General features: G+C 38.2%; 5 protein-coding genes across 9 annotated transcripts; 4 read left to right on the forward strand and 1 right to left on the reverse strand.

Annotated features, from left to right (window-relative positions):
* Nucleotides 1-5,678: 5,678 nt before the first annotated feature.
* Nucleotides 5,679-12,646, forward strand: LOC104106346 (DNA-(apurinic or apyrimidinic site) endonuclease). Its single transcript, XM_009614872.4, has 9 exons — nt 5,679-5,981; nt 6,730-6,822; nt 7,079-7,223; nt 8,515-8,716; nt 9,101-9,179; nt 10,021-10,082; nt 11,621-11,707; nt 11,865-11,968; nt 12,400-12,646. The coding sequence occupies exons 1-9, from the start codon at nt 5,745-5,747 to the stop codon at nt 12,468-12,470; spliced, it is 1,080 nt and encodes a 359-aa protein (XP_009613167.1). The 5' UTR covers nt 5,679-5,744; the 3' UTR covers nt 12,471-12,646.
* A 4,281-nt stretch (nt 12,647-16,927) lies between these two features.
* On the forward strand, nt 16,928-28,041 carry LOC104106347 (lysine-specific demethylase REF6). 2 transcript variants are annotated; one of them, XM_009614873.4, is made up of 7 exons: nt 16,928-17,992; nt 22,310-22,388; nt 22,887-22,954; nt 23,068-23,218; nt 24,467-25,149; nt 25,270-25,899; nt 26,484-28,041. In XM_009614873.4, the coding sequence occupies exons 1-7, from the start codon at nt 17,173-17,175 to the stop codon at nt 27,779-27,781; spliced, it is 3,729 nt and encodes a 1,242-aa protein (XP_009613168.1). In that variant the 5' UTR covers nt 16,928-17,172; the 3' UTR covers nt 27,782-28,041. The 2 variants fall into 2 exon arrangements, with proteins under 2 accessions (XP_009613168.1, XP_009613169.1); XM_009614874.4 differs by having other exon boundaries at nt 16,929-17,992; nt 26,487-28,041.
* A 6,432-nt stretch (nt 28,042-34,473) lies between these two features.
* Nucleotides 34,474-42,205, forward strand: LOC104106348 (zinc finger CCCH domain-containing protein 67). 4 transcript variants are annotated; one of them, XM_009614875.4, is made up of 6 exons: nt 34,474-35,187; nt 35,589-35,678; nt 40,153-40,272; nt 40,358-40,633; nt 41,175-41,447; nt 41,666-42,205. In XM_009614875.4, exons 1-6 carry the CDS (start codon nt 34,576-34,578, stop codon nt 41,846-41,848), a joined length of 1,554 nt encoding a protein of 517 aa, XP_009613170.1. In that variant the 5' UTR covers nt 34,474-34,575; the 3' UTR covers nt 41,849-42,205. The 4 variants fall into 4 exon arrangements, with proteins under 4 accessions (XP_009613170.1, XP_009613171.1, XP_009613172.1 ...); XM_009614876.4 differs by having other exon boundaries at nt 35,610-35,678; XM_009614877.4 differs by having other exon boundaries at nt 35,613-35,678.
* Nucleotides 42,206-42,872: 667 nt separating this feature from the next.
* Nucleotides 42,873-107,385, reverse strand: LOC104106350 (callose synthase 10). The gene is made up of 51 exons (XM_009614879.4): nt 106,873-107,385; nt 95,667-95,764; nt 91,926-92,089; nt 90,901-91,024; nt 90,697-90,807; nt 89,455-89,580; nt 88,949-89,038; nt 86,588-86,685; nt 86,394-86,511; nt 84,815-84,943; nt 83,731-83,807; nt 83,569-83,650; nt 82,675-82,767; nt 82,438-82,540; nt 82,218-82,341; nt 81,953-82,136; nt 81,823-81,875; nt 81,079-81,139; nt 80,871-80,952; nt 72,914-72,963; nt 72,178-72,264; nt 71,915-72,000; nt 71,679-71,706; nt 69,477-69,574; nt 69,280-69,361; nt 69,010-69,170; nt 68,773-68,893; nt 66,496-66,593; nt 66,314-66,404; nt 66,013-66,173; nt 65,809-65,918; nt 58,392-58,523; nt 58,221-58,289; nt 57,961-58,135; nt 55,041-55,158; nt 54,686-54,805; nt 50,821-50,936; nt 50,653-50,736; nt 49,073-49,185; nt 48,527-48,579; nt 48,271-48,447; nt 48,063-48,110; nt 47,250-47,408; nt 47,021-47,134; nt 46,851-46,939; nt 46,611-46,769; nt 45,698-45,800; nt 45,174-45,293; nt 44,236-44,286; nt 43,953-44,135; nt 42,873-43,347 (listed from the first exon to the last, which is right to left on the reverse strand). Exons 1-51 carry the CDS (start codon nt 107,078-107,080, stop codon nt 43,102-43,104), a joined length of 5,727 nt encoding a protein of 1,908 aa, XP_009613174.1. The 5' UTR covers nt 107,081-107,385; the 3' UTR covers nt 42,873-43,101.
* An 8,997-nt stretch (nt 107,386-116,382) lies between these two features.
* On the forward strand, nt 116,383-117,252 carry LOC138908319 (uncharacterized). The gene has a single exon (XM_070198977.1). It carries the CDS (start codon nt 116,383-116,385, stop codon nt 117,250-117,252), a length of 870 nt encoding a protein of 289 aa, XP_070055078.1.
* Nucleotides 117,253-144,179: the final 26,927 nt, after the last annotated feature.

Here is a 144,179-nt window from a genome sequence, read left to right on the forward strand (position 1 = left end):
GATTATTAAGGAGGCGGACATACCGCAAGTCCCAACCTTATCCTTTATAAAATCTCAGGCCTTAAACATGTGTAAAATTTAGGGAACCTTTCGGTACCACATATATATATATATATATATATATATATATATTTTAGGCCAAAACTGATATAACACATGACCCCGCAATCCATCCATTGATAGTGGACTCCCCCACTCGGCGCGAAGTCATAGGTCACAACGTCCGATGATCCACAATATTAACCTTCACAGCTCGTATAATTAAACCAGATGCCAAGGTCCGTTACCCCCTCCCCCTCCCCCCCCCCCACATGATTCACATGGTGATCTCTCAATACATCTGTATCTTCAATCGGAACCACACATTGAGGCAATGTTTGAGCATCTCTGGCTCCCTCATAGTCCATCCGCGACATCACAAACCATTGACACACAACTAATACCGAGTGCACAATGTCATATATGAGTGGATACAAAGTAATATGAGATATATGTTTCAAGCTAAATCAATGTCGCACGATAAGGAATGAAAGAAGTGGAATTATTCCTAAACTCTATAGCCTCTGGAAGATAAGTACAAACGTCTCCGTACCGATCCTTCAAACTCTACTAAGCTTGCTCGTGACTCGTGAGACCTAAGTAACTTAGTGCTCCGATACCAACTTGTCACGACCCGAAATTCCCACCTTCGGGACCGTGATGGCGCCTAACATTTCACTTGCTTGGCAAACCAACGTTAGAATAATATTAGCCATTTGAAAACATTTTTTTTTAAAAAAAATTAATTAATAACAAAGAAACAAATGCAGAAATAAAGTCTAAAATAAAGTGAATAATCCATAATAATAGCGATGTCTGAATACCATCCCAAAACTGGTGTCACAAGTGCATGAGCTTCTAGAATAATACAAACAAGGGTCTGAATAAAATAAAGCTTTCTGAAAGAAAGCACACAACTAAAATAAAGTAGAAGGGGACTTCAGAGCTGCGAACGCCATGCAACTATACCTCAAGTCTCCACTGGTAGCTGAACCCGAGCAAATCTACAGTACGCCGTTGGGACCAACTTCAAAATCTGCACAAGAAGTGCAGAGTGTAGTATAACCGACCCCATGTACTCTGTAAGTGCCGACCCTAACCTCGACGAAGTAGTGACGAGGCTAAGGCAGGTCACTTATATTAACTTGTAGGCAATAATAGTAATAACAAAAGTAATAGAAATAAAATATGTAACTCATTTCAACCGTTGAAACCAACTCGGCAGTCAAAACCAATTATTATTTCAATCAATTTCCGTTGCGGCGTGCAAACCGCTCCAATAATATAATTCTTCAATAAATTTTTGTCGCGGCGTGCAATCCGCTCCAACAATATAAACTTAAAATAAAATCCGTTGCGGCGTGCAATCCGATCCCCCCAATATATATTCATTTTTATTTCCGTTACGGCGTGCAACCCGCTCCAACAATATAAAATTAATAACTCTTGATTGTAATAAAAATACTCCAATAAATACCATATTCAATAAAAAATTATTAGGCAACAAAGCATACAATGATTACAATTTATTCAGGAAACAAGTAATGACAAGTAGCAATTAATTATGGAAAATCAGGGAGAAAATAGGCAATTTCATATTTAATATGATAAATGTCAAGTACCAATTAAGACACATAAATCAAATAAGCATGTAACAGTTATTGCATGAATTCAAGAATTAATAATTGATAAGGAATATGAGAGAAATAATTATTATAACAATTAATTCGTGTCTTAAAATAATTTATGATTTTTAAATAATTATGCAAATAATTAATTTGACAAAGTATATGTACTCGTCACCTTACCTATACATCGTTACACATGAAATTCACGTAGCAAATAATTCAAGGGTTCTATTCCCTCAAGTCAAGGTTAACCACGACATTTACCTCGCTTTGCAACCAAATTCAAGATTTCAATAAACCTTTGCCTCGCGAATTCGTGTCCGAAATCCTCAAATCTAGTCATAAATAATTCAATATACTCAATACAAATTGTAGAAATTAATTCCATATGGATTTATTAATTTTTCGGATTAAAATCTGAAATTCATCTAAAAAATCGATAGTGGGACCTACATCTCGAATCCCAAAAAAATTCACAAAATCCGAACAAGGTAGCTCTAGCAACCCTTTGATGCGATTTCAAGGTTTGATTCAAGGTAGAGTAGTGAAATCCTTAGTCCTTCATTTCCTCTCTCTAGAATCGCTCTCCCCTCTCTCTAAAACACCGGAAAATACCCAAAATATGAACCCCTAAACGAGTTAAATGAAATGGGGGTCGGGTTATAAAAACTCTTCAAATTTCAGACCGGGCTACAGACTAGGCTAGGCACGCTCTATAGCGAGCTACAGACCAGGCTTCGCGAGCTCTGTAGCGAGCTAAATACCAGGCTTCGCGAGGGATATAGCACGATCTAGCACGCTACAGACCTGGCTTCGTGAGGGATATAGCACAGTCTAGCGCGCTACAGACCTGGCTTCGCGAGGTCGAAATGATTCAACTCCTTAACGCACTATTCAACCCAATACGTCCGAAAATACAATACATTAGCCTATCTTGGCACCACGAGACCTTAAATTTGTTGGCCAAAGTTTACGGGGCATTACATTCTCCCCCGCTTAGGATCATTCGTCCTTGAATGATAATTAGAGTATGCCCCAAACACCTAACATAACACATCTCTTCTCTCACATATCTCAGACTCCCAAATTTGACTAACTCCCAAATTTTTTCAGAAATTTCGCCAGAGTTTCCTTTGTAACTGGGCCTATCCACCTGCCAGAGAATCCCATAAACCAATCCTAACAATACATACATAATCCAATCAGTGTAACACAACATGAAAGCAATACTAATAGTGGCACTATAAGCAATATATTACTAGAAAAAGAACGTCATTAACATCAACTATTCAGGTGATACATAACTCATAGCACGTAAGCTCTCAACATCTTCATAGAACACAAAAATGAACGTTTAAATTAAAGATGACATTTTTGGGTCATCACAAGTGACAATAAGATAAATGAGGATTTACTGAGATACCCCAAACAATATTTGTGTAGAGCATTATTTAAATATTGGAGTAAATGTGATTCTGTGGAGAACAACATGTGTGAGACTTTCAACAGTTGGATCTTGTCGGCTAGGCACAAGTCTATCATAACCATGTTAGAAGAGATTAGAGTGATGGTTATGGAGAAGATGACTACCATGAGAAAATTTGCAACAAGGTGAATTTTTTATGTATCTCATATGGCAATGTGGTACATAGAAGAACAATCTCAATATGCAGTTAGACTTGAATTTAAATGGAATGGGGACATTGGGTATGAGATACAACATGAGATATATAAACATATTGGTGACTTTGTCAAAGACAATGCACATGTAGATCATGGCAGCTCAAAGGAATATCGTGCTCCCATGCAATATGTGCAATGTTTTTAGGAGATTTGAGCATGTTGACTATGTTGTTCATTGGTACAGAAAAGAAACATACCTGAAGGCTTTCGGTTGTTACAAACAGCCATTAACCAACATGGAGATGTAGACATCAACTCAGAATCCCACTGTTAAGCCTTCTGTAATTACCAAGATGCCTGGTAGACCTAAGAAAAATAGAAGAAAAGCTCAAGATTAACCTAAAAAGAACTTTGGTTAGAGATCAAGGAAAGGGACAATAATGACATACTCTCATTGTAAGACAGTAGGCCATAACAAGAAGGGGTGTCCTATCCTGGTAAATGATCAGATATTGCATTCATATGTTTTGTGATTGTGACTTGTATTTTGTTTATTTGTTTAACTCATATTTTTTTTGGAAATTTCAGAAAGGACAAGGATCTGGAACTGCTGGTACCAGAAATGCTAATGCTACTCAAGGAACAACTAACCATCAACTGCTGCAAGTGGATCTGGAACTGGTGGTACATGCTGCTCAAGGAACAACTCAACCATCAACTGCTGCAAGTGGATCTAGAACTGCTGATACCAGAAATACTCAACCATCTCAGGCTGCTCAAGGACCAACTCAACCATCAGCTATTGCAAGTGGATCTAGAACTGTTGGTACCAGAAATACTCACCCATTAGTTGTTGCAAGTGCATATGTAAGTATTCATTTTTTTTTTTAGTTAAGTTGTAACTCACCCATCATTTTTTACATTATTAGATAGTACTTTATCCTATATCAGGATACTGAGAATATGAGATCAAGGACTTCTAAGGATATTCTATCTAGTGTTAGAGGAAGGCCAAAAGTTACTGGACTTCGAGGAAGACCAAGAACTGCTGGATTTGGTATCTTGTTTAGTGATTTGAATTTGGAGTTTTATTTAGAGATTAGTAGTTTGGGTGCTAATTTGACTTTCTATGCAGTGTGGATCAAGAGATAGGGTACTTTCTGCTCTTACAAAAACAATGAATGCTGGGAAGACCAATATTAATTTTGAATACAGTGCACCTGGACTAAGGTGGCAAGGAAGAAATGCAATAGCACAAAGACAACTTCAACAACAGTTGAGGAGACGACGAACTTAAGCAAGCCTTAGCCAATGTTAAGTCCATTCCTCAGCTCAACCAAACTAGTCTCCATGTCCCAACTTGAACCAATCTCAACAAAACATCAACCACTCTCAACCCGAATGATCTGCTTAATATTTTATTTTTGTGATAGCTTAAGTCTGTTAGTTGTAGAACTTAATTTGTAGGGTATCTATGGATGTTTAAGTATGGCTTTTATTTTAGCACAATATTTAAACTGTGTCTGCTACTAGACAACTTTCAGTAGCTAATTTTGTCAATCAAGATGGCTGATCGAACTTGGTTGTTTATATATGTCTGTTTGTTTATGTCAAATATTACTTTTAATTCCACAAAATTTTAACATACATTTTGTCATTTTCATTGTAGATAGGGTTATGAAGAAACATACAATATACATTAATAACTAACTAGATTAAGAAGGAAATCATAATGATTAGTGCTAATACAACAAGTGAAGTTACAATGATCTTCACCCTCTTCCCACATTGCAGTCGATCTCTCTCTCTAATTATTGATAACCGCCCTGAAATCACTTGTTTGTAGTGATCTGGAAGAGGTGGGTCAAACCACCTAAAAAATTGCAAGAATTGTTTCGACCATAATTTGAGCACCCATAAAACCTTCTTCCTGGATTTGTTGGCCTCCAAGTGATGCAAAACTTAACTTCAACTCCACAATGACAAAATATAGGACTTTTCATCATTTTTACAGTCTGGAAAACAAAAAAAATATAAATGGAGCTTCGAATTTTAGAAAATGAAGGAATGGAGCTTCATATTCTATATAATGGAGGAATAATATATTTTACAAGGAATGACTAAGAACCCACTTAAATATAATTCATTTTGCACTATTGGGCGTTGGGAACAGGCTGATTAGGACCAAATGACGCCACGTGGACATGATCAATGGTCAAATATGATTATTAATTAACAGAAAACGAGTTTAAATGTTCAAATAAAAAAGTGGCAAGACGCTTATTGAATTTCTAAATTTAATTGATTTGTAGCTCCCCGCGAACGTTTTTAGCCCGAAGGGCAGAACTGTCATTGCGAGCTCTCCTTTATAAGCACTCGTTCCTCTTCTAAGAAACGGGACAACAAGAATCAGAGTTCACTGCTCAGTGTCTCTCAAGAAGAGCACAACAAAAGATGAAAAGATTTTTCCAACCAATTGAAAAAGACGGGTCTTTCAAAAAGCCCACTCTTTCTTCTGTCAGCGAACAAACAACAGAAACGATTTCTGAGAGTGCTGCTGCTGAGAACAAGAAAGAGCCAACAAAATTCTTGACTTGGAATGCCAATAGCTTTCTTCTTCGTATCAAGAATAACTGGACCGAGTTCACCAAGTTCATTGAGAGTCTTGATCCTGATGTCATTGCCATACAGGTTCTACAATTTTGCCTTTATTTTTGTGCTGCTAAGTGTTTATTAATGTCTAATTGCTTTGCCATTGTGATTATCTATGTTGCGCTTGTCCATGAATCTTCATTTAGAAAAAAAAGGTATTTTATTTTTGGACAATTTATTGTTGATACACCAAGGAAGCCGAGAAATTTAGGATATTTTTTGTCATCAAGCTGGGTAAAGAGGGTGCTAATATACATAATAACATGGTAATAGTGAATAAGGTCGATTATAACTCAAAAATGTAAGATTATGCATATGATGAAAGAAAATTCTGTTAGTTAATGAGTTATTTCAATGCCTAATTTGCAATAAAACGGAATAATTCCTTTACCAAAAAGCAGTCCAACAGTGAAAAAACGATAGGAAAGATATTAGAGTAAGTGTTGCAAACTGGAAACAAGAGCTTGATGACCAAAGAAAAAAAACTTATATGATCTCAAACTGTGGGTATCTTCTTTTGACAGATTAAATGAAGTTACTAGTTGTGCTCTTATTTTGATTATTGCATCCTTGTTTCATGTTACAATACATATTTGTGGTTAAGGTTAGCTGCTGACCAGGTAGCTTCTTTTGTTTTCACTCTCTTTGTTTATTGCTTCTTCTCTTTTATTTATTGAGATATACATTTGAACCTTTGTTCTGAATTCGGTATTTGATTCTTGTAGGAAGTTATTTTGTATTATTTATAATTGGTAGGAATGCCAATCTAACCGCTTGTTGGTGGTAGGAAGTAAGAATGCCAGCAGCTGGTTCCAAAGGCGCACCTAAAAACCCAAGAGAGTTAAAAGATGATACCAGCTCTTCACGTGAAGAAAAACTGGTAACTGTTGGTGTTCATTTTAGTAAAGTAAATTGGATGCAGCACACATATCTCTTACACTATCTCAAATGGTCCTAAATTCGATGCTTATTTTTTGGTTTCCTTAAAAATTTCATTTCAACTTGTTTACTGTGACTTAGGTGGAAGACAGGATACCATTAGTCGATATTGAGAAAACTATTTGTCGTTCACTTCTTCTTGTGTGATAACAAGGTAATGGTACTTCTTCACTGGGTTTTATTTTCCCATCATGCAGGTGGTCACACGAGCCTTATCAAGTCCACCGTTTAAAAATTATAATGTTTGGTGGTCGCTTTCGGACTCAAAATATGCTGGAACTGCATTATTCATCAAAAAGTGTTTTCAACCAAAGAAGGTTTCCTTTTCACTTGATGCAACAGGTGCCCATTAGTAGATAATTATTTTTTGAAATGATTACTTTTTAAAATGGAAAATCATGATGAAGATTACAAAGCATTTTTAATTTTTACATTAAATACAATGAAACAGCTCTTGGTTCCCCAGGAGATTCACACAATGGTGAAGCTTTTTTTCTTTATGAAAAGAACCCTTTATAGTCCTGACAATTGAGTGGAAATTACCAGTGGAGGAGTAAAATAATTTATATCAATCAATTGCTGCTTAAATGAGATCGGCTTGCTAACTGTTGGTTAAAGAGGTTATTTTCTGGGATATTCTATCATATTCTGCGGAAGTCCTTCGGTCTATGATGTTCATCTGGTTTAGAGGAAAAAGAAAAGAAACTTGGAAGCACTAGCAATTTGTTTCTCTAGTTGGACAGTACTTTCAACCAGGCAATTTCAAGTCCACCTCTTTTCCTTGCTAAATTGGTGCGATGAGGATTACCCTTTTACTTTATTCAGTTTTCCTTTTTTCTAAACGAGCTGAAAATTATAGAGATTGAAATGTCTTTGGTTGCCTTCTGCTAAAGGTTGATGGCACTGTATTGTGCAGCTGCTTGATATGATTTTACCCATATAGCTAATAAAAAGATGTATGCTTATCCAGTGTAGGTCTCATTGGAATTTGCTTTAGAAGCCTGTTCCTAGTCGCCGCGCACATGGTGAACTTGGTAGCTTAAGTGGATCTTCAAAGAAATGAAAGGCATTATGTAATTAGGCATAATATTCATGTGCTTCGAGGACGTCTTTGCCAACTTCTTGCAATACTGTATTTGTGATAATAACTTTCTTTTTCATTGCCCCCCCCAACACACACACACACACGGAAAAAAAAAAAGAATCAAATAAATAATTACAATATTGCAGGTTAGTGACTGAGGTATCGTTGTTGTTGTAATTACAATAATTCAGGAGACACAAGTAACATTTTACTAGTAGGCTTTCTATATAGGATTATTATCATGTTTATGTCTGGAAATAGTACTTAAAAGTAAAGAAGATTTCGATCACTTTTTGCGTGTTACAAATCTGACATCTTAACTTATAATAAGCTCCAGTCTTGAAAATGTGTGGCCAACAGGAATCATGCAGCTATAAGCTAAATCTTTCAGTTATTTCTAAACATAGTGAGACACTTACAGCAATTTGACTTGTAGTGCTTCTCTCTCTGTCTCCCCCCTTGCCCCTTCTCTTCCCTATTTGCGATATAATGTGCTTGATCCAACTGGCTAAAGCCAATAATAAGCTTGACAAGTGTTTGTATTCTTAGGTTCTAAGCATGAACCAGATGGTCGAGTTATTTTGGCTGAATTTGAGACATTCCGAATATTAAACACATATGTGCCAAACAATGGGTGGAAAGAAGAGGAATCTTCATTTCAGAGGAGAAGAAAATGGGATAAAAGAATGCTCGAATTTGTTCTCGCAACTTCAGATAAACCCCTTATTTGGTGTGGTGATCTTAATGTAAGGTACAATTCTGTTTAGAATTTATATATTTTTAATTTAGTATGTGTTATTTATGTACTTGTCGTACTTGATTACATAATTCTTTTTCTTTTACCTTATTTTTTTCTTTTCCCATTCTTTTTTCCCTTTATTTTATCTTTGAAGAAGTGAGGATTGTTGGATTTGCTAACAAATTTCATCAATATTCTTATAGTCTTAGTCAAAAGGATGAGTTGTTTCTTGATGTTATATATCCACAAAGCTGTCAAGTTATAATGCTTCTGATCACTTGCAGTTTCATTACTTTTTTACTTTTTACTGTAAAAATGACACTAAATCATACTTCCATAATTTGTTCAGCAAATTTCTCTGATACTCATCCTTTTTCTTTAATGTCTCCCCTGCAGTCATGAAGATATTGATGTAAGTCATCCAGAATTTTTCAGTGCGGCCAAGCTCAATGGTTATATTCCACCAAATAAAGAGGTAAATGCTATCGTGACGTCAATATTTTCCTATTGTCAATCAACACTGTATATATTAATTAATGAATACTACAATGACTTCATCATTCTGGTGCTTCTATATCCCCTTTCCTCGCGAAGACTGACTAGAATTCTTTTTCTTTCCCACCGTTTGGTTGTAAATCCTTGCTCCTGAATTGTTAAGCTAGGCGCTTGAGAGAATCAGGTCAAAGGAACTCGGCAAAATGATCCCGTAACTTCGGGAGTAGGGGTGCTCTCACTAATAAACCCGATTATACCAATAATCCAGTTGTTGAATCAAGCCGGACCTGTAGTAATCTCTGGCAGGCAAAACATTTTCTGTAAAAACATTTACACTCAAGAAAAATGACTAGTTAAAAACCATTTGCTCTTCTCGGAAATATAATCAATAGAAGTTCCACTAAAATATAATTTCTTGTTTGTCTAGTATTTGATACGTATTTGATACTTTTCAGTTGTCTGTATAAAAAATATTACAACTAGAAATATAAGCTGTAATCTTCGGTATGAATAGCCCATGATTTTGGATGGATAGCATGTTTGCGAGATAGATGTCTTACTGAAAAAACAACAGACCCTCCAAAAGGGTTTTTCTATAAGAAGAAAAGCAATCTGATGGTGCTTGGCAACATGTACTTATGTTGTTGAATTTGCTTTCCTACTTTGCTGTTCCTCCTGTTATGCTAAATTTTACAGGGTATGTTGGAAACAGAATCCAGTAACTCCTGGATGAGATTGAAGCAGGACTTAGAAAATTTAAGTTGCATTCATCAGTCATCTTGTGCTTATGTCTAACATTCTGACTTTAACTTATCATACAGGATTGTGGTCAACCTGGATTTACCCTGTCTGAGAGGAGGAGGTTTGGTGCCATATTAAAAGAGTACGTAATTCAATTCATACTCCTGAATTGCTTAAAGAAGTCAGATATGATTGTGCCACATGAGTTAATGATTTGTTGTCAGTTATGATTGTTGTGATACAATCAATCCACTTATTCGATAATGGAAAGCGGTTATCACTCTTTAGGGATTATATATTCACTTTATGTTGGTATATTTGTAACACTGCAATACTATATCTGCTATTCTTTTTCTCCTCTTCGCTCTTTGCTAATGCTATACATCACTAATGCTTCTTTTAGTATTACCCGTGTAACAAATGTCACCATTCCATTAAGAAATATTTTGAAATTTTTCATCTTAGCTGAAATTAAGGTCAAGGGCATCAGATACCTTTAGATTGTTCACATTTCAAAACTATACAATTCAGGATTGGGGTGGGGGGGGGGGGGGACTGATGAATTTGGTGGAAGTCTATTAGGAAAAAGACAATAAGAAAAGAACATTACAGGAAAGAAACAAACTAATGCCTTTGAGGTTTCCGTTGGACCCAGTTGGACAGAATACAGAACTCCATTGCGCCACATTTTCCAATTTGTCGGAAGCTGCTATTTATTGGAATCATTTTCACCTGCCCCTTTCTCTTACTTTCATTTTTTTGTGCAAATTTTATAATACCCTCGCAATAGGAATTTGTGAACCATGTGCTGTACACTCTCTGTACGCCTATCTCCGGTTCATTTTTCGTTGAAGTTTGTAGAAAAAGTTGCAATAGGGATCTGCGAACCACTTAATATACTTTTTGAGGTTCTACCAGGAAGATGTTAAACAAAGAATGGTTTTGATAACAAATTAGGAGCCTATTGGATGCCTTGCAATAAATAACTTGCTGGAAAGAGTAATTTTATTACGTTAAGCAACATGGTGAGAATGAGTTCAGAAATTGGTGGAGCTTTGAGTTTTTGTAATTGAAAGAATATGCAAGCAAATTGAGTACTTTTTCCTTGGCAAGGAAGTAGATCTGGCTATATGGTCTAAAATCTCAATTTGTTCAGCTTTTATATTTAGAAGCAAGCGAATTAAGTACCCTGTCTTAGATAAGGAAGTCTGCATTAGCTCTCTGGTCACCCTTTGTTTTCCTTGTTGGTGTTCTTTGTGGCTCACCTTCCTCTGTCTATTGCAGATATTGAACTTTTAGATGTGTTGTTTACGAATTTATAATCTAACCGCTGATCTGAATCAAATTTAAATGATGGTTAGTGATAGAAGCATGTCTGAAGCTCTCATGATTGCATAATGTTGTTCAATATCTTGTGTCACTATGTGATGAAGCTGATGCAAGATTAATTCAGAAGAAGTGATCACTTGGGAAAAACTTAAACTTGTTGCAGAAGACAAAACCACTTGATAGTGAGAAATACGCTGAAGTAGATTATATGGAATTTGAACTCGTAAGATGCAGATATTTAGTCTCATGAATCTATTTCTTTCAAGTTAATCTTCCGTTGGATAAAAACTGTAGTGTATTGTCATTCCATTGACTGGTTGTGTACTGTTATCTGATATTCCTATTTCTCAGAGGAAAGCTAGTGGATGCATATAGATTTCTTCACAAGGACAAGGACATGGAATGTGGCTTCTCGTGGTCGGGAAATCCTGTTGGGAAGTAAGTTATTTTAGAGTACTGTACTTGTAAGTGATTTCCGTGGAAACATGCTCAAGTAAAAGGATTAGTTTGTTCTACCACTTCCTGTTATTTGTTCTTGCTTTTTGTCCGTTGTTGAGACTGATGGTCCTGATGATAATGTTATTGTTACTTGCAGGTATCGTGGGAAAAGGATGAGAATAGATTACTTTATTGTCTCTGAGAAATTGAAAGATAGGATCGTTTCATGCGAGATGCATGGACGAGGGATCGAATTGGATGGTAAGTTAATCTCAAAATGAACAATACATGAACCTAATGGCTACCAAGAAATTGCCAAAAAGAAGTTAATTTGTGACCTCAAAACATTTAATGTCCTATGATCGTCATAAGTATATCATTTAAGTAGATTTTACTTCTTCATGTTTAGGTCTAATCCAGAAACTGAAATGAATAGTAGGATCTCATCCTTCCTGCTCTAAACCAGTAGCTTTTGTTTGGAGTTTAACTTGTGCGATACATACCTATGATCTGGTAGGAATGGAATTTAAGACTCAATAACATCAGCGTCTTTAATGTATCAGAAACATGTATTAAAATCTTACGTGCAGCTCGCTTTATTGTCATAAACTGTGTTTTTTCTTCTTCATGCATGTTATTTTGCCGCGCTTTATCCTGAGTATCTAAAGGTTAATATCTTGTTCCAATGATAGGTTTCTATGGGAGTGACCATTGCCCGGTATCCCTTGAACTTTCTGAGGATGCAGATACCAAACGAGTTTGAAATGTTTATGTTTTAAGATCAAGTGCTCAGTACTATTTCATGCTTTACAGTACTTGCTGATCTAATTAGGCTAAATTGTGTGCCTTACATTAGGGCTATTAGGCTAATTGTTTCAGACCAATTGCTCACTTCTTGGTTTATGAACGAATGACGAGCTTCGGAGCACTATTGGTGAATGGTCTCCTTTAATTTTAGTGTGAAAATTTCTTAGTTTTCTTTTTTCTTCCAAATTTACACAGATTAAAAACTTTACAAAAGTTATTCTTAAATTGCAACTTTTATAATTAAAGATATTTTTAGAAAATGTCTGAAAAACGGTGGGGAGAAAACGTTTAAGTTTTTATTTATAATATCATTTAAAATGAAATAGAGAGCATTAGTTTCCTCTTGTTTCTTTTCCATTTCTCTTTTCCTGTGTGTGTCTTTTTTTCTCTTTTCTTTTCTTTTGGTAACACAAAATTCCTAGTTTTTATTCTCAGTTCTTTTCTTTTCTTTTCTTTTCTTTTCTGAGTCGTATCCTAGTTTAGTTAATTTATTCATTATTTTTATTTTATTCCAGTGGAGGTCCTAGTTATGATAAATTAATCAAGTGTAAGACACCACTGATGATTGGAGACAATATGTTAACCAAATTTTGATGACTAGACAACCTCATTATTGTCTTTTCTAGCTTTCTAACATAGACATATTTAACAAGTGATTTTGAGGGTAACCTTGTAACTAGTTTACAGTGTTTTGGGTCGCGTAGGAGTAAAGGGAAACAAATCAGATCAAAAGGGGTCAACTGCTAGTAAATTATCGTACTATGATAAATTCCATATGCCTTAACTTGAACAATCATTCAAGATTATCGTACTTGTATTAAAGTACTTGTATTAATGGCAGTTCGATACTCAAAGTATTCTGTATTCATATAGGGTCCGAGGAAGGCCGCACCCCAAGGGATATGATGTAGGCAAGGGTTAATTTCACTAATGGTCATTGGACTATTTTTCAATTTCACTAAAGTCATATAACTATTTTTTGTCACTTAAAAATAATTAAACTTTATCATTGTCACTTAAAAGTCATTTTGCCTCAAACCCCTACCATAAATATGACATGACATTAAATTTTATGATAAAAATCCAAAAATAAATGCCACATAAGCTAATATGGGTCATACCCATTTTAGATCCATTTATCCTTTAATGTGATTTGATCCATAATTCAAATGAGTTTTGATAAAAAAAAAAATATATTAATTCTACATTAGTTTAAAATGATTATCCTATACTACAAAGTTTTGTCTTTTCTGTCACAACACATTCATAATTATTCTATACTAAAATAATCTATGCTAGAAAATTCTTATCTTGTTTGTATGCCCCATCTGAGTCATCTTATAACTCTACTGAAGCTGAAATACTTTAAAATGACTCGGATGGGGCATACAAACAAAATAAGAATTTTCTAGCATAGATTATTTTAGTATAGAATAATTATGAATGACTCTGATGGAGCGTACAAATAAAATAAGAATTTTCTAGCATAGATTGTTTTAGTATAGAATAAATATGAATGTGCTGTGACAAAAAAAGGCAAAACTTTGTAGTATAGCATAATCATTTTAAACTAATGTGGAATTAATATTTCTTTTATCGAAACTCATTTGGATTATGGATCAAATCACATTAAAGGATAAATGGATCTAAAATGGGTATGACCCATATTAGCTTATGTGGCATTTATTTTTGGATTTTTATCACAAAATTTAATGCCATGTCATATTTATGGTAGGGGTTTGAGGCAAAATGACTTTTAAGTGACAATGATAAAGTTTAGTTACTTTTAAGTGACAAAAAATAGTTATACGACTTTAGTGAAATTGAAAGATAGTTCAATGACCATCAGTGAAATTAACACATGTAGGCAGCCTACTCTGCTGCAAGTAGGGATGTACATAGGTCGGATTTGTTCGAATTTTTTAATTACCAAACCAAATCAATTATATCGAGTTATTAAATCTAAAGACCAAACCAATAAAATTCGGGTTTTTTAAATCTCGGGTTTTCGGGTTGTTTCGATTTTTTTTTCATAAAGTCTTCATAGCACACAACATAGAATTTGTGCTCCAAATATTTCTTTAGTCCTAGTAAGGCAGAACTATATAAGATATTTTTTTAATAAAATAACATAAATGTGAGATGATTCATGGCATTGTACTAAAATATTCAACAATAAAGATAAGAAAATCGCATAAAATAAATATTATTAATAAGCCATAATGAAAACAAACATAATTTAAAATTACTAATAAGTTGCTAAAATAAGTACTATTATTTACATGACTAAACATTAAAAGAAAAATAAGTTATGCATTTTATCTAAACCATGGAAAAACTAAAAAATAGAAATCCAACACTATTTTCATTCATAGTACAATTGAATTGAATGTCTTTTATTCTCATTAGTATTGATTTGATTTTGGTTTAGCATTTATTTGAGTTACTAACATTTATGGATTATAAAACTTACTGGAACATCCAAAAATTATAAATCCAAGCTTGAAATAATACGTTAAAAAATAAAATTATGAAAAAACTTAAGAAATATTTATAAACTACACTATAATAAATATTTTCATGTATTAAATATATTTAAATTTTCTATACATATAATGTCGGGTTGGTTTGGTTTCGGTTTGACTTTTTTTAGTTAAAACCAAACCAAACCAAATATCGTTAGGGATTTTTTTCCAACACCAAACCAATCAAACCAAATTATAGTCGGGTTATTTTTTTCGGTTATTATCCGGTTAGTGCGGTTTGTCGGTTTCATTTGCACACCCCTAGCTGCAAGTATCAGCGGTTGATTCAATAGTTCGAACCTGTGACCTATAGGTTATATGGAGACAACTTTACCGTTGTTTTAAAGCTTTCATTCATTACCGTATTTGTATGGACAGTGAAAAAAAGAAGAAAAATTGATATTGTATAGTTGTTCTCAAAATAATAGCCGAAGAATGTATATATATATATATATATTTTGTATGTTATATACAAAAATTATATAAATTGTATATACTTTTTCGGCTACCAAATATAAATAGTTGCTATGGTGTGCTACAAGTGAAAAAAGCCCAAAAAAATCAAGAAAACAATTTACCCAAAGTTTCGTTTCTTTTTTGATTATTTTGGATGTGCACTTGAAGTAATTGGTTAAGATTGGCAAAAGTTCAGGCAACTCCAACTTGAATATCCAAAAGAAATCAAGTGAATAACAGAAGTGGAAATTTGATAGATTGTTATCACAATTTTCAGGTGATTTACTGCTTTTGACATGCCTGAAATGTTTAGACATTAATTCGTACTTCAAATCTCATTTAGTATTTAATTGGACAAACTAGACGTTTTTGGCGAAAATTTCCTCTGGAGGAGAATATATACATTGATTCAAAGAACCGATTAATTTGCTCTGCTGGCCACCAAAATAAGCATATAAGCTGAGGCCCACTTCTCCAATTAGTTTAAGTTATTTGTACTAACGAAGTAAAAATATTTACATAATCAAATAACTTAGGTAATTGCAAATAAGTTTATTCAATACCAGTAATATTAATTAACTAGAATAGATGATAAACAACTTACTATAATATGTTAAATTATATAAATAATGTAAAAAATTCATTACATTGTTATTGGTGTATAGAATTTAAATTGGTTATCTATTTGTTTGAGCAAGTGAGTTGACTGCATTAAGTGGTAGAGATGTTGCCATTTCAACTGAAACCAGGGCATCTTTGTCATGAAAGAATTATAGTTTATTTAAATTTTTATGATATGTAAACAAGATAATATAAGTAGACTTACGAAAAATATATATATATATATATATTCAGACTGAGTTTAAAAATGTTTCACCCTGCCAACTCAAAAGGTCGTGTTCAATTCCTAAAGTTTGACCTTTTAAAAGTTCCATGACGGAAGTTTATTTATACTGTTTGCCAACAAAATGTATTATTATGTAGTTATAATACAACAAAATTCAGTGAAAAAATCCTAGTGGAACCTCTCCTGTCTTTTCCCCCCAAAAATGTATAGTAAAACAAGCTTCTGTAAAAGGCAGTATGCCAGTTTGCCTCACTTACCATATTGTGGTTAGTTTGTGCCATAGTAGCATTTTTAAAAATTACACTCTAATCGACTGATTTAATTAGAAGACTCGATTCCATTTTGAAAATAAAAAAAATACTGATAAGAAGCTATTTAAGGAATAAATGAACCTAATTTGGATTAGTAAAATTAGGGTGTTATTTGGATATAAAATTAGTGATCTCTTAAAAAAAAATTACAGAAATTATGATCGGCAAAAGAGTGAATACAGTAAAAACAGGGTGTCATTTTCAAGAGTGAGCTCCAAACCCGGGTAAAACCCCACACATGTTTTACAACTCCCCTGCTCTGCCCATTTTCTATCCTCTGTTTTTCTTTTTCGGCACAAAGAACAGAGGACATAAACTAAAATACTCACTACTAACACACAGCTAACTGCTACTGTAAAAATTACTTCCTCTTCTGCTATAAATACCAAAGAGAGAAAAAATTAGAGAATAGAGAATCTCAACAGCTGTTTCTCTCTCCTCTCTCTTTTATCTCTCTTACCACAATGTTTCTATAGATCTTATATATGTGCTTTGAATATAGCAAAAAAAATTTGATTAATGGCAGAGGCAAGTGGTAACATAGAGGTATTTCCATGGCTAAAAACCCTACCAGTAGCACCAGAGTATCACCCAACCCTAGAAGAATTTCAAGATCCCATTGCTTACATTTTCAAGATCGAAAAGGAAGCTTCAAAGTATGGAATTTGCAAAATTGTACCCCCAGTACCTGCACCTCCCAAAAAGACCGCTCTTGCTTATCTAAACCGGTCACTTTCAGCTCGGTCCGGTTCAAATGGGGGTCCAACATTCACCACTAGGCAGCAGCAGATCGGGTTTTGCCCAAGGAAGCACCGACCCGTTAAGAAACCCGTTTGGCAGAGCGGAGAAAACTATACTGTTCAGGAATTTCAGGCTAAAGCTAAAGCCTTTGAGAAGAATTACTTGAAAAAGAATTTCAAGAAGGCTTTAACCTCACCCCTTGAAATTGAAACCCTTTTTTGGAAAGCCACTGTGGATAAACCCTTCTCGGTTGAGTATGCAAATGACATGCCGGGTTCTGCATTTGCCCCTAAGAAGGTGGGAAATGTAGTTACTACCTTGGCTGACACAGAGTGGAATATGAGAGGGGTGTCAAGGGCAAAAGGGTCATTACTCAAGTTCATGAAAGAGGAGATCCCAGGGGTAACTTCACCTATGGTGTATTTAGCCATGATGTTTAGTTGGTTTGCTTGGCATGTGGAGGATCATGACTTGCATAGCTTGAATTACCTGCATATGGGTGCCGGGAAGACGTGGTACGGTGTGCCCAGGGATGCAGCTGTGGCTTTTGAGGAGGTGATCAGGGTCCATGGTTATGCTGGAGAAACTAATCCTCTTGGTGAGTCTTACTATTGATATTGCTCAAGTGGTTTTGTCCTGTTTCCTGCTTAAATTATGGGAAACCAGCATAAGTCAGTACCCTTATTTTGTTTAGTTGTTTGCAAGCAGTGAATTGTGCAACATTGAACTAAATATGGGCCCCTCTATTATTCTATGAAGCAAACAGATATGCTCAACTCCGTCCCAAAAAAATTTAAAGCTCTGTGTTACACTGTTCAGGGATATTGTACAAGTATGTGTTTGTATGTTGTTGGATAATCACAGGTGTTGATATATATAATTTGCCTTTACCCAAGTGTAGTATTCTGCAATAGGTTTGATCACTTTGTTTCTTTTTTTAATGAAGGACCTCTGTTGATGTTAGATTAATTCTAGACTCTAGTTATATATTGATCTCCTTGTGATTTTGAAAATGAAGGGCAGCCTTGGAGCAATGGTAAAGTTGTCTCCGTGTGACTTATAGGTCACAGGTTCGAGCCGTAGAATCAGCCATTGATGCTTGCATCAGGGTAGGCTGCCTATATCATGCCTCCTTTAGGTGCATCCTTCCATGTATCCTGCGTGAACACAGGATACTTTGTCCACCAGGCTGCCCTTTTTCTTTGTGATTTCAGAAGTGGCTCATGGTTCTAAAATTGAGGAATATATAAAAATATGAGAAGCCTAACTTGAGTGAAAATTGGAACTTAGAGAGTTGGCGGCAGCTGGTATTAACCTGTACGTAACTCCTAGTGAATCACCCCACAAATGCTGATGGTGTACAGTTTTGAGACAGTGCTATGCTTTCTAAGGGAAATTACTGTAATCATTTTGAGAGGAAATTCTTGCCACTTGGAGCTTCTTGGTTGTCTGCATTAATGTAGTTGGGTCTCACTGATTTTGTCATTAACATGTGTAATAATGTGGTTGTTATTGTGATGTTGCATGTAAAGTAGAGCTGTCTTAGATGTATCTCTGCTTCAGACTGTGGAAATATGTTGGACTCTTTCATATTCTGGACATTTATCCCGCCAAATCTTCTGCTGTGTCTCTTTAGCTTGATGTTCTTGATATTTTGGCTTTGTTGGCATATATGGAACTGAGTCACATGGAAAATGGTTAAACTGTAAAGAGTCTCACAGTTACATGAATTAGGTAACAGTACCTACTAAAGATAACTACTTCAGGGCAGGAAGTTAAGGTGCTTAGAGGATTATGTCTCTTTAATGATACTTCTTCCTTGTTTGGTAGAAGTTAACCTGCCTTCTTTCCTCTATATTTTTCCTCATCCCATCTAATTCTTGATTTGACTTTTAAGTCATAGAACTTCATAGTTTAGTTACTGCACAAAGTGTCAATGCAATTCTAAAAAGTTGCAAAGTAGGAAATGAATTGCATGAAGTTTGAGAAGGGAGTATGCTACCTCTGACCTTTGAGCGAAACAACCGAGAGGCAGACAAGGCACTTTTAATCTCTAAGCTATATACACTGCAGAGGCGGAAGCACATTTTTTCTACCATCCCTGTTTTTTTGAAAACATATTTCTTGTCTTTTTAGAACACCTTAAAGAAAAAAAAATGTACGAGGAATTGGGGAAAAAAGGTGGAGAGAAGAAGTTATTCCGGCTGGCCAAGTTGAGAGAGAGGAAGGCTCGGGATTTGGACCAAGTGAGATGCATCAAGGACGAAGATGGTAGAGTATTGATGGAAGATGCCCAGATTAAGAGGAGATGACAGACTTACTTTCATAAACTTCTGAATGAAGAAGGGGATCGGGATATTGTGCTAGGCGAATTGGAGCATTCCGAGAGTCACCGTGACTTTGGGTATTGCAGGCGTATCGAGGTTGAGGAGGTCGTGGGAGCTATGCGTAAGATGAGTAGGGCCAGAGCGACCGGTCCAGACGAGATTCCGGTGGAATTTGGAAGTGTGTGGGGAGAGCAGGTTTGGAGTGGTTGACTAGGTTGTTTAATATTATTTTTAAGGGGAAGAGGATGCCGGATGAGTGGAGATGGAGTACGGTGGTTCCATTGTATAAGAACAAAGGTGATATCCAAAGTTGTAACAATTATAGGAGTATCAAATTACTGAGTCATACCATGAAAGTGTGGGAGATGGTGAGGATGACAGTGTCTGTATCCGACAACCAGTTCGGGTTCATGCCGGGTCGTTCGACTACAGAAGCTATACACCTTGTTAGAAGGTTGGTGGAACTATACAGAGGGAGGAAGACGGATCTGCACATGGTGTTTATTGACCTAGAGAAAGCGTATGACAAGGTTCCTAGAGAAATTCTTTGGAGATGCCTGGAGGCAAAAGATGTGTCGGTTCCCTACATTATGGCGATTAAGGACATGTATGATGGGGCTAAGACTCGGGTTAGGACAGTAGGAGGTGACCCTGAGCATTTTCCGGTTGTAATGGGGTTACACCAAGGTTCTGCGCTCAGTCCGTTCTTATTCGCCCTGGTGATGGACGCGTTAACAAACCATATTCAAGGGGATGTGCCATGGTGCATGCTATTCGCCGATGACATAGTTCTGATTGATGAGTCGCGAGTCGGTGTTAACGAGAGGCTGGAGGTTTGGAGACAGGCACTTGAGTCTAAGGGTTTCAAGCCGAGCAGGACGAAGACGGAATACCTGTAGTGTAAGTTCAGCGCTGAGCCAGGGGAAGTGGGCGTGGGTATGAGGCTTGATTCGCAGGTCATCCCGAGTAGAGGCAGCTTCAAGTACCTTGGTTCGGTTATCAAGGATAAGGGGAAGGGGAGATCGACGAGGATGTCACACACTGTATTGGGGTAGGATGGATGAAGTGGAGGTTAGCATCTGGAGTCTTGTGTGACAAGAGAGTGCCACCGATAATCAAAGGTAAGCTTTATAAAGCGGTGGTTAGACCGGCCATGATGTATGGGGTTGAGTGTTGGCCCGTTAAGAACTCACATATCCAGAAGATGAAAGTAGCAGAAATGAGGATGTTGCGGTGGATGTGCGGGCACACTAGGATAGATAAGATTAGGAATGATGATATTCGGGAGAAGGTGCATGTGGCTCCCATTGATGACAAGATGCGGGAAGCGAGGTTTAGATGGTTCGGACATGTTCAGAGGAGAAGCCCAAATGCTCCGGTACGGAGGTGTGAGCAGCTGATTGCGGAGGGCACGAGAAGAGGTAGAGGGCGGCCTAAGAAGTATTGGGGAGAGGTGATCAGGCAGGATATGGCGAGGCTTCAGATTTCTGAGGACATGACACTTGATAGGAAGATGTGGAGGTCGAGTATTAGGGTTGTAGGTTAGGAGGTAGTTGAGTCGTGTCTTACTTCGTACCATTGTGGGACTAGCAATTTAGGGTTTTTGTCTAAGATAGCTAGTGGCAATGTTGTGGCTTACTATTTCGCTTTTTAGTGCATGTCCTATTTACTAGCTATCGCTTTTGTTTTGCATCTTTCCTCTAGATTTCACGGTGTTCCTATTTTTCTTATGATTGTTGTGGCGATACTAATATTTACTAATATTGTCTCCCTTTGCTTTGCATCTTTCTTCTGGATTTCATGGTGTTCCTATTTATCCTATGAGTGTTGTTGTGATACTAATATTGTCTCCCTTTTTGTCCTTTTGTCTTTTTGTTTTTTTTGAGCCGAGGGTCTTTCGGAAACAGCCTCTCTACTCCTTCGGGGTAGGGGTAAGGTCTGCGTACACACTACCCTCTCCAGACCCCATTAGTGGGATTTTACTGGGTTGTTGTTATTGTTGTTGTTAAAGAAAAAAAAATACTTTATGTTATTTGTGTCCATGCCCTCAATTACTGTGGCTAAAGTTCTTGAGAGCTTTTGGCAAGATTGGGCTTCTGTGTGTTATGTTAAAGCTGACAACAAGTAATAAGATCCACTTTCTGTCTTTTTATCCCTTCTGGCATCAATTCATCCTTGTTGCTGCAAGCTTACAGAGATATGACATTTTTAGACTATACGCATAAGCTTTACAATGAATTACAACACATCATGAAGATATTCTGCTGTATATATGACTGTTTTCTTTACCCGTAATTATTTTAAAAAAAGAAGAGAATATACTCTGTATTCTGTTGTTTTCCAAGATAATATGTGCTAGTGGCCACCAAACTTTGGTCATATCGCTTCTCTTTTTTTATTCGTGTTGAAACTCTGGTCTTAATATCTGAAACCATTGCTTTCTCTCACTTTAATTGGCTGCATAGGGAAGATTGAGATTATTTTCTTTGACACTTGAATTTGATTACAGGCTTTGTTTTGAGCACAAACACATTTTTAACCAGTATACTCAGTGAGCTTGAACTCCATAATTTTGCATTTTCTTTCAGTTACCTTTGCTACACTTGGGGAGAAGACCACAGTCATGTCACCTGAAGTACTGCTTAGTGCTGGTATTCCATGCTGCAGGTGAAATACTGATGTTTGCATTCTCTGTTTGTGTTATTGGTGGGTCTACAAATTAAACTTGCTTGCATGACCTCTGGAGTTTTAATCGCTTCTTGTTTTTATACTTGGAGGATATATTTTGTAAGCTTTTAGGCTGAAGTGGATCATGCAGAGAACTAAAGTGGAATAAGAGGAAGGCAATTGTTGTCTTTTCTGCTGGAGAAGACATCTATCTGTGAACCCTTATAATAGAAAATCTTATAAAAAAAAAGACATCTATCAGTGAACCATTAATTGACCTGGTATTGGGGGAAATTGATCGATAGTATTTCAACCATGGAGGGGCTATAGCTGTGTTAGATTGACATATTAAGGATTGCTTTAAAGCCTTCTGATTGTTTTCACAGTAAATGTTATTAGATGAACCTAGAGACACATCGTTTCTGTGGTTAATGCATGATAATATACCTCTGGTGGCAACACACCATTTCTAGTCCTGACTATCCTATTTGAATTCAGGTTGGTGCAAAATGCCGGAGATTTTGTTATTACCTTTCCACGAGCCTATCACTCAGGGTTTAGTCACGGTAAGCAGTTTTTTGGTTAGATGTAATTATGTCTTTGGATCTATTTGTTGCTCAGTAATTGTTGAAGGAAGAAGAATGACAATTCTTGGGCTTTCTACAATTTTAAAATTTAGGATTTAATTGCGGGGAGGCTTCTAATATTGCTACTCCTGGGTGGTTGATAGTTGCAAAAGACGCTGCAATCCGTAGAGCATCAATTAATTGTCCTCCAATGGTGTCACATTTCCAGTTGCTTTATGATCTAGCACTTTCACTCTGTTCAAGGTTTGTTCTCTTGCTATAGGTAAATTTTTTTTTTTTTTTTACCATTCCTAGATTATTGAAATCTTAGGGTAAATTGTATTAGACTGCCTATTGAAAACGCAAAGAGAAAAACAGATTACTAGTATAAAGACATCCCATTTATCAAGCCTTTTGAAATACTCTATCGCCATATTTGAGAAGTCGTGGAGCTGAATTTTCCTTATTGCATCTGCTGTATAAGATGTATCAGTATATACAATACGATCTACACTTCAAGATGCAGGGAAGTATTATTCCTGTAAACTCATAGGATGTGTAGTGTCTGATAAACGAGCATTTCTTTTATCAATATAGTTCCATTCATTCATGCATCAAGTCTTTGCTGGAGATTGTTTGCTTAAGCACGTGGGTTCTAGCTACCTGAAGCCTGCTTTATCATCCCTTCTGTTTCCTCTCTCCATGATCTGTTTGCGAAGAAGGATGTTTCCTCCTGAATTCTGTACGAACTCAAAATTTCAATTGTAGTAGTTTCACTATGGATGTGTCTTGACTATTCTTGTTAAAATGTGTTTGACCTTTTAATGCTTGTTAGACCATCATGAAAGATTAGGAATTGATTGCAATATTTTATGGTTTTGACCTTTTATTTCCTTAGTTTTAACTGTGACATTGTATCGCCATGTTTATTCTATGAGACCATATATTAATTGTTCCTAACATCGGCAAGGAAATTGGACCCATGTAGCGAAGCTGACAAATACAGCTTTGATCATTCACTGATCCTTGTTTTCTGTTTTAGCAAATGACAGTGGTTAAGATCTTGAATAGCCAACACAGTGATAGTTTCAGGTTTTGTGCAGAAGTGACTGCATCTTAATTCTTACATTCAGATTCTTTCTGAAGTTACCAGATTTAAGCGTGTTCTCCCACTCTTAGTGGATTACATTTCTTGTGATTGCTGCTAGTTCTTTCTGTTGTATAATCTCCTATAGCTTGGAGGAGGGAACCATGAATAGACTGCATCCTTCCTGATAATTCATCTTTGTATATACGGTCTTAGATTGAAGTGGATAGATAGTAAATTGTGCATCCCTGCAACTGAAGAGTCACACAGACTGATTATATATCTTTGATTGAACTGCTTCTTTGCATGCTTGTATGGTGGGTTTAAAACTATTGAATATGGTTAACAATCTATTTAGAGCATCCTCTATGTTAGGTAATGGTCTCTCTGTTGGTTTCTTTAGCTTCTTTAATCTTCTACTGCAGAGTACCAAAGAACATTAGAATAGAACCAAGGAGTTCTCGCCTAAAGGACAAGAAGAAGAGTGAAGGAGATATGTTGGTCAAAGAACTGTTTGTTGAGGATTTGAACTGTAACAATTATCTTCTTCATATTCTTGGAGAAGGATCACCTGTTGTACTTCTCCCTCGACACTATTCAGGGATTTCTATTGGCTCCAATTCAGTAGCTGGGTCCCAGTTAAAGGTAAACTCCAGGTTCCCCAGCTTATCCAGTCCAGATCATGAGGTGAAGAGTAAAACAGATTCCGCATCTGATGCTCTAATGCTAGGCAGGAAACAGCGGATGAAACAATTGGCAAGTGTCTCTTTGGAGAAGGGAAAGCACTCGTCTTGGCATACTGGTAACAGACTTCCAGAATCTGGCAGAGATGAGGCTGAATCCTCTCCAGAGACCGAAAGGGAGAATCTGGACCCTGAAAGAGGAATGACTTACAGATGTGATACGCTGTCAGAGCATGGACTTTTTTCTTGTGTAACTTGTGGGATCCTATGTTATACGTGTGTGGCCATAATTCAACCAACAGAAGCAGCTGCCCATCACTTGATGTCATCTGATTATCGCAACTTCAATGACTGGACAGGAAATGTAGGTGGCGTAACTGCTAACAGTAGGGACGCAAATGCTGCAGAATCAGATTCCAGTTCAGGTATCCTCTTCATGAAATGATCTGTGCAATATGTAATGTTTTAAATTCTGTCTTTTTCTTTTTACTCGCATATTTGGTTTGCGGGGCAAGTTATAGTTGAACTTTATATGTTGATTGCAGGATGGTTAGTTAAAAGGGCTCCAGGTGGCTTGATTAATGTCCCGATAGAGTCATCTGATCGAATTCGGAAATTGAATAATGAAAGCGTAGGAGTGCTTTCAAGTACCAAAGCACGCAAAGAAACTTCTTCCCTCGGCCTGTTGGCTTTAAATTATGCTAATTCTTCAGACTCTGATGAAGATGAGGTTGAAGCAAATATTCCTGTTGAAGCTTGTGAAAGCAGACAAATGGATTTTGAGGATGAGGTTTCTCTACGAGTTATTGATCCTTATGCAAACCACAGACAAAGAAGAGCTGTATCTGGTGGTAGAAACTGTCAAAGTCTTGATAATTCCGTTCACTTGGAGAGTGGAAATCTCCCGTCGGGGGAGTCAAATACTTTGCCAGATAGGTCGAGGCATCAGCTAAGATCCCATCAAGTTGGTGCAAATTGTATCCCGTTTGCCCATAGAGGGGAAATAGCAAATAGCGATGGTGTTGCTCCATTTGATAATGGGCCTATGCAATTTACTTCAACATCTGATGAAGACTCTTTCAGAATACATGTATTCTGCCTCCAGCATGCTGTACAAGTAGAAGAACAGCTCCGACAAGTTGGTGGAGTACATATTTCTCTTCTTTGTCATCCAGGTGAGCTCTAAATTTTTTTTTTTCTTTTTTTTTTTTGGTACTCTTGCCGCGACAAGCTCTTACATGTCTTCTCTTCACTATTATTTAAAGCCCTCTTTCAATTGCTTTATCTCTTTCAAACTTTTTTTGATAAGGGTGTTGATCTAAAGCAAGGCTATCATAGTTCATTTAGGAGAAAAGCTTTGATCCTAGTTTCTTCATTTTAATTTAATCTCCATTGGAAGTTGCACCTGAGTGTTTACTTATTAATAGTAATCTGTTATATCAGATAACTGATTTGCATTAGCTTTTTCCGTCAAGATGTCAAAGATGAAGTGAAACTGCTACTATTCTCTAGGAAAGAAAAGGTTACAGATAAACTTTATTTTGGGTATTTAAGAAACATAAGAGAATATGTGATTTTATTGATGTTTTTTAAGTGGTATATCATTGTACACTGGCACGATAAAAGGTAAGATTGGAAGTTAAAACAGTTCTTTATGTACTCATGTAGCTATAGTGTTGGCGTCACCCAGTTATTCTGATCTTGTGGTTCAGTCACTTATGGTTCTTTTGCATACCCTTGACACATGTTGAAATATTAGCAGACTATCCCAAGCTAGAAGCTCAAGCTAAAAAAGTGGCTGAAGAGTTGGGGAGAGATCATTTCTGGAGAGAGATTTCATTCCGCGAGGCAACTAAAGAAGATGAGGAAATGATACAATCAGCTTTGGAAGTTGAAGAGGCCATACATGGCAATGGAGACTGGACTGTGAAATTAGACATCAACCTCTTCTACAGTGCCAACCTAAGCCGCTCTCCACTCTACAGTAAACAGATGCCTTGTAACTTCATTATCTACAATGCATTTGGACGTAGTTCTCCAGATGAAAAATCAGAGTATACTGGGACTGGCAGGGGGTCAGGGAAGCAGAGGAGAGCAGTTGTTGCTGGGAAATGGTGTGGGAAAGTTTGGATGTCTAGTCAGGTTCATCCTCTGCTTGCTGAGAGGAGGGATACTGATGAAGAACAACAACAGAACAACAATAGCATCTCTGCCCGGGTTAAGCCTGAGGTGAAGTCTGAGAGGCCATGTGAAATGACTCCGACTGTTAAAATTGTCGCCAGAACTGGTAAAAAGAGGAAGAGTAGAGTAGAAAATAAAAGGAATTCTAAATTACTAATAGCAGATGATTCTTCAGTTAGTAATGTCCCTCAGCAGCAACGAAAAACTAATCTTAGGAGTAAGAGGATTAAATATGAGACTCCTGAACCTAAAGAGGAGGATGTTGATAAGAAGAAGAGATTTGGCTCACCCATTAATGATGATCCGGATGGTGGGCCTAGCACCCGTCTGAGGAAAAGGATGCCAAAACCGAGCAAAGAGTCATTGGTTAAGCCCAAACCAGCTCCAATAAAGCAGCAGAATGAAAGCAAGAAAGCAGAGAAAGGTTCTAAGGTCAAAATCCCTTCCTCTAATAGCAATTCGAAGAAAGATCCAGTAATGAAGGCTAATACTAGTAAAAAGATGAAGGATAAGGAAGGAGAATATCATTGTGACTTGGAAGGGTGCAGTATGAGTTTTAGCACAAAGCAGGAGCTTTCATTGCATAAAAAGAACGTATGTCCAGTCGAAGGGTGCAAAAAGAAGTTCTTCTCACACAAGTATTTGGTACAGCATCGACGTGTTCATATGGACGACCGTCCTCTGAAATGCCCTTGGAAAGGCTGCAAGATGACGTTTAAGTGGGCATGGGCTCGAACGGAACACATAAGAGTTCATACAGGTGCACGTCCTTATGTTTGTACTGAGACCGGCTGTGGTCAGACATTTCGTTTTGTGTCAGATTTCAGTCGTCACAAGCGGAAGACAGGTCACATTTCGAAGAAGGGAAGAGGTTGACCAAAAACGGAAATTGTAATTTGACATGACTGATGGAACTGTTGTTCAATTAACAGACATAGGAGTAGGTCTAGAATCAAAGTCTCCTTTTGTAATTCTCTCTTGGAACCAGATAATTCTCCTCAATCAGGGGTACTTCATTGGTTCCATTCATTGATTTGAAGTAGTTCAATTGCTTCAATCTTGTAAGAATTATCTCCAAAATCAAGGAATTTAACATTTGAAATTGAAATCCGGAAGTGGATTCTTATTTTTTCCCATTTTCACTTGTTCAGTTGCTGCAGCATTGGACTCTTGTTATGTTCTTATTGTATGTGAGTTTACTCTGTGGTGTTACAAATAGAGGACTGTTTGGGTCACAACACAGTATGTATATGTATATGTTTATGTATATGTATGTGTTTAATGTATGTGTAAGTATATCGTATGTATATGTATACTCATATATATAACACTTAAAAAAAAAAAAAAATAAGCGGTGCAATATGTGCAAGAATGCTTTTCTTGCGGGTTACCTCTCTAAAAGTAGTTTTTCTTTTGGTATGACGGATAAGCAAAAATACTCGTGAGATAAAAATTTAGTACCGCCTTATCCTTGTTTGGTTACTAATCCCGGGATAAGTTTTGGCTAAGCTTCTGCAAGCTTTTTTTTCTTTTCAAAGTTGAAGTGTTGGCCAAGCTTTTAGAAGAAAAAAGTGTTTTTGAGTACGAAGCAAGAAAAAATAACTTTTTCTCGGAAGTACTTTTTTGAAAAGTATTTTTGAGAAAAGTATACTTAAAAATACGTTTTAAAAACTTGGCCAAATAGGAATTTTTGCTTAGAAGTGCTTTTCAAATTAATTAGTCAAACACAAACTGCTTTTCACCAAAAGTATTTTTAAGAAAATCACTTTTGAGAAAAAACACATCTCAAAATAAACTGATTTTAGAAGTTTGGCCAAACATGCTATAAAAATAATATTGGGATAACTTATACCCGCTAGATCATGGAATAGTAATCCCAGGATAAAGCAGTAAAATTGACAATCTCCGATTAATACAGTATATCAAACAGTCAATAAGAAATAATATCCGGATAGCTAATCTCAGCATAATTAATTCTAATATAATTTATTTCCAGCATAACTAATCCCAACAAAACTTTTTTTTTTTAAGATCCAAACGACCCCATAAAGTTGTTGAAGAATTTTTTTTCTTCGAGGAAATTTCATATCATGTGAAGAGTGCCACAAAACAACTTTTTGCACTTTGTGCTACTATCAAATCTCTTCTCATATTTCTATTCGTCTTGCTTCGAATGGTGGAATGCGGTCACTGATGCACCTAGGCCTAGGGGATGGATAGCATTGTAAAACTTTTTGTAGATTATATTATTATTGAAAATAAAATCCATTATTGTATTATGTCTTAATGTAATATTATGTTACTTCCGAAAAAATAGTTTTTTTTTGCTAGAGCTTCGAACTTTCTATCTAGGAAACTCCTAAAATTTATTTTAGATTCGCTATCGCTTTTTAGTTTAACTTGTATTAGTACCCGCGTGGATGCGCGGACACTAACCATGTCAAATATTTGAATTATTTGGATTATATGTAAATAATCTTAAAATTTAAATTTTTTCGATAAATATAGATAATCATTGGATATTAATTAAGCAACACTACATTAAAAAGATTAATCATTTCTCAAATCTCCTAGTTATAATTCTATTTTTTTTTGGTACAATTCTCGTCGGTGTCATTGGATCCTAAAAATAGTCAAGAAGCAAAATAATAACTTATATTTATGGCAAAACAATCAAAGGTTGAGACTATGAAGGACTCATTGGATATGACTTGACACTTTTACTACCACTTGAACTCTTATTTGGTGTGTTGATATCTTTCAAACAATATTTCTATTTTAAAATTTTAATTTCTAAAATTTTATTTTTCAATAATAATTCTTTTTATAATAATATAAGTAAAAATATTATCCTTAATTCAAAACTCATTTTAGTCGGCTATCTAAAAATTTTAAAAATTCTTTAGCCAGTGCATTTTTTTTTCAGTATGACTCCATTTTGATATTTGATATTAACCATGTTAAATATCTGAGTTATTTGAATTATATATAAATAACCTTAAAATTTAAACTTTCTAGATAATTATAGATAACCCTTATATATTAATTAAGAAACATTATATGAAAAAAGACAAATATTTTTTCAAATCTCGTAGTAACAATTTTATTTTTGCGTCATTCTCATTAGTGTCATTGGAACCTAAAAATTGCCACAAAGCGAAATAATAACTCGTATTTATGGCAAAGCACAAAGGTTGACACAATATGAATGATTCTTTGGTACTTTTACTATGACTTAAACTCTTATTTGGTATGTTGTTATCTTTTAAAAAATATTTATATTTTGAAATTCCACTTTCTAAAACTTTATATATATTTCAATAATGATTATCTTTATAATGATGTAAGTAAAGTATTATCCTTAATTTAAAATTTACTTTAAACAGTTATCTAAAAATTTAAATGATTCTTTAGTCAGTGAAACTTTATTTCAGTATGACTCCATTTTGAGTTTATCGATATCTCTAGCCACAGATATTAAATTTTGAATACCCTATATATACAGATTTTTTGTTCTTTGAATCATTAAATGTTAAATTAGTTGATTGTTATTATATAACATTGCATATATTATTTTAAAAATGCCAAGTAATTTTTTTTCGACACCATACTTAGCTTAACCTCAATGCAAACTACTCAAATTGCATTTAAATTCAGATTCGAATATCATATCAGTTTGTTAGTAATAGTGATTTTTTAATAATGACACATCATGTAAATTAAAAAAAATATTCTAAGATATCCTTATCTTATAATCTATGTATTTGAGTTGAAAAAAATATTTAAAATCAATGAGATCAGCTTCCAAATTTTGTATGCTCAACAAAGGTGAAATAGAAGAAGAAATTCGCTGTCATCTCTTATTTCTGGTTTCTAAATTTTTCATACATTTGTTTTCTATATTTATTTTCTTTTATCTTGTTTTTTATGTCTTTCTTTCTTTGTTTGCAAAAAGTTAATTTATTTCGCTATAAAAGGATGAGTTTTGATTGAAATTGTCTACATAAGAACTTTATTTATATTCTTAGTCTTTGGTTGAAATTCTTTCATATTTTTCATTTGGCCTTATCTAATCAACCTAAATAAGTGCAAACAAAAAAAAATAAAGGATGTGTAATTTTATATATAATTTATATATAATATAAGTATAATCGCGTGTTGTCGGTATATCATCTATGTATATTAGCTATAAAAAGTAAACAATAAATCTGGCCGGATATTTATGTAAATATTCCATAAGATTTCGGTTTCTTGATTTTATCCATGATATGACTTCTATTATAATAATTTTAAAAACTCTCTACTAAAATTCAAAAATATCTTATCTTTTTATTTTTAAAATTACATTATATTCTAAAAAATAATCCCATTTCAAAATAATTTGTTTGCATTTTTAAAAAAAATATCATGTCATGCCAATTTTTTTTAAACTATACTTTTTATTACACTTGAAAATCGCTATAGAAACTATCAATTATAAACCAATATCCCTCTTGTTGAACTTGAGAAAAAAAACTTTCACGTAATCTAATGATTCAAAACTAATATTCTTCAACGAAAAAAATATTATACCCTTGCAATGTTAGCTTGACTGCAGTTAAATGAAGAGGCCGTTTCAGCTTAAACCTTTCAATTCCTAAAAGGTGCTAAATTAAAATTAATGATAGCAATTGTATAGCCAAAGTTTTGTTATTTGTTTGATGTTCATTTATATAAATTGACTCTTCAAACAGACATTCTTCAAAAAGAAAAAAAAAACTTTTTTTTGAATATTTACTGATTTTTGTGTTGTTTCTTTCTCCACCATGTAAGTTTACTTCATTATATATGTAAATAAACTTTAATTCGATTTTTAAACCATTTTTTTGTTATCTGGATAAACATAGACGCGTACCTTATATATTACATTTATTTTAAAAGAAATTCGCTTTATTCAAATCTAGCTATAGTATTTTAAAGAACTATAATTATAGGGTTTTAAAAGTGAAAGGATTCTATAGTTATATGGAGTAGTTTTTTTTCTTTTTTGCCAGAGGCGAAATAGTATTTAAATAATTAAAAAAGATAACAACAGTTCCTAACATGATTGTATATGATCATTAACCGAATTAAGTATAATAACATGACAACAAAAGATAAATTTCTTTTTTATTTTAATTCAAATTTAAAAACTTTATCTATAAATTCAAAATTATCCTTTAATTCAAATTCATTTTATATATATACACACACACGCAATCTTGTATTTCTATTTGACTAACATAGTCAAATATAGAATAAAGTTACCATATACTATTAGCATTTATTAGCTTGCCACTGGCTTAACCACAATGCCAAATATATATGGTAACTTTATTCCTTTAATATATATATATATATATAGAATATATAGATTTGGTACAAAAAAGCTTTGGCGTGGGTGTGGTAAGATTTTACAAAGCAGCAGATAAGGAAGAGATTTAGACAACTTAAGCTATCACTTTGTTAAGTATCTTTCTTTTAGTGTTTGTAATATGCTAGCTACTATACAATAACAACAAGAAGAAGAAGTTGGTACTAATGGAAATTAAAATGTCCTACGGAACATTTCAATGGTGTGTAATATTTTGGAACCAAGTTAGTATTACTATAAGAATCCTGTTTCTCAAAAGAAAAATTATCACTTATTTGAGAAACTTAAAACTTATTGATTTTCATGTAAAATTTCATATTACTCTAATATAAAGATCGGTGTCGAGCATTAAAAATGATATCTTAAGTACCGATATACATAAATGTGTGTAACGATTGCAACGTTATCTTCGACATGGACATGGTGAAATTGAAATTTCCCTGAATAGTCGGAGTAAACCTTCTCAAAGAGAAATTTCTTTCAATCATTTGGTATCATTTAAGATGAGGAAATTCTAAAAAATGTTCTTAACTACTTATAATAGATGAAAAAGTATCTTTGACTTTTTATACGCGAGAAAAAATCCAAATGGTCCCAAATGGTAGGTGTACTTTGGTCTTTAATATACCAATGAACACGAATAATTACATTTTTTTTCCAGCAATATAAATAGTTTCTTTAGTATGCAGAATGAGGACAACATTTCTGAGCTACAGTAAACATGGAATAAGCAAACATAGAATAAAAAACTCTGGATGTCAATTGAGTAAAATTTTCGACAGAAGAAATTGGTCGCTAGCAAATGAAAATTTGACACGTCAAATAAGTCCAAGTATTAGACGTTTCATTGAATTTTACAAAATATATATAAAAAAAGTTCACTAAAAAAAGTCTTGTATTTTTTCCTCCTAACAAAAATATGGATAAGTGCAATATATATATCCGAAATTATTTTAACATACATTTGTACAAAATTCACGTGAGTGCAAAATAAGTTGAGCCGTCTCATTGAATCTTAGAATGTAAAAAAGGCTCAAACTTTTTAACCCAACGAAAAGAACAGTATAAGTGCAATGAATGAACGCTCAATTTCTTTTGACAAACTTCTGTACACACAATAAATGCGTTAAAGTTCTTCAATAAGGGATTGGTAAAGTGCTCATTAAACAAACACTTTACAATTACATCTTCTCATATTGTTACCTATATCTTTATTTAACTAATACCGTCACAAATATTTAAAGGATTCGAGATTTGACCTATATAAGTTTGAATATTAGCAATTGAATCGTGAATTTAATTTTTATATATATATTTAGTGATATTTTTAATATATATATATATATATATATATATATATATATATATAACAAAATTTCTTATTTGGAAGATATCAATTATTTTTATAATATTATATAATTATTTATAATCATTTAATAAATTTTTAATATATATATATATATATATATCACACAATAAAACTATATATAAAATGTATGAGCAATGTTGCTTGGTTCTGTTGAATTCGTAACTTAAAATCCATATCAGCCTGTATTTTAAAATTTAAACTCTAATAAAGTGGAGGAAAGATTAGAAGTGAAAGAACAAATTGCTATTATTACAAGTGAACAAAAATTAGAAGAGCTTTAAGACACTGAAAAATAGTTTTTTTAAATTAAAAAGCCAAACTCTTTTCTTTATCAAAAAATAAGAAAAGCCTATGTTCCTTTTTTCTTTTCTTCTTAAAAAGAACTTTTAATACTAGTATAGTAGCATTTATTTATGTAAGAAAATAGACGGTGGATTTTAACCGATAAATTCCAATGAGAAATATATATTAAAGTTAATAGGTACTCGGTATAATAAGTATATAATTCGAATATTCGTCGCCAAAATTTTTGTAATTAGAGTTAGTTAATACCTAACAATCGGAAATTAACAGTTACTTAGTATAATAATCAACATGCAATAAACTGTCTCGAACACCATCATCGTAACAAAAAAAACTATATGATTCAGGCATAAAATATTTTCTTTTAACATTTCTATTCCAACCATGCAAAAAGGAAATGTAAAAGGGAAAAAGAAGAAGAAAGAAAAGGAAAAAAGGTATAAAAAACTGAAAAAAGAAAACGAAAAGAGTATAAATGCGTGAAGTACTAATGGCAGTGGTCCCAATCGCTATTTATTTTGACTCATTGTCCCCTTCAGCACACATCACTTTACTGAATTTGCTCAAATTAGGGTTTTTACTGATTGAGATGTAGAGGAAACTACAATGGAAGAAGCAATTGAACAACAACAATTTCAAAATCAAAATCAATCCCCAAAACACACTCAAGAGGAGTTAGGGTTTGAGTCCCAAACTCCCCAAGCGTCGTTGTTACCTTCCGATCTCAATATCGAAAACCCTAATGAAAATCAACCAAACGAAAATGACGATGAGGATGAGATGGCGATGCAAATCATATGCGAAGAGCTTCGTGATCTGGTTTTGAACCAGGCCTTAGATAAAGAGAGAGAAAAAGAAGATCTTCACCACCTTGATCCTGAAGAAAATGGAAAAATCAATGAAAACGAGGTTGAAAATGTTGAAGGGAATGATGAGGGATGGGGAGATGTTGGCGAATATGGTGATTATCATTATGATGACGAAAATAGGAGCGGAAGTGTTAATGGGAATGACAATGAGAATGATGGGGAAAAAGAGAATGGCTATGAAGGGGATTCTAAGGAAGGAGGAGGGTTTAATGCAAATAATAGGATTAAGAGGAAGTGTAGTTACCCTTTAAGACCTGATGCTCAGGTTTGTCCTTATTTTATGAAAACAGGCGTGTGTAAATTTGGATCCAATTGCAAGTTTAATCACCCTTCCAGAAGAAAATACCAGGTAAATTTTTTGATGGATTCGGAGTTGATACTACTTTTTTTAAAAAAATATTTACAAGTAATTTGCTACGCTCATTCATTTTTTGGTTGATCGAGTGAATTTATTGATTGTTTGCAATTGTAAGGGGTATGGTGTGGATGAATCTTAGTGCCCGTGCATAATGGTATAATATATCTTTGTTGTTTTGGAGGTAGGAGTTAACTGATTGCTAGGTTTTACTATATTACTGACACTTGCTGATCAAAGTAATGCTTTTATGTTGACATTTTTGCTAATGAATGATTAGGATTGTAATTCATCGGTTTTAAGGAGGTTGCTTGAATCCTGGTGTGGTCTTTATTGCATTTGTTGTTTGTATATTTGGTTCTAAAGTAAAATTTTGCTGATGTTTACTATGTTAGCCTCTTTTGTCAATTCTTCAGCAGGGGACAAAGGAGAAGGGAAAGCAAAGGGAAGAAAGCCAGGAAAGGCCAGGGCAGATTGAATGCAAGGTTGTGGAATTTATCTTTGCTAGCAATCAGGCCAGAAAAGGCAAATCTTTGGTTATACTGTGCTTGCTCTTTTATGAATAATTTGATTTGATTGAGGGCACATACCATAAATTTAAACACTAGACCTGGGTAGTCGGCATGGTCCTGCTGTTACTTTTGATATTTGGCAGCATGACTTATATGACCTGTCCTGTCCATAGTTGAGTTAGTAAAATATTTTGGCTTAGATCAGCTATAGTGCATACCCCATGATTAGGGTTAACATATATAAATTCAAAGCCTCACTTTAATGATGCCAAATCTAGTTAAATTGTATAAGTGCAATGCAATTGCTTTAGATAACAATGTATATTACAGCACGAAATATTTAATTAATTAGCATTATGGTATCAAATGGAGAATGACTCTAGTGAAGTTCTCTCTGTTTGTTTATTAGAATTGATTCATAGCTTCTCCTTCTTTGTGGTTTCCTTTCCATTGTTTTGAAACTTGGTTAAAGTATTCAAGAACTTTTTTTGTGGCGAAAATGATGTAGCAACACATAAGAGGGGGATAATTTAACTTAACAAAAAGAGGGAGATAATATAGTGCAAGATGTATGGATGGTTGTATGTAATGGTTGAGGCATAGGAGTAATAACATGGGATCCGAACCTCGAATCCCAACTACTACACTCTTGTGAATCATTCTATTCTAGTTTTGGTGGGTATGCTTACACTACATGGATGTTTGTGGGTTTTAATGGGTTTCCCAAAGGATTAGTCGAGGTCCAGTTGATTTGGTCCAAACAACATTGTTATGCAAAAACAATCAAGGGGCACAATGCCATTAATCATAAAGGTTGAATACTTGCCATTTTATCCTTAATTCAATTAATTGGAAAACAAAGGAATCTGAGACCAATGTTCACTCAGTGAATATTTGGTGAGTGAAGATAAACATTGAAAGTTGACACATTTCTGATATTCAATTGTTTGGAAAAATGTTCCTTTGTGTTATCCAAGTTCCACTTCTTGTGGAATTCTATATTGATACTTGATAGGTTCTAGCAGAGTAATGAGATTAAAACATGGAGTTGCAAACAACTTCAGGGAGCTAGCTGGAATTGGAGAACAGAATGCCATGTCCAAGAGATTCCTTCCTCCTTTAAGCTACTTGAGAACTATTTAAGAATTTGGTCTAGAGAGGTGTTTGAAAGAGTTAAAAGTGAAGTTGAGGGAGTTGATGAACAGAATTGGAGAGTTAAAAAGAAAAGGAAGAGTTTGTAAGGAGAGAAGTAGAGGGGCAAGGAGAACTTGCTAATATGATGATTACTCAAGTGATCAGTTGCAGACAAGAATCAAGGGTGTTACTGTTGAAAAAGAAGATAATAACAGAATTCTTTCACCAGTTTGCTATTGTTGACTGGATGGTAAATTTGTGAATACAATGGGGGAGAGGGGTTTTTGGGGGGCGGGGGAAGGATAAGAGTTCAAAGGGGAGGTAGGAGGGGCTATTAAGGGAAGGATGATGTGGTTTGGAGGGAAAGATTACATGGGATTGATTTTAGTGACGTAGGAAGAGATGTGGTTGGGGACGAAGTTTTGGTCGAAGATTATGGGAGACTGTCAGGCAGTCATAAGTTGTGTGGGAGACAAAGCCTCATGTGGGGATGGCTTCACAACAACATTCTTTTATGTATTTTATAACAGAATGAATGGGAACATTGTCAATGAGCTAAACTAAATTATATCCTATCTACAAACTCGAGAGGAGTCTCAATGAGTCCATTATCGTGATCAATTGAAGAAGACCGATTGTCAAGGGTTCTAGACCTATGAGTCCGATGGAAGACTATTAAATGTGTGTAGTCCTCTATTCTGGTAAATATCCAGAAAGAAAGTCCAATGGAAGACTATAAGCATTTTCAAAGAAGGCACTTCCTTTAAACTTGAGGAAGTACTAGAGGTCAAGATATCTCATCTGAAAATGCCTTTCCCTTGTGATTGATTTTAGTACTAGTGTGGTTCACTTCCCGCTTCCGTTGTGTCATTAGCATCAACATGATCTTTTCATAACTTAGTAATGTCATGATCTTCTACTTAGTGTCATGCTATAGGGTGACTGACGATGTGATTATTAGCACTTGGGATAATTGACTTTGTTGGCTTCAAGGGGAGGTGTTGTGGTGTATGTTATTTGCGGATGATATAGTTATAATTGACGAGACTCGAGGCGGTGTTGACGACAGACCGGAGGTTTGGAGACAGACTCTTGAGTCTAAAGGTTTCAAGCTGAGCAGGACCAAGACGGAGTACTTGGAGTGCAAGTTAGTGAAGTTACCCAGGAAGCGGACATGGGTGTAAGGCTTGATACACAGGTCATCCCAAGGAGAAAAAGTTTTAAGTGCCTTGGATATGTAATACAAGTTAACCGGGAGATTGATGAGGATGTCACGCACCGTATCGGAGTAGGATGGATGAAGTGGAGGCTCGCTTTCGGTGCCTTGTGTGATAAGAATGTGCCGCTGAGACTTAAAGGTTAGTTCTACAAGGTAGTAGTTAGACGGACTATGATGTATGGAGCAGAGTGTTGGCCCGTCAAGAACTTTCATGTCCAGAAGATAAAAATAGCTGAGATGAGGATGTTAAGGTGGATGTGTGAGCATACCAGGTTAGATAAGATTAGGAATAAAGCTATTCGGGATAAGATGGGAGTGGCCTTGTGGAGGATAAGATGCGGGAGGCGAGGTTGAGATGGTTCGGGCATGTTAGAGGAGAAGCACAGAAGCCCCAGTTAGAAGGTGCGAGAGGTTAGCCTAAGTGGGTATCAGGAGGCATAGAGGCAGGCCTAAGAAGTCTTGGCAGAGGTGATTAGGCGGGATATGGAGTGGATGGAGCTGACTGAGGACATGACCCTAGATAGGAGGGTGTGAAGGCCGAAAATTAGGGTAGAAGACTAGTAGGTGGTCAGACGTTTCTCTGTCTTACTCAGTTAGCTTGCATTAGTGTTAGTATGATATCTTTTTATAGATTGCTATTACTATCTAGAGTTTAACTCCTTTCTTGGCTTCGATCTTATTTTTATCTTGTTATTCCTGCTTGTTATCATTACTTTTTTCATTCGTTCTCCAACCGAGGGTCTATCAGAAACCTCTCTGCCGGAAGGGGTAAGGCTGCGTACATCTTACCTTCCCCAGACCCCAGTTGTGGGAAATTACTTGATTTTTTGTTGTTGTTGTTGTTGGCTTCATTAGGTCGCGTTGACTTTGTTAGGTCAATGATTTTCTTGGCCAACAACTCGTCGAGAATTGTGGGATGTCAGAATTGCTAGTGAGTTAGTGGATTACATGATAACAATAATAACAACCCAGTAGAATCCCACTAGTGGGGTCTGGAGAGGGTAGAGTGTACGCAAACCTTACCCCTACTCCGGAGGGGTAGAGAGGCTACATGATATCAATAACTAGTAACAAAATCTACTTTAGCATAAATTTAAAAAGCAACATGTTGATTTCTACTTTTTGCCATCTGTAACTGCGTCTTTTAGTTGGAACGCTAAGAGGAAGATTCCTGCCTTTGTCCTTAGTTGGAGAGGTTTGTTATTCCCTTTTCTTTTGTTAGGGGAATTTGTTGATATTCTTTGTATTTTTAACCTCGCCTATTTCTCACTGCTAGTAGATATGGCCAGGGCAGTGAGCCGATTATGAAGTTTCTTTTGCTTTTGCTCAATACAGGAAAAAAAATTCTTATTTAAGTTTGCCAGAGTAGTGATTGCTTAAGTAGGTAATATTTAGGAATATCCAATCAAAGGTACTATATGGTGGAGTGAATGCTTCTTTTATGAGGAACATTTAAATTCCAACATTCAGATTGTAGTACTTTTGCTGAGCAATAATTGATACACGTAAAATCAAAAAATATTGCTCAATTCTTCTCTTTGCTGCAATTTTTTTAAGTGCAGGAACTTAATATTTCGTTCTATGCACTGTTCTTAAATTTCGTCTTGGCTATATCTTGAGATGGGAGTGAAACATGACTGTATATCTTTTTTTTGTATAAGGAAATGTGACCATATGTCATGTAGAAGCTACCAGTAAAACCTTGACTATCTAGATGTGTCTACATATGAAGCCTTTGCCTCATGATGTGATTGAAATTGACTTTTAATTGATGATTCATTGGTTAACAATAACGAGAAGAACTTTATCAAGAACAATGATGAGAACAGCTTTATCAGAAACAATGATGAGAACACTGGCTGTTAAAGTATTAAGTTGTTGGTATAATTATTCTTTTTCTTTGTTATTTTCTGAATGATATACTGCTTTAGTTATGACTTTTAAGCGTTGGTAATGTTGCTTTAAAGAATTGTCTTCATTTCTTTTTGTCGATTTTTAGTTGTGTAGTAAGTAATTAATGTTTGTGTACAATACCCGAATAACTTCGATCTTTTAATTACCTATGTCTTGCATTCCATTTTTTGTTCTGTGCAGTATTACCTGACATCAGGGGGTTGCAAGTATGGAAAAGCTTGTAAATTCAATCATAGTAGGGAAAAGGGTTCCATCTCACCTATTGCGGAGTTCAACTTTCTTGGCCTGCCTATTCGACCAGTATTACTTCTTTCCACTGTTTTAGAAGTTTGTGAATCTGAGAATTTTTCTCTTGAGGGATCATATATGCTAATCTACATTTCAGGGGGAGAAGGAGTGCCCTTACTATATGCGTACTGGCTCTTGCAAGTATGGGTCCAACTGTAGGTTTCATCATCCTGATCCTACCACTGTGGCTGGAGCTGATCGTTCTTCTGGATATAACAACGGTGGAGCTGTTCCCGTACAAGCTTCCTCCCATCCAGCTGCATCTTCTTGGTCTTCGCCAAGAGCATTGAATGACACAGCTCCTTACGTACCAATGATGTACCCGCCAACCCAAGGCATTCCTTCTCCAAATACCGAATGGAATGGGTATCAGGTAGTCCATAACGAAGCTTAATATCTGTTGTATGTTATTTATGATGCGTGCTCTGTTTTGTAAGGTTTTCTGCTTTTTGGTATACTATTGGTATGCGGGTGCTTGTTGGCCTTTAATAAAATTTTATTACCTTGTCAAAAAATGATGTGTTCTGAAAATTGGAGTTATCAGGTCGCTAGTGCATCTTAGTCCTTTTGACCTCCTTTTGGAGTCATCTGAAGCAGGTACTTCAATCCATGCTAGTAATAATATGGTTTTAATGTCTACTTATGTAGATAGAGATGGAAATTTACCGGTATATTTTAGCCTTATCATGTGAGAACTATACTTGTTTAAGTTTATATGTCATGGCACTCATAGGAAGTTGCTGGTTATTGGGCAGTATGATAAATGCTAAATAAAATAGATAAGTATACAGTACATTCTTAACTTTTGGGGTCTTCCGTATTGTTTATTAAGCTCTATGGCTTTGACTGCTGACTTTGTAGCAAGACACCTTTACTGCCTGCACTTACTTGTTTCTATGTTTTTGCTGATTGAGGCCCCGGTCTATCCGACAGCAGAGAAGAGACTACCTACTCCTCCAGCATTTGCTATGAACAATCCAGCAACCAAGACCAATTATTATCCACGGCCTCTACAGCCACTGCTGGTTGAAGAATATCCTGAACGTCCCGGTCAACTTGATTGCAGTTACTTCATTAAAACTGGAGACTGTAAATACAAATTTAACTGCAAATTTCACCATCCAAAGTCTCGAGTACCAAAAGCAAACTCAAGTATTCTTAATGAGAAGGGCCTGCCGCTAAGACCTGTACGTTTTTCTTCTGTCTGGATCTTAAACTTATTTAATGTTTCTTCTTAGAATTTTTAGCTTTTGACATTTAGGTCAATAACTTGCTCTATAAGTGATTCAATTACCTCCTAGTTGAGCTGTATGCTGTCTCTTATTTGTATATTGTGCATTACTCATTGTATGCTGCTTATACTTTGGTTTCTCATATGCTTTTTTATTTTAAAAAAAAATTATAGGATCAAACTGTCTGCTCATTCTACAGCCGTTATGGGATATGCAAGTTTGGCCCTGCTTGTAAGTTTGATCATCCAGAAAATTATGTTGGATCTGCTTCATCTACCGAGTGTGGCTTTGATCAGCCTCAGCAATCACAGATATCTCTAGGATGGCAAGGACGGGAACTGGATGTGGATCACTGATACAGCAGTATTTATAAGTAATTTTGGGATCCAGTTTCATCTAGAGTTTAGAATTCAAACCATATGTCAATGGTTGATCTTTTGAGACTTGAAACTCCATCAACATGAGTATAAGTTCTCTGATCTGCTTAAAGGACAGCACGATAATCTCTCATGTTTCAAGCGCAAGCAAAATAGGATACTGTAAATTATTTATAGGGCGTTTTGTTTTAGATTAAATGAAGATATTTGGGTACTGATGCTGCCTGCCTATTATAGCTATTACTAGGATGTTTGCGATTTCAACAAAGGGGATGATCGGGTTATTTAGCATGTTTTCCCCTTTGAATAGAGCAGATTTTCGTGTTGATTTTTTCAGATATCTTTTCCCTGGGAGCTACGTGCCCACAGGTTTCCTTTCTTTTCTCATTTTCCTCAAAATATTTAAGGAACTTTGAGAGTAGGATATTCTGGGCTAAAATATAATTGAAGCTCATTTCAAATTGTTTGAAAGTAAACGGGACATGTAATATTTACCAGCGTAGAGAATATTTCAAACTACTTATATATTTCGTAGATAATTATTTATTACTTTCCACAACAAAATAACAAGTAAATAACAAATGTTACCATCTGATTAGATTACACTTATTTATTCTGTGATCTTAATTTATTACGATTTATTTTCACTACATTAATCTCTTTTCACACTTATTATAATAAAGCTAAAATTGGAAAAAAGAATCAATTCTTTTATTTTTCTAAATTGACATGTTTAATACACGTATGGACATTATTAGCATTGAGTAACTTTCTGTATAGCTTTTCTATAATAATGTGAGCTGCTGACTATTAAAAACAACATACCCGGTATAATCCCACAGGTGAAGTCTAGGAAGGATAGGGCGTTACTGGATGCCCCGTCAGAATCCAAAAAAGGAGCAAAAATGCCATCATCCTCACCATGTGCAAAATAAATTCAGTTACCAGTCCACGACTAAAACCAGATCGACTTCCATAATCCAACAACTAAAACCAGCGGAAATGACGATCCATCTTCAGGTATAACATTTTCAAGGCTAAACGGCCAAAATGTCACATCAAAACTACAGATGGAACCTTCAGATGCCAAAGTAATATCTACACTAGTTAATGTACTGACAATTTTAGAGTACCCTAACTATGAAAGAATTAGACAAAAGGCATATGATACAATCTAAAATTTGCTGCTCAACTATACAAATTCTACATGGTTATAGAGCTTCTTATAAGAACTAGAACGCCGAGGGCTCAACATTTGCCTTGTTTCCAGCAAGAATGAGAGAGATCTCCAGACCACGACTGAATGCTTGGTTGAAGAGAATACGAGACTGGAAGGTAGAGACAAATGGGAACCACGATAATATTGCCACTGGAGCAAAGATAATGATGCCCATCCCAGCATCATACATTCTAGCAAATTCCTTTACAGATTCCCACAGACCCAAACTCCACACTACCCTCCTCCATGTGATTGCCAGCTGCAAGGAAAATTACAATTTGCAACTTTAGGAACAAAAAGAGAATCTGTAAATGTAAAACATACTCGCGTATTATCCTACAAAATAGTCACAATCACAAAGGATATGTTTAGTTTTACTTCCTCGCCAGTATACAAGAAATTTAGCATATAGAAAGATGGCAACACTTGAGATAAAAAAACGGAGAGTGGCGGGTAGGGGGTGGAACCAGGCATTGCAATGACTGAAATATGAATTCACGTATGATGCAACTGCCAAAAACTGAAATTACAACCTCCATGACATGCATATGCGAATATACACTAGGAAAAGTCTTAAAAAGGGCCATCAGATGCAACGAAAGACATGGTTTTACATTCCAAAAGTATGATAGTGGGAATTCCCAACTGCAGATATGAGTTCAAGCATGCTACAACAATTTTGACACAAACTATTCCGACCTGCCAATAGTAACTAAAGAAGATACTTTTTAACACCATACAGAAACAAATAAAGATAAGAAGGAATCCTCTCCGCAGTAAATTGTGCAAATAGTCGCAAGAAAATCAAAAAGCTTTTCAAACAGCACAAAGAATTCAAAAGCAACCATGAGCTAGCAAACTTACACAAAGGACGGCCCAACCAGTAGCAATAAAGGCGAGCACACTAGCAAACAAATCAGGAACAGAAAGGTCAGTAAGAGCCACAACAAGGCAAAGAGCTGCAACAAGTCCCAAAGCTGTAACTCCTTGAAAAAATCGCAGCATGAGATGGATGTTGGTGGACTTTTTAGGACTGAAGGTAAAGATCTGCAATTTGACAAACTCCAAGATTATTAAAAAACTAAGGGGGATTGCAGTTACATTAGACTCCATAAGTAAGCCAATAACATCAAAGACAGATGCATACCTTGAAAATCATAACAATTCCCACCAGTACAATCCAAGAAAAGCCATATATCTAGTAGAACAAAGGATTTCAATTAGTGTGGTCTTTAGAAGAGAACAAAATCAACACAACACATACAGTAGAACTCAACATCCAAACACAAAGTAACACCATAGCATCACTAAATCCGAGAACAATATTAAACATTCAAAAATTGGTAAAACTCGACGGAATGCTACATTCTCCTGTATCATAGTATTGTTTTCTCGCATCATATATCAGTCAAAAGCAGTATTCCTGCTGAAATATTTTGGCATATAAATTCAGTTTCTCAGGTCAGTTCTTACATCTTCTTTCACTGATATCAAGTTCTTTCACTTATTCATCAAACCGTTATAGAAAACTCGTTTATACGTTTCCCATCTATCTGACAAACTGAACAAGGAATTAGTAGAATACCTTCTGTTCTTCACTATCACTCATGAAATGTAAAAAATAGATGAAGAGAAAGTTAAAATTAAGAGAACGATTCCAAGCATGGTAGCTCCCATTACCTACTATTTCAATAGTCAGATAACCTAATACAAGTATTTATTCTTTGCCCCAAAGGAAACAAAAACAAAATGAAGTGATCCAGGAAACAAACAAATTTGACAAAGCCAATTGCACGCCCAAGCGCACACAACCTTTGGATTTTTCGCACCGAGACAATATACAAGTTCAATACTAGAATTACTTTTGCATAAGAAAGATCGTTTACCATGAACTATGTGCTTTATTTTCCAAGGCTATACACTGAATTTATTCACATAAAAAACAACAAAAGTAAGCCCAATTATAAGCAACATTCTGCTGTTAACATTAAGTAATACCTACTGTTGTGCTACAAAGAAATTGGCTCTTTCCACAAAAAGAATACTAATGTCCGTCTCACTATGCAAATAATGCAGAAAACATACCGCAAGAGAGGTGTCCTTTCCAGTCAAATGGAGTTTATAGACAATGCCATACTGGAAGACAAAAAATCTGAGACTCAATATTGTTTCTAGTATCCGTCCTCTCAAAGTCTGGATATGAATCTGCAATATAAAAATCTTAGTGTTAGAGCATTTTCCAGAACTCCCTTTCAGTTTCTTTTGGAATTTTTTTTTGGGTTTGGGGGGGGGGGGGTGTGTGTAATTTCTAGAGAAGATTTTTTTATTAAGCAGTTACATCTCCTAATTGAATGATTTAACTTCCTTGGAAATGATAAGGTGAACTAAAACTTCCTCATATTTTATTTTTAGGCAGAGGGACTACAGAGAAAGGCGAAGACGGAAAGGAATATCTAAACTTAAAAATGTCTAATGTCTGCATCAACAGATGAGACAAGTAAATAGGTGATACGGTTTAACTGGCCAGAATGCAATTTACAACGAAAAGAGAGCTCATGAAGTTATAACTTGAGTTACAAATCCACGTTTAAAAGGATATATAAAAAGACCTGTTCTTCATCCCACCAGGACTCCCAGCTGTCGTCTCCCTTGACACCTACTCCGCCCTTGTACAGCAGCCAGTTGGTCCAATCATCAAAGTCCTCAACAGTCCTGTAAAATCATGAAGTATTGAGGGAAGCATGGAATTTTTAGCAACTAACAGCATCGCAAATTGTGTTTTGAGGATGACATGTGAACAAAAGAATTCAGAAAGCAACGACGACAGCCATGATGTTTCAATGAATTACTGCCATAATTACATATTGGTCACTACTCCCTCATTCCGTTCTCTTTAATTTACTTGATATTATAGTCAATCCTAGAAATAAACTCTTTCCTAAAGTGAAAAGTACAAACAATCCCAAAAAATCAAATTACTAGATAATATTACTACTTTATCTTATTTTGAATATAACGTGACTCATCTTATTTTAATTTACCATCTTTTTACCAACTCAAATTTAATAATTCATTCCAGACTACCTTCACCAAAATTATGTAAAGAGCTAAATGGGTTAATCAGTACTACCCCACGGTGTGGGATAATAATGGGTATGTTGTTGTAGGTTTCCCAGCCGGTGTCCAGTACCCACATTGGGGCCCGATTAAATCCGGATTTACGCCGGAAAGTCCCACATTGGGAGTAAACGCTCCCTAACAAAGGCGACTCCATACCCAGGGACTCGAATCCGAGATCTCTGGTTAAGGATGAAGGAGTACTTACCACTCCATCACAACCCTTGTTGGTGAAGGGAGTATAACTATTATGATGCCAAAAACACCGCTCTTTTGACAGAAAGCAGATTGAAAAGTTACATGGTACAGTTAACATGGTGGTTGTGTAAAATGAATGCAGTGGAGAGCAATCATACAGAAGAAGTCTCCATAAAGAACAGTAAATACGAGAAACAGCAAACATACTTTTGCCATTCAAATCCAGAGGGATTGAAGATGTAAGGAGCAAATAGCCATGAAATAACAAGGAACCAACTGCTGAGAGTTAGTAAGATGAATGAAGTAGTTCTTCCATTACTGTAACCATACGCCAAGTATACTATAAGAAGCAAAGCCACTTCCAACCTGTGGATTAAAGAGTATCAAATGACAGTTCTAGGAACAGACAAAAATCCACAAATCAAATTAATGGGATGTAGGACTCACGCTTTAACAAAATGACTTCTAGAGTAAAGCCTATAGTTTTCCGCAAACTTGATGTGACGAACAACAAAACCTCGTCCAGTCGCCCGGTACTGTTTTAAAAGTAACATGATGGGTTATTTCCGGTGCCTATTATAACTTCCTTCAGAGTGAAGTTCATAAGATCTACATACCTTTGCACCACCATGGAGGATGGTGCGCCCAAAATAGTGAGTCCTAGTCCCAAGCGAAAAGGTAAAGAAGACAGAACAAAACTGAAGCTGCATTGTAATAAAGCTGAAGACGGCCTGCAAAATTAGTGCATGTGAATGCAAAGCAAAAAAATAGAAACACCAATTTAAGCAACACAAAATGACAAAATCCAACATTATATATAAAGATAACACCAGATAGAATCCATACCTTTAGTAACCCAAGTTCAAGAATGAAACCCATAATCATGGGAACTGCAGTGAAAATCCCTATTTGAACAAAAAATTGAGCATTCAAAGCAGCATCTAGTGCCGTGTTACCCAAAAGTTTAGCTCTCTTTGATATTCCTTCATCAAGTCCAGAGAAAGCCTGCTTGAAATAAAAGAATTGCTGAGACTTACATAATGGTAGGAAGGACCAATCAAGAACTGTCGGCAACCCATTCCATTTGAAGGATAAAATAATGTTGAACAGTTTGCAGTTTTGGTTTAAATGCTAAACATGTGTATTAAGTTCCTCAACCTTCCTAAGAGAATAAAGTTGAAGAAGACAAGAAGTTACAGCAGTTTTATACTTTTATTCATCCTTTTTTCTCAATGATATCTTTTGTAAGATTTATGTGTTCCTAGCAATATAACAGCATCAGACAGTGAAGCCTGAACTCAAACATCCCAAACCAAACCTTGTTTGCAAGTTTCTTATCCCATCAAAATAAAAAGAGGAAAAGACAAAGAACTCTCTCTTGGTGATAAGTAGTTGTCAAGTTCATCCTTTTTCCCTAAATGTGCCTTATCATGATTTATGTGTGCTTGAAATAGATCCAATAGATCAAGTTAGAAAACTAGGGACAGTGCAACAAGAGGCAAGATTAATCGTGTTAAACATCTCAAGAAAGCGATGTACATCACTCCACAAACATACAACAGTGTTGACCATCTCTCCAGACAATTCGTTTTATACACAAAGACAAACTACTAAGACTATGAGAAAACCAGAAAAAGAAACAAGTTTGAGACATTTTACCAGATATGCTCTTCCGTATAAGAAAATATACACAGTAAGGACTGTCATCTGCAATAAAGAAAAAATATTATGACAAAAAGCTAGAGTCAATAAACAGGAAAAAGATACATACTTTTCTCTCCAATTATATGAACTAGCCTGGACGGTATGATGGATCAAGCAATTAGGGAAACAAGGAATAATAGAATAAAAGAGAGAAATTTGATACCATTGTACAAACATAATAACCAACTGTTGTGAAGAAGAACGAGAGCATCCTAAAGAAATCAAAAAGTTGGCCAAGCCTGTACACATCCCTGCTCAGAACTTGCTCTCCATTTCCACCAGCTACCTTGCCTTCAAATAAAGCAATTTGATTTAACCCAACATCTCTTCCCTTTCCAACCTACATTCATCATCACAGCCTTAGAGACAATAAAAAGAAATAGTCTAATCAAAAGCACACAAGCAAGCGCTACACCAACCTGAATATACTCATGGTGGGTAATATTTCCCTGCCTTAAAGTGGAATTAAAACCTGCAAAGAATGGTAGAAACCATAGATATAATGCTAGACAAGCATATGCTTCAGAAAAACGAAAAAACACCATAACATTTACAGGCATAGAACTGTCAGCTTAAAGAAACACTGCTATTCGATGAGACTATTGGCTGAACTTCATGGAAAGCCATCATCTGTACAGTATCATGTGCTTTGTGTACTTTTTACTTGTGGGATTTCCCCTTCTTAGCAATGTAACTAACTTTAGCTTTCACAAAAGGAAAGACAAAAGAAAGAACATAACAATTTCAAACTTGGAAATAGTCAAATTAACCAAATAACAATAGGAAAAAAGAGAAAATTGTGAAGTAGCTCTATTTGTTTTCATGATCTAAAAATGTCAACCGAACACTACGTGCTTGCAATCCAGATTATAGATATCTCAAACGATGGGAACTAGCCAGGAAGCAATTAGGAGAAAGGTGGAAAATAGGAATTACTATGAGTATATCAAGTCTCTCAAACTTACCGGCATAGATGTCTTCACTAATGTTGATAACACGTGATGCTTTACTAATGCCACCCCGCGTGATATGAAAGATTCGATCAAAGATATCAGGATGTCCATAGTGCATGCGAACTCTGCAAGCCACTTGTGAAAATGAAAAACTTTTCCAACAGATGTTTTCAAAGAAGCAAGTTTATTCAAGAGAAGGTTACTCGTGGAGGGCACAGTTATTTACTTTAACAATATATTTTGATAAATGTTAACTCCAACAATTTATTAGCAGTCAAAAAAAAAAAGTGCACGGGAAATGGAAATAAACCAGAGATTCATACCACATGCTTCTTAATGAATTTAGGCAGTTTAATTGTAAAACCAGTGCATGAGTAACACCTTGCAACAGCAGCACAGATAGTACAAGAGTTCTGGTCTTTTTCCAATTTTATTTCACATACATGTTTCATTTTTTTTAATGGAGGAGGAAAAGAGGAAGAAGGGAAACAAAGCTCTGCCAGATGCAAAAGAATGCAGGAAGGGCACAGGCTAAACTTGTTTAACCGAATCTAAGATGCCTAAACACATCTTTGCAGTTGAAGAGAAACATAGCAACGGGTAAACCCAGCCAATCCTACAACCACCAAAATACAAACAGATAGAAATATATATATATATATATATATATATATATATATATATATATATAAAATCACACAGAAGCCACACTGGTATTTAATTTTTTTTATAAGGAAGCCACACTGATATATAAATATATGCATGTCTGTATATCTGTGTATTTATTATAAAACAAAAGTGTATATATGTATATAAGGAGGAGATACGAAAGAATGACTTCACAGAAACCCAGTACATCCCTTGAATTCCCATGTATCTACCACATCCACTCACATACATGAGTTCGTAGCCAAGGAACTGTCACTATTTCATTGCAGATTTTGATAAAGAAAAAGTGAAAACCAAAGAGTGAAAAGAGCGTGACAAAGTAAGTTTCAAAAGACAATGGAGCTTCTCTATCACCACATATCCAAACAGACCGAAATACTACTAACCTTAACTAGGGAAAGAAGGAAAAAAAACAGAAAGATCAAAAACATAAAAGTGGGGCTGCAGCCAAGACACAAAACTGCCAAAACTGCTTCCGACAAAAAACAAAAGTTTATGATTCTAAAATTAGCCACGTCAGCTTAGCTGCATTGTAACCGGTACACACAAAAAAGTTTCAAGGTATCTGTTAGGACCCAAAATTGCAGCCTCGGTAGACGAATATGACAAGAACAGATACTATACTCGATCTTAGCCAAAAGATTGAGGAATGTAAGAGTGCTAAGACAGACACATATAAATAGAAAGTAGAGCAGAAACAGGTCCCACTATTTCCAAAAGCTTTCTATTTATATTTGTGAATGGTACTATGTCAGCATGTTACTAACAGCTGAATTAATATTAGATACTGAAATGCGAGGAAAAAACGAAACTAGAAATGACCGAAGCATGAATCAACCAGTAATAAACATGTTTGATAATGAGTTCTAAGAAAATAATACCATTTTACACAACAAGATCGATCTAGGTCAAAAGATACTAACTTGAGAGGCTTTGCTAAAACACGTTGGCCCAAGGTGACAAAACTGGTTTCCTGGTTGGACATAAACCAAGCGAGCGAAGAGACACTGCAGAGTTGAAAAACAATACAAAGTAGCTTAGCAACAACATTGGAGGAAAGATAGTTCGACCCAGATTCAACAGAAACTCACCTTCCAGTAAAAACATGCTCCCTAACACCAAGAATAGTGGGTGGTCGGAGCCCATGTTTACCGTGGAATTCCTCGAGAAGATTTCTGACTTTCATTGCTTCCTCAAGGTAGTTATCCTGCATTAGAGAGACACAAATTAATTTAAGATCAGGAGAAGGTGAAATTGGAAAAGAACCTCCATTTGTTTGTACTTACACTTCAGAGTTAAATGACATGACAATGTGTCTATCCCAGGAGAAACGGAAAGGAAAAGTTATACAGAATAGTTTTTTTTTGATAAGGTAAGTTGTATTAATCAAAAGGGAGAAAACAACTCCCGTATACAAGAAGTATACCAAAAAGTAGAGAATTTAATACAACTTACCTTATCAAAAAAAAACTATATCATCCTATGAAAAGACAAGAATAGGACTTAAAAAATATAGGAACTTTACACCAAATAAAGACCACCGTAAATCGCATTATATTAATGATGTGGAAACACAGACAAGCAAATCTTTGGAGGAGAAAAATATTCTTTTTTTTTGAGATGGTAACATATTTGTATATTAATATATAGACTTCACTAAATTTGTGAAGTCACCCATAATTACAAAATGAGTGCCCAAAAAAGGAAATTAAAACACTTATAATCCATGTTCTTCTCACAAGGAATCTAGCACATCAAAAATGGATTCATAATCCTCCAAAAACTTTCCTTTACACCAAAAAAAGAAGAGAGCTAGACATTTCAACTTCGTCTTCTGGATGTTTCTGGATTTGTCTTCAAAACATCTCTGATTTTTCTCTTCCCAAATTATCCACCATATGCACGCTGGGACAATTCTACATCTCTCTTTATAACTAGAAAGGCAGCCCTCTTTATTCCAGCAAGCTAGAGCATTAAGAATTCTTCCCGGCATTGCCCATAAAATTCCCCTTAAACTGATAAAAATCTTCCATATTTGAACAGTGAATTTGCAATGCAAAAAGAGATGACTGATTGTCTCCGCCTCCTCTCCACATAAGTAACATATAGAGAACAAGTGAAAACCTCTCTTAATTAGATTATCTTGTGTTAGAACCGCTTCTTTTGCTAGTAACCATGTAAAGCAAGCAACCTTGTAAGGGATTTTTACTTTCCATATCATCTTCCATGGCCAACATCCAATCTGGTTATTAGACAGGTTGAATTCCTTATAAGTAGACTTAACAGAAAACTCCCCCTGCCTATTCCCTTGCCATATGATGAGATCTTGATTAGAGTTGATTCCACCGAATAGCTCCAAAGTATTGTAAAACTCTATTACTCTGTCAATCTCCCAATCATTTAGAAGTCTTCTGAAGGTAAGATTCCAACCTTGACTAGTCCATGCCTTATCTAGCGTTGCTTCTTGTTGTTGATTTAAAGTATATATGTCTGAAAAAAGTAGCTTCAACGGACCTTGGCCTAGCCAATTGTCATCCCACAAGGAAATCTTCATACCATTTCCTACTTTGAATCTGGATTTCTTAATCATCTTTGGCCACAAATTCCTAATTGACTTCCACAAACTGACACCATAAAGATATTCTGAAAGCAATAATTAGAAGAGTTGTTTCACGTGGTGTTCATTAGGGTAGAAGGTTAGGAGGTAGTCGTGCGTTTCCCTTTGTCTTCACTAGTTCGATAGTATTGTGTTAGTATGGTACCCCTTTTATTAGTTTGCTATTATCGCATATCTTGTTCTGTTAGTACTTGCCATCAATACTTCCTTAGTTTGCTATCAGTACTTCTTTCATAATCTCTTTTGCTATCTTCGATTTAGTTTTCTAAATATATTCTCTTGCTATTACTTGCTATCAGTCAATCAGTGCTTCTTCCATCTTCTTTAGCCGAGGATCTATCGGAAACAATCTCTCTGTCTTTCCAGGGCAGGGGTAAGGCTGCGTACATCCTACCGTCCAAGACCTCACATGTGGGATTACACTGATGTTGTTGTTTCACGTGGTATTCATTGACCTAGATAAATCGGGACTTGCACATGGTGTTCATTGACCTAGAGAAAGCTTACGATAGTCACGAAGGAGGTTCTTTGAAAATGCTTGGAGGTTAGAGGTGCGCCAATAGCATATACAAGGGTGATCCAGGATATGTATGATGGCGTTAAGACCCGGGTTAGGACGGTGAGGGGAGACTCGGAACACTTTTCAGTCATGATAGGATTGAATCAGGGATCCACGCTTAGTCCGTTTTTATTTGCCTTGGCGATGGATGTTCTGATGCGGCGCATTTAAGGGGAGGTGCCATGGTACATATTATTTGCGGATGACATAATACTAATTGACGAGACGTGAGACGGTGTTAACGCGAGGCTGGAGGTTTGAAGACAGACCCTAAAATCAAAAGGTTTCAAGTTGAGCAGGACTAATAGCCTGTTTAGCCAAACTTCTCCAAAGTCAAAAGCACTTTATTTTTTTTTTTCAAAAAACATGTTTTTTTTTTTTTCAAAGTTGAAGTGTTTGGCCAAACTTTTAAAAGAAAAAAAGGTGCTTTGAGGAGAAGCAGAAGCAAAAAAAAGTAGCTTCTCTCCAAAAGTACTTTTGAGAATAATACACTTAGAAGCATTTTTTAAAAGCTTGGCCAAATATTAATTGCTGCTCAGAAGTGCTTTTCCAATTAATTAGCCGAACACAAACTGCTTCTCACCAAAAGTACTTTTGAAAAAAGCACTTCTCAAAATAAGCTGATTTTTACAGCTTGGGCAAACAGGCTATAAAATAGAGTACTTGGAATGCAAGTTCAGCGACGTGACTCATGAAACAGACGTAGAAGTGAGGTTGGATTCACAAGTCATCCCCAAGAAAGGGAGTTTCAAGTACCTCGGATCTATAATTCAAGGTAATGGTGAGATTGACGAGGATGTCACACATCAAATTGGAGCAGAATGGATTAAATAGAGGCTCGCTTCCGAGTTTTGTGTGATACCAAGACTTAAATGTAAGCTCTACAGAGTGGTAGTTAGACCAATTATGTTGTATGAGGCAGAGTGTTGGCATGTCAAAAACACACATGTCCAGAAGATGAAAGTAGCAGATATGAGGATGCTGATATAGATGTGTGGGCATATTCGGAATAGATAAGATTAGAATAGATAAGTTCTACAAAGTGGTGGTTAGGAATGTAGATAGATGTGTGGGAGTGGCCTCCGTGGAGGACAAGATGCGGGAAGCAACGCTGAGATGGTACGGGCATGTGAACTGTGAAGAGGAGGTGCATAGATGCCCCGGTGAGGAGGTGTAAAAGGTTGTCCATGGAGGGGCCGAGGAGAGGTAGAGGTAAGCCTAAGAAGTATTGGGGAGAGGTGATTACGCATGACATGGTGCAACTTCAGCTTATCGAATACATGAGCCTTGATAGTAGGGTGTGGAGGTTGGGAATTAGGGTAAAAGGTTAGTAGATAGGCGGGCATGTCTCCTTTACATGCCGTTAGCAATAATATTAGTCTCGTATTTTCGTATCTTCTTATTCACAAATTTCTTTTACTATATGATGTTTCCTTCTCTTCGATTATTCAATGACTTGGTCACCTTTTCTTGTTGTTTCTGCTTCTTTTTCATTTTTCCACGAGCTGAGAGTCTATTGGAAACAACCTCTTTACCTTCTCAAGATAGGGGTAAGGTCTGCGTACACTCTACCCTCTCCAGACCCCACTTTGTGGGATTACATTGGATTTTTTGTTGTTTTCACATGCCTAATATGAAGGCATACAATGAATCAGTGTGCATTTTTATGAGAAAAGAATAAAGAATTCCTAATTGCACGCTCAGGATATAGAAACTAAACTCTGGACAGAAAAACAATGTTTACCTAATAAGAAAAGAATTAAGAGGGAAAACTAATTACCTGATTCATATCAATTGTTTGAACCGCTTCCCCACGGGTAAATATTATTGCATGGTTTTGGTTTTCTGGTTTGCCTTCACCAAGTTTTGGATCTCCAGGAAGCTTGACTGAATATATTTCCTGCATGTAAAACAATCCTTTAGAAAATAAACGACAGAAAGCCAATTCCATCTAAGTGGTTCCATCAAATACAATTATTACCAAAATACGTCCTAAATCCAGAGAGAGTGTTTGTGTCCCAAATCAATAAGGCTTATCAGGATTTAAAATTTCAGAAATCTTCCAAAGATACCATAACATATCAAAATCATTCACAAAATCTTAACGCTTAGAGTTAATTGATAATATACCATACCTGATCTTTCCCATGTGCATCAGCTTTGACAAGCTTTGAATAAAATTCCTTTGAAACTTTCCCATCGTCCCCAGCAATTTCCTCAACATGTATGAAAGCAACACGAAGTGCTTCATTCCTTGCATAAAACATAAGAAACACGAAGTAAGGCATCGTCAAATGATAAATGTGGACAAAAACACTCAAGTAGTGCACCATTCAATGAACAACTGTTTATTAGATCCTTTCGACAAAACACATAGAGGCAACGAGAGATGGAAACAGAATTATTTTTCAGTTGTTGCTCAACTATCACGCATATGCTTGCTATTTTAGGGTGTTTACTTACTTTTTTTTGATAAGGTAAATTGTATTAATCAAAAGGGAGAAAAAACTCCCGTATACAAGAAGTATACCAAAAAGTAGAGATTTTACATCAAAACATGATTCTCTACAAAAGACGCCCAATCTTCTACACAAGTAGGGGCTATATGAGTGCACCAAAAAGCGATCAAAGATAAAAGACTATTCTTAAGATGTGAAAAAGGAGACTCAATCCCCTCAAAAGCTCTCCTATTTCTCTCCCCCAAACTATCCACATGAGAGCTAACAGGGCGAACTTCCACGCCTTTTGCTTGCTTCTTCTACGGAAACCGGCCCAGCTATGTAACATTTCCTTTACGGTGCTTGGCATCACCCATTGAACACCAAAAAGATTCAAGATTACCTTCCACGAACCCGAGAACACAGGGCAATGCAACAAAAGATGATCAACTTCTTCCCCTGAGCTTTTAAAAATGGAGCACCAACTAACAAGTGTAATTTCTCTCTTTCGCAGATTCTCAGCAGTCAAGATCACTCCCCTCGCCGCTAGCCATGCAAAAAAGCACACCTTCGTGGGCGCCTTAGGAATCCAGATCGAGGAGTATGGAAAGGTAGCCTCCTCTCTCACCAACATACTCTGGTAAAAGGACTTTGCGGTGACCAAACCATCGCCAGCAACTCCCATCTCCAAGAATCACAAGATGGCTAGGGCATGTCTTGCACATATAGCAGTGCCAACAAATCTTGAAGCTCCGTAATCTACCAATCTTGCATGTTCCTTCAAAATGAGAGGTCCCATACTACCCCCTTCATGCTCCTTACGAATCTGTTTGACCATCAATTCCTTCTGGTTTGAAACTCTGAAGACGTGGGGAAAGAGACCCTCAGAGTATCCTCTCCACACCACATGTGATTCCAAAAGCTGATTCTCCTTCCATCTCCCACCCTGTAAGTGATGTTGCCATTAAAGGCTTCCCAATTCTTCATGATGCTCCTCCACATGCCACACCCGAAAGGTGTTGTGATTGCCTTGGTCCTCCAACCCCCTCCCGTGGAATCGTACTTTTCTACTATGACCTCCCTCCATAAAGCATGCTCTTCTATCCCGAATCTCCATAGCCACTTCCCCAACAAAGCTCTGCTGAATATCCTAAGATCCTTTACTCCAAGTCCACCCTACTTCTTAGGGGAAGTGATTGTCTGCCAATTTACTAGATGAAACTTTCTAGTTCCATCCGCCGCATCCCAAAGGAAATTCCTTTGAAGCCGCTCCAGTTTTTCTGTGATGTTCACAGGAGCTTGCAACAAGGACAGGTAATAGGTGGGCATACTCGATAAAGTGCTTTTAATAAGCACTTCCTTGCCGTCTTTTGACAAGTACCGTTTCTGCCTGCCTGCTAATCTTTTTTCAACCCTTTCGATCACTGGATTCCAAACCGTAGTATCTATATGCGAAGCGCCCACTGGGAGATCCAGGTAAGTAGTGGGAAGAGAACCCGTCTTACATCTGAGAACATAAGACAAAGCATCAATGTTAGCAACCTCACCCACCGGAAAAATCTCACACTTGCCGAGGTTGATTTTGAGCCCTGATACTATCTGAAACCACTGCAGGACCTGCTTCAGGTAGGTCAACTGATCCATATCGGCATCACAGAAAACTAGGGTGTCATCCGCAGATAGCAAATGAGACTCTTCGGGCAATGAGCACCCCGATCGAAGCTGCGAATCCTCTCAAGAAGCCTCCGCCCGCCGCACGATACATCATTTTACTCAGAGCATCCATCACTAGAATGAATAGCAAGGGGGATAGGGGGTCAACTTGCCTGAGACACCTGGAGCTGCCAAAGAAACCACACGGGCTACCATTAACCAGGACAGAGAATCTGACTGAGGAAATGCAGAACTGGATCCATCCCCTCCATCTTATCCCAGACCCCATCCACATCATAATGAAATTCAGGAACTGTCAATTTACATGGTCGAAAGCCTTCTCAAGGTCCAACTTGCATAGTAAGCCGGGTTCTCTATTTTTCCTTCTGGAGTCTACAAGTTCATTTGCCACCAAAGCAGCGTCCAGGATTTGCCTACCTTCCACAAACGTATTTTGGGAGGACGAAACAGACACGTCAAGAACTTTCTTGAGTCTATTGGAGAGCACTTTAAAAATGATCTTGTAAATGCTCCCCACGAGACTAATAGGCTGTAGTCTCTGATACGAGATGCACCTTCTTTCTTAGTCACAATAGTAATAAAAGAAGCATTGATACTTCTCTCGAAAACACCATTCACGTGGAAGTATTCAATGGCTTCCATCAAATCTCCCTTAATGGTGTCCCAACAGAGTTGGAAGAAGGCCAAGGAGAAATCAAGCGAAGTCAGAATTTAAGACAAGGAAACAAGAGGGGGAGGGGGAGGGACCAGAAGACTCAAACTTGAAATAATAATATTGGGGACTCCATTGCAATTTGCCAAAAAAGATTATCTAGAGTCCACAAAAACTACTAGGCCTCAAGTTAGTTGAAAATATTTTGCAGAATTATGTAAGAACAAAAATCCTGACTGATAAAAATGGAATCGATGAAATGGTGATTCAGAAGATCATATTAATTCAGACCTTCGCAATAAAAGACCAATATCAGTAGCCTCTGGAGCCTTTCGCTGTTTTTGCTGCCCATAAATTTGGCATGAAATCACATAAGTAAACTTCAAATCAGCTTGAGCTCGTGCTTCTCGTGATAATTCAAACCCTTGACTTGTGAGAGAGCTTGTCTGAGAATGACCATCCACTCCTTATAAAAAAACAAAAGTAAAAAACTACATCAGGACATTCAGGCTTTTCATTTGACATAAGATCAAATAAAAAAAATTACCAACCTCCTAGCGATCTCCTTTCCAAATAACTTTGTAGCATTAATGCCCTTCTGTAATACATCATACCACGCACTGTATACAAAACCACATTAAAATATAACTAGCATTGTTAAATACACACAAGATACTAGACCGCCAAATATAGAAACCTAATTACCATGAGAACAATCAAACCTGTCCTAGCTAGAGTTTGGCCCCGGTAAGATGCCCAAAACCGAAGCTCCAAGGCGTCACTGGAGCCTTCCTGAATGTCGTTATCACCACTATCACCTCGACCAATTCGCTCCAAAAAATTCTCCCACTCATCTAATATGGGTCATACAAAGTGACAAAGATTAAGACCATACAACAGTAAGGGAAGACAATACATAAGACAGTGATTGATAGTAGAGGCATTATCTTATCCAACGAGGTGAACAACAAGATAAAAATTTATAATACTCCCGTAAATAAGCAGTATACCCAAAAGTAGAGAACTTTTTTTTTGAGAAAGGGTAACAAACCAAAAAGTAGAGAACTACACAAAAATATAAATCACTACAAAAGACAATCATCTATACAAGCAGGCACATTGTGTGTGCACAAAAAATTAAACAAAAACAGGTGGCTACTAGGAAAATAGAGAAAGTAATTTTCCACCTATTCATAAGCTCTGTAATTCCTCTTTCCCAAAAGAACCCACATGAGTGATGGTGTCTTCTACTCACATTTTCTTCCTCCTCTTCCTTTTTTCCCCTTCAAACAAATGACTCTTTCCGTTTCATCTGGTATTCAGATATTTTTTTACTACTTTTGGTTTCATGCTTCTCCCTTTCTCATCCCTTCCACTGTCTAAGTCAATGACAATGTAATCAAAGAAGAAACTGAATGCTGCTATCTAATTCTTCTTAATAGTTAATTGGAAATGGTAAAGTAAAATTTGTGATCTGCATTATCTTTCAATGACCCCGTTGTTATTTTGATAAAGTAAATAATTAGGTTGATGTTGTGAGAAAACAAACTCATGTGTACAAGTAGTATATTAGAAATAGAGAAAATACACTAAAATATGGTTCTCTACGTCTACGATAGTCACCTGATCAATCTATAATACAAGTAGGAACCTCAGGGGTGCACCAAAAAGAAACATAAAATATGAGAGTGTTCCTCTAGTTTACAATATCAATCTCAACAGCTTCAAATGCTCTCATATTCATCTCTTTCCAAATAACCCATATAAGGGCTAGAGGGGCATTATCCCATGCCCTCAAGACTTCTCTTCCTTTTTCTAAAACCCAGCTGCTCCCGTTATTATACTGGGCATCACCCACTATACTTTGAGCAAATCCAAAACCATCCACCATAGAGTAATTGCCTCATGACAATGCAACATGAGGTGATTTACATATTCTCCCGAACATCTGGTACACAAAACATTCTTCCTCAGGCTATCAGGATGGCTTCCTAGCTACTAGCCACACCAAAAGACACATGCTCTGTAAATATCTCTCTTCAGGATGTACTTACTCCAGCATTTTGCTGGCATACATCAATAAAATCCTCACATTAAAAATAAATAAATAAATAAATAAAAAACACTTCTTAGGCACCCTAGGAATCTTCATAAAAAATGCAAAAAAGTCACCACCTCTCTCACCAACAATTTTTGGTAGTAAGCTTTACTCGAGAACATCCTGTGTCTCTCCTTGTGCCCCATCCCCGTGAATCTTGCAAAAAGTGTGACATGCTCTGCTTGTAAAGTAGTTCCACTAGACTATGGAATTCCCCCATCTCCCTATGCTATAAGTTACTTAAAAATCTTAGATCTCATAGAACTACACTTCTAGTACCTTTCAGATCTGTTGCATTGTCATCTCTTTCTGGCTAGAAATTCAATATATATTAGGGAAATTATGCCCCAGCATGTGCTCTCAGCACCATCGGTGGCCCCCAAAACAAATCCTGCTACCACCACCTTTCTGAAAGTTATTTGGCCGCTGAAATCCCCTCCCAGACTTTCATGATGTTTCTCCATAAACCGAACCCGAAAGAAGTGTGATTTTACTCGTCATTCCCCATCTTTTTCTTGTACTTTTCTGTTATCACCCCGTCCATAATGACTGCTCCTCCATTCCAAATCTCCTTAACCATTTTTCAAGTAGAGTTTTGTGGAAGATCCTAAGGTCTCTCACTTTAAGTCTTCCCTGTATTTCGGTAACAGCCACCACATATTTCAATGACCTTGTTGAGATGTTCTCTCACTTCAAGTCTTCCCTGTTTTTCGGCAACAGCCACCACATATTTCAATGACCTTGATGAGATGTTCTCTAATGATGTTTATCTGAGAAGTTGGCTTAATATCATTAATTTTTCAGCAGGACACATTGTCATTTCTTAATACGCAATTAATATCATGTGAACGCCCAGTTTACAGTAATAGCGACTAGGATCATCATTATTGTATATTGGATGTTGATTTAGTAATTTAAATTGAAATTTGATACTCATAAGTACTAATCTACATTTATGTAAGGTAATTTTTTAATTCGGTAAACAGTGGGCCGCACTTCAAAAAAGCATGTGCTTCAATTGTTGCTTTTTTTGTTTCGAGCCCCATAGACCTTCTGGGTTTATTGCATTTTTCGCTTTTAAAACACTGGAGGATACTTTAAATGTGATTCCAACATGAAATTTTAAAGTATTATATATTTTAAGATTAATGACTTAATATATTATTGATTTGCTCGATCACGCCCACTCTAGAAGTGAACTAGAGAACCTAAACAAAAAAATATTTGTTACAAATAACAAATTTTCGTATATACCAACCAGAATTTAAAACATTAAATTAAATGGCAGATAGTTAATCTGAAGGCTGAGAGTCAAGATTAGCCAATTGAAGGAAATGCCTGAATTTTAGATTTTGCGAATTAATGAAATAAGAGCTTTTGTCGTTATAGAACACGGAACTCAATGGAAGCAATGATTATTAAGTACAAATAGAAAAGGAAAGAGAGAAAATGCAATAAAATAGAAGAGAAAAGTCATACAAAGTTACATACACATCACTCCCCTTTTTTTGTATTTCCTTAATTGAATTTCGGTTAATTAGGACGCAGTTCCTTAAAAACCTCCGCCGACAGTTCTCTTATAACTGATACATTAAGCATTTACTTCCTTTTCAAATGAGGTAGACTTAATAGTAATACAAGAGCTTTAAGAGTGTGACCCTGTTGCCATTATCCGTTGTTTATGTTGTCTGTTTCGGAAGGTAAGTGTTATTTGCTAACTTACCATTGCAAACATGTAACAACTGGAGTGGAGGAGCCCTTGGAAACATACCTCAACGAATACCAGTGTATTTAAGAATTGTTTTGATCTCTTCATGGCCGACACTCTTCTCTCTCTTCTTCTTCCTAAGTCTCCACCAACCCCATCAAGAGCCAAGCTTCCCGCGTCCAAACCCCAGTGAAGTTCTCCGGGAACCGAGCCCTCACGCGCGGTCAACTCGCCTGCTTTTCCGGCGAGATCTCAGCCACGCGCCGGCGCGTGTGGCTTTTTCCGGCGACTTTTCAAACATTTTTCTTCAGACAACCTCTTCTCAAGGCTTTTCCGATCCTTCCCGTTTCAGTTTCACCAAAATCCGACGACTTTTTCTTTTTCCGGCCATTAAACCCCAGATTCCGGCGACTGTTTCCTTTGTTCAGTACCAGAAAACTTTCCTGCCTTCCTATATATTGTTTTCACCCACTGTGATTACTGATATTCTAGCCTTTGAGGCTTTTTCCGGCCATATCTCACTTCCTCTTTTTTGGGACAGCCGCATTTAGAATATGATGGATCCCACAGAGAGAAGCTCTTTCTTCTCTCTCTTTTTTTTTGATAAGGTAAAATTGTATTAATCAAAAGGGAGAGAACTCCCGTGTACACAAAGTATACCAAAGACGTAGAGAATTTACATCAGAACATGATTCTCTACAAAAGACGCCCAATCTTCTATACAAGTAGGGGCTAAGTGAGTGCACCAAAAAGCGATCAAAGATAAAAGGCTATTCTTAAGATGTGAAAAAGGAGACTCAATCTCCTCAAAAGCTCTCCTATTTCTCTCCCCCCATACTACCCACATGAGAGCTAACGGAGCGAATTTCCACGCCTTTTGCTTTCTTCTTCTACGGAAACCGCCCCAGCTATATAACATTTCCTTTACAGTGCTTGGCATCACCCACTGAACACCAAAGAGATTCAGGATTGCCCTCCACAAAGCTGAGGACACAGGGCAATGCAACATAAGGTGATCAACTTCTTCTCCTGAGCTTTTACACATGTAGCACCAACTAACAAGTGTAATTCCCCTCTTTCGGAGATTTTCAGCAGTCAAAATCACTCCCCTTGCAGCTAGCCATGCAAAAAAGCACACCTTCGTGGGCGCCCTAGGAATCCAGATCGAGGAGTATGGAAAAGTGGTCTCCTCTCTCACCAACATACTCTGGTAAAATGACTTTACGGTGAACAAACCATCGCCACGCAAGCCCCATCTCCAAGAGTCACAGGATGGCTGGAGCATGTCTTGCCCGTACAGCAGTGCCAACAAAACTTGAAGCTCCGCAATCTCCCAATCTTGCATGTTCCTCCTGAATGAGAGGTCCCATACTACCCCTCCTTCATGCTCCTTGCGAATCTGTTGGACCATCAGTTCCTTCTGGTTTGAAACTCTGAAGACGTGGGGAAGGAGACCCTCAAAGGATCCTCTCCACACCACCTATGATTCCAAAAGCTGATTCTCCTTCCATCCCCCACCTTGTAAGTGATGTTGCCACTGAATGCTTCCCAATTCTTCATGATACTCCTCCACATGCCACACCCGAAAGGTGTTGTGATCGCCTTGGTCCTCCAACCCCTCCCGTTGAATCATACTTTTCTACTATGACCTCCCTCCATAGAGCATGCTCTTCTACCCCGAATCTCCACAACCACTTTCCCATTAAAGCTCTGTTAAATACCCGTAGATCTTTCACTCCAAGTCCACCCCACTTCTTTGGGGAAGTGACTGTTTGCCAATTCACTAGATGAAACTTTCTAGTTCCATCCGCCGCATCCCATAGAAAGTTCCTTTGAAGTCGCTCCAGTTTTTCTGTGATGCTCACAGGTGCTTGCAACAGGGATAAGTAATAAGTTGGCATACTCGATAAAGTGCTTTTGATAAGCACTTCCTTACCTCCTTTTGACAAATATCGTTTCTTCCACCCTGCTAATCTTTTTTCAACCCGCTCGATCACTGGATTCCAAACCGTAGTATCCTTATATGAAGCGCCCAAAGGGAGGCCCAGGTAAGTAGTGGGAAGGGAGCCCACCTTGCATCTGAGAACACCAGACAAGGCATCAAAATTAGTAACCTCACCTACCGGGAAAATCTCACACTTGCCGATGTTGATTTTGAGTCCTGATACTAACTAGAACCACTGCAGGACCTGCTTCAGGTAGGTCAACTGATCCATATCGGCATCACAGAAAACCAGTGTGTCATCCGCAAAAAGCAAATGTGAGACTTTTCGGGCACTGAGCACCCCAATCGGAGCTGAGAATCCTCTCAAGAAGCCTCCGCCAGCCGCACGATCCATCATTTTGCTCAGAGCATCCATCACTAGAATGAATAACATGGGGGATAAGGGGTCACCTTGCCTGAGACCCCTGGAGCTGCCAAAGAAACCACACGGGCTACCATTAACCAGGACAGAGAATCTGACTGAGGAAATGCAAAACTTTATCCATCCCCTCCATCTTTCCCCAAACCCCATCCGCATCATAATGAAGTCCAGGAACTCCCAATTGACATGGTCGAAAGCCTTCTCAAGATCTAACTTGCATAGTAAGCCGGGTTCTCTATTTTTCCTTCTGGAGTCTACAAGTTCATTTGCCACCAAGGCAGCATCCAGGATCTGCCTATCTTCCACAAACGCATTCTGGGAGGACGAAACAGTCATGTCAAGAACCTTCTTAAGTCTGTTGGAAAGCGCTTTAGAAATAATCATGTAAATGCTCCCCACGAGACTAATAGGCCTGTAGTCTCTGATACAAGATGCACCTTCTTTCTTAGGCACAATAGTAATAAAGGAAGCATTGATACTTCTCTCGAAAACACCATTCGCATGGAAGTATTCAATGGCTTCCATCAACTCTCCCTTGATGAATGATGTATGGGAAGTATGATGGTTACCAGCACTAAGTGAGAATGGTGGAAGCCAGTGGGTATACATCATTCATCAAGGGAGAGTTGATGGAAGCCATTCATCCAGTGGGGACAGTGGGTGAAGTATGATGGTTACCAGCACTAGGGAGTGCAGGAGGTAAAGTAAGGGAGAGTTCATCATAGCAATATGGATAAAAAATTTTGGGGTGGTGAAGAATGCGGCTTCAGGCGGAGATAGGAGGGGATTTTAACACAATTAGATTCCGGAGGAGGGGGTGGTGTCTAGGGCAATGAAAAAGTTTTCAGAGTTCATTAATGATCACTGTCTTATAGATTTTCCACTGACAAGAGCAAGGTTCGCATGGTATAGAGCTGAGGATTCTAATGCCAAATCTAAACAGGATAGATTCTTGGTGTCTACTAATTGGGAGGAGCTGGTGCCAGATGTGATGCAAGTTCCATTGCACAAATTGACTTCGGACACTCGCCTTTTATGCTAGATGGTAGGAGGAATTTGCGCGATCCTTTCAGATTCGAGAATACGTGGCTTAAGGCGACAAAATTCGAATATAGAGTAAATGAGTGGTGGAATAGGTACGATGTCATAGGTACACCATCTTTCCGTCTTGAAAGGAAGTTGAAAATGCTAGTCTATTTGTAGGTTCTCTTTTTTTGTTATACTGCTTTTTTTTTTTTTTTGATAAGGTAAATTGTATTAATCAAAAGGGAGAGAACTCCCGTGTACACGAAGTATACCCAAGACGTAGAGAATTTACATCCGAACATGATTCTCTACAAAAGACGCCCAATCTTCTATACAAGTAGGGGCTAAATAAGTGCACCAAAAAGCGATCAAAGATAAAAGACTATTCTTGAGATGTGAAAAAGGAGACTCAATCTCCTCAAAAGCTCTCCTATTTCTCTCCCCCCATACTACCCACATGAGAGCTAACGGGGCGAATTTCCACGCCTTTTGCTTTCTTCTTCTACGAAAACCGCCCCAGCTATATAACATTTCCTTTACAGTGCTTGGCATCACCCATTGAACACCAAAAAGATTCAGGATTGACCTCCACAATGCAGAGAACACAGGGCAATGCAACATAAGGTGATCAACTTCTTCCCCGGAGCTTTTACACATGTAGCACCTACTAACAAGTGTAATTCCCCTCTTTCGGAGATTTTCAGCAGTCAAGATCACTGCCCTTCTTTTTTTGTTATACTGCTTGTATATGAGGTTTTCCCTACCTAAAATGATATTATTTACCTAATAAAAAAAAGAATAGAAAGTGGAGGAAATTAAAATTTTCCATTTTCCTCCATGCTGGTTAAAAGCCAAGAGGAAGCAGATCTACCAACAAGAAAGTCTCAACAGCTATGTACAAGATGGGATAAGTACAGTAACTGACCAAATGGAAAAGATACCTGGAAATATTTTCTGAAGATAGAACAGTGTAGATATGCCATCTTCATTTTCCACTCGCAGATCAGAGGAACTATATAGCACTGTCTCACTATAGTAAGGGGTGAAGACACTGTTGCCAACATATACGCATATTAGGAAAAATCCAGATTTTGTTCTTATGTCAAAAAATTCAACTAAAAGACTAGGTGACAGCAGCACAATACCAGAATGACATCATCTCACTAACTGGCTTTGCTGGTGGCATGTCCATAAACAAAGAATTTGTAAAGAACTCCAATCTTCTTCTTGCTTCGAGATTCTTAGGAATGTTAGCAGCCGAATCCTTCACAGTAAGAAGTAAATGCAGCCTTTTCACCTGCTCCTTCTGTAAGAAGCACAAGAGATTTATCAGTTTAGCATATCAACAAAGGAGACGAGAGAGAGAAAAATAAGGGGTAAGGAAAGATTCTGTAAAATAGCATGACAGATCAGCAAAAAATCAATATAAAAGTACAGGACTCGTACAATTTCAGGATCTCTAGGCCACTCCACCCTAGAAAAGAGTCGCCCCTCATTCCTTGCCCTTGCCAATATATTCCAAGTATCAAGCTGCTCCCTGCCCAGATAAAGAACATTGTTAACTCTCAAAACAACCCAAGCAAAGAACCAATTGAAGTTTGAGCAAAATAATCATGCAAAGGATTCACCTTAAATCAGATGACAACAGATCATGGGTAACAACCTCATACAGATCATACAAAGCTTTTGCCGCACCCCTTGAAAGTTCAGGAGTTTCATTGCGAATCTGCAATGGTACAAAATACAAGAGACATGAGTGACACGATATCATAAAAGCACAAGATGTATTGAAAATAAGTACTAAGACAAATAACATGAAATCCTAAGAGCGGGCAGCCTAATAACAAACAACAACAACATACGCAGTATAATCTCACATAGTGGGGTTTGGAGAGGGCAGTGTGTACGCAGACCTTACCCCTACCTTTGTGGAGGTAGAGAGGCTGTTTCCAATAGACCCTCGGCTTAGGCAAGCATAGGTACCAAAATAATAACAAGAAACAATACGGGACAACACCGAAAAACCATGTAGAAGCAGAGGAAAAAATAAAAAAGTATTCAAATAAGCCTACTACCAACCAAATGCGAGAGTACGTACTAACACTACCGGTATGAATAATCTAGACTACCTAACCTACTATCCTAATCTTAGACCTCCAATCCTTCCAATCACGGGCCATGTTCTCGATCAACTGTAGTTGCGCCATGTCATGCCTAATCACCTCGCCCCATCTCTTCTTCGGTCTACCTCTACCTCTCCTAAGGCCCTCCAATGTCAACCTCTCACACCTCCTTACCGGAGCGTCTGTGCTTCTCCTCCTCACATGTCCAAACCATCTAAGTAGTGCTTCCCGCATCTTGTCCTTAATAGGAGCCACACCCACCTCGTCCCGAATAACTTCATTCTGAATCCTATCTAATCTGGTGTGCCCGCACATCCATCTCAACATCCTCATCTCTGCTACCTTCATCTTTTGGACGTGAGAGCTCTTGATTGGCCAACACTCAGCCCCATACAACATAGCCGGTCTGACCACCGCTCTATAAAACATACCTTTAAGTTTTGGTAGTACCTTCTTGTTACACAAAACACCGGAAGCAAGTCTCCATTTTATCCATGCCGCCCCAATACAATGTGTGACATCTTCATCAATCTCCCCATTCTCCCCATCCCTTGTATAATAGACCCAAGGTACTTAAAACTCCCCCTCCTAGGGATGGCTTGTGAATCCAGCCACACTTCCCGTTCCATAACTAGTGGGCAGCCTAATACATAATTTATTAAAAACAATCTCAGAGACAAACAACATGATCCAGCAAGAGAATCAAACTTAGTAAATAAACTGTAGTGAGATAAAAACACAGAGCAGGTGTTAAACATAGATCATCTGTGTGATGCAGTCAGTGAAACACTAGAAACAAACTTTAAGGGAAGCCTGTGACTTGGAAACCCGCTAGATGTGCTCCATAAGATTTAGTTGATTTCAACATTTCAGACTTGTCCAGGCTAATTTTCTCTTTCTCTCATTTATAATCCCGATATGGGATTTCATTGAATGCTATATTCCCTGAAACATGTTCCCTCTGACCCAATTGGTAGCCCACTTTTGGTTCGGTACAATTACTACGAGAGCAAATAAAAACATGAGCTGTTTACTATTTGCTGAAAAACATGCAGGACCACATTTTTAAATAATGTTGTAGAAATGCCAGTGGTGAGAATAATTATATGAACCAAGATTGCTTCAGAATGACAGATTGGAAAAGTGAACGAGTTTACAGGTATATCAATCTAAAGATAATTCTTAAGTTACTGTGATTGTTAAATTTTGTAGCTGCTATATCCACTGACTTCGAGAGCAAGCTCAAGCCTCTTGCTTGTCACATTGACTTGACCTCAGGCTAAGAAAGTTAATTTGTTTAATCAGGCCAAGCTTGGATAGAAATCAGTTGAGTCATGCAAAGTTCCCACGGCTCAGCTCATTAACACCCCTAATTCAAGCCACAGGCACTAGATGTTTCAAATTGCACTGTATTTGGTATGAAAAAATCACTGTGAAACAAAACATGCATACCATTACTTTAACCGGCATTGGCTAATTCCCAAACACAGAACAAAAGTCTGTTCTAACTTTCAATAATATAAGAGTGATCTAGAAAATATTAGGATCTCTACCCCTACAACAGGAAGATTCAAACCGTCCATCCACTTCATGAATACAAGATTCAATTATTGCAGTAAACAGATGTAGTAATACACATAGGTAGTTGAGTTACCAAGTGGACTACTTAACAATCTCAATACTAACGATAGAGCAAGGCAGAGTTTTCTGGGTTACATTGTTATCATCTCTATAATTTCTTTTCTTTATCAAAAAAAAAAATAGAATACGGCAGAATGTTACCAAAAGTCCAGTCAATGCTGTAAATCTTGATAGCACAACTGGAAGTTTCTTCAGTGATAAGGTCATGACTAGTGAACCCTCCATTATGCTATTGTTGATCTCTCGATATATTCTTTCAACCCTAACATCAAGAGAAACATGAACATTGACCACTTCAGAGCAAGAATGCTCAAAACAAACTATATGGAACAAGAAAAACAAGCTAGACTCTTGTTTGTCAGGGGTAAAAAGGCATACCAAAGTCTTCCCTCTCCATCAACCAGAGAGTATAAGATCTTTTCAATACTGTAATAGCACTCCTGGACAGCATAGGCCATGTACTCGTCCCTACATATTCTGGTCCAAAGATCTCCTTGTGTATCTTTGCAATCCAAAGCCAAATCAATAGCCAACAAGATCTGTAAAAGTTGTTCCATTTACTAACAATGTGTATGCTTTCCAACATAAAAATTTATAGGTAAATATTCTGCCGTAAAAATTTATAGGCAAATATTCTGCCGGGAGCACCTTACTGCAGAGGAGAAACAGAGGCCATTGTACAAGTCGTAGACTTCCCGTGTTACTCGGCATTGAAAGTAAATCCATCTCCCTAGGGGAAATCAGTGCATTGAAAAATTAAAGTAAAGATTTGAGAATGAAAAGCAGAAGATTTGAATACAGAAATGGACCAGTGCCAAAATGGGTCATAAGAATCACCCAATTACCTGTTACTGACGTAATCCTCTTCACGCAAACTTTTGATAATCTCATTCCAAAATGGTGAAAAGAGAGCTGCATCTGTTTTGTTGTTATCTTGAGAAGTCTGCAAAATTGAAAACAATATTAACCATAGACGTAAAAATGGAAGAATATACTTTTAAAATGGAAGAACATATTAACTATAGACATACAGAAAACACTACCTCGCAGTGTTGGTCTAAGAAACAGTCATGATAGCCATATCAAGGAAAAGCACCGAAGGACAAACGGAACCACAACAAAACTAGTATATTGATAATCCTCAAGGATCAGAATGAACATTCAAGCACATACCTTATAAGTTTGAATGGACACAGAAACCATGTCGTGAGAGAGAGACTTCACGGACATCTTTAATTATCTATATCTTTTTTTGTCATTTAACTAACTCCCAAATATACTGACAACAAAAGTATTTGCGGAATAAAGCTTACAGTACAGCATAAACATTCACACCATGTTGCCATCCTAACACTTTTACAGCATGTCTTACTTGAAATCAAGTTATTCTACTTCTCAACTGGAAGCCCTTGACAATATCTCAACTACCACAATCCACTGCAGGCAGTTCACCGCCAAGCTGTCCCACATTATCCAGAGTTGAATCGTAAATTTCTCACTTATGCAAAGTAAAAAAGTCCTTTATTTATAAGCTATGTTGTCGCGCCCCTGTCGGATCCTCCAAAAATACACTACTTTTGGAGGATCCGACACGCACCGGGCGAAATTTTCGGAGAGTCCAAGCAACATAGTTTATATCCAAGGAATCGCCAGGGGCCAATGGCACACTTCGAAACTCCATGGATAATGGGTCAGTCCCTCTACCCTTCTCCATTTAAAAACTAGGGTTTTGTCTACGGCAAGGTTCGAACGCATGACGTGTGCCTAACCCACACATCACCATCTGAGCTCTTGCACTAGACCAAACCCCTGGATGTCAACAAGTCCAGTTATACATCAAATAAAGTACTTCTATCCATTTCCTTGTCAAGGGTTCATTTGGATGAGTGACTTGATAGGAGGAATTCCAATCCCTTTGACTTTAACTGTATGAGGAGAATAAAATGCAGATTAAAATTATCTCATGTTTGATATGAAGCATTACATATGGTATAATCATCCAGATTAATTCTTCCTTTCAAATATGACCTTAGTCAGTCACTCAATCTTACATAACCTCATTGGGAAAAAACTCGGAAAATTTTCATTATATTAGAAGACTATTTAAGCATTTCATAGCCCAAAAACTACCCCCCCCCCCCCAAAAACCCAGGGCAAGGGTGAGGGTTCTCTGGATAACTTCCCCTATCCAATTACATACCAAGCACAAAATGGATAAACTAACCCATCCATTCTCATCCTCACAATACATATAAAACGAGCCCTAAAAGTACAGGGGTAACAAAATGAAGAAGAAGAAAAAAATTGATCAAGACACTAGCTCACGAAAAGATATTTTAGAACTTAAGATGCTATTTGCTTGTCTATCGGAGCTACTCACAGTCACAAGAAGTGGCCTAGTTGAAATATACTCCCAAAGTAACAAAGAGGAGACTTGGTTCTTGAAACTATGTGTTTTAAAGTGGTATGGCCACTATTGCTTCATACAGCTATTTAAGGTTATTTATTAAAAAATTTGGATAAGGATGTTGAAGGTTATCTATTAATATAAGAAGATCAGGTTACCACCAAAGGTTGTGGTGGAGTGGTAAGTACTCTTTCATCCATACCAGAAAAGGACGATAAAGACCCTCATATTAATCTCTGGTTGCTATTCAAATTTTCACAAGAATAGTTATTCAGCCATGGAAGGTCAACATTTGATACCAAAATTGATCCATGCTGCTCTGCATATATCACCCAAACAATGTGGTACAGCTCAATGAGAACCAATAAAAGAGTGATAGATATACACAATATTCACACAGCTAAAAGTAATAAAAAGGAGCTTCAGTGGATTTTATCGTGAGGATTTCAGCCATAAAGGATACCTCTAGCTACAAAAATGAAATCATGATGGATCAACCCACATTTAATCACATTTTAAAATAAAATATTGATTATCTTAGCAATGAACAAAAACAGTAGTTCCCTGGCCCTGATAATTTCAATTAAGCGAGCTACACGAAAAGCAACTCCGAAGAAGACAGAATCAAGATGAGACTCACCTGTGATGATTGACTGTCAATAGGTATCCTGTAAAAGCATAAAAGTAGACACGTTACAGGAATGCAGTATCAGAAGAGGATTTCAAAAAGTACACGGTTTATATAAATTGGTTAGAACATAGCTGTGCTGACTATCCATCACATAAGAGAGAAATAAATCAGACCAAATGTAAAAAAAATTATAATTATAAGCAACAAAATAGGTCATCACAATTGACTTTCTTGAGGGCCATCACCTTTTTGTCTGAGGTGACACAAGGTTCTTGACAAAGGCTTCAGGAAAGCTCTCAAAACGTTTATGCACCATCTCGATTGAGCGTATCTGAGAAATTCAATATTTTAGAAGAAAATCTAACTTCAGGATACAGTTGCCTATAAAAGATGAAAAGCATGCAACTAAATTGGCAAGAAGATGCACAAGAAGCATCATTTTTTTTCTTTTTTCACAAGCATCATTTTTCTCCAGGAAAATTAAGAGAATTAAAATTTGAAACTATACCTCCCCTAAGCGAGCCCGCGCTCCCATTACACCACCAACAATAGCAGATAATAAAGTGTACCATATGTGAATATCCATGAGATAAATCTGTAAATGAAGGGTATTTAAGAGAGGAATCAACACCAAACCAATATAGACAAAGGAATACAAAAGCCAACAAGAAATTTAGTTTATGATACACGGCCATCACCTAAAAAGCCATAACAAAATTTGTAAAGGGAATATTACCAGCAATCTCAAAAGGGAATGACCATTATTACTAGCAGCAGTTGGAGTTTGTAAAGTATGAAACTCAAATACGAACAAGAATGTTCCTAGCTATAATAATCCCTGGGTGGATTAAAATAGTTTAATAGTTGCAAATCTGATGACTATTTCCTCCCTTTCCACTACCCTTTTTGCACTTTATCATAACAATGGCAGCAAACTTAGTAAATCTCTTATGAAGCTAGCTAGATTTGAACGTAACATTTTCTTGAATGGAGTTGAGCTGGTAAGAGTCAACTGCTTTAACTACATATATAAGCTTTTACATATATTAAGGAGGAGAGAACCAAGATTCTGCAGAGAATCTTCCTCAGATCACAGAGTTAAATAAACATGTCAGAATACAAGGTGCAAAAGGAGAATAACTGAAGCATAGTGTTGCTCCATTATCAGAATTAGCTTAAAAACATTTCAGAAAGCCATCTCCAAAACCTAAACTATGTTAGTGAAATCAATAATGAATACTTACAGCTATAACAGGAGCCCACAAGCTAACAATTGTCAATACATTATTGTTCTCTGCCAAAAGAAACACAACAGATATAAGAGATCAAATTTCCCATCTTGACAAAAGAATCTTATCACTCTCGTTGGAAAAAGAACACTAGACGTTCAATAACTATCTATAAGCCAAATACGTAATTTTAAGATTCATCCAGAAAAAGATCAGAAAAGGCATATAAAAGCATGTGCAACCAAAGCATGCGCACGGAAAATATTGCATGCATAAACATGTATCTGAACAAAGTTAGCAGAGGGCTTCTTTTCATCTCTTAAGTGGGGAAGGGATGAAGAGTAGGAGAAGACCATCTAACTAATGCCCAGCAATAGAAAACAAATCATGAACAAGCCATGTTGTTCATTTAAACTTGGGTTTCCTCATTCTATGACCAGATCAATGCACAAAACTTAAACTCTTATAAACCTACAAAGTAAATGCATTCCAGGATTAATTACAGATCAGGAGCGAGGAGGAGGAATTCATCCCAAAAAATGAACATCTTAGACTAGCAGAACAATAAACTTTCACAAACACTGAACCAAATTAGAGACCACCAAACACAGGCAGACAATATAATTTTAAAGGTTAGTTTCAGCTGGGAAGTGAAGTCATTTTGAAAAATTGGTTATTCCTTGGATCATTCTGCAGTACATAACCTCACTTTTCCAGGCAGCATGGCAGATTACTGGTAGATAAAAACTTTGAAATCTTTTTTTTCGGTAAAGTCATACTATAGCTCCTGGTAGGGGCCAGCTTGAATGCACCTCGACTAATTTCACGGGATGATTGCTACCTCCAACAAGCATAAGTATTGGGTAACTCTGTCCACCAAAGGCTTGGTCAGATGGGAAGAAACCACCTAACTTTTTTTGCCACCCTGGGATTTGAACCTAATACCTCATGGTTCTCAACCAAATTCATTGACCACTAGGACACACCCTTGGGTGCTTTCTTTGTAAATACTTAATATCTTATTCATAAGTTATCTTGTATAATAGTAAAGTTACTACTATATATATACATGTGTGTGTGTGTGTGTGTCAAACCCAAAATCAAACCAAACACCCAATCAACCTATACTTCTCGGACATAGCTGCACTCAAAGCACCCAAGTTAGGTGGACCAAATCTATTTAAATCCCAAACCCACAACCAAATCTTGTCGGACGGATACGGGTACACCAGGGATTTGAAGGATCCGAGCAACATAGGACTATGGAGTTCTGAAATATTATGGACGCAAATAGTTCATTTATGACTAGGGATTGAGGTGAAGTTGTTGGTCAGCTATCCTATATATAAAGGTCTACACTCATGCACACATCCTGAAGAAATTACATATAGCGAATCTAAAAGAACTTGCAAGTGAGACATACAATATCAAGACAGCAAAATCTTACTATCACAACAAACTCTTTGACAGACATTTTTTGATACAGTAATCAATTTTATAAATGAATGGCAGAATTTATTTAGTAAACTCTTTGGCAGACATTACAACCATGTAATACTAAACGGTCTTCCTTCAACTGAAAAGGAATGAACTATTGGAAACGCAAGAGGAAAAAGATCAAATTCTACAATCACCCAGCAAAGAGGAAGATCTCAAGTTATTCCCAAACTTTGTGCAAGTATGCTGACTTGGGTAAGGAAAAATGCTCTCTGGCACTTTCCCCGAGACATTTCTCTTTTATGAATCCTAGGATTGTATCACCACCCTCCAAGAGACAAGCCTATCACGACCAAAACACAGTTAAAATCTCCGGCGTACGACCACCCACGCGCCCTCACGCGCGGCCCAGTTCCGGCGACCTCTCAGCCACGCGCCGGCGCGTGAGGCTTATCCCGGCCAGATCTCACTTTTTCTTCTTCAGACAGCGTCATCGCGAGGCTGTTCCGAGCCTACCCATCCAAGAATCTCCAAAATCCGACGACTTTCACTATTTTCCGGCGACGGGTGAGGCTTTTTTCGAGCAGATCTCACTACTTCTTCAGTCAGCCTCTTCGCGAGGCTTTTCCAAGCCTACCCATCCCAGTTCCTCCTAAATCAGAAGAGTTTTTCTATTTTCCGGCGAAAATATTCAGATTTCGACGACATTCAATGATTTTTCCGGCATCGTGCAACACCAGAGCTATAGATAGTAGTTTGGTACAGCCGAATTTAGATATGATGGATTCTAGAGAGAGATCCTACTTCTCTCTAGAATCTAGAAAGCTGGAAAACATGTCTTTCACCAAAGCTGCCTCTTGGCCAGCCCTAGAACTTTGGGGGAAGATGCCATCGAAAGCTCGACGTAGGGCAGGAGTCGCATTTCTCATTGTCTGAGGAGCACACTCTCAGGCGCAAGGGTTTCTTGGAATCCTGTCTGATTGGGTCTTTCTCCAAATGGGTTGGTTCTCCCGTGGCCGTTAGGAACTGGGCAGCAGAGGTATGTAACGTCAAGGACGAGCTGAAAATATCGCAACTGGGGGACACGCAATATCTCTTTCGATTTGTCGACGAGTCTCAAGCTTCAGAAATTCTTGTCAGAGGAAACATGTGGTTCGATGGGAACTTCTTAAAGCTAGACAGATGGGTGGAGCACGATGGGTGTCTCGACCCTCGTTTCTCCGACGAAACATTGGTGGTCAACATGGTGGGTCTCCCGGTGCATCTTTGGTGTCTTGACCTATTCAAGAAGATTGGGGAAATCTGTGGGGGTTTTATTGATGTCACTTGCAGCCTACATGATCTCTCGCGAGTGAGGATTGTGGTAAGGAAAGGGGGCAGAATCCATGTCTCCACTGTGGTGGAAGATGACTACTTGAGTTATAGGGTTTGGTTGAACCCTGAATTTCGCTCTATCTTTAAGCATGTGGTAGTGGCGGAAGAAAAGGGAAGGTCAAATAGAAGGAAGGGGAGGGTAAATCAGTCTCTGAAGGGAGGGGAGGACTCACCGGATCAGTGGACTAAGCCAGAATCAGACGTTAGATCGAGAAGAGACGGGGGGTTTGAATTTGGGAAAAGAAGACAAAATTTTATCAGGAGGAAAAGACATGAATGCCACTGGATTAGTGATGCGGGCTGGAAAGGCAGAATGGGCCGATCCTCTTTTAATTATCATAGGGCCGGCCAAGTTTTCAGCAAGTATAGGCCGGGGCCTCCACACATGGGCCCAACAACTTTTCCCAATTCTATTAGAATTGATCCTAAGGGGCCCAGATTATTTCAAGTTGCGTCTGATAAGGCTCCTAAGCATATGGGAACAGTCGCTCCTTCTTCTTCTACCAATGGTGCTTCACATAGTTGTATTTCTTCACCAAACTCTAGTGACATGCGCCCCTCTTCGACGGCCGGTGCTTCAGGGGCAGCACCGGCTAAAGCTGGTGGTGTTATTCCTCGGCCTCCCGCCTCTGATGGACCCAGCTCCATCGCCCCCTCATCTTCTCCTGTGCTTAGCTGTGCTGAGGTTACACTTCAAGCTACTTCTTCTTCTGGGGAGATTGTTGCGCCTGCCTCAATTGATGTTAGTGTCGGAACAATAATTCCAGTTAATATGCCGCCAAGGGTTCCATGTTCTCTTCCTCCCCGTTACCCTGCTGGCGTTTCTGGCCATTCCTATAGCAGCGGGGTGTTAATTTCAGAGGTTGGTGCCTCACAAGGAAATGGTGAAATCCTTTCGGCACCTAAAGTTCCTATTGCTAGCAATGTTATGGTCCTGTATTCTTCCGGTAGGAGCAAGGAAAGGGTACATATAGAAGGCGCATGTCCAATTTCGTCACGGATTGGAGAAGGGGATATGTCCTTTTGGATGGAGGATAAACTATTAAACTTTGGGAAGTTTTTAGGTGTTTCTTTTGAAGGGAAGGAAGATAGGGTGTTAGAACTGTTGAGGGAGATTGAGCAACACTCTTTTCATGATGATGCAGGGAGGTTGTTGAGTCAAGGTGATAAGCAAAATAATTTAGGGGATGTAGTGGTATACCAGAGAAGGGGTTGGGTGTGTGACAGGGAGGAAGGGAGCTCGGCTAGGGGGGGTGGGGAAAAGGGGGATATTGTTATTATGGAAGTTAAGATTCTTTCATGGAATGTGAGGGGATGAATGATCCAAACAAAAGGGCCATCATCAAAGTGGGAGTTAGAGAGTGGGGTGCCAACCTAGTTTGTTTTCAGGAGACCAAAATGGAAGTTCTGTCGGATGCGATTGTGAGGAGTGTCTGGGGGGTAGTTGGGTGAAATATGACCGGGTCCCTGCAGCAGGAAGTGTCGCGAGCATTCTTCTTATGTGGGATGATAGAACCTTGGAGGTAAAAGAGATTAAGAAGGGAGTTTTTTCTTTAGCAGCTCTTATCAAAGATAGAATGAGTGGGGTGGAGTGGGGATTTGGGGGAGTGTACGGACCGGTAGGAGAAGGGTCCAAGGTGTCTTTCTGGGAGGAACTGGCCAATGTTATGGGGGAATGGGACATTCCATGGGTTCCAGGGGGAGACTTTAACACTATTAGATTCCCGGAGGAGAGATTAGGGTGTAGTCTGATTTCGAGGGCCATGGAGTTTTCTGACTTCATCAATGATCACTTTCCCATTGATCTTCCTCTGTCAGGGGAAAGGTTTACTTGGGCCAGGGCGGAGGATTCCAACTCAAGGTCTAGACTTGATAGATTACTGATATCGTCCTCCTTGGATTAGCTGGTGCCGAATTTGCTGCAGATTCCTTTACCTAGGCTGACTTTGGATCATTTGCCTATCTTGCTAGATAGATGCAGAGGGAGGCGGTGTGTGCTCCTTTCCGATTCGAGAACATGTGGTTGAAAGTGCCAGGATTTGGTGACAGTGAAAGAATGGTGGACAAGCTACGGGGTATCAGGGACACCTTCATTCCGTCTTTCGAAGAAACTTAAATTGCTCAAGGGAGGCGGTGTGTGCTCCTTTCCGATTCGAGAACATGTGGTTGAAAGTGCCAAGATTTGGTGACAGTGAAAGAATGGTGGACAAGCTACGGGGTATCAGGGACACCTTCATTCCGTCTTTCGAAGAAACTTAAATTGCTCAAGGGAGATATTATTAGGTGGAATAAGGAGGTTTTTGGCAGGGTAGAGGTTAAAATGAGGGAGCTTATGCATGAATTGGGGGAATTAGAGGATTGAGGGAGAAGAGGAGGTAAAAGGGGCGATAGTGGGGTTTTATGAGAACTTATACAAAGAGGAAGCTAGTTGGAGGCCTACTTTGGAGGGAATAGAGTTCAACCACATAGAGGAGGGAGACAGTGAGTGGCTAGAAAGGCTTTCGAGGAGGAGGAGGTGCACGAGGCTGTGTCGAGATGTGCTGGTGATAAGGCCCCCGGGCCTGATGGTTTCTCCTTGGCCTTCTTCCAGCTCTGTTGGGACACCATTAAGGGAGAGTTGATGGAAGCCATTGAATACTTCCACGTGAATGGTATTTTCGAGAGAAGTATCAATGCTTCTTTTATTACTATTGTGACTAAGAAAGAAGATGCATCTTGTATCAGAGACTACACGCCTATTAGTCTCGTGAGGAGCATTTACAAGATCATTTCTAAAGTGCTCTCCAATAGACTCAAGAAGGTTCTTGACGTGTCTGTTTCGTCCTCCCATAATGCATTTGTGGAAGGTAGGCAAATCCTGGACGCTGCTTTGGTGGCAAATGAACTGGTAGACTCCAGAAGGAAAAATAGAGAACCCGGCTAACTATGCAAGTTGGACCTTGAGAAGGCTTTCGACCATGTAAATTGAGAGTTCCTGGATTTCATTATGATGTGGATGGGGTCTGGGGTAAGATGGAGATGATGGATCAAGTTCTGCATTTCCTCAGTAAGATTCTCTGTCCTGGTTAATGGTAGCACGTGTGGTGTCTTTGGCAACTCCAGGTGTCTCAGGCAAGTTGACCCCCTATCCCCCATGCTATTCATTCTAGTGATAGATGCTCTGAGTAAAATGATGTATCGTGCGGCGGGAGGAGGCTTCTTGAGAGGATTCGCAGCTCCAATCGGGGTGCTCATTGCCCGAAGAGTCTCTCATTTGCTATTTGCGGATGACAACCTAGTTTTCTGTGATGCCGATATGGATCAGTTGACCTACTTGAAGCAGGTCCTGCAGTGGTTTCAGATAGTATCAGGGCTCAAAATCAACCTATAGTATCAGGGCTCAAAATCAACCTCGGCAAGTGTGAGATTTTCCCGGTGGGTGAGGTTACTAACATTGATGCTTTGTCTTATGTTCTCAGATGTAAGATGGGCTCTCTTCCCACAGCTTACCTAGGTCTCCCATTGGGCACTGCATATAGATACTACGGTTTGGAATCCAGTGATCGAAAGGGTTGAAAAAAGATTAGTAGGCAGGCAGAAACGGTACTTGTCAAAAGGCGGCAAGGAAGTGCTTATTAAAAGCACTTTATCGAGTATGCCCACCTATTACCTGTCCCTGTTGCAAGCTCCTGTAAGCATCACAGAAAAACTGGAGCGGCTTCAAAGGAATTTCTTTTGGGATGCGGCGGATGGAACTAGAAAGTTTCATCTAGTGAATTGGCAGACAATCACTTCCCCTAAGAAGTGGGATGGACTTGGAGTAAAGGATCTTAGGATATTCAACAGAGCTTTGTTGGGGAAGTGGCTATGGAGATTCGGGATAGAAGAGCATGCTTTATGGAGGGAGGTCATAGTAAAAAAGTACGATTCCACGGAAGGGGGTTGGAGGACCAAGGCAATCACAACACCTTGCGGATGTGGCATGTGGAGGAGCATCATGAAGAATTGGGAAGCCTTTAATGGCAACATCACTTACAGAGTGGGATATGGAAGGAGAATCACCTTTTGGAATCGCATGTGGTGTGGAGAGGATACTCTGAGGGTCTCTTTCCCCACGTCTTCAGAGTTTCAAACCAGAAGGAATTGATGGTCCAACAGATTCGCAAGGAGCATGAAGGGGGTAGTATGGGACCTCTCATTTAGAAGGAACGTGCAAGATTGGGTGATTGCGGAGCTCCAAGATTTGTTGGCACTGCTATATGTGCAAGACAGGCCCCGGCCTCCTTGTGATTCTCAGAGATGGGGGTTGCGTGGCAATGGTTTTGTTCACCGTAAAGTCCTTTTACCAGAGTATGTTGGTGAGAGAGGAGGCCATTTTTCCATACTCCTCGATCTGGATTCCTAAGGCGCCCACGAAGGTGTGCTTTTTTGCATGGTTAGTGGCGAGGGAAGTGATCTTGACTGCTGAAAATCTGCGAAAGCGAGGAATTACACTTGTTAGTTGGTGCTACATGTGTAAAAGCTCAGGGGAAGAAGTTGATCATCTTTTGTTGCATTGCCTTGTGTCCTCGGGTTTGTGGAGGGCAATCCTGAATCTTTTTGGTGTTCAATGAGTGATGCCAAGCACTGTAAAGGAAATGTTATATAGCTGGGCCGGTTCCCGTAGAAGAAGAAAGTAAAAGGCGTGGAAGTTCGCCTTGTTAGCTCTCATGTGGATAGTTTGGCGGGAGAGAAATAGGAGAGCTTTTGATGGGATTGAGTCTCATTTTTTCACATCTTAAGAATAGTCTTATATCTTTGATCGCTTTTTGGTGCACTCATATAGCCCCTACTTGTTTAGAAGATTGGGCGTCTTTTGTAGAGAATCATGTTTTGATATAATTTCTCTACTTTTTGGTATACTTCTTGTATACGGGAGTTTTTTCTTCCTTTTGATTAATACAATTTTCCTTATCAAAAAAAGAGGAAGATCTCAAGTTCCCTTCCACATCCATTATTCATTCCCTTACTAAGTTGGAAGACGGTGTAATCATTCGTAACTGATGTTTTTAACTTACTGCAAAGACAGAATATTTTTTAAAAGTAATATCACCAGAACTGAAACAGACTGTGGTGGTAAATAACAATCCTAAATGGAGTTAATTTTGGACCACATGGAAACCAATAAGAAATGTTGACTTACTTTTTGATATAAAATCATGCCAGGAGTACTGCAGGGAAGGAAGATCGAGTATGATCTGAGTAGGTCCAACTAGCGGTTTGATCTGCAATTGTTATCATAGCCAACACATGGTCTCAACATAGTGAAACTAAATTGTACTGTAAAAACTTGTAAAAGGTAATATTGATAAAAAAGAATGATAATTCAAAATCTAAGCACCATCGCTTGCCTGAAGAAAGTAGGCAAAGGTGAACTTGCAAGCAAATATCACCAACCAATAGAGCAAATATCTGCAACATTTAACACACATGAAGATATTAAAATCTGTGCACATTTGACAGAAACCCAAAATTAGTACTCCATGAGTAAATGAGAAACAACGCAAATAATTTGTGACAAAAATCCATATTACAAGCAACTACCCATGGCTAAAAATCAAGATATTCAATAATAAAAAGCATATAACTTCTCTCATTATTTCTCGAAAATAACTTTTCTCAATTACAAACAACAGTACTAGAACGAAGATATGGCCTGGAAAGAAAACAGCAACAACACCATAAGGTATACTGGCATAAATTGACTACAGTGGAGCTGCACTTTATAGGATAAGACAACTTAACTACGATACACAAAAAAGTAGAGGAAATATAATGTCATAGAAAAAAGAACCAAGAAAAACAAAAATTGTTAGTCGTGGAAAGTACTAAATCAAGATTGTTATCAAGTAATTTGTGGAACCCCAGACAGGGATTACATGAAAGATGGAGATAAATACTACAACAACAACCATAGTCAACTCCAGTGTGTTTTTATACTTGTATTTTCTTGTTGTGCACCATGGGAGACTGAAGTAATTGAAAACCATGGATCAAATCACCCATTAACAAATAATTTCACTCTTGATAAACGAGAATCAATACTACTCTTACACAATTCAAAAGCTAAAACATTAAAAGAACGAAGAACAAACCGTAGATAGTCAGTTGTTTTCTCAACAAGACCACGGCCAACAAAGTATCTCTCCTGGAAATATAATCAATATGTTAAAAATATGAGCGACGCTTAGTGGCAAAGGAGTCTTACAATGTATAGAAGAATACCTGATAGATCCACTTAAAAAATTGGAAGAAAGATTGATCAGACATTTCTGATAGTGTGTGACAGGCAGGTAACTTTGTCAGGAGCGCAAAAACAATTCGTATGCCAGCATAAACACCCAGAACCAGGATATAAAGGCGAAAATAAAAGGGGTCTTTGTTTGTATTCCTTTCTTCTAAAAGTTTCCTGTATTAGGATTACATCAGATACCAATCTTTAATGAGAATATAAAACAAGAGGAAATAACTCCTAGGAAAAAAGACTTACAGATAGACATATATCGCAAATGCCGAGCTCACACCAGTCCAGAAAAACCTGATAACAATCCTTGATATAGCCATGCCTCTTGCGGTACTGTAGGCCCCAAACATAAGGAGCACATCTAAGCAACCTAGAGAAGAAGCAAGATGACACAGTAAACAGGGATGGAAGCAGAAGAAAAGAAAAGACTAATAAATAAATCAGAGCAGCACAGATGTCAACTCACTCTCTATGAAATTCATAACGGCAAATGTCGGGGCAACACTAAGCAGTTTCTTGAAAGTGTCCAGATTGATTTTATTATGGCTGAAGGCTATGATTGTCAATGCCTGAACAGTAGAGGAAGAAGATGATACAAACCCTTTTATGCTATAAAGCAAACTTAGTGGATAAGTCCAAACTATTAAAAAAAAAAAAAAAAAAAAAATTAGTGGGTGAGCAGCATGAAAAGAATGAATATAACCTGAAACATGACAACCAAAAAGATCCACAAACGATGAAAACTCCGGTACAAGTGAAGGAATGTCCGATGCTCAACAAATGTGCTTTTTCCAGTCTGCCAGTTCAGAATAAGCAAAAAAAGGAACAAGATTAAAATATAAAAAAAAATTAACAACACCATAGTACAGTTAATATTGAGGAAATAGGGATAAATACCAGGGGGAACAGTAAAACAAAGCATGATGAAGGTCAAAATGATCAAACGGCACAGTAAAAGAAAAGGAACGGTATGAGAACCATCACAGTTAATACACCTCAAATAAAAATACGATTATCTTCTATCGGAAAATGTGACAAACAAAACCAGAGTTTAACCGAAAACTCAAAACCAGATTCCTGAAAGACAAATATTCATGCCTCTAGAAGACCCTTTCAGGACTCATCCTTTCACCAACTTCAATCACAAGCCAAAAACGGTCCTAACACAACCTTAAGAAACATCTTTCCTCACCATGAGCAGATTAGAAAACCAGATCGAAATTGTTAGATACATAACGAATCTAGAGAATCCAATCTAGAGAATCAAAGAGCATATTTCAGTTTGTCATCAAAAATCAACTCCACCTAAAGCAACATTCTAACATGTGAGACAGTCCATCATGCATTTATTATCTGATGACATGTCGTTACTCTTCACATTCTAACCATTTTCATTACGTTGCACAAATAGAAACCAATTCAAGACACAAAAGGGAAGACTAAAAAATACCCATACAGACACACCGGAAACCAGAATACTATGTCAAGCTTCATCAGGACACGTGAAAAAAATATTTCTACTGCAGATTTTGCATATGCAGCATCTAATTAACCAACTCATAATTCAAAAGAAACTTTAGTAGCCAATAAAACCAACCCTTTTGCCTTTCTTAGCTGGCTTCCGCAAGAATGAGGAATCCTTCTTAAGAGGCCAACCCAACTCAAAGCAAGCAGGTGACCTGCAAAAGCATCAGTGACCGAGAATGATATCCAATTCCATGGGGCTAAATTCATTTTGCAAATAGAAAAAGGAATGTACCAGAAATATTCATTAAAGTCATCATAATTCCGCCACTTTGAGTGTGCAGCTTTCCCATTATTGTTTCTCGCAGCTTCCTGCAGTTTTGAAAAAAAATAATTACTAATAAATAGGTTAAAGTAAACAACTCCCAGAACACACACAAAAATTAACGAAATATTACAAGATCTCAAGGTAACTTTGTAAACAATATTTTAGATGAAGGAAAAAACATTCTAAACATTTTATGAAGAGTAGACACCAGTACACAACAAACTAACACATTCCTCTACTAATTTGTGAAAGACCTCCAATGACAATAAATAATTTGAGAAGACGCAATAAGCTGCACACCACATACACAAAAAGCACTGCTTCTAAACATCATGCACTGCCTAATAAGGATTCACCACCCTCTGAAAAAGATTTTAGCCATTACTGGGGAATGTAGCTAAACTTGCCACTATCCACAAACCATAAAGCTTGACTATGCTAAAAGATAAACCATTGAAGTTAAAATAGAGTCACAAAGAGCGTCAGATAATCCTTAATATGGTTGATATTGGATAAGAATAGACGGTTGACCCATAGGAGCAGATATTGAAGGATACCATAAAGAAGTCAGAAATTTACAAGAAGCCAACATCATTCATTTGCATTGAAGATCCTTCACAATATGGAAGCATAATTTTAAATTTTTTTATAAGGGATATGGAAGCAAAATATGGCAAGTCCTCACAATGGAACACACAAGCATTTTCCTACCACGGACTGGGGAACAAATCAGTTAAGCACAGGTTACATTTTTTTTATAAGTAGTTAAGCACAGGTTAGTAGGTTACTACTTTTCATAGTATAACCAGGCTATTCAAACTTCACTGAGTTCATTTAGTTTATAGCGCTCCAAATTTGATTTTGCAAGAAAACCAAGATGCATTTCATCTTTATGGCGCAGAATCACAGTGCTTACTCCATCAACATCAAGTGTTATTTTTTTGAATGTTTACTTCATCAAGTATTATTCATAACTCAAGCAGTAGTTGTAAGTTCAGAAGTGGATTAAAGTTTATGGAATAACGGGATAAAATGTGATAAATGGGCTCACATCTACTATCGTATTGTATATAGGACGAATAATTTGTTCCAGAAAGGACACAGACTGGTTCTCGCCCACACAACTCGGGGCAGGACTGGCTTCTCCATGATCCAAAATTGCATCTAGTTCTCTAGCCATCTGCATAATTCAAAATAACATGTGAACCTATCAGGACAAACATACAAATTTTTCCTGTGGCCCCAATTTGGAGGCCACACATTATGCAGACAGAGCAATAACTAGTGCTGGACAATGCTTCACGAAAAAACTACTATAACATCCTTATAATGATCTCATCTAACATTTTTCTTAAAATAATATCAAACTGACCCCCACAATGACAAAAAGCAAAAAGGAATACTTCATAGCCTGCATAAACTATCTTTGGACAATTAAGCACCATTATGTTCTGCTTAAATGTGATTTCAGCTCAGTAGGTACTGCAAATCTAATATGATCATGCACTCAACATCATATTTTTTTAACAAGATAATAGGTATTTTATTAACAATTAAAAGTAGTCCTTAGCGCAACGACTGTGCTAAGAGAAACCAGAGTTACAGGATCCCAAAAAAAAAGAACACTAAACATCATATTTTCACTCGTGTTCGCCAAAACTGTCCATTAGGACACAAAAACTGGACAGACTAAAGATTTCACAACGTCAGTCTAGCTCACCAAGCCCGGCACAACGAGAGGTAGCTTCCTACATGCTAGAAGAAGTGCATCCAGTAAGTGTCTAGGGGTGGTACAGAATAGAAAGTGGGAAAATAAAAGACACACAGCATCATCTTTTTACTGTCAGGAATACCAAAAGAAATTTAGATCCTAGCTAAACCAAGGAACGCCTTACTTCATCAAAAATAAACCAAAGAACGCTGGACAAAACTTTAGAACCTTGACCACGATTACTACATAACATTTAAGTTCCAAACTGGCTAGATAGTATAGTCACTCCAGCTGTCAACCCATATCCTGTGTCTTACAATGAATGGCAGCATTAACATTACTTATATTTTGAAATGACTCATACGCGTGGCATGCTTCAGGTTCATTAAAACAGTCTGGGTTAGAAATCATAGGTTCAGCTCACTTAAACAGTTCAACAACTAAAACTAAACAAAACATAGGTTCAGCTCACTTAAATAGTTAATCAACTAAGACAAGATATACAAGGTTTTGGAGCATCTCTGTAGTGAAGCTAACAGGTTGTTTTTTTGCTTTTTGCTTCTACTTGCTTCATCAAAAAAAAAAATTACAAGGTTTTGGAACCACAGTTTTGAGCTATTACACATAGTAATAGAATATCAGAGAGTTGCAATCAAATGAGTATTATGATATTTGAGTCAGCTTGTGTACAATGTAATACTTGAATTTTGGAAAATATATCTATTATCTTTGATTTAACGCATTAATGTTGGGACTAAATATGTCAATAATCTATTTAGCAAATCATCACTAGAAGAGAGGGCCACAAATTCCCAAACAGGGAAACTACCTCCTGCAAAACCGCAGATCAAACAGCAAATAGCTCCAGTTCAACCGCTAACCAAATAGCAAAAGAAATAGAAAACACAGACTGACTTACATGATGGAATATATAGCAGATGCATTCAGGAAGAAAACGGACATTTGCAGCTTCACCCCATATGCAAAAGTAGAGTGAAACAAGAAAAAGCTTCCTGTCCCTGTTAATGGCTTCTAATCTGTTGAAATGATTGAAATGAGAATCAGTTGAGAATTACATTAGCAACTATATACAACAAAAGTTGCAGAACTAACTTATTCCACACAAGCCGAATGCGCAAGTATCTACACCACTTGATGTAATTATCCAAAACCTTCAGAAAAACCTCAGTGATAACCTTCTCATCTATTTTCTGCCAGAGAAAAAACCATAATATGAAACATTAACTTTTTTCCTGTAAATGAAGCAACACATCTATGATTGCTATATAAATTGTATGCCACTTTCAACTACATTGACCATTTGAAAGTATCAGCTTAAGATTCCACTTAGTCATCAAGGCAAAACATGGCTTGTATAACAGATAGTGCACTCCACCATCAGAATGAACTTTGACTCGCAAGTAATCCTTTATCAGATCCTCTCCAGAACTTTTTCAACCAAAAAGCTCACAACAATTATTCAAATATTTAAGTAAGACGAGATATCAATGTAATCATGAAGGTTGATGCATATACAACAAAAAAAGAGAAACTAGTAGTGAGTTAATGACGATGGATACTCATCTCAAGTCTGTGACATAACAATTCTGCTAGCTACATTTGAAATGGAAATATGCCCAAATGCATCCACTAAAAGTTTATATGATAATGCTACATGTGACATCTCAGTCGTCATTAGAATAATGTCACAAATGCTTATTCAAAGATAAAATAAAAAGAGCCTAAGGCGGCTTTAAAGTTGTAGTTAGAGGGTTGATGTCACAAATTCTGCTTTAAAGTTACCCCGGACCTTGACACCAAATACATGTGACACACCCGTCGAACACGGGCAACTTTTTACACACCCAACCTTTCCAAAGTGGATCTAAGATACCTGTTTGCTTACCCGGCGAGCGCGCGCTTAACCAAAAGAATGGCGTGTTAACCTTGTACATTATGGCCAATTCCTTATTTAACTGCAAGATGTCAAAATTTATAATTTTCTTTTTTTTATTTGGTCCCATTCACTCTCCCTCGTCTTCCCCACCTAAGCACTCATATTCTCCATTAATACACTCTCCCTCATCTTCCCCACCTAAGCACCCATATTCTCCATTAACACACAGCTACACATATATACCTCAAAAGCACCACCGGACCTCCACCAATGAAACCACCTTCCACCACCAGCCAACCATCATGAAACCATAGCAGCAAAAACTAGATTCACACCTAAACCCATCACCAGCTGTCCCTTCTCTCGATTCATGCTGCCATGGACGTAACCTGAAGCCACCAAGAAATCATCCATCCCCTTTCTCTCGATTAAAATCACCACCACTGATCAGCCACGAAATAACCTTCCAACCTAAATTCCTCCGCATCTCTTCCTACAATCTCCAAGAAGTGGCCAAGCACGAGAGTGGTGTGTAGACACTCTGAAAAGGTTGGTTCTGTAAAAGGTTGCCCGTGTTCGAGGGGTGTGTCACAGGGATTTGGTCTCAAATCAGGGGGTAAACTATGTATTCTGCCTTGAAATTAATATATATACATACACACACAAGAAATTATCAATATTCGGCAAAGCTTCTGGGAAGCCAAAAGTACTTATTTTAGAGAGTTAAGGTGTTTGGCCAAGCTTTTAGAAGATAAAAGAGCTTTTGAGTAGTAGTAGAAGTTGTTTTTCGAAAGCTGAAAAGAGTAGCTTTTCCCCCAAAGCACTTTTAGAACCTTGGTCAAGCACAAATTGCTCCTCTAATATTGGCAAATGTATTTCAGATTGATTAGCTAAATAAAATTGCTTCTCAAGTAAAGAAGCACTTCTGACAAAAAACACTTTTTAAAATAAGCATATTTTGGAAGCTTGGCCAAACAAGCTATAATAGGATATGATAAAAGAGGAAAAGTTTTTTAAAAGTGATATTGTATAAAAAAACTCACTTCGCCCTCTTGCTATAACTCAGTCAACTATGGGATATCTAATCTTGATATAAAACTACTTCCTTGAACCACAAAGGTTTTACATGACCTGGAGAGACAGCACCGTTAAATATTCTCACTTTCACACTATTACCAAATTCACCATCTGACTAGCCAGCACATCTCCAAAACCTTTCGATGTAACTCTTATTTTGTAAATAAATTCTTTTGTTTGCAGCAGGGTTCGAACCTATAACGTCCGCCTAATCAACACATCACCTGTTGTGCTCTTACCACTAGACAATAGTCCTATGGGCAATTTTGTACATAAATTCTACACAGGCTTTTACCCCTTCAATTAATTAATGACATATTTATCAAAAATAATTATTGAAAATTCAAGCACTCATTTATGCAATAACAACAACAACAACAACAACAACATACCCAATGTAGTGCCACGAGTGGGGTCTGGGGAGGGTAGTGTCATTTATGCAATGACACCAGTAAACCAAACAGATAACTGAGCACTCTAATAATCAATTAATAACTCACTGGATCAGGCTCAACACGTATCTCAAGTCGTGACTGGGCATTTGCAACAATGAGGATGACATTTTCGCGCTGGTTACTTATATTGTCTTTCTGCACATAAGAGCAACCTAGATCAGCAAGAATAGTGACACAATTTAACATAGTAGCAGGTTAGAACGAATTATAGGACATGAGGAAACGCTAGAGCTAAAGGTCAAATTTACATATGACTAATGATTTTCCCTATCCTATTGTTGTTCATTTCCATCTGCCACCTTCATATAGAGGTAGACAGAATACAATCCCACGCAGTTCCAGTGAGATTGCTTTGGCAAGAACGGTGTGCCCACAGGAACAACATCCTAACTCAATAAAACCATGAATTCCTGGCCACTATGGAAATAGAAATCACTGACTCTTCCTATAAGAACATTTTTTACAGCTAAGGAAGTTCTCTCGACGGTCAAAGCTCAGGTGTATCGTTCCACTGATACAAACAGCATATCGAAATGTTATTAAGCACCAACCTGAAAGCCAAAGACGTATTCTAGAAGATCAAACATATCCATATCCCGTTGTCCAGGAATCTTAAAATCAGCGGGTAGCTGAGGGAACTGCTCAGTGTACTTCAGTGCTGATATGGCACCCCGAACCTGCACATATTTCCCACTAATATTTTCTCTCTGATACATTGCATGACTATATATAACGCATATGTAGAAATATTAAAGAATAGATGATTCTTCACATGCAGTGAAGCAGATATAATATTGAAGAACAGATGATCCTCCACTGCAGCAAAGAAGTGTAGGCCCCAAAATAAAAGGAAACCTAACACTCACAATCCTCAAGTTCAGAAACTAGTTTAAATTAAGCAGAATCCAGGCTGTACAGGCAGGCAACAAGCATTACATGCAATTTTTCCTTTGCAGTTTCAATGGTGTCAGGCACTCAAGCCCAAATTCTTCTTACGTTAAATAGGATTTAAGCAACGGAAGAAAACACCGGTATTCACAAAACTCTTGTCAGGAATTTTCACTCAAGAGAGACAGGAAATAAAATAAGGTCATACAAGCAAAACAAATAAGGCCATAATTAACAGGCAATAAATTTAGAGCTAAAGTGAAGTGATACAGGGGAATGATTAGAGGATTGATAAATTTGACAAATAAATATTATTGACAACTAAACAAATACATACTACAACATCCTAGTCTGCCTGCAATTTGCACGTAATATCTACATAACAATAACCCTTTTCTGATTTGACTCGTAGAAATTAAACAACAACAACAACAACAAAAAAAAAAACCAATGTAATCCCACAAAGTAGGGTCAGGGTGTGGGGGGTGGGGGGGAGGGGGGATAGAGTGTCCGCAGACCTTACTCCTACCTTGTGAAGGTAGAGAGGTTGTTTCCAATAGAATCTCGTCTCAAAGATAAAAGTAAAAAAGCAGACGACTCATAGAAACTAAGAAAGTTCAAAATGAATACATAGGAGTTAGCTAGATATATGCTTTATATTATAGTTGAGGTGAGTAAAAGTGGTTAATTTGTTGAGTAGATGGCTCATCAAGGTAAAACTATTTTGCATTTTGAATACGATGGAAGACAGTAAGATATTGTTGTCTAAGGTAAAGAATCAAACAAATTGGAACGCAAGGAGTAAAATGATGACGCTTTCTAAGTGGTAATAATGATTAAAGCACATAAGGGGGAAATCTTACTGCAGAGTTGTCATAAATAACAGGAAAAATCAACATTCTTACCTCTGGAAAAAACCCAATAGCATTTGTCAACAATGGTGCCTCTAGAGGAACAATATTGTATGGTGCAAGTTCCCCCGATAAAGTTGCATCAGATTTCTTGATCCTTCTCAACTGAACAAACAATGAGAGAAGAAGTCACAAGTAGGGGAATTAGTCTCAGACTATACTCACACAGAAATACAAAGAAGTGAAAGGAAATATTACCTCCTCCATAATAAGCCTTCCCACACCATCAGGAGCGGCATCTTTGCTCAGAGACTCCATCACTTCAACCACAGCCCTCAAGGTAGCGAATACCTTTCTCATTTCTGAAAATCTAAGCCCCAACCTGAGAAAAGAATAAAAGAACAAAATTAATGGGTGAAACTTTTTCGTTAACAAAAAGAGCAAGCAAGGATCAACAGAAGAGTAAGATCAGTCCTCAACTTCTGAGATAATAAAACTACAATTCAACAATAAAAATTCAATACTATCGCCATCATCATCATGAAACAGCTTATACGCCAAAAGTGAATATGCTATCAAAGTAAAAGCACTGCAGCAAATAGAAGATAGCCAGAAAAGACACCTCAAGGCTTAAGCTAAAAGGTCAAGAAGATCAGCCCCACACCCCGAAATATAAAAAATAGGAATTTCAAGTGAATGAACAATTTAGATCTACACACTACAGATGACAGAAACAAAATAAATATTAATCAAGTCAAGCAAACCAAGCTACTTTTACTATGATCCCTCAACATTAACCAACAAGCCCACTGAAAAGACACAAAGGCAAACAATGACAAGTATCTCAGCTTGAATGCTACAGAATGTCACACGAAATTGCATAAATATCTTCAAGGCTATAAACGACAATTTAAGCGGGTACGAAGATTTAATGACATATTTACTGTTACACTCAGGATCACTTAGTAGTGAATACTATAATGATTAACAACAAATTCCTGATGGCTGACAGAAAATCCCTCCTATGATGAGTAATGCTGCAATCAAAAGTTTCAATATCAAACATTTCAAGCCTTAAATTAGCATCGTTATCATGAAAAGTTAGACAAGATTCTCACAGCCCATTTTAATTTTAAAAAGAAGATATGTTCCATCTGTCAGACAAGCATAACCTTGAGCAATAGATGCAATAAAGCTATCACTCCTTAGTGCAAGATACACCAAAGGAGAATAGGAATTGCGCTAAGTAACACAAAGAAACAAGAAAAGTAACAGAAACATACTCTCCTAAATTAGCACTAACTGCTCCTGATTCACGCCATTTTTGCTCCTCTCTTTGAATATCATCCACTTTGTGCCGCCTTTTGTATTGCTGATAAAATTCCCATAAGCGTTCAATGTCACGATTACGGTCTATCCTAGCCCCTTCCTTCTTGGCAAGTTTTTGCTGCACATATTGAACTCCCAATCAAACTTCATCACACTCAAAGGGTATGGAATCAAGAAATGCTAGTCAAGCGCTACAGATATAAGATTATGTGGGATTATAATGGCAAAATGGGGATTATCAGAACACGTAATAATACGGGATTTAAGTATTTACAGGTTTCGCAGTACAAAGGAGTATGGAAAGAAACATGTCCCTCGCATCGCTTGTATGCTTCATCAGATTGATGGCCGAATTTTAGAGTGAAATTAGATTTTCAGCACAGGCATGGTCATTACTCACTACCTTAACATACATCATGGTTTAATATTTTTTAGTGAAAGGATAATGCAGCAGTCAAATGTAGCTAGACATAAGATTATAATCAGCTGCATCTACTGAGAGTCCAAGACTATTGTACAATAACTTGAGCTTATATCAAGCAAAAAACGGCAATGTCATAAATCTGTAAAAATAGATTTACTTGATAACTTGCATTTTTATTATTGATGAATTTTCATTAGTTTGTTCAGAATTTACATTATTTCACAGTTTGTGTGGATTTATAATTCTTTGTATGTCACTTGTATTTATTCGAGTTTAGTGGAGACTTTTGAGCTTAATCAAATGGTGACTCAAGCACCTGAAGCCAGCTGAAGAGAAATTCCAGCTAAGGTTCAGAAATTTCAACATCTAGGCTCTGGTATTGGGTGCCTAAGCACGGGCAGGCGACTCTGAGCAACAACTATTTTTATATGGTAGAACTCACCCCCCCCCCCCAAAATCCCCGGGCCCGCTCATAAGTGACCTTTTCCCAGATTGCTTTCTTGGTGACCTAACCCAGCCTCAAGGTGGCAGGTGGAGAGTCCTTCCGCCTAAACAATCAGTCCCTTGCCAACCCCGAGCAGCAAACTTCTGACACCTCAGTACCCGGTCAACGGAATCTTTAAATTAAATCTAAGGAGAACTCTTAAGGGCTGTCGTTTTTAAGGAAAATTCGATGGACAAGCATGTTTTAAAGGAAAAGGGGCTTGGGTAGCTATCCGTAGGAGATGTATCCGTCACCACTCACTTCTTCTTTCTTTTTGCCTTCACCATTTTCTTATTTCTTTATTATTTTCAAGTTCAAAATCTTTGTAATGATTTCCTTTGTTCATTGAAAATAAAAAGATCCTTTATTGATGATGTACTTACTTTTTCATGTTGGTCTGTAATTTGGATTCTTAAATACTTTTTCTCACTTAGTATTAATGCACTGGATATTGGATTATTTGTTCAATTTTGTTTTTTTAACAATTCTAATTGCTCGGCCACCAATTATATTGATTGGTAATTTAAAGGCTCTTGATTCACGCCTTTCACTAAATTGGCTAGTGAAGAATTCACATATACATAAAATGAAAGTAGCTGAAATGAGGATGTTGAGATGGATGTGCGGGCATACTAAACTGGATAAGATAAGGAATGAAGATATTCGAGAGAGGGTGGGCATTGCCCCCGTGGACGACAAGATGCGGGAAGCGAGGCTTAGGTGGTTCGGGCACGTGCGGAGGAGAACCATAGATGCCCCGGTTAGGAGGTGTGAGCGGTTGGCTTTGGCAGGGACGAGAAGAGGCAGAGGGCGGCCTAAGAAGTATTGGGCGAGGTGATCAGGTAGGACATGGCGCGACTTCAGATTTCCGAGGACATGGCTCTTGATAGGAACATCTGGAGATCGAGCATTAAGGTGGTAGGCTAGGAGGTAGTCGAGAGTTCTTCCCTCTTTGTACCGGGTAGTCTGATAGAGTTTTGTTTAGGTTTGTTAGCGGTCTATGTTGTGTTCATATTGTTGTTTTGCATAGTTTTGTGTTATTGTCCTTTCACTTATTCGTTGTTGTTATTATCTTTCTCGCATCTTTTGTTGTTACAGGCCTTTTCTTTTGTTTCTCTTCTGATATTATTGTCTCTTCTGTTGAGCCGAGAGTCTCCCGGAAACAGCCTCTTTACCCTTTTCGGGGTAGGGATAAGGTCTGCGTACACTCTACTCTCCCCAGACCCCACTAGTGGGATTTTACTGGGTATGTTGTTGTTGATTCACGCCTTGAATTGAATAGTTTATTTTGAATATTGTTTGCTTGAGATGATTGATTTGATTTGTTTGCAGAATGGATACTTGCAAACCACAAGCATTCAAATCAGAGTTGGTTATTAGAGCATCTTACTTATAAGTTACAATCCATGGGAATAAAGGGTATTGGTTTATTAAATTAGGTTCATTTGGCATAGGATAAGCATTTGAATAATTGTTAATTCCTTTTTCAAAAAAAGTAATTGTTAATTCTACAACCCCGCATGCCATTAAACATATAGGAAGGTAATATATTCCAAAATGATATATCAAGAAACATGTGACCCTAGCTTCATTTAAGTGTGCATCCAGATTTTTCTAAGTTTATCGATTCGTTGTTTTCACAGAATTAGGTTGACCCAACATTTGAACTTGCTAGATATTTGGGTATCAAATCTTTGTGAGAATAATCTTGCATTCATATATTCTACTAGTGAAGCAAGCGCATGTTTTATAAATCCAACAAGTGACAACATAGAGGTGGCAAAGTGAAGTGATAAATTCACCACATTATCTTGCAACTAGAACCCAAAAGTAAAAGCAAGCAACTTAAAAATCCAAACCCTTTGATCCCAAGCCTTATTGGTATACCAACTAGTAACTAACTGACATTTGTTGGGCTTCTCTCTTTGGGAGTCTGCATCCAACTTTTTAATTACTCTCACTTTCCCAATTTATGTAATGCACTTTCCTTTTTAGTCTATCCCAAAAAGAATGATATCATTTTAGAAAAATTTAACTTTAAACTTCTTATTTTACCCTATAATGAGATATTCTATAGGTGCACAAATATCTATTGCTTGTTTTAGACCAAAAGTTTCAAAAGTCCTTTCTTTCTTAAACTTTGAGCCCAGTAAAAGTGCATCACATAAAATAGGACGGAGGGAAAAATAAATTCGTTCAACCAAAGACTGTTAGATAGTCATGTGAATCTTTGGAGAACGGGCAGTCTAAAATGTGAGAACTACTGTTAATCATGGTGAACCTTAATTGACCGATCTAATAAAGGAATGATTCTCAGTGGTGAGAACCATGTTTTCAAAGGAGATACTAGAATTTGGTATTGGTATCTAGTTAGTGATCAATCCTGAGAGTTTCTTTGATCTCACTTTTTTTATCAAGTAATATTTTTTTTCCCTTCTAAAAAAAAAAAGTACTGTAATATTTTTTTGATAATAATGGGAAAGCTCTCATGTAAAAGAGGTATACCAAAAAGTAGAAAATCTGCAAAAGGTTCTTTTTTTCTGAATCTATCCAAAAGAGAATCTGAAAATCATATACAGTCTATCATTTCTTAGATTTTGTTAAATTGTACAGTAAATTTTTAACACAATCACTACCACATCGCCCAAATGATCAAATGAGCATATATCTATCGCCATGAACAAGAAATCAATATGTCAGAATAACTTTCTTCAACTATGCGGCATTTTAGCTAATCGCCTTAAGATTAAGATGGTCCATAACTAGCAGTTTTAACTTGAGAAATACCTTAATAACAGACATTAATCCAGTTTTAAACTGAAGAACGCCTCGACCATCGCTGTTGGGATCCAAACTTTGCGCCATTGAATATGCCTGCTCACATACTTCAGCAAAACAACCAATCTCAGACATAGATCACATCCAGAACCAAAAGAACTTTAAAAATGAAAATTGCCATTAGAAGCTCACATGAATTATCACAAAGACTTATGCTAACCTAACCAAATAACAAATCTCGTGCAGAAGTGTGTAACAGCAACAAGGAATGCATAAACCACATGCATCATCCTGTTATAACTTATATTAAAGAATCAAACTACAAATTCAACATAGAATTTCTATTTTAACTTGGTGACTGTAAAAATCACTCCCCGTGTTGATCTCAGCATGAGATCTTTAATTTGTAGAGATGTTTTAAGTTAAGTGTTGAGAAAGCAGAACAAGAAGGAACATAGGTCCTTGTGCAAAAAAGAAGGGAAAAAGGAAGAGGTTTTGTCTCATTTACTGTGATAACTTAGAAATCTTTTACTAAGTTATACTAATTGCAGTAATAGGGAAAAATATTTAGACTACAGTCAAAATATTGAAATGTTTTTAAGTTTATTCAAGAACAAATTTAAGATCTTGAAATTGGGGATAGTTCTCTACGTTATCATTAGTATCTGTTGAAAGCACATCAAACCTGTTAGAGCATCTCACAAAAAGGACACACAAACAACTAAAGACAGTGAAGATAAAGACTGGATCTCGGGATTTTCTAGCATTGTCCCTCAAGTTAAACACATCACACTTGATCCTGTAAACATTTCCACACCATACCAATTCATATATCAATCAGTTGACTACGCCTGAATCCAACCGGGGGTCCTGGGTTACCACATGATTCATTTGTATCTAAATTTTTCAATTAAGATCAATCTAATGGTTGGACATCATTTTTGCTAGGTATTTCAACTTCTACAAGAAATAGTATATTTTTGAAGTAATAGGTTTAAGGCTACATTTCTATGAAATTTTAACCGGTGGACATTTTTTATTTTGAAAAAAAAAATCCTAACTTTATAATTCACAATACAACCGAACTTTACTAAAACTTTATTACCTAACCAACCTCCACTATCGGATATTTATTTATCGAAACTCCTCAAATCTTCAGTAGAATGTTTGATACATCCAAACATGTCCATGGTTAAGGGCTACGTTGCTCGGAATCTCCAAAAATATCATCGGGTGCACGCCGGATCCTCCAAAAGTAGTGTATTTTTGGAAGATCAGACACGGATGCGGCAAAATTTTGGATAGTTCACACAACATAGGTTAAGGGTTAGCTCGGTGGGTGCATATCCCGTTGGGTGCTGATCATGATTCCTAGTTTGGGTTGCGACAGGCCTATATCTCATCATTCTATTCACTTGGTGGAGCATACAGCTCAAGCAACAATTTCAACTGCTCCGACCGGCTAAACTTTTGAACGCCATAAACCAAGAAATGCTAGCAAATGATAAGTTATTTAAACAAGCAGAGTCAGTGTTGTCAAAGGCTTATTTGAGGTGCGCTTAAGCCTTGAAGCTCAAAATAGCTCAGGGTATTGGCTTCCCTTCACTTAGGTTGCGCTTTAGTGTAGGCAAGGCACTAAGGTGCGCCTCATTGCCTATAAGTTCCATCTTGAATAAAGCAGTACAAAACAATAAATATGATCGGCAAAAAGATATATTACTTGTTGAGGAAATCATTATGAATGAAATTGTTATTTTTTCTTGGATTACATATTATCTTTATAACTAAAGCCCACAGTTTAATTGTGTTTTGTGCTTAAAGCCCCAATAGACTTGGACCGTTTTTTAATGCTTTTTGCCTTTGACATCAATGATCAGAGCATGAAAAATAATAGCCTATTGGGTGGTTTGGTTTTGATACAAGTTATGTAGGGATAGTACCAAAGGGATTGTAATCTGGAGATTAAGAATGTAGAGATTATTTCTTGTTAAACGATTAGTTTGATATGTTATCAATTAGTATACAATGTATAATATAAAGTATTTGTTTATTGTTTTAAGGAAAATAATTTTTTCTTACTATTATGAGTGTTTTTTTATATAAGGTAAATTGTATTAATCAAAAGGGAGAAAAAAACTTCTGCATACAAGAAGTATACAAAGAAGTAGAGAATTTACATCAGAACATTATTCTCTACAAATGACGCCCAATCTTCTACACAAGTAGGGGATATATGTGTGCACCAAAAAGCGATCAAAGATAAAAAACTATTCTTAAGATGTGAAAACGGAGACTCAATCCCCTCGAAAACTCTCCTATTTCTCTCTCCCTAGACTAACCACATGAGAGCTAACGGGACGAACATCCACGCCTTTTGCTTGCTTCTTCTACGGAAACCGGCCCAGCTATATAGCATTTCTTTTACAGTGTTTGGCATCACCCATTGAACACCAAAAAGATTCAGAATTGCCCTCCACAAACCCCAGGACACAGGGCAATGCAGCATAAGATGATCAACTTCTTCCCCTGAGCTTTTGCACATGTAGCACCAACTAACATGTGTAATTCACTCTCTTTCGCAGATTTTCAGATGTCAAGATCACTCCCCTCGCTGCTAGCCATGCAAAGAAGCACACCTTCGTGGGCGCCTTAGGAATCCAGATCGATGAGTATGGGAAACTAGCCTCCTCTCTCACCAACATACTCTGATAAAAAGACTTAACGGTGAACAAGTCATCGCCACGCAACCCCCATCTCCAAGAATCATAAGATGGATGGGGCATGTCTTGCCCGTATAGCAGTGCCAACAAATTTTGGAGCTCCGCAATCTCCCAATCTTGCATGTTCCTTCTAAAAGAGAGGTCTCATACTATCCCCCATTCATGCTCCTTGCGAATTTGTTGGACCATCAATTCCTTCTGAAACTCTGAAGACGTGGGGGAAAGAGACCCTCAGAGTAGCCTCTCCACACCACCTGTGATTCCAAAATCTGATTCTCCTTCCATCTCCCACCTTGTAAGTGATGTTGCCATAGAAAGCTTCCCAGTTCTTCATGATGTTCCTCCACTTGCCACACCCGAACGGTGCTATGATAGCCTTGGTCCTCCAACCCCCTCCCGTGGAATCGTACTTTTCTGCTATGACCTCCCTCCATAGAGCATGCTCTTCTACCCCGAATCTCCACAGCCACTTCCCCAGCAAAGCTCTGTTGAATACCCTGAGATCTTTTACTCCAAGTCCACCCCACTTCTTTGGGAAGTGACTGTCTGCCAATTCACTAGATGAAGCTTTCTAGTTCCATCTGCCGCATCCCAAAGAAAATTCCTTTGAAGCCGCTCCACTTTTTCTGTGATGCTCACAGGTGCTTGATACAGGGATAAGTAATAGGTAGGGATACTCGACAAAGTGCTTTTGATAAGCACTTCCTTACCGCCTTTTGACAAATACCGTTTCTGCCAGCCTACTAATCGTTTTTCAACCCTTTCAATGACTGGATTCCAAACCGTAGTATCTTTTTGCAAAGCGCCCAATGGTAGACCCAGGTAAGTAGTGGGAAGAGAGCCCAACTTGCATCCGAGAACATGAGATAAAGCATCAATGTTAGCGACCTCACCCACCGGGAAAATCTCACACTTGCCGAGGTTGATTTTGAGTCCTGATACTATCTGAAACCACTGTAGTACCTGCTTCAGGCAGGTCAACTGATCCATATCGGCATCACAGAAAACCAGGGTGTCATCCGCAAAAAGCAAATGAGAGACCCTTCGGGCACTAAGCACCCCGATTTGATCTGAGAATCCTCTCAAGAAGCCTCCACTCGCCGCACGATCCATCATTTTACTCAGAGCATCCATCATTAAAATGAATAGCATGGGGGATAGGGGATCACCTTGCCTGAGCCCCCTGGAGTTGCCAAAGAAACCACACGGGCTACCATTAACCAGGACAGAGAATCTGACTGAGAAAATGCAGAACTTGATCCATCCCCTCCATCTTTCCCCAAATCCCATCCGCTTCATAATGAAGTCCAGAAACTCCCAATTGACATGATCGAAAGCCTTCTCAAGGTCCAACTTGCACAGTAAGCCGGGTTCTCTATTTTTCCTTCTAGAGTCTACAAGTTCATTTGCCACCAGAGTAGCATCCAGGATCTGCCTACCTTCCACAAACGCATTCTGGGAGGACGAAACAGACACGTCAAGAACCTTCTTGAATCTGTTGGAGAGCACTTTAGAAATAATCTTGTAAATGCTCCCCACTAGACTGATAGGCTTATAGTCTCTAATACAAGATGCGCCTTCTTTCTTAGGCACAATGGTAATAAAAGAAGCATTGATGCTTCTCTCGAAAGCGCCATTCACGTGGAAATATTCGATGGCTTCCATCAACTCCCCCTTAATGGTGTCCCAACAGAGCTGGAAGAAGGCCAAGGAGAAACCATCAGGCCCGGGGGCCTTATCACCAGCACAACTCGACACAGCATCGTGCACCTCCTCCTCCTCGAAAGCTCTTTCTAGCCACTCACTGTCTCCCTCCCCTATGTGATTGAACTTTATTCCCCCAAAGAAGGCCTTCAACTAACTTCCTCTTTGTATAAGTTCTCATAAAACCCCACTATCGCCCCTTTTACCTCCTCCTCTCCCTCAATTCTCACCCTATCTACAACTAAGGACTCTATGAAGTTTCTCCTTCGATTTGCAACCGCAACCCTGTGGAAAAACTTGGTATTCGAAACCCCCTCCTTTAACCAGAGCGCCCTTGATTTTTGTCGCCAACTAGTCTCCTGAGCTATTGTTAACTCGACTATTTCACTCTTAACCTCCCCCAATCTCACTTTCTCAGATTCATCTAGCTCCCCCGCCCCTTCCCCTCTCTCTAATTCCGCCAATTCATACATAAGCTCCCTCATTTTTACCTCCACCCTCCTGAAGACCTCCTTATTCCACCTAATAATATCTCCCTTGAGCAATTTGAGTTTCTTAGACAGACGGAATGAGGGTGACCCTGATACCCCGTAGCTGGTCCACCATTCTTTCACTTTGTCACAAAATCCTGGCACTTTCAACCACATGTTCTCGAACCGGAAGGGAGCACGCATCCCCCTCCCTCTGCATCCATCTAGCAAGATAGGCAAGTGATCCGAAGTCAGCCTAGGTAAAGGGATCTGCAACACATTCGGCACCAGCTCGTCCCAGGAGGACGATATCAGAAATCTATCGAGTCTAGACCTTGAGTTGGAATCCTCCGCCCTGGCCCAAGTAAACCTTTCCCCTGACAGAGGAAGATCAATGAGAAAGTGATCATTGATGAAGTCAGAAAACTCCTCCATGGCCCTCGAAATCAAATTGCACCCTAATCTCTCCTCCGGGAATCTAATAGTGTTAAAATCTCCCCCTAGAACCCATGGAATGTCCCATTCCCCCATAATATTGGCCAGTTCCTCCCAGAAAGACACCTTGGACCCTTCCCCTACCCGCCCGTACACTCCCCCAAAACCCCACTCCACCCCAGTCATTTTATCTTTGACGAGAGCTGCTAAGGAAAAAACTCCCTTCCTAATCTCCTTTACCTCCAAGCTTCTATCATCCCACATAAGTAGAATGCCCCCGGCACTTCCCGCTGCAGGGACCCAGTCATATTTCACCCAACTATCTCCCCAAACACTTCTCACGATCGCATCCGACAAAACTTCCATATTGGTCTCCTGAAAACAAACTAGGTTGACACCCCTCCCTAACTCCCACTTTGATGATGGCCCTTTTGTTTGGGGCATTCATCCCCCTGACATTCCATGAAAGGATCTTAACTTCCATAATAACAATATCCCCCTTTTCCCCACCCCCCAGCCGAGCTCCCTTCCTCTCTGTCACACACCCAACCCCTTCTCTGGTACACCACTACATCCCCTAAATCATTTTGCTTATCACCTTGACTCAACTCCCTCCCTACATCATCATGAAAAGAGTGTTGCTCAATCTCCCTCAACAGTTCTAACAGTTCTAACACCATATCTTCCTTCCCTTCAAAAGAAATACCTAAAAACTTCCCAAAGTTTAATAGTTTATCCTCCATCCAAAAGGACATATCCCCTTCTCCAATCCGTGACGAAATTGGACATGCGTCTTCTATATGTACCATTTTCTTGCTCCTACCGGAAGAATACAAAACCATAGCATTGCTAGCAATAGGAACTTTAGGTGCCGGAAGGATTTCACCATTTCTTTGAGAGGCACCAACCTCTGAAATTAATGCCTCTCTGGAAGGAGATCGTATTGTAACCTCAGCACAGCTAAGCACAGGGGGAGATGAGGGGGCGATGGAGTTGGATCCATCAGAGGCGGGGGCCCGTGGAATAACACCGCCAGCTTTAGCTGGTGCTGCCCCTGGAGCAGTGGCCGAAGAGGGGCGCAGGTTACTAGTGCTTGGTGAAGAAATACCACTGTGTGAGGCATCATTGGCAGAAGGAGGAGGAGTGACTGCTCCCATATGTTTAGGAGCCTTATCGGACGCAGCTTGATATAATCTGGGCCCCTTTGGATCAATTCTAATAGAATTGGGAAAAGTTACTGGGCCCATGTGTGGAGGCTCAGGCCTATACTTGCTGAAATCTTGCCCGACCCTATGATAGTTAAAAGAGGACCGACCCATTCTGCCTTTCCAGCCCGCATCACTAACCCATTCACATCTTTTTCTCCTGTTAAAATTTTGTCTTCTTCTCCCAAATTCAAACCTCCTGTCACTTCTCGATCTACCATCTGATTCCAGCTTAGTCCACTGATCCGGTGAGCCATCCCCTCCCCTCAGAGACTGATTTCCCCTTCCCTCTCTTCTATTTGACCTTTCCTTTTCTTCCGCCAATATCACAGGCATAAAGATAGGGCGAAATTCAGGGCTCAACCAAACCCTGTAACTCAAGTAGCCATCTTCCACCAATGTGGAGACAGGAATTCTGCCCCGTTTCCTCACCACAATCCTTACTCGCGAGAGATCGTGTAAGCTGCAAGTGACATCAATGAAACCCCCACAGATTTCCCCAACCTTCTTGAATAGGTCAAGACACCAGAGATGCACCGGGAGACCCACCATGTTGACCACCAATGTTTCGCCAGTGAAACAAGGGTCGAGACACCCATCGTGCTCCACCCATCTGTCTATCTTTAAGAAATTTCCATCGAACCACATGTTTTCTCTGGCAAGAATTACTGAAGCTTGAGACTCGTCGACAAATCGAAAGAGATATTGCGTGTCCCCCAGTTGCGATATTTTCAGCCCGTCCTTGACGTTCCATGCCTCTGCTGCCCAGTTCCTAACAGCCTCTGGAGAACCAACCCATTTGGATAAAGACCCAATCAAAAAAGAATCCAAGAAACCTTTACGCCTGAGAGTGTGCTCCTCGGATAGCGAGAAGTGCGGCTCCTGCCCTACGTCAAGCTTTCGCTGGCATCTTCCCACAAGTTCAAGGGCTGGCCAAGATGCAGCTTTGCTGAAAGACATGTTTTTCAATTTTCTAGATTCTAGGGAGAAGTAGGAGCTTCTCTCTGTAGAGTCCATCATAGCTAAACCAAAAGCCTCGCTAGAAGACTGACTGAAGAAGAGAAAGTGAGAGGGAGTGAAATCTGGTCGGAAAAAGCCATCTCCGTCGCCGGAAAATAGCAAAAGTGGTCGGAAGTTGGAGGTTGATGGATGGGTAGGGTCGGAACAGCCTCGCGAAGAGGGTGTCTGAAGAAAAAAAGTTGAGATCTGGCCTGGAAAGGCGTCACGCGCCGGCGCGTATGTTAGAGATGGTCGGAGATCTGCCGCGCGTGACGGCGCGTGGGGTGTCAGATTCCGGCGATTCTTTCTGGGGTAGTGTCGCGACAGGGTTGGCTCTCGGATGGTGGTGGTGATGTCCTAGGATTCATGATTCATGGTGGTGGTGAAGGTTTCATGACCTGTTCTTCTCTCTCGGTAACTCAGATTTCACCGGAGGAAGAAATGGAGAGCAGCCCTTAGCCTATTATTCTCACGACCTTTGAGTTTTGACCCTATAGCTTCTTCTTCTAGCATACTTGTGGATACACCCTACCTTCCATGTCTCTCAACCCAAACCTTGCCATTATGAGTGTTAGTTTGGTCATTTTAGCACTTTTAACCCATGTATTACTAATATACGCATTTTTCTTTCACATTCTACTCCATATAAAATAAAATAGATTCTCGCATAACTTATGCATAAATTCTTTGAAGAAAGCATAAAAAAAATTGTATTAGTTAATTTTGAATTTTATGTGGAGATTAGTTCTCTAATCCCATCCAAACATTGTATACACTAATGTTGGCATTTATAAGGAGATTATATCTTCTACAATTTGTTTGTGGGATAAGGGATGATACTTCGGGGTAAAATAATGGATTATTTCATCCTGCATTTGGTTGGATTATTCCGGGATTAATAATACAACAATTGTGGTATTATTTTAATACCATTCTTCATTGCGGGATAATAATCTCACGATCACCAATCTCAGATAAAACTCCAAAATTACCAAGATGCCTTTCTCCAAGGCTCTTCCCCTAAAGTCCTAAAAAGTCTTGAGGTAAAAATGAAAATAAGAACTTATCCCAACTTACCTAGTGTAAAACCAATTAACCAACTACATGTTTTATATTATACCCTGTATATCCCATTTTTAGTCCAATGAACCAAAGAACTACCAATAAAAGTATATCCATATTTAATCCTCGTATTATAATTGTTCCGGTATAACTTGTTCACCAACCAAACAATCCCTAAGAGTTCCTCCATCCGTCCCACTCATCCCACTTTATGAGGCGGTGTTTGACTCGGCACGGAGTTCAATCAATCAAGAAAGAAAGACAGACTTTTGAAACTCGTGATCTAAAACAAATTAGATATTTGTGTGGCTGTAAATCAATTCATTAGAGGTAAAGTACCAATTCTAAAGATAAATTGTTTCTTAATAAGGAAAATTGACATTCTTTTTGGGGACTGACTAAAAAGGAAAGAGTGCCATATAAATTAAGACGGGGGAAGTAATAAAAAACAACATAAACTACCAATGATGCATAACTACATCTATATGCATCAAACTAGAAAGAGATGACATTTCACCTAGTTCGGAAATAAAAAATACTAGCAACCAAAAAGTAAAGAACCCGTTGTGTCTTGGCAGGGAAACGCACAATCAAAGTCTTTTGTCTTGTTAATTGGAAAACTGTCATTACGGGGAAAAAAATGCGGAGGTCATGGCATAAAGAACCTCAAAGGTCATAATTAAAATCTTTCGATGAAATGGCATTGGGGATCAATAAGGAGGTAAATTCTCTTTGGAGGAGACTTTTAGATGATAAGCTCACTATGGATTGTCCCTGCACATCGAGGTCTCAAATGCTTCTCATGGTTTTGGAGTTTGGAAACACAAACTATCATTCTGGAGCATGTTTGAATCAAATGTTGGTTTCTCAGTTGGGGGTGGTAGAAAGATTAGATCTGGGAAGATGCATGGATTGGACATTCACCTCTGAAAGATATTTTCAAGACAATCACAGCATTTCCTCACTTCATAGTGCCCCTATAGCTGATTTTTCTGTAGCTCAAGGATGGAATCTGTTTCTAAGAAGGAATTTAAAGGATTGAGAAATTGCAAGATTTTTTTCTCTATTACAGTCCTTTGGTACTGTTGTCCTGGTTCAACACAAGGAGGATTCTATTATATGGAGGAAATATTCAGGTGGAATCATCGCTGTTAAATCTTGTTACATGTCATTGACCTCTTCCAACACTGATTTTTGGCCTTGGAGGAAGATTTGGCTCAACAAAGCACCATAAAAGGTTTCTTGTTTTTCTTGGCTTGTGGCAAAGGAAGCATGCCTCACTCAATCCAATCTTCAGAGAAGAGGAATGCCATTATGCAGCAGGTGTCCCCTCCGTGAAGAGATCCCTGAAGATACTCGTCATCTTTTACTACACTGGAAGATAACTTATTAGATTTGGAGCTTTTGTTTTTGCTATTTTGGGCATATCCTGGACAATGCCTCACTGCATTCTGGATTTCTTACGAAGCTGGAGATGAGATGGTCTCAATAGGAAGACACACAAGCTTTGGAACACTATTCCCATGGTCATTTGGTGGACAATTCAGAATGAAATAAACAACAGAATTTTTGAAGGCAAACTTAGCAACTTACATAGCCTTAAACACAAATATATTTCTTTGCTAGCTTTTTGGTGCAACATGGCCTTTGTAGATGATGTAGATTCCATGTTAGATATGATCAAGTAAGATACTACACTGGAAGATAACTTATTAGATTTGGAGCTTTTTTTTTGGCTATTTTGGGCATATCCTGGACAATGTCTCACTGCATTCTGGATTTCTTACGTAGCTGGAGATGAGATGGTCTCAATAGGAAGACACACAAGCTTTGGAACACTATTCCCATGGTCATTTGGTGGACAATTCAGAATGAAATAAACAATAGAATTTTTTAAGGCAAACTTAGCAACTTACATAGCCTTAAACACAAATGTATTTCTTTGCTAGCTTTTTGGTGCAACATGGTCTTTGTAGATGATGTAGATTCCATGTTAGATATGATCAAGTATGACACACTTTGTAATTTTTAACGCATAGTCTTAGTGGGCGTTTGGACATAAGAATTGTAAATTTTCCAAAAAAAAGTTTAAAAAAATTTTCATCGAAAATGGTATTTGAAAATTAGAGTTGTGTTTGGACATAAATATAATTTGGGTTGTTTTTGAAGTTTCGTGAGTGATAGTGAAAATTTTGAAAAATAATTTTTTAGAGTTTTTCAAATTTTCGAAAAATTACAAAATTCTATCCTCAAGGGAAAATTAGAAATTTTTAGGCCAAACACTGATTTTGAAAAAAAATGACTTTTTTTCGAAAAAAGTTGAAAAAATTCTTATGTCCAAACGGGCTCTTAGTGTGTTTTATAAAATATCATTACTTATACAAAACAAAGAACCTGCTGTACCTTTTAGGACTACTATGTAATTGACATCGGACATCTAGGAAACAAAGTACTCTAATTTTAGAGTCAAGAGAAAATTAGGAACTTTCAAAATACAAATAAGTAACTACAACAAGTCAAAGGAAGAGAAAAATAATAATGGAAAGCTTAAGATAAGCAGACATGCTAGGAAATAATAGGACACACACAATAAATCCGCTGAAATGCACGTATAACTTACAAATTCTGGCCACATTGGGATCTTCATCCTGTATCTCATCAGCAGCTTGAAGAATCGCATTAATGTTGGTAGTCCGCTGAAGAGAATCGGGAACGGAACCTGCGATGCCACTGGGTTTCCTCGCGTGTCCAGGACCGGTCTGCCGGAGCTGCTCCCTCCGCAGCGTAGCTCGCACCAGCCTCTCCCAATTATCGTAAACCCTCGCCATCCTCAAAAAAATAAAGGAACCAAAACCCTAGGGCTCTACGTGAAGGAACCAATCAACTTATCTTTGTAGAACCCTAATGTTAGTTCAAATTCAATTCAAACGTCAGATCTATGAATTGAAAAGAATCGGTGAATATGTCAGGTTTTGTTTTTTCATTTTCTTCTCTCAGCTTTTTCTAACCTTTTCTAGCTAACGCGTCGTCGGAATTTTCTTAAAACTCTCAGCCTTTACCATGTAGATAGTAATCACCTGTGGTTAAGACTATGCCGACGCTCTGTTTCTGCCGTTTTGATTCGTCAAAAGGGACCTTGTCAAGAATCTTGGACTTTGACCGGGATTTAAAGGCTTGCTGTTAGGTTGATATTTTCGCTTATAATACGGCGGTCTAGACACGACGGTTGCTTAATCGCGTTGCATCATTTACCATGGCCCACCATTCGTTTGAAATTTGAAGGATAATAGCCGGTAAACTATAGTACTATATATATATATATATATATATATATATACATATGTTATATTTTTTGGTATATTTAACGAATATATATAATTATTTTTGTCCGATCAATCAAATATGTAACTTATCCAATTTGAACCAATGTACTATAATTGTGTAATACTTTTTATTTGCACCTTCTATAGGTGGACTGACTGACAATGACTTAAGCAAGAATATCTTTTTTAGGCTATTATTTATATTGGATAAAATAGTTATGTATATATACGTTGAGAAATTACTTCGTTTGGATAATAATTTTTTCCTTCACTTTTACTTATTCACAATAAACTTTATACTCCTTAAAAAATAATAAATGAATCATCTATATTATTATAATACTCATAATAATAGCATTCCAAAAAGTCTTGAAAATGATGAGTTAATGATAATGGTAATCAATAAAAATAAATTCTCTTGATTTGCAAAAATAAATAAGTAAAAGTGAAAATATATTTTTAGTTAGTAAATAAGTAAAAGTGAATGGAGTGGTATTAAATTGAGTCTACTATTTGCTCGTATAATTTTCAGTTTGCTCACAAAATATTAGTATGTGGACTAATATTTGCAATAAACTTATAAAAATTAGATTGTGGCCTAACGTTACAATATTTTAGACTGTGGCCAAACGATTTCTTATAAGATTTTTAGTTTACTCATAGAGAATCTTTAGATCATAGTATAAAAGGTCCACCGGTCGTAAGTTGCAAACATAAATGAAAAGAGTGTAATAATCCAAAATATTTTATACATTTATTAAGTACGGGATTGGAGAATTAATTTAGTTTATAGATATTGGGTTAATTACTGAGCTAGTAAAAGAGATTAATTATAAATATAAGATAGCATAATAGTTAATTTGCTAGTAGGCCAATTCACGTAGAAATGACGTGGGATAGCTACTTTTTAATATGGTATTTAATTTTTATTCAGTATTTTTAATGCTGAGCAAAAATAGTCACTACTCTATTAAAATTAATAAGAGAATATATTCTTACTCTTTTTTCATGAGTGTTGTGTAAATATTAAGGGCATGATGTTTTTAACATTTACACTACACACATGAAGTTAAAGACGACATATCCTTAACATTTACACTGCACATATGAAGTTAATGACACGATATCCTAAAGTTTAACAATTGAAGGTGCAAATACAGGACAATATGTCCTTAATATTTACAGAGCATTCATGAAGTTAAGGACATCATGTCCTTAATATTTACACAACACTCATAAAGTTAAGGACACTATGTCCTTGATATTTATACGGGACACATGAAGCAAAGGATACAATGTCCTTAACATTTACACTGCACATATGAAGTTAAGGACATGAGGTCATAAAGTTTAACAACAGACGGTGCAAATACAAGTTAAGGACATTATGTCCTTAACATTTACACTGCACACATAAAGTTAAGAAGGTCATGTCCTTAATATTTACACTGCACATATGAAATTAAGGACATGATGTCCTAAAGTTTAACAATGAAAAGTGCAAATACGAGACACTTTGTCCTTAATATTTACACAACGTTCATGAAGTTAAAGACACCATGTTCTTAATATTTATACACCACCCATGTCTAGCACAGGGATATTTTCGTTCGGACGGGTAAAAAATTATTAAGCACTTACTAAAAAATAAATACATTTTAAACAGTAGCTAAAGAATAAAGATATCTCTAATTATTGGTTAACCGTGAACTTACCTCAATTCACATTACATCTGATAGATGGATAATTATGTGCTTTAGCTAATAAAAATAAGAAACTAGGCCCCATTCCAATTGCTGATCACGTTAGGAGAGCATTAGGGCACTAGAATAAATAAGCAAAAAAAAAAAAAAAAAAAAACTTGGTTCGCCAAGAGGAAAACAAAAAAAAAATATAAAGAGCATGTTTTAGCCTTAGGGATTTGACGGCAGCACCTTTGAAAAAGTTAAGGCGCTTTAGCACCGAGGAAAATCTACGAGAACTAAGGACGTTGGTTTTCTCAAGTATTACAAATTTCTAGAGTATATCTTCCAATTAATTTTAGTCAATAGTAATGATTATAGTTGTCACGATTCCAATTTCGCTTTATAGGATGTCGTGACGGCACATAATTTCTAACACAAGGTAAATCTGACAATATGTAGAATAATTGAAATAATAATAAATGAAATCCTCAAACTCAATAACTATATATAAAACAACGCTTCAACTCATCATATACAAATCCCAAGACCCGGTGAAAATACAAGTCACAAGCTCTAAGTATAAATACTGGATAATCATATACATCGCGTCTATATATATAAAGGATAATGAAATAAGAGATCTAGAGAGAATGAGACTCCGAGGCCTGCCTAAGCCGGCAGGTATACTTTGAAGTCTCTACAGTAAAATCCCGACTAATGCGTGGGCTGGTAAGAAGTACTTATATCTGCACAAAAAGATGTGCAGAAGAGTAGCATTAGTACACCACAACGGTACTCAGTAAGTGCCAAAATTAACCTAGACAGAGTAGTGACGAGGTCAGGTCAGGGCCCTACTGAAAATAAATAAAAGACTGAACAATTGTAGACAGTGTGATAAAAACAGTAATGAAATTGAAACGACAAATAGCTTAACAAGATTTAATACACAAAGCTAAGCAAATAATACAGCACGAAGAAAGACAAAAAATAATATGCTAAGGAAACAACAATCAAAGACAAGCACAAAGAACACGGAAATGTTAGCAAGAGTCAATACCGAGGTACCACCTCGTAGTCTCAAATCATGAAAAAAATAAATTATACTCTTTCCTTATATCACCATGGGAGCCTTTACATTTAGTTTTGAAAATCATTTCTCCCGACATAGCATCTCGCATTTTAGCCCACCTTATCACATTGCATGACTTCTAGTAGTTCTCCTACTAGCCATGCTATCAAACCCACCTTATCTCACCGCATGCGTTTCAACATCCAGACCTTATACCATCGCATGCATATCAATATCACAATATGTCACAAATTGCACTTCAATCACCCAATATCACAATTTGTCAAGGAAACCAAACAATAACAGAATTTCACAATAAGGAGCCCTACGACTCAAACACAATGTACACAAAGTTTCAACAATAAAAATCGGAAGAATAACTCAATAGAATGATATTTCACAACTTAACACTTTACCTCAACAGGAATCACGATCTTTGCAACTCAATACCAATTCAACAATAAGATATTCCAAGGAGTAGCAATTTCAAGTAAGAAATCAGCAGTTAAATAGTGAATACGGAATAAGGAAACAATAATTTCAACTAAACAAGTAGAGCAATTAGCAAGTAAGAGATAGGACAAGTAGAGTGTGAAATTAGACTAAATATGATGACTATAATATGTTAAAGTAACTCAATTAAAGCATGAAAGGAATCTACATAGCTAAAAAAATGAAAGTTTTAATATTTAACCCGTGTACATACTCGTTGCCTTGCGTACACGGCTTTCACATATCACAATTATCACAACATTACCAAATCCTAATGGATAATTCCCCCCCTTCCCCTATGGTTAGACAAGTCACTTATCCCAAACCACGCTAAATCAATCAACTAAAAGGTCTTTCCCTCGATTTTCCAACTCTGAACAGCTCGAATCTAGGCAAAGCAATTACATACTATAAATATAACTATAGGAAGCTAATTTAAATAATAAAATTACGATCTTTGCAAAGAACTAAAAAATACCCTAAAAGTCAACTCGGGCCCGCATCTCGTAACCTGACCAAAATTACAAAATCCGAATACTCATTCGATATCGAGTCGAACAGTAGAAGAATTACTCAAATCCGACCTCAATTCGCCTTTCAAAACTCGAAAATTTAGCCTAAGGGGTTTATACCATTTCCCCCTAATTTTCAACTCCAAAGCATTAATTAAATGAATAAATTATCAATAGATTCATGTGAATTAATCAAAAACGAGTTGGAATTCCTTACCCTAAATTTATCTCTGAAAATCCCTCTGAAATTTCACCTCAAACGAGCTCTTTAAGTCTCAAAATGAATTTTGAATCAAAATCATCGAATCTCATATTTCTGCCCAGCGATCCATGCATCTACGCGCCTTTGTGCTGCTTCTGCGATGCCGCACCTGCGGAAAAACCCTCACAGGTGCGGATTTCACTTAAGTCCAAGGAATCCGCTTATGTGGAAAATGGTTCGCATCTACGTCGAAAACGTCACACCTGCGACCACTGTTGCTCATCTCCATCGCAGAAGCGAAGTCGCTTCTGCGGAACATTTCCCGATCCTGCGACCCCAGTTGGGCATGACCAGCTCCGCATATACGACCAAATGCTCGCTTTTGCGAGTCCGCATATGCGGCCAATCTCTCTGCATGTGCGGTGACACTAGAACAACCTAGCTTTAGTAGTCTCAAAAGTCCAAACTTATTCCGGATTCGATCTGAATCACACCCGGGGTCCCCGGAATCCCGTATGAATATACCAACAAGCTTCATAACACATAACGGACCTGCTCGAGGCCTAAAATGACACCAAACAACATAAATTCTACGAATGGCAACCCAAATTCAATCTTATGGACTATGAACTTCTTAATTCTGAATCTGATGTTGATTCATACCAAATCAACTTCGATTGACTTCAAAATTCGCACACAAGTCATAAATGATATTACAGACCTATTCCAACTTCTGAAATCGAGATCCGACCCTGATATCAATAAAGTCAACTCATAGTCAAACTTTTCAAAATCTTCCAACTTTCTGTAGAGGTGCACCCCTCATGAGTCTAGGGAAATCCCTCGCTATATGACGAGTGTCACCACACTCAAAACAAGCTCTAGAAGGACGTGGCTAGCTCGGGCCTGATTGGCTAGACTGACTGTTGAAAGCACCCCGTGCAGGAGGCGCACTAAATAATGGCGGTGCATAATAGAGAGCATGTTGCCTAGGAATGGCCGGAATACCGTTGGAAGCTGGAAGTGCTGAATGAACAGGACGACTCACATAGCCCCTACCATGACGAGCTGCAATTGGGGTACGGGCACCACTATATGTGCCAGAATCTCAAGGCCTCTTGACCTCCCTCTCCTATCTCTCCCAGGCCTACATACCCTTCAACCTCTTAACGATCTCCACTACCTACTGGTATACGATATCCATCTCCAACTCTCGGGCCATGCTAAATCTGATACCAGGGTTGAGCCCCTCGATAAGTCGACAGACTCGCTCTCTAACAGTAGCAGCCAAGCCTGGTGCATTCCTAGACAAATCACTTAACCGGATCGCAAACTCCGATGCGGCCATGGAAACCTGGCACAACTGCTCAAACTCTACGCGCCATGCATCTCTGAGACTCTAGTGAACAAACTCCCTCAAGAACATATGTGAGAACTGAGCCCAAGTGAATGAAGTTGCCTCGGCCGGACTACCAAACTCATATGCTCGCCACCACTGATAAGCCGCTCCCTTAAGCTGGAATGTAGTGATAGCAACCCCACTAGACTCTACAATACCCATAGTATGGAGGATACAATGGCACTCCCAAGAAAACCCTTGGAATCTTCTAACGCCAAACTGCTGAAAGTAGGAGGGTGGTACTTCTCTTACTTGTCGAGCCCATGCTGCTCTATCTCAGAAGCTGGTGCCCTTACCTCGGGTTGAACTGGAGCGACCGTCTATACTGGTATGACCTTTGGGACCTGGTTAACCTAGACCCGTTACTTTGGGGTACGGGAGATGGGAGTCTATGCTCTTCCCCCCAGCCTGAGATGTGACAAGAGCAAGTGAGATCAACCCTGCATGAGCTAAAGTGCCAAACATGCTCAGAAACTGGGCGAGAGTCTCTTGGAGTGTTGGGGCAGTAACATGCGTCTCAAGTGCTTGCTCTCCAACTGGAGCTATTGGTGGCTCCTCTGTAGCAGCTCGTACAAGTGCTCTGGCTGTACCGCGTGGACGTCCGCAACCTCTACCCCGGCCCCGACCTCTCACGACTCTAGCATGTGGCGTTGGTGTCTAGTCATCTGATCCGACTGTGCATGTCTTCACCATCTGTGAGAGAATAGAAAGACAGAAGTTTAGAATCCCGAAGTCAACAATTTCGCATGATAAGGAATCAAAGAAGTGAAGCTTTTTCTAACAGTTCCATAGCCTCCCGAAGATAAGTACATACGTCTCTGTATCGATCTGCGAGACTCTACTAAACCTGCTTGTGACTCATAACACCTATGAACCTAGAGCTCTGATACTAACTTGTCACGATCATAATTTCCATCCGTAGGATATCGTGACGACACATAGTCTCTAAAAATAGGTAAGCCTGGCAATATGCAGATAATTAAAATAATAATAAATAAAATTCTCAAACTCAACAGCTATATATAAAACAACGCTTCAACTCAGCATATACAAATCCCGAGACCGGTAAAAATACGAGTCACATGCTCTAAGTATGAATACTAGATAATCCTATACATCATGTCTATATATATAAAGGATAATGAAATAAGAGATCTAGAGAGAAGAGGACTCCGAGTCCTGCGTACACTGGCATGTATATCTTGAAGTCTCCGCAGTAGAATCCTGACTAATGTCTGGGTTGGTAAGAAGTACCTGGATCTGCACAAAAAAATGTGCAGAAGAGTAGCATACACCACAACGGTACCCAGTAAGTGTCAATCCTAACCTCGGTAGAGTAGTGATGAGGTCAAGTCAGGGCCCTACTCGAAATAAATAAAATACCGAACAATTGTAGACAGTGTGATAAAAACAGTAATGAAATTGAAACACCGAATAGCGTAACAAGATTTAATACACATAGCTAAGCAAATAGTATAACATAGAGAAAGACAAATAATAATGTGCTAAGGAAACAACAATCAAAGACAAGTACAAAGAATGGGGAAATGTCAACAAGAGTCGCAATCGAGGTACCGCCTCGTAGTCTCAAATCAAGAAAAGAATAAATCACAGTCTTTCCTTATATCACCGCGAGAGCCTTTACATTTAGTTTTGAAAATCATTTCTCCCGAAATAGCATCCCGCATTTTAGCTCACCTTATCACATCGCATGACTTCTAGTAGTTCCCCTACTAGCCATGCGTATCAAGCCCATCTTATCTCACCGCATGCGTTTCAACACCTAGACCTTATACCACCACATGCGTATCAATATCACAATGTGTCACAAATCGATCTTCAAGTGCCCAATATCATAATTTGCCAGAGAAACCAAACAATAACAGAATTTCACAATAAGAAGCCCTACGGCTCAACCACAATGTACACAAAGTTTCAACAATAAAAGCCGAAAAAATAACTCAATAGAATGGTATTACACAACTTAACACTTTGCCTCAACAGGAATCTCGACCTTTGCAACTCTATTCCAATTTCAACAACAAGATATTCCAAGGAGTAGCAATTTCAAGTAAGAATTCAATAGTTAAATAGTGAATACGGAATAAGGAAACAGTAATTTCAACTAAACAAGTAGAGTAATTAGCAAGTAAAAGATATGACAAGTCGACATGTGAAATTAGACTAAATATGATGACTATAACATGTTAAAGTAACTCAATTAAAGCATGAAAGGAACCTACATAGCTAAAAACACCGGAAGTTTTAATATTTAGCCCGTGTACACACTCGTTACCTTGCGTACACGGCTTTCACATATCATAATTATCACAACAATACCAAATCCTAAGGGGTAATTTCCCTCACATGGTTAGACAAGTCACTTACCTCAAACCACGCTAAATCAATCAACTAGAAGGTCTTTCTATTTTTTTTTTGTTGAGAGTTACAAAGCATCCTCATTTCCACGACTCTAACCACTGTACATCTTGGCTCTTGGGGAAATTTCTTACCGCATCATATTGAGACGATGAGTCTCTTCTATAATTTCTATTGATTTTTTTCCTTCTCTCTTTGGAAGCCATGCTCCTCCCATAGAGCCACCGGATGACGCTAATCAAGCACGTACGATAGCTCAAATAGGACGACTACACCAACACTTACACATCCAGAAAAGATTTTTTATGCTACTTGTGTGATGACGTCACCAGGGTCAAATGTGACACCCAATCGTATTGAACAAGAATCAGTGAAGACAACTCACAACAGAATGCTAGCAGTTATTTTTAAAGCAAAGGACTATTACGGTATAATGGATTGCGAATGTAGAAGGACCATCGTAGGAAGATTTCTGAAAATTAGGCCTCAAATTGAGAAAATTAGGACTAGATTTGTAGAAATTTTTTCCCTAAAAGGATCTGTCAAGATTGTGGTATACGATAACTATAATATATTCATGGACTTCACTAATGAATAGGATTGCAAGACGATCTAGTTCAAAAGAGTTATCGATATTGAAGGATTGCAAATGCGGCTCCAAAAGTGTACGCCGGATTTCAAGCCGGAAGAAGACATTCACATTGTTCCTGTATGGGCACTACTACCACAACTACCATTCGATATGCACACATGGCACTATGTGAAGCAAATTACAGAGGAGATTGGAACACCATTGGAGATGGATTTAGCAACAAGATGAAGGACAAGATTGAATATGGCTAAGGTAAGAATTGAGGTTGATCTGCTTAAATCTTTGCCTACAAGCATTTATGTAGGATCAAAGGATGAAGATTCCCCCTTCAAGGGATTTGCCCAGAAGGTAGAATATGAAAGAATTCCCAAGTATTGCAAACACTGTAAGAAATTGGGGCATGATCTAAGCAACTGTAGAGTTATAGAAAGAAAGGGATTAGCTGAAAAATAGGAGATTGAAAAAGTTAAAAATTTAATGCAAGTTACTGAGAATTCTAACATACATGTGATCAATGGAGAATCAACTGAAGAAGAATTGGCGACAATGAAGGAAGCCAAAATCCAGGAGAAGGGAGAGGAAGCGGGGACGACTAATACAATCGGAAAAAAGCAAATTCAAGCGAAGAACTTTAACAACTTAATTGAGGCGGACAAAGAAGAGGTGACTACGATGAATGCTAGGATGGCCATGAAGAAGAAGAAGAAGAAGAAACAGAACAAAACTCCAAAAAATAAAGTCAAGGTGATGTTTAAACCTCTGCTTTCACAGGAAAAGGCAAAGTTAAGAAGAAAAAGCAATCGAAATGAGAAAATCAGCTCACATATTGGGGAGAAATTGTTAAATGGGCACGACCAAAAATCCAGTCAAGGAACAATCAATAGTAAGAAGGAGGAAGAGGTTGAGAGAGGAGGGGCACATGGGCAATTTAGTGAGGGTATGAAATATCTCAACAAGGGCCCGAACGACAAAGATTATGAACACTCTGTTACTAAAAACCAAAGGAAGGAGGATGTTGTCTCTGAATCAAACATCAGTCTTCCATCCTATGTGAAAAATCAGGCACCAATAAACTTGGTAGTTGATATTTTTGGTCAACTCCCTAATGCACAAAGCTCACAAGAAATTGTGGAAGAAACAGATGAAGAGAATGCTGAACTAATCATCAACGACTCTTTGAATGTGGCCGAACATAATGACAATCACAATGATGGAGATCATGCACATCGACTCATGAAAGAAGTATGCGAAAGGAATGGCGTTTCACCGGTAAAAAGGGGGAGAAGTAGACAAAAGAAATCCTCTAAGAGCAACAAAAACAAAGCAGAACCTTTCGGTGAGGGATGAGACAACAAAAACTCCTAAATATTCTTTTATGACTATTGCAATCATATGGAATATAAAGGGGGATGAGAAAAAAGAAAGCCATTCATAGGCTTAAAAAACTAGTATATATAAACAAAGTTGATATGGTAGCGATCTTTGAACCTTTTGTTAATGCTAATAAAGTGGAGGGATACAAGAACTTTTTGGGTTTTCAACACTGTACTACTAATCAAAATGGGCAGATGTGGTATTTTTTGGAGAGATAATTGTCAGGATGTTGTAGTCTCTAACCATGAACAACAGATTACTCTCAAATTTAGGAAGAATGTTTATTTTGATTGGTTCTTTGTTACAACTGTGCATGCCAAGTGCACTACAGCTGAGAGGAAAGAACTTTGGAGCAGTATCGAAAATTTAAATTCAAGAATTATTGATCCTTGGTGCATCAGAGGGGATTTTAATGTTATTCTTGTTCCGGAGGAGAAGGTAGGGGGCAGACCACATAGAAATTATAGAAGTTTTGACTTTGCTGAATGTATGGATTCTTGTGGGATGGCTGATATTGGATTTATTTGATCCAATGTCACCTGGTGCAATAATTGGAGACCTAACAAGAGAATCTGGAAGAGGTTAGATAGAGTTTTTATAAATGATCTCTGGGCACAAAAATACAGTCCTAATACAGTGAAACACCTTGCTAGAGTGGGATCAAATCATAGGTCGTTGCTTATGAAATGCAAAACAGACTAACAAACATGAATTAAGTACTTCAAATTCCTAGATTTCTAGATCAAACAATCTGATTTTTTTGAAATTGTTAGAAATGAATGGGATCACCATTTTGATGGTAACCCTATATGGAGGCTGCAACAAAAACTCAAAAAGGTGGGGAGAAGATTGAGTCAATGATCTAGGGAAACAATTTGAGATGTGTATGAACAAGTGGAAGAATGGGAAACAAAGGTACGAAATCTGGAAGATATTGACCTACTGTACAATACTGAGCAAGGGAGAGAGGAAATGAACAAGGTGCACGCTGAATACATAATGTGGCTCAACAAGCAGGAATCATTACTTAAGCAGAAATCTGAAATTAAATAGTTTAAAGAGGAGGACTGTATTAGCAAGTACTTCCATGCAGTGATTCGAGAAAGGTGGAGGAGACTACAACTACATAGAATCAAGAACAAGAGGGGCAAATTGGTGAGTGGAAATGAGACATCGCCAAAGCTGCTATAAAACACTTCGAAGATCTTTTCAACCTTAAACAACTCGTTTTGGACCATAGAATCCTTCAATGTATTACTACTTGCATTACAGATGAAGATAATGAATTGATCTCATGCACTTCATTAGAAGATAAAATCAAGAAAGCAGTGTTTAGTATGAGTGCCAGAAGTTGTGCTGGACCAGATGGTTTATATGGGAGGTTTTTCCACAGTTGTTGGGATATCATTAAAAATGACATCACTGATTTTGTTTAGAGTTTTTTTAACGGGGGAACATTGACGAAGTTCTTCACTCATGCCCTTCTAGTATTGCTTCCCAAAGTGGAAGCCCCTTCTAGTTTCTCATAACTGAGGCTTGTAAGCTTGAGTAACTTCACCAGCAAAAGCATAACCAAAATTATATCCAGAAGGCTAAATCCTATGCTGACCACATTGATTTCTGAGAATCAGAGTGGCTTCTTGAAGGGCAGGCTCATTACAGAGAATGTTCAGTTAGCTCAGGAGATTGTCCCGGATATAAAGAAGAAAAACATAGGGGGAAACATGGTGATGAAGTTGGTTATGACCAAAGCATACGATAGAATGTCTTGGCATTTTCTTATAACAGTACTAAAGAGATTTGGCTTCAATGAGAAAACTACAGAAATGATTGGAAAACTAATATCTGGAATGTGGTATTCTATCATAGTAATGGTACGATAAATGGACTTTTCACATTATCACAGGGTCTCAAGCAAGGAGATCCTTTTCCCCCTTCTTTTTTGTTCATCATTGGGTCAGAGGTCTTGTCTAGACTTTTGAATCAGCTCAATCATAGTGACAATTTCATCCCATTTTCAATGAGCAATCGAGGTACCACAATCAACTATTTGGCATATGCAGATGATTTGGTGGTGTTTAGTAGTGGCAACACTAAATCCATCAAGGCTATAATGAAACAGATAAAGTGGTATGAAAAGAACTCAGGTCAAAAGGTTAACAAGGATAGAAGTTTTTTTCTTACTACACCAAGAACCGGAGCCAACAGGATCAACAAAATCAGAGAAGCAACTATTTTTTTGGAAAAAGAGTTTCCTTTCAGCTATCTGGGTTGCCCAATATATGTGGGAAGGAAAAAAAAATAGAATACTTTGAGGGCATATTTTCTAAAATAATTAAGAGACTGAATGGATGGCAAGGGAAAATATTATCTTATGGGGATAGTATGATCTTGATTAAACATGTATTGCAAAAACTACCTACCTATATAATAACATCATTAAATCCTCCTAAAAACATTCTTAACTTGATGGAGATGCACTTTATCAGATTCTTTTGGAGCTCAAATAGGGACAAAAACAATTATCATTGGAGTTCTTGGGCGAACCTATGCTATGCTAAGGAGGAAGGTAGAGTGGGAGTTATAAGAATGTCTGACATATGTGATTCCCTTACAGTGAAAAGGTGGTGGAAATTCAGATCCTAACTCTCTCTTTGGGCTACCTTTACTAAGTCCAAGTACTGTATTAGAGCACACCCGGTGGCCAAAGTAGCAGTTTCAGGGAACTCACATAACTGGATGAGCTTTATGCAAATCAAAAAGAAAATAGAACCTAATATGGCGTGGAAACTGCAAGATGGAGAAGGTAGCTTTTAGTGGGATAATTGGTCGAAAAAAGGAGCATTGGCTACTTTATGCCCAGCACTACGGACTTCTCCTAAAATCAAGGTCAATGAATTTTTTAATGACATGGGATGGGATATGCAGAAGTTACAAGCTACTCTACCAAACTGAATGGTGTAGCACATAGTCAAAATAGATATTGGAGATAGAAACAAGCCTGATTTCATCACTTGAAAGACATCTACAGATGGTAAGTTTTCTAATTATGCTGCCTTTCCAGTAAGGTTTGGCACTCATGTCTACCTTTTAAAATTTCCTTTTTGTCCTGGAGATTGATTAAAGGAAAACTTCCTTTTGATGACACCATTGGTAGATTTGGAATCTAGTTAGTGACTAATTATTCTTATTGTTGTGCTCCCCATGGTGAAACTATCCAACATTTGTTTATTGAGAGTGATGCTGTACAATTCCTCTAGTATAGATTTGGCCAACCTTTAAGAATCAAATACCATAGAACTGTTGTGAGGGCGTTCCTCAATATCCGGTGGCAAAGTAAATGCATGAACCTTGTCCAGAAAATACTCATACAAATAACACTTATTGTCATTTGTTGGAACTCTGGAAGAGCAAGTGTGCTTGTAGATATGGAGAACAGAAAAAATTCTATCTTTCTAGCATGGAACACCAAATTTTATAGACTATTAAGACTACAATTGCAAGGGTATTTCCTAGTTGCAAACTGACTATGCCTTGGATTAAAATCTGCGAGGATGTTGAGAAGTTTAGGACAATCTGCAGAAGTATATTTGTCAGATAGGAGAAACCGGGTTCCGAAGAAGTTAAAATTAATACAGATGAGAGTTTTTCGAAGGAGAGTGGAAAAGCAGGAATATGTGGAATTATCAGAAATGAATATAGGGATTTCATCTTTATATTTGCTATCCCTGTACAATGCAAGGACCACAATTGTGCAGAAGCTTTAGCTGTACATTATGGAGGGATCTGATGCATTTCTAACGGATATAACAGATGTGCTATGGAGATGGATTCACTGGTTGTGGCCAACATGTTGAGAAATAGACTCACTAGCAACCTTCTCCTTAGAAACATCATCGATAACACATTGCATATTTTGGATCAAGCAGCTATCAGGATATGTCATTGCTACAGGGAAGCTAACCAGGTGGCTGACTATCTCGCTAAGTTAGCTGCTACATTGATTGAGGGAGTTGTATTGTAATGACCCAACCAGTTATTTTGACTTTTAGAACCCCGTTCCCCTAAATAAAACTCCTCGTATGTGCTTTTATTAATTTATGACTTGCGGGGATGGTTGGTTCGGAATTTGGAAGTGTTTGGATTGAAATCGAAACACTTGGTTCCTTAAGTTGGCCTTAAAATGCTAAGTTTGATTTCGGTCAATATTTTTAGTAAATGACCCCAAAATCGGGATTTGACGGTTCCAATAGGTTCGTATGATAATTTTGGACTTGGGCATATGTTCGAATCGAGTTTGGACAACCCGGGAGCGTTTCAACGTTTAATAGTGAAAATCAAATATTTGAAGGTTTAATGTGCTTTAAATTTGGTTTGGAGTAATTGAGGCCCATTTGGAATTTCGAGCCCGAGAATAGCTCCGTATGGTGATTTAATACTTGCACGCAAAATTTAGTGTCATTCTGAGTAGTTTTTGTATGTTTCGGCGCGTTCAGAGTAAATTTGAAGAATTTGAAAATTTTAAGTTGAATCAATTTGGTTTGGTGTATGATTCTTAGTTTTGATGTTGTTTTACACGTCCTGAGGGTTCGAGCGAGTCCGTTTTATGATTTCAAACTTGTTGGTATGTTCGGGCGGGGTCCTGGGAGCCTCGGGGGTTAACCGGACGAGGCTCGGATCAATTTTGAAAGTTGGAGCAGCTGCTGAAGCTTCCAGCTTCTGCTGCAACTGCACCTGCGCTTGGGTAGCCGCAGGTGCGAGCTCGCAGAAGCGAGCCCCAAGCCGCAGATGCGAGAAAAGGGGAGGCTGGCATGAACCCCATAAGCGATCCAGGAAGCGCACCTGCGAGCTCGCGGGTGCAAAGGCAGAGACCGCAGAAGCAGAAAGGGTGCAAGTGCGATGGTGCCGCAGAAGGGGAACCGCAGGTGCGGTCACACCTCCGCAGGTCAAATGTTGGCTGGGCAGAACATTAAAAAGGGATAAGGCTCAGCCATTTTTTCCCATATTTCCTCCATTCTTGGGCGATTTTGGAGCTTTTTGAGAGGGGATTTCAACTAGCAACTTGAAGGTAAGTTAACTCTATATACTTTGAGTTAATTACATAGATTATGAGTAGATTATAACCTGTAAATTTGTGAAAATCAAGGGTTAGAGGAAAAACCTAGATTTGTATAAAAATGATATTTTAACCACGAAAATGGTTTTGGAATTGGATGGAAATTGTATATTTGAGTTCTTGAGATTATGGGTAATGATTTTCTCCGAAAATTTTCGGAATCCGGGCATGTGGGCCCGGGGTGAATTTTAGGAATTTACCATTTTCGGTTGGGTAATTAATTTAATAGTCTAATTTCAAAATTTTGAACATGTATTAATTATTATATATAACACTTGGATAGTTTCGGATTTTTCGGCACCAAATTGAGATTTTTACACGACGTCGTGATCGGAAGTGGGCTTTGAGACAAGGTAAGTCTCTTGTCTAACATTGTAAGAGGGAATTTATCCCATAGGTGATCTAAATAAATAATTATTGCTAATTGTGGGGGATGCGTATGCACGAGGTGACGAGAGTTCGTACGTAGCTACTAATTATGCTATGCCCGGGTAGTTTAGGACTCGAATCATGAATTTTTTGTGATAATTGTATCTTTTATTTAATTAAATTACTGAAATTATATTGTGAATTGTTAGAGGAAATAGTAAAAGATCGAAACTCCATATACTTGAATTTTGTGTAAATTATTTAATTGTTAGTAGAAATTGAACATCATATGTGATAATATTCTAAATACTTCTCATTCTGGAGGTTCATAAGAAAATGTCCTCTTTTCTTGTGGAGCGGGCCGAATGCCTCGGCAGTATAGATGCATCTATGGATTGCGTCGCACGTCCCTCGGCAATGTACACGACACTCTGGATCGGGCCGTACGACCTAGGCAGAAATCGTGCCTAATAATAATAATTATTATACGATACCTTGATATTGTAATTGCTGCTTGTGAAATTAATTGATAAATTAGAAATTATTAGAGTGTAAGAAATTAATTATTTCTGCTTGTTTAGAAAATTATTGTTGTTCACCTAAAAATCATGTTTAATTAAATATTTCTATTGTAATATTATTGACCCAAGTGAGTGTCAAAGTCGACCTGACGTTTCTTCGAGACCTCCCATCACTACGTAATCATGCTACGCTTGCTACACTTTTTGTGCAGGACATGAGACAGGTACTATTGGAGGACCTATCGGCGCGCACCCACGTTATCCAGAGGCTTAGTGGTGAGCTGCCTTTCTGAGCTGTTCTGCAGCAACTAGTGCCTCTTCTTGTATTTGTATTCTGTCTATTTTATTTCAGACAATATTTAAAATTTTGTATAATTTACTAGATGCTCATACACTTGTGATACCAGGTCTTGGCACACACTAATAGAATTTTTTATTTTAATTATTTTACTTGGGTTTTAATTTGTCTTATTTTCTCATATATTTCTTAATTATTGAAATTTCGAAGAGTTTGATTACTCGGATAATTTTTAAAGAAATGAATATATGTTTAAATCATTAGTTGGCTTGCCTAGCTGGGATGTTGGGCGCCATCATGACCTATAGGTGAATTCGGGTCATGACACGTATATCATTCCTTTTAACAATTTCCAGGGAAAGATAAAGGACCTCTTTTGATGGATAGATGGCAACTACCTAGCATCAGAACTAAATACGATAAAGCCAAATTTTTTGTTAGTTAATTGTATAGTAGTTATTTTGGAGACTTTGTGGTTAAATGTCTCCTTTTATTGTATTGATTGTCTAACAATCTGTGTTGTATTCCAGAGGTCAGGTCAAACCCCCTTCTGTTTTGTGTGTTCATGATATAATACAACATTCCAGAATCCTTTCTGGGTTTAACAAAAGATAAAAGATCTTTCCCTCGATTTTTCAACTCCGAATGGCTCGAATATAGCCAAAACAATTACATACTATAATATAACTATAGGAAGCTAGTTTAAACAATGAAATTATGATCTTTGCAAAGAATTGAAAAAAATACCCTAAAAATCAACCTGGGCCCGCATCTCGAAACCCGACAAAATTATAAAATCTGAACACCCATTCGATATCGAGTCGAATAGTACAAGAATTACTCAAATCGGATGTTACACCCTATATTTTTGTACGTGAAAATACATCGTAAGTCAATTGATGTAAGCTTGGAAATGAGATTCTCTTTGAACGTATATGAAGTAATTTAATATTGTTACACCCCGTACTTCAGATGTCATTGTCATTATAGAATTATCTAATGTAACCTCAAAAAGGACGAAATCTTTCTACAAGGATAAGAAAGTTTTACCGAAGTCTTAAGTAAGTTAAGATGAATAAGAGAATTGTTGATCATGATTTAAATGATTTTAAAGTCATGATATGACTATGAGCATGTTTGGATGGGCTTAAAAGCTGGTCAAACTAGCTTTTAGGCACTTTTAAACTTTTGAAAGTATTTGGCAACCAAAAAAAGAACTTAAAAAAAGTTAAAATTTGCTTAAAAGGGCCAAAACCAACAAGTTGGGTAAACCCAACTTTTTTTAAAATTGGTTTAAAAGCCATATTGCTTTGACCAAAGATATTATATTCTTATCACTTATAATTTATTTAATCTCGAAATTACTCCTTAGTAGAAAATTTGAAATTACAGCCTCTGCTTTCTTCTTCCTCCCGAAATTGCAGCATCTGCTTTCTTCATTTTACTCTTTTCTTTCCCATTCTTCTCCAGATGGTAACGATTCGTTTGCTTTCCATTTTTCATTTTTTACTAATTTTCTTTATCCATCGCTGCTCTTTGTGCTGAGATTACTTGAAGTAGTACCCAACTATTTTCTTTTCATTTCATACTACTTTTAGTTTTTTAAATTGAAAGTGAATTAAAATATTAATTATTATGTATTCATATTATTTAGAATAAAATATTATAGTAATAAGCTTCTTTATTGGTTCAATAACTTTAAGGATATTTCGGTAATTTTAACAGAAAAAATGCTTACTAACACTTGTTTATCAAATACTTCAGTAGCTTTTTTTTCAGCTCCAACACTTTTATCTAAACACGTAACTGCTTATTTATAAAACCAGCTCCAACACTTAAAAAGTGCTTTTAAGCACTTGTACTTAAAAGCTACTTTTTTAAGCCAATCCAAACGGGCTCCTTATATGATGTTTGGATATAAAATATAAAGTTTGGGGAAAATCGAATTTAAGTTGCGAAAAAATCGTGCTAAGATTTGCCTTGTAGCGAGCCGTATTGAGAAATTAAATTCGTAAGCTTTATGATTTCATTTTGGGACATATATCATACAAAAATGAAGATATTTGAACCTAGTTTCCAACGGTCTAAACCATTAATTCATACGATATCGGGGTAGAGAAATATGAATTTTTAAAGTAGGGTCGCCAAGTCACGTCGCCGTACTTCGGAGAAACTGACAGGTTTATAGGCCAGGCTGCGAGGTCGTTTTCTCCCAATATATTGAGAGTTACATGACGATATTTATTTTGAATTAAATCCCCATGTATATAGTTTATAACGCTGCAAACCATTCGTCAATATGACATCAGTGTAGAGAGATATTTGCGTTTTTGCAAGACTGCGTAGGAATCCCCTATGGGACCCACTTGGTTGGGTCCTGACCTTCACTTATTCTTACGTTTTTGGGATGCGATTTGCTCATTTTTCGTCCCCCTTCCAGCCTCACACTCTCCAAACCCTTCCAAACATTTCCCCAAAGGCTCCAAATAAATTCCAAATAAATATACCATGATCAAACATCAAAGTTAGGCTAAGTGAAGAAGATAATCTCTATGGTGTTGTGATGTAATTAAGGGTGCTTGTAAGCTAAGGGACGCTTTGGTTCAAGATTTTTCAGATTATTTAAGGTATGTATAACACCCTATTTCTTGGGATTAATCTTATCTATGTGTTGGTTAAGTTATTTGGATGAAGATTAGAGGATAACACTTGAAAGGGCAAGAGATGTTGTTATCTTTTGTTGGGTTGTTTTAAGGCTATATATATATATATATATATATATATATATGTTGTTATGGCTGGAAAATGGTGAAAATAAGTTTATTATGATATGGATCATATTGTTATGCATGTATATATGTTGATCAAGTGAATGGATGAAAGAAACATATAAAACTTGAGATTGCAAGTGAAGATTAGCTTAAGTCACTTCTAAGTTGTTGTATTGACATTGAGGGATGTTATAAGCTAAATATAACTTAGATTTAGACTTAAAGCTACTGTAGGAAGTATGTATATTGTGTTTTTGTTTGTGCTTAAGGTTATCTTGACATTGATTAACTTAAATGGATGGACTAGACATGAACTAGTGAATAAAGTTGCTTATTAAGGATAATTAGAGTTGTAGATTATTTCCTTTGTTATAAATGGTATAAGGCTGGAATCATTGATGAATGATTTCATTATCATGTTAGTGATACTATTAAGTTAAAGTAAGAAGTCTATAAGGGGTGATACGGGGTATACAGATTCCAATTGGAGCTTGTCGCTCGTCGTGAAATAGTTGTGACTTGTTGTTGTTATATGGTGTCTTGTTATTGATAATTATGTATTGCTGGATTGATCTGTTCATTTTTGTTGGTATATGGTATAGGAGGAGGCTCTTGTTACAGGGGAGATGCTGCCCAAATTTACGTAAACAAGTTACTAGTTTAAGTTACAGACTTAGCCTTTACTCAACATTGATTTTGAATCTCCTTGTGCTATGGTAGATTGAGTTTACTTGTTTGTAGAATTGATTTGAAAGTATTACAGACTCAATGGAGTTAAGGTATGTTAAGGCTATCCCTTATTTCTTTTTGGCATGATCCATACGATAGAAACGAAATGAACAAACACGCAATTTTCATAAATGACTCTATTCATAGAAGTACTAGGAGTGCCTATGTTGTTGATTCCCCATGTGTCTTATTATTATATATTCTATTCATGGGTCTTGTTATTGTTGACTTACTTCATTATGCATTTCATTCATTTATACATGTACATTGACCCATGACTATATATCGTTATATACGCGTATATTATATGTATATGATATGATGGGATGCCCTAAGAGGCTTGATGATATTATATACGCATATATCTATACATGGTATGACATTTATACGCACATGCATGACATTATAAAATTTTCATGATTCAAAGAGCTACTCAAAATTACAGGTTAACTTCTTTACTCCGTGTTTCTTTCATGTCTTTTATATATTGCTTTCATGCCTTACATACTCGGTGCTTTATTTGTACTAACGTCCCTTTTGCCTGGGGACGCTGCGTTTCATGCCCACATGTCCCGATAGACAGGTTGAGAGTTCTCCTAGTAGGCTATCAGCTCAGGGGAAGGAGTTTGTGCACTCCACTTGCTTCGGAGTTGCCTATTTGGTTAGTATGATTTGGACATATATTGATTGGTATGGCGGGGCCCTGTACCGACCTTTATGACATTTATGTAAACTTAGAGACTTGTAGACAGATGTCATGTATATGGATACTTGTATGGCCTTATCGGCCTATGTTTTGGGTATAAAAATGATTATGTCGGCCTTATAGGCCAGTATGTCATATGTATATGTTTTTATATCATGTCAGGTCATCCTATATTTAGTATTCCCTTATGTTTTATTCTGGTTATCACATGACAACCCTTCTGGCCCGTTTATCCATGATGGTATGATAAGAAAGATATGTTATGTTGGAACTCGGTTGAGTAAGGCATTGGGGTCCCGTCGCGAACCTGCGGTTTGGGTAGTGACAAAAGTGGTATCTGAGAAGTTCTGTCCTTGGGAGTCTACAAGTCGTGTCTAGTAGAGTCTTGTTTATGGGTGTGTTGTGCACCACACTTATAAGGAGGAGGCTACTAGTCATTTAGGACCGTCACTCTTTCTTCTCACTCTAGATCGTGTGGTAGAGCTCAGTTGCAAGAATTCAAACTCCTAAATTTTATTTTATTTGTAATACAATGATACCTACGTCTAGAAAGACAGTTGGTAAGAGATTGAACTTGGTTGTGGAAGAGTTAAGTCATAGGAACTCGATTTTACATCATGCTTATGATGAGTAAATATGAGGTCTTTAGGAGATCATGTGTGTACTAAGATGTGTAAGCTTCTTGATAAGGAGTCATAAGTCAAGAATATCTATCCACTCATATGGTAAAAAGGAATAAGAGAATCGGAAGGTAGACACAAGTTTTAGCAAGTAAAAGAACCAAGATGAAGAAGGGTACGAGGTACCTAGTTAATGAAGATTATCAATATTTATAATTCAGGCAGAGAAATATAAGCATTTTGAGTTACCTTCAAAAGTAACAGAGGTATATACAATTGACCACACCCATCTCAATTATGCCTTATGGGAGCCAACAAATATAGTTTAAGAGAGGGATAGGATATACAGATCCAACTGGGGTTAGAGTAATCCAAAAATGGTGGATGGATTGTTATCATTAGCTAACATTTCTGAAGGATAGTGCAAAATATGGTAATAGTTCTCCTTGCGAGACATCCAGATGGTGCACTCTAGAATTGTATAGTCAGATATGAATACTGGAATGTTCAGAAATTTTAGACGATAGATAATGGAATCCTAGAAGAGATAAATATTTACCTTAGTATGACTCCAGCCCCAGTAAAAAAAAGGAGAATGTTAGGCGTCCCGAAGAGGCAGTGAGATGAAGCATGGGGAGCTAAAAGTGAAAGAACATTTTATTGAAGTTTTCAGAATAAAGTAATGTACAAAAATATTACCCGGAGAATAAGAAGAGAGTAAATGAAGCATCATGAGTAAGATGTGATAAATGAGTGATAACAGTAAATCAAAATATGCCAGGATGATAGAGTGTATAGTCAAGTGAAGGAAAAGACAATAGGTGACAGACCTTGAGGCAATAAAAGAGTATAAGCCATAAAGTCATATCCCCATTTCAAGAAACGAGTTGGTGACTCCAACGTGATTACCAGAAGGAAAAATTAGTCCCCCAGAGTAATATAAATTAGTATGGGCTGGTGAACAAGATAAACTAAACATGAATTAGGGACCGAAGGATTTTATAATAGCCGGCATCGTGAGAATTTCAGAGATAGAATTCCGTCAATAATAGAATGGATAATAAAAGAATAACCTTTAAAGTTCATTTAGGAAGACACTTACCAAAAGCAAGCACAGTGAGCAGAGTAAAGCTTAAGGGACTAAGTGTGCCAGTTGCACTAAGTGTCACCCTTGTGCGTAAGAAATTCAATTATCCCTGGTATAGAAGGTTTACCATAAGGCGAGTAAGATATCAATGAAGATGTGAAAAAAAACGCCAAAGATGAAAAGGTAACTATGGAATAGTAAAGGAAGAATGCGGTAAAAAAAGTGAAAGGAATGAGATTGCATTTGTTCAGATCCTACAAATATGATATGACTCCAGATTATTATGCAAGCATGACGCCCGGGAGAAGCAGTAAGGGTTCCGCACCCGATGATATTGATAAATAAGTGGGAATGAACACTTGATACATAAGGAGCCCGTATGAGAGGCAAGTTAAGACAAAGGACATAACCCAAGAGGGTTTAACATAATGTAGATATGAGAATAGACCAACGAGTAGTCTGTAGTTGATTCAGGAAGAGCCTAGTTATGACTAGACAAGAGGTCATAGACAAATCAACAGATCATGCAAGATAAACGTAGTGATCTCCATCATAGGGAATTCAGTCTCTTTTATACGATATCGCAATCGTTGAAAAATTTTCAGATAGGAGTTGGGGTAATTAAATGTATGGTATAAGTGTTGCGAAAATAACATAGAGTGCCACTAAGAAGACAATCAAAATTTGTGTTCAAAAGTAACCCCATGAGCACAAGGGCACAAAGGTATGTAACTAAGGATATTTGTAGGCGAGTAAGAATATCGACAATTCCTTCGGGTATAAAATATAATAAACTCGTAACTTTACAAGAGCCAGAAGGTCTCCTTACGTATTACAAAGAAATACTAGCTGAGGAAATACAGAAGTAGGCTTCAACTTAAGCATAGTGACATAAAGAAAAAATGGTCTTGTAACAAAAGTCTCACAATAACATTGTATGCACTCCATAAGAACAAGCTTGTAACAACAGGCTTCAAAAGTAACCCCCAATGAGTGCAGGTACCTATTACGAGTGTGTATTGAGGGCTGAGAGCCGAGAGTGTGAGCTGTTGAGATGGGTTGAGTGACTGCTGCCTTGAAAAGCTGTACTTGCTTTTATTTATGGTTGCACTTAGTTGTTATCTGCTGTTATTGTGAAATTTTTGGAAGATTCATATCTATTATACATGAGCGCGAACTGATTTGAATTATACCACAGAATTTGAAAGCATGTTCACTCTTTACTGAAAACTTTTAAAATGAACTGTACTATGTAGCTCGTCACTGCTTCTCAGTTTCTTATTTATTTTTGTTACTTGTTGAGTTGGTTGTACTAATGCTACACCATGTACTTCATGTGCAGATCCAGGTATGTTTGATCACAAAGGTCGTTGAGTTCGGGCACGATCGGGTACCGAACACTACGAGATAGCTGCCGGCGTCCGCATGACCTTATCTCTCCTTTTATATTTCTCTCTGTCTTGTATTGATACTTAGACACTGGTTGTATTAGTTTGTTATCTAGATGCTCATGACTTAGTGACACCCCGATGTCAGGCTATTTTTTCGCACTTATGTTTTATTTGGGTTTCACCCTGTATTTATAAAAAACTCTGATTATTTTAAATGTCTTAATTCACTTCTGTTCAATTTTGAAAGTGTTTTGGAAAGGTGGGCTTGCCTAGTATTGCGATAGGTGCCATCACGACATGTTAGGTTCTAGGTCGTGACACCAAAGCACTAATTAAATGAAGAAATTATCAATAGATTCATGTGAATTAATCAAAAACGAGTTAGAATTCTTTACCCGAAAGTTCTCTCTGAAAATCTCTCGAAATGTCGCCTCAAACCGAGCTCTCTGAGTCTCAAAATGAATTCTGAATCAAAACCCTCGAATCTCATATTTCTGCCCAGCGATCCATGCATCTGCGGCCTTTGTGCCGCTTTTGCGACGCTGCACCCTCGGAAAACCCTCGCAGGTGCAGATTTCACTTAAGTCCAATGAATCCGCTTCTGCAAAAAATGGTTTGCATCTGCATATGCGCACCTGCGTCGAAAATGTCGCTCCTACGGAACATTTCCCGCTCCTGCCACCCCAGTTGGGCATGACCAGCTCCATATCTGCGACCAAGTACTCGCTTTTACGAGTCCGCACCTGCAGCCAATCCCTCCGCATATGCGGTGACACCAGAACAACCCAGCTTCAGCAGTTTCAAAAATCCAAACTTGTTCCAGATTCGATCCGAATCACACCCGGGCCCCCCGAGACCCTGTCCGAATATACCAACAAGTTTCAAAACACATAATGGGCCTGAATGAGGCCTAAAATCTAGGGGCAGATCTACCATATAAATTTGGGTTCATATGAACCCATGGTCTTCCCGACAAATTAGTTTTTCCATGTATATATTTTACAAAAATGGTCTAATATTATCTTTAGGAACCCATGCTCTATAAAGGTAAGTGGTGCACTGGCTAGATGGTTGTTTTACTTCCCCAAGGACAAGGGATCGAATCCTCTTAGACTTTCTCATTCTGAAGTTTCTTTCCTTTTTTATTGCTTTCTTTCATTTGTTCTCATCCTACAGTTTTTTATTCCCCTAATCTCAATTTATGCCAACCTCAATTCCAATTGCTATCTCTCGAGTAATTTTCTCTTTACCCTTTTTGCTTCTTAGTTTTAATGGTGAGGACTCATACTACCAGGCAGGATGGACAGCCACCAGTACCACCAACCAGGGTCGCAAAATGCCGATGATGCAGTAGAGGCCGCGGTAGGGGTAGAGGTGCAGCTCGTACAACAGCTGGGGCAGTACCTGCAGATCCACCAGTTGTCCCAAATCAGGACCAGATTCCAGTTGTTGATGCACCAGCTCAGGCACCACCTGTGCCTATTGTGATTCCAGGCTTCTAGGAGGCCCTAGCTCAGATTCTGATAGCGTGTACTGTCCTTGCTCAGGCGGTCTCTATCTTGACGGCCGCAACCACTTCTCAGGCTGGGGAAGGCACTCAGACTCCCGCCGCTCGTACACCCGAGTAGGTTGTTCAGGGACTCCAGACACCGGAGACACCACCAGCCCAGCCGGTTACAGTTGCTCAGGATTATGTGGTTCCTACTATGCCTGAGGATGATCAGCATAGGTTGGAGATATTTGGGAGACTCTAGCCTTCACCTTTCAGTGGCACAGAGAGAGAGAGGATGCTCAGGACTTCTTGGACAAGTGTCAGAGGATACTCTGTACAACTGGTATTCTGGAGACTTGTGGGGTCTCATTCACTACGTTTCAGTTTTCTGGTGCTACACTCAGATGGTGGGAGACTTACGAGAGGCGTAGGCCTATTGGAGTAACACCCCTTACTTGGCAGTAGTTCTCTGTGGTCTTTTTGGAGAAGTTCGTGCCTCAGTCCCGCAGAAAGGAGCTACGCAGACAGTTTGAGTAGCTTCGCCAAGGTGATATATCTGTGACGCAGTATGAGATGCGATTCTCGGAGTTGGCCCGTCATGCTATCTGGTTGGTTCCCACAGACAGGGAGAGGATCATGAGGTTTATAGATGGACTCACTTTTCAGCTACGGTTGCTTATGTCTAGAGATAGGGTGTCTATTGCTACCTTTGATGAGGTTGTCGACATTGCTCAGTAGATTGAGATGGTTCACGGTCAGGAGGGGGCTGAGAGGGAGGCCAAGAGGCCTTGTGGTCAGGGTGGATTCAGCGGTTCTCCTTTCGGGGGTCAATTTAAGCACGGTAGAGGTCGTCATTTTAGATAGGCTCAGTTAGCTCGGCCATTTCACTGTGGTGCATCATCTGGCCATGGTTCTCACGGTCATCAGCAAAGCCAGCTATCATTCAGTGCACTACCAGTGCAGAGTTCTCATCATGCCCCGCCCGCTCAGGTATCCTCGGGTAGTTCTTTTGGGCATCAGGAACAACAGTTTCGTCAGAGGAGGGGTTGTTTCGAGTCCAGAGATTTTGGTCATATTATGAGAGATTGCCCTAGGCTATTGGGTGGGACTCCACATCGGAGTACTCGGCCAGTGGAACCATCACCAGTTCCACTACCACCCTCCCAACTATCCAGGGTGGAGCTCAACCAGCTAGGGGTGGAGCACAGTCAAGCTAGGGGTCGCCCGAGAGGGGGAGGCAGGTCAGGGGGTGGTCAGGCCCGTTTCTATGCCCTCCCTGCCAGACCGTATGCTATTGCTTCAGATGCTGTGATTACATGTATAGTCTTAGTTTTTCACAGAGATGCCTCTGTATTATTTGACCATAGTTCCAAGTATTCATATATTTCCTCGTATTTTGCCCATTTTCTGGATACGCCCCGTGAGTCTTTAGTTTCATATGTTTATGTATCTACTCCGGTGGGCGAAACTATTATTGTGGACCACGTATATCGGTAATGTGTGGTGACTATTAGGGGTCTGGAGACTCGAGTGGACCTTTTGCTGCTCAATATGGTTGACTTCGATGTTATTTTGGGTATGGATTGGTTATCTCCATGTCACGCTGGTCTAGATTATCACACTAAGACCGTGACGTTGGCGATGCCGGGATTTTCGAGGGTTGAGTGGAGCGGTTCTATAGATTATGTACCTAGTAGGGTGATTTCATATTTGAAGGCTCAGCGTATGGTTGAGAAGGGTTGCCTATATTATTTGGCGTTTGTGAGAGATGTTAGTGTAGAGACTCCTGCCATTGATTCTGTTCCGGTGGTACGTGATTTTCCGGATGTGTTTCCTGTAGACCTGCCGGGCATGCCGCCTGACAGGGATATTGACTTCGGTATTGATTTGGTATCGAGCACCCATCCCATTTCTTTTCCACCATATCGTATGGCACCGACGGAGTTAAAGGAGTTGAAGGAACAACTTCAGGAACTCCTTGATAAGGGGTTTATTCAGCCTAGTGTGTCACCTTAGGGTGCACCGGTTCTATTTGTAAAGAAGAAGGATGGTTCTATGAGGATGTGCATTGATTACAGGAAGTTAAACAAGGTCATAGTGAAGAATAAGTATCTTTTGCCTCGTATTGATGATTTATTTGACCAGCTTCATGGAGCGAGGGTGTTCTCCAAGATTGATTTGAGGTCCGGTTATCACCAGCTGAAGATTCGGGATTCGAATATTCTTAAGACAGCTTTTAAGACCTGTTATGACCATTATGAGTTCTTGGTGATGTCTTTTGGGCTAACCAATGCCCCAACAACGTTCATGCATTTGATGAATAGTGTATTTCATCCCTATTTGAACTCATTCATTATTGTATTCATTGATGACATCCTGGTGTACTCTTGTAGCTTGAAGGAGCATGCTTAGCATTTGAGGTTTGTATTGCAGAGATTGAGGGAGGAGAAACTTTATGCAAAGTTCTCCAAGTGTGAGTTTTGGCTCGGTTCAGTAGCATTCTTGGGGAACGTGGTGTCCAGTGAGGGTATTCAGGTGGATCCGAAGAAGATATAGGCGGTGTAGAGTTGGCCTAGACCGTCCTCAGCCACGGAGATTAGGAGCTTTCTTGGTTTGGCGGGTTATTACCGTCGCTTTGTGGAAGGATTTTTATCTATTGCATCGCCCTTGACCAAATTGACCCAAAAGGGTGCTCCATTCAGGTGGTCGAATGAGTGTGAGGAGAGCTTCCAGAAGCTCAAGACTGCTTTAACCACAACTCTAGTGTTAGTTCTGCCATTAACTTCAGGTTCTTACACCATGTATTGTGATGCCTCGAGGGTAGGTATTGGATGTGTTCTGATGCAGGAGGGTAGGGTGATTGCCTATGCCTCGCGCCAGTTGAAGACCCATGAGAAGAACTATCCTGTCCATGACCTCGAGTTAGCAGCCATTATTCACGCCTTGAAGATTTGGCGTCATTATTTGTATGGGGTTTATTGTGAGATCTATACTGATTGCCGGAGTTTGCAGTATCTGTTAAAGTAGAAGGATCTTAATTTGCGTCAGCGGAGATGGTTGGGGCTTCTTAAGGACTATGATATCACTATTTTATACCATCTAGGGAAGGCCAATGTGGTGGCCGATGCTTTGAGTCGCCGGGCGGAGAGTTTGGGGAGTTTAACATATCTTCCGGCAGCAGAGAGACCTTTGGCATTAGATGTCCAGGCCTTAGCAAGCCAGCTTGTGATATTGGATATATCGGAGCCGAGTCGGGTGTTGGCTTGCGTGATCTCCAGGTCTTCTCTTTATGACCATATCAGGGAGCGTCAGTATGATGACCCCCACTTGCTCGTTCTTCAGGACAAGGTTCGGAGAGATGATGCTAGGGATGTGAGTATTGATGATGACATCGTGTTGAGGATGCAGGGCCGGATATGTATGCCTAATATAGATGGGCTTCGAAAGTTGATTTTTGTGGAGGCCCACAACTCGTGATATTCCATCCATCCGGGTGCCGCGAAGATGTACCAGGATTTGAGACAGCACTATTGGTGATGGCGGATGAAGAAGGATATAGTTGGGTTTGTGGCTCGGTGTCTCAACTATCAACAGGTTAAGTATGAACATCATAGACCGAGTGGCTTGCTTAAAAGGTTAGAGATTCCAAAGTGGAAGTGGGAGCAGATCACCATGGACTACGTAGTTGGGCTCCCATGGACTTCGAGGAAGTTCGATGCTATTTGGGTGATTATGGATTGGCTGACTAAGTCCGCTCACTTCATTCCAGTTGGTACTACTTACACTTCAGAGCGACTGGCTGAGATTTATATCCGAGAGGTTGTTCGACTGCATGGTGTTCCAGTTTCCATCATTTCAGATAGAGGTACTCAGTTTACATCGTAGTTTTAGAGGGTCGTGCAGCGAGAGTTGGGTACTCAAGTTGAGTTGAGCACAACTTTTTACCCTCAGACGGACGGGCAGTCCGAGCGCACTATTCAGATATTGGAGGACATGTTGCGCGCTTGTGTCATTGACTTCGGGGGTTCATGGGACCAGTTCTTGCCGCTCGCGGAGTGTGCATATAACAACAATTATCAGTCGAGTATTCAGATGGCCTTGTACGAGGCTTTATATGGGAGGAGGTATAGATCTATGGTAGGATGGTTTGAGCCGGGTGAGGCTAGGCTCTTGGGTACAGACTTGGTCCAGGATGCATTAGATAAGATAAAATTGATTTAGGAGCGGCTTCGCAGGGCACATTCTAGGCAGAAAAGCTACGCGGACATGAAGGTCCGTGATGTATCGTTTATGGTTGGGGAGAAGGTTTTGCTGAAGGTATCACCCATGAAGGGTGTTATGAGGTTTGGGAAGAGGGGCAAGTTGAGCCCCCGATTCATTGGGCCTTTTGAGGTGCTTCAGAGGATAGGAGGGGTGGCTTATAAGCTTGCCTTGCCACCCAGCTTGTCGAGTGTGCATCCATTGTTTCATGTTTTCATGCTCCGGAAGTATGTTGACGATCCGTCCCATGTTTTAGACTTCAACACGATTCAGTTGGTGGGCGATATGACTTATGATGTGGAGCCAGTGACCATTTTGGATCGGTAGGTGCGGAAGTTAAGGTCAAAGGACATAGCTTCGGTGAAGGTGCAGTGGAGAGGTCAGCCTGTGGAGGAGGACACCTGGGAGACTGAGCGGGAGATGCGGAGCAGATATCCACGCCTATTTGAGACTCCAGGTATGTTTCTAGACCCGTTCGAGGACGAATAATTATTTAAGTGGGGGAGGATGTAACGACCCAGTCGGTCTTTTCGAGAGTTATAGCCCAATTTTCCCATTTCTTATTCCTTTTGTGCTTTTCAGCTATATTATGATATATTTGGTTAGTTGGTTCGGGTTCAGAGTAGATTCGGAGTAGATTGAGACACTTAGTCTCTTATTTAGAAGCTTAAGTTAGAAAAGTCAATCAGATGTTGACTTATGTGTAAACGATCTCGAAATTTAATTCTGATGGTTCCATTAGCTTTGTTAGGTGATTTTTGACTTAGGAGCGTGTCCGGAATGTGATTTGGAGGTCCGTAGTGGAATTAGGCTTGAATTGGCAAAAGTTGGAAATTTGGCGATTTCGGTCGGTAATGAAAAATTTGATATCGGGGTCGGACTAGATTTTCGAAAGTTGGAGTAGGTTCGTGGTGTCATTTGTGACGTGTGTGTAAATTTTGAGATCATTCGGACGTGGTTTGGTTGGTTTCGACATCGGTTGTCGAATTTGGAAGTTTAGAAGTTCTTAGGCTTGAATCCGAGGGTAATTTGGTGTTTGATGTTGTTTTGAGTGATTCGAAGGTTCGACTAAGTTTGTATATTGTTATATGACTTGTTGTTATGTTTGGTTGAGGTCTCAAGGGCCTCGGGGTGAGTCCGAGTGGTTAACGGATAGTTTGAAGTTGGAAAAATGCAGCTGAAGTTGCTGCTACTGGAATTTCTGCACCTGCGGAGGAGGAGCCGCAAGTACGAGGTCGCAGGCACGCTTGGGAGTTCGCAGGTGAGGACTGTGTTGAGGTTGGCTGGGTCCGCAGATGCATAGATGAGGTCGCATCTACTAGTCCGTAGATGCGAATAGGTGCCCGTAGAAGTGGAAGTGAGGAGGTCGGGCAGTGGCCGCATATGCGAGGTCTTTTCCGCACCTGCATGGTCGCAGATGCGGATATGGAGCGCATGTGCGAAGTTTTGCATTTTGATGATTTTCCGCAGGTGTGGAGTTTCTTGCGCAGATGCGGCACCACATGTGCGCATATTTGACTGCAAGTGCGAAATCCCTAGGCAGAAAGTATAAAAAGAACACTTCGCAAATTTTGGTTCATTTCCACCATTTTCAAGTCGGGGTTTGGAGCTTTTGGAGTGATTTTGAAGATAGATTCAGTGGGTTTTCATTGAGGTAAGTTGCTTGAGCTCTAATACTCCTATCTATGGTGATTTCCCGTTGATTAATCATTTAATTAGTGGAAATTAGGGGTGAAAATTAGGGGTTAGGACTTGGGATTTTGGAGAGTTTAATTTATGGATTTGAGGGACCAAATGATGTCGGATTTTGATAAATTTTGTATGTATGGACTTGTGAGTGAATGGGCTTTCAAGTTTTGTAACTTTTTCTGGATTTCGAGACATGGGCTAGGGGGCCGGGTTTGAGCCAATTTTGGGGTTTTGGTCTAAATTGGTAGTTTTTCTTGTGGAATTCATTCCTTTAGCATAAATTAATAGTATTGTACTGATTGTGAATAGATTCAGAGCATTTAGAGGCCGAATTGAGGGACAAGAGCATCACGGAGTAGGGATTTGATCGGTTTGAAGTAAGTAATAGTTTTAAATCTGGTCCTGAGGGTATGCAACCCCAAAATTTGGTATCATGTGATTACTTTGGAGGTGGCAACCATGCTAGGTGATGGACGTGTGGATGTACGCCGTGAGGGATTGAGACTTGGTCCGTCCCGGGAGACTGTGAAGTCTAATAGCCTTTATTTGTGTTTATATGCATTCCTGTCTACTAGAACTTGACTGCCTTTCATGTTAGAAATCATGCTTAGGCTATATTCCTGCTCATGGTAGTTATACTCAGTCATAGTGATTCTTGTATATGTTTACCTCAGTCTCTGTTATTTATTTTCCCTGATGATATACTATAACACTTTGATTTGGGTTGTTTTTTCTTCTTTATTGAGAGCTACGGGATTAGAGAGGTTTATGACTGAGTAAGGCCGAGGGCCTGATTGTGAGGTATTATTATATGGCACGTGAGTTGTCCGTGCGGATCTTTATGTTTATACTATGGCACGTGAGTTGTCCGTGCGGATCCAAATATGATATTATAGCACGTGAGTTATTCGTGCGGATTAGCGCTTGGACTGTAGGAGCCCCTCATCAGTCTGAAAACCCCCAGTGAGCACAAATACCTATTAAGAGTGTGTATTGAGGGCTGAGAGCCGAGAGTGTGAGCTGTTGAGATGGGTTGAGTGACTGCTGCCTTGAAAGGCTATACTTGCTTTTATTTATGGCTGCACTTAGTTGTTATCTGCTATTATTGTGAAATTTCTGAAAGATTCATATCTGTTATACCTGAGCGCGAGCTGATTTGACTTGTACAATAGAATTTGAAAGCATGTTCACTCTTTACTGAAAACTTTTAAAATGAACTGTATTATATAGCTCGTCACTGCTTCTCAGTTCCTTATTTATTTCTGTTACTTGCTGAGTTGGTTGTACTCATGCTACACCCTGCACTTTATGTGTAGATCCAGGTGTGTTTGATCACGGAGGTGGTTGAGTTCGGGCGCGATCGGGTACCGGGGATTACGAGGTAGCTGCCGGCATCCGCAGGACCTTGTCTCTCCTTCTATATTTCTTTCTGTCTTGTATTGATACTTAGGCACTAGTTGTATTAGTTTGGTTATCTAGATGCTCATGACTTAGTGACACCCCGATGTCGGGCTAGTTTTCCACACTTATGTTTTATTTGGGTTTTACCCCATATTTATTAAAAACTCTAGTTATTTTAAATATCTTAATTCACTTATGTTAAATTTTGAATGTGTTTTGTAAAGGTCGGCTTGCCTAATACCGCGATAGGCGCCATCACGATAGTTTAGGTTTTGGGTCGTGACACCAAAGCACTAATTAAATGAAGAAATTATCAATAGATTCATGTGAATTAATCAAACACGAGTTAGAATTCTTTATCCTGAAAGTTCTCTCTGAAAATCTCTCGAAATGTCGCCTCAAACCGAGCTCTCTGAGTCTCAAAATAAATTCTGAATCAAAACCCTCGAATCTCATATTTCTGCAAATCATTTCCTGGAGATGGTAATGGTAATTTTTCTATTGGTAGGCAGAATTGGAACATGAAATTTAAGGTTGCTACCTCTGCTGCTCAAGCAACGGCTGAGTTTGCAGAACATGCAAGCCTAGCTTCCAGAGCTGTTGTAGAACTTTCAAGGAAATATTGTGTTGATGATGGTGGTTTATGCCACTTAGGTTTCAAGGATGAAAGGTTGGAACATTGGCAATCATTTCCTGGAGATGGTAATGGTAATTTTTCTATTGGTAGGCAGAATTGGAACATGAAATTTAAGAATGCTACCTCTGCTGCTCAAGCAGCGACTGAGTTTGCAGAACATGCAAGCCTAGCTGCCAGAGCTATTGTAGCACTTTCAAGGCGATATTGTGTTGATGATGGTGGTTCATGCCACTTAGGTTTCAAGGAAGAATGGTTGGAACATGGGCAATCATTTCCCGGAGATGGTAAATTTTATATTGGCAGGCAGAATTCGAATATAATGCTACCTCTGCTTCTCAAGCAGCGGCTGTGTTTGCAGAACATGCAAGCCTAGCTGCCAGAGCTGTTGTAGAACTTTCTAGGCAATATTTTGTTGATGATGGTGGTTCATGCCACTTATGTTTCAAGGATGAAAGGTTGGAACATGGGCAATCATTTCCTGGAGATGGTAATGGTAATTTTTCTATTGGTAGGCAGAATTGGTACATGAAATTTAAGGATGCTACCTCTGCTGCTCAAGAACCGGCTGAGTTTGCAGAACATGCAAGCCTAGCTGCCAGAGCTGTTGTAGAACTTTCAAGGCAATATTGTGTTGTTGATGGTGGTTCATACCACTTAGGTTTCAAGGATTAATGGTTAGAACATGGGCAATCATATCCTGGAGATGGTAATTTTACTATTGGCAGGCAGAATTTGAACATGAAATTTAAGGATGCTACCTCTGCTGCTCAAGCAGCGGCTGAGTTTGCAGAATATGCAAGCCTAGCTGCCAGAGCTGTTGTAGAACTTTCAAGGCAATATTGTGTTGATGCTGGTGTTTCATGCCACTTAGGTTTCAAGGATGAAAGGTTGGAACATGGGCAATCATTTCCTAGAGATAGTAATGGTAATTTGTCTGTTGGCAGGCAGAATTGGAACATGAGATTTAAGGATGCTACCTCTGTTGCCCAAGAACCGGTTGTGTTTGCAGAACATGCAAGCCTAGCTGCCAGAGCTATTGTAGAAATTTCAAGGCAATATTTTGTTGATGATGGTGGTTCATGCCACTTAGGTTTCAAGGATGAATGGTTGGAACATGGGCAATCATTTCCCGGAGATGGTAAATTTTATATTGGCAGGCAGAATTGGAATATGATGCTACCTCTGCTTCTCAAGCAGCGACTGAGTTTGCAGAACATGCAAGCCTAGCTGCCAGAGCTGTTGTAGAACTTTCTAGGCAATATTTTGTTGATGATGGTGGTTCATGCCACTTATGTTTCAAGGATGAAAGGTTGGAACATGGGCAATCATTTCCTGGAGATGGTAATGGTAATTTTTCTATTGGTAGGCAGAATTGGAACATGAAATTTAAGGATGCTACCTCTACTGCTCAAGTAGTGACTGAGTTTGCAGAACATGCAAGTCTAGCTGCCAGAGCTGTTGTAGCACTTTCAAGGCAATATTGTGTTGATGATGGTGGTTCATGCCACTTAGGTTTCAAGGATGAATGATTGGAACATGGGCAATCATTTCCCGGAGATGGTAAATTTTATATTGGCAAGCAGAATTCGAATATGATGCTACCTCTGATTCTCAAGCAGCGGCTGTGTTTGCAGAACATGCAAGCCTAGCTGCCAGAGCTGTTGTAGAACTTTCTAGGCAATATTTTGTTGATGGTGGTGGTTCATGCCACTTATGTTTCAAGGATGAAAGGTTGGAACATGGGCAATCATTTCCTGGAGATGGTAATGGTAATGTTTCTATTGGTAGGCAGAATTGGAACATGAAATTTAAGGATGCTACCTCAGCTGCTCAAGAACCGGCTGAGTTTGCAGAACATGCAAGCCTAGCTGCCAGAGCTGTTGTAGAACTTTAAAGGTAATATTGTGTTGTTGATGGTGGTTCATGCCACTTAGGTTTCAAGGATGAATGGTTGGAACATGGGCAATCATATCCTGGAGATGGTAATTTTACTATTGGCAGGCAGAATTAGAACATGAAATTTAAGGATGCTACCTCTGCTGCTCAAGCAGCGGCTGAGTTTGCAGAACATGCAAGCCCTAGCTGCCAGAGCTGTTGTAGAACTTTCAAGGCAGTATTGTGTTGATGATGGTGGTTCATGCCACTTAGGTTTCAAGGATGAAAGGTTGGAACATTGGCAATCATTTCCTGGAGATGGTAATGGTTATTTTTCTATTGGTAGGCAGAATTGGAACATGAAATTTAAGGATGCTACCGCTGTTGCTCAAGCAACGGCTGAGTTTGCAGAACATGCAAGCCTAGCTCCCAGAGCTGTTGTAGAACTTTCAAGGCAATATTGTGTTGATGATGGAGGTTCATGCCACTTAGGTTTCAAGGATGAATGGTTGGAACATGGGCAATCATTTCCCGGAGATGGTAAATTTTCTATTGGCAGGCAGAATTGGAATATGATGCTACCTCTGCTTCTCAAGCAGCGGCTGAGTTTGCAGAACATGCAAGCCTAGCTGCCAGAGCTGTTGTAGAACTTTCAAGGCAATATTTTGTTGATGATGGTGGTTCATGCCACTTATGTTTCAAGGATGAAAGGTTGGAACATGGGCAATCATTTTCTGGAGATGGTAATGGTAATTTTTCTATTGGTAGGCAGAATTGGAACATGAAATTTAAGGTTGCTACCTCTGCTGCTCAAGCAACGGCTGAGTTTGCAGAACATGCAAGCCTAGCTTCCAGAGCTGTTTTAGAACTTTCAAGGAAATATTGTGTTGATGATGGTGGTTCATGCTACTTAGGTTTTAAGGATGAAAGGTTGGAACATTGGCAATCATTTCCTAGAGATGGTAATGGTAATTTTTCTATTGGTAGGCAGAATTGGAACATGAAATTTAAGAATGCTACCTCTGCTGCTCAAGCAGCGACTGAGTTTGCAGAACATGCAAGCCTAGCTGCCAGAGCTGTTGTAGCACTTTCAAGGTAATATTGTGTTGATTATGGTGGTTCATGCCACTTAGGTTTCAAGGAAGAATGGTTGGAACATGGGCAATCATTTCCCGGAGATGGTAATGGTAATTTTTCTATTGGTAGGCAGAATTGGAACATGAAATTTAAGGATGCTACCTCTGCTGCCCAAGAACCGGCTGAGTTTGTAGAACATGCAAGCCTAGCTGCCAGAGCTGTTGTAGAACTTTAAAGGTAATATTGTGTTGTTGATGGTGGTTCATGCCACTTAGGTTTCAAGGATGAATGGTTGGAACATGGGCAATCATATCCTGGAGATGGTAATTTTACTATTGGCAGGCAGAATTAGAACATGAAATTTAAGGATGCTACCTCTGCTGCTCAAGCAGCGGCTGAGTTTGCAGAACATGCAGGCCTAGCTGCCAGAGCTGTTGTAGAACTTTCAAGGCAGTATTGTGTTGATGATGGTGGTTCATGCCACTTAGGTTTCAAGGATGAAAGGTTGGAACATTGGCAATCATTTTCTGGAGATGGTAATGGTTATTTTTCTATTGGTAGGCAGAATTGGAACATGAAATTTAAGGATGCTACCTCTGTTGCTCAAGCAACGACTGAGTTTGCAGAACATGCAAGCCTTGCTCCCAGAGCTGTTGTAGAACTTTCAAGGCAATATTGTGTTGATGATGGTGGTTCATGCCACTTAGGTTTCAAGGATGAATGGTTGGAACATGGGCGATCATTTCCCGGAGATGGTAAATTTTCTATTGGCAGGCAGAATTGGAATATGATGCTACCTCTGCTTCTCAAGCAGCGGCTGAGTTTGCAGAACATGCAAGCCTAGCTGCCAGAGCTGTTGTA

The sequence above is a fragment of the Nicotiana tomentosiformis genome, chromosome 3 (assembly GCF_000390325.3).
Source record: "Nicotiana tomentosiformis chromosome 3, ASM39032v3, whole genome shotgun sequence".
In the NCBI taxonomy this organism is placed as follows: Eukaryota; Viridiplantae; Streptophyta; class Magnoliopsida; order Solanales; family Solanaceae; genus Nicotiana; species Nicotiana tomentosiformis.

What these genes read in the sequence shown, in the direction of transcription:
- LOC104106346 (XM_009614872.4), top strand. Translation starts at nt 5,745, where the DNA reads ATGAAAAGATTTTTCCAACCAATTGAAAAAGACGGGTCTTTCAAAAAG. An exon ending in CTTTTCACTTGATGCAACAG is followed by an intron (nt 7,224 to 8,514) that starts GTGCCCATTAGT and finishes TTGTATTCTTAG; the next exon opens with GTTCTAAGCATGAACCAGAT. An exon ending in TGTGGTGATCTTAATGTAAG is followed by an intron (nt 8,717 to 9,100) that starts GTACAATTCTGT and finishes TCTCCCCTGCAG; the next exon opens with TCATGAAGATATTGATGTAA.
- LOC138908319 (XM_070198977.1), top strand. Translation starts at nt 116,383, where the DNA reads ATGCAAGTTACTGAGAATTCTAACATACATGTGATCAATGGAGAATCA.
- LOC104106350 (XM_009614879.4), bottom strand. Translation starts at nt 107,080, where the DNA reads ATGGCGAGGGTTTACGATAATTGGGAGAGGCTGGTGCGAGCTACGCTG. An exon ending in CAGCTAAGAAAGGCAAAAGG is followed by an intron (nt 82,768 to 83,568) that starts GTTGGTTTTATT and finishes CTGAACTGGCAG; the next exon opens with ACTGGAAAAAGCACATTTGT. An exon ending in CGCGGGCTCGCTTAGGGGAG is followed by an intron (nt 72,001 to 72,177) that starts GTATAGTTTCAA and finishes TGAATTTCTCAG; the next exon opens with ATACGCTCAATCGAGATGGT.
- LOC104106347 (XM_009614873.4), top strand. Translation starts at nt 17,173, where the DNA reads ATGGCAGAGGCAAGTGGTAACATAGAGGTATTTCCATGGCTAAAAACC. An exon ending in GCACTTTCACTCTGTTCAAG is followed by an intron (nt 23,219 to 24,466) that starts GTTTGTTCTCTT and finishes CTTCTACTGCAG; the next exon opens with AGTACCAAAGAACATTAGAA. An exon ending in TTCTCTTCTTTGTCATCCAG is followed by an intron (nt 25,900 to 26,483) that starts GTGAGCTCTAAA and finishes TTGAAATATTAG; the next exon opens with CAGACTATCCCAAGCTAGAA.
- LOC104106348 (XM_009614875.4), top strand. Translation starts at nt 34,576, where the DNA reads ATGGAAGAAGCAATTGAACAACAACAATTTCAAAATCAAAATCAATCC. An exon ending in CTTCCAGAAGAAAATACCAG is followed by an intron (nt 35,188 to 35,588) that starts GTAAATTTTTTG and finishes TTACTATGTTAG; the next exon opens with CCTCTTTTGTCAATTCTTCA. An exon ending in CCGAATGGAATGGGTATCAG is followed by an intron (nt 40,634 to 41,174) that starts GTAGTCCATAAC and finishes TTGCTGATTGAG; the next exon opens with GCCCCGGTCTATCCGACAGC.